We start from the raw sequence: 144,179 nt of genomic DNA on the forward strand, positions 1-144,179 counted from the left end.
ATTTTTTTAAACAAAAAGAGGGGGGCAGTGCCTTCAGTCAGGTTGACTTTCTCTTCATTAAGATTTTCTTTTTAAAAAAACCTTAAGGCTTTTTTTTTTCTAAAGCTTTAATCACTTTGCAAGTCAAGTCTTAAATGTGTTTGGTCTATCTCGAACTAATCGTTGTGCACATGGCGATTCTTGTGTAGAGATATTCGCAACCCTATCGATCTCGGAAGGTGTCGGGGTTACAAACTTTGGACTATTTTTGTTTGAGACTTCCTCTATTTAATGGTCTAGAATTCTTCAAATCTAATTGTGAGAAGTCGAGAACATTGAAAATAAATTCAGAATATTACACAAGAGGTGTAGCTTTTCAAAGCTAACATTACATCCTAGTGGGAAGATGGCATCATTCAAATCCTTGAACATCTATTCTACCAAAACATCCAATAGAAAAAACAAGATACACCTATCATCTTATAACAACATGATTCTATGATTAATAGACAATTTATTTTATTATATTGGGATAGTCTTTTGAGAATATATGTATGTAAGCATGAAATATAAGATGTAACTTGCAATGCACATGGTGTGAGGTGCCTCATCTAAACACCTAGAGGATCCCTATAGTAGTGAACCAAAACTCAAGTCTATACACAACATCATCCACTCTCCCCTTAGAAAATGATGGACCCCCCTAACAACATGCAAATGCTTACTATTGGCTCATATCACACTTAGTTTAAAGAGAGTGGAGCTGTCTTTTAAACTTCCACAACTATTAGGGCTACTACTCAATTGAACTCTACTCCCCTAAAATTGTGTTAAGTTTATTCCATCCCATTTATTTAGGGGGTCATACTCTAGCATCTCTATCTAGTATTTAAGAAAGTTACATGACTTATCGGGTCCATCTAGCCATAGGTAATCAACCATCAAGACTAAGGCCTCCCACTTTCCTTGATGGGTTTGATTTATTTATCTAATTAAACAAGGTATGATACCATACTTTTTAAATATAAAAGAATTTTCCTTTTATTAATCTATTACATAAGGTTTTCTAATATAGCCTTTAAGTACTTAACAAACACTTTGGGAAACAATACTTCATATTAATTCATAAAATTTATACAACCATTAATCCCCCAAAGCAACCAAAAATTTATCCTATCCTACATGTAACCATAATATATTTTTCATTAGGTTGTCACAAGCATGATATTTTCTAAGTTAACCCATCACATTCAGAATACGAAAGCAACCACATCGCACAATTAGAAAGCATCACCTTTTAATGCTTTATAACCATGTCATGCATGAAATTGCCTTGCTTTTATCTTGTTTTATATTCCTAAAAATAAAATACTCAATCAAATTTTTTTCAAGGATTCTTAGGCTTATATCAAGCCAATTCTTAGGTAGTATGATTTTAAGAGCTAAAATACCAATCATACATGCCTTTCTAACATTCTTGAATTTATTTTACCAATCATAATTTCTAATGTATATATAGCCACCCATATAATTTACAAAGGAAATGAAGAGAAAATTCAAGTGTACTTTAAGTAAAAGTAATTAACCATAATTTAGCGAAACTTGGTTATCTATGTTTAGACATTCATCGTTGCATGAAACCGTCTCATGAATTTGGGTTGGCACATGACCACTACTTTCTTGAGTTGCATGAGCTTCATGACTCCTTAGGTTGCGCCTCCTCCTTATCTTGGATCTCAACTTTACCATTGGGTTTGCTAATGGTAAGTGCACAAGTATTCTATGTATATACATTTGCAAATATTGAAAATCATCTTTGAAATGCAATTTGCTCATGCACATGTGAATAACCCTCAAACTTAGGACTACCATTGGTCATATCAACAAGAGGTACAACAACACACATGAATTTGGAAAGACAATCTAGGGATCCAATCCTAACCATCACAATCCATGCTATCTATAAGCGTGCATACTTAGGTGACTAGGTGTTCTCTAGCTCTACCATGCAAGTGAAGCATTCCAACCTCAGCCCAAGACAATCAACCTACAAGTTTCTAATGGCACATCTACAATCTCTAACAACATACTAGTATCACTCTCACATGATTGTCAAAGACTTGAGATGGGTAAGAACCACACTTGGTTCAATGACAATGAGAAATAAGGGGCAGCTAGGCATAGACCCCTCTACCCATAAGGCATAGTCTCAAACCAGCCACCTAAAATGGACTTTTGTAGGCTCAAGACTCAGCCCTAGAATAGTCATGTTTAACATATTTATTTTTGATACTTGTGAGAAGCCGCATGGCTAGCTAGGTCCATCCAACTAATCAACCATGTTTCTAATACTTGTGAGAAGCTACCCACACTGTAAAGGAGGGAATATTAATTTTAATGACCTTGAGGGAACCTTAGTCCAAGCCCACGGAATGGTAGGAAAGCCTAGAATACAATTAGCTAAGGCTAGCCATTTAATTGAGGTTTAATCAAAGGACTACATATATATATAACCAAGCTAAATAAAGTAGAACCAAACCATGGACCCAAATGAGCTTTCATGGCTTAGTGAACATGTTGATATTTTCCATGAATATACCCCAGCAATGAAGTACTTGGAGTTGAGCTCATTGTGAAAAGGTGGCACAAGATCTCCATTCCCAAAGCTATGGAGCTAAAGAGCAATTGAAACAACTATTAGATCAAGGCTTTACCTAGCCTAGTAACTCACATTGGGGTACTCTTGTACTCTTCCAGAAGAAGAAGATGGGACTCTAGGACTTTGCATTGACTACTACTATTTTAATTAAGCCCACCATTAAAAAAAATAAGTACCCCATCCTATGAATTGATGAGTTTTGTGATAGATTACAAGGCACCAAAATATTTTCAAAAATTAACTTAATATTAGGATATTATCAAATTCAAATAAAAGATGAAGGTATCCCAAAAATTGCTTTCATTACTACGTATGGCCATTTTGAATTCACAATAATATCCTTTGGTTTGACTAATACCCTAACTACTCTTAACATGTCAGTCTAGAATATTTTTAGGCCTGATCTTGATTAATTTATTCTTGTGTTCTTTGATAACATCCTAACTTACTTCAAAGAAGTAGAAGAACATTCAAACCACCTCTAAATTATGCTTAATACCTTAAGGATGAGTAAGCTATATGCCAAAAGGAGCAAATTTCCTTCTTAAGAAGAAGATGGAATAGCTAGTCATCATTATCTTAGCCAAAGGAATCTTTCTTGACCCAGTCAAGGTGAAGGATGTTAGAGAAAATCTACAAACACAAAGTATTTAAGAAATCAGGGGAGTTTTAGGATGCACAGGTTTGTATCTTATCCTTATTAGGGATTATGCGCTCATCATCTTCCCATTGACTAAGGTTACTAAAGAAGAAAACTAAGACAGTGTGGACTTTCACAAAGTAAGAGAGCTTTGACATGCTAAAGGAATGTCTTGTAATAGCTCCAATATTGAAGCACCTTGACTTCTCCCAAGAATTCAAAGTTGTCATGGATGCTACTATCATAGCATTGGGATGTGTACTTTTGTAAGAGGATCAACCCATAGCTTACTCCATGAAAACTCAAGAGCCTCAAGTAGGTATTCATTCAACTAGATCTCAATATGAGGCAAGAAGATGAATTGAATTCCTACAATAATTTGACTTCCAGATTAAGTAAAATCCTTGCAAGGAAAATGTTATAATCGATTATCTTAATCATAAAGCCTTCTTAAATGCCCTAATATCTAAAGACCCTTCAAGACAAGAAAGCCTTGCAGGTTTCACTTCTATGCCCAATGGTCCCATTCCTAATGTGTGGCCACCATTGAAGCTCCTAATGACCTAGAGTATCTTGAGATTAAGAAGATTATTTGACTAGAAAAGAAGATCTCAAGGGAAGCTGACATGAACAAGGCAAGGTGGAAACCAAGGTTATAGCTCTTTGGAGTTGATATGGATGTAAATATTGCAATAATACAAATCCCTTGTTTGGAAAGGAATATTTTTATATATGTCAAGGAGAGGGCTGGAGAGAGAAGATTGTAGAGAAGAGAGATAAGAATGGGTGCAAAAGAGAGAGAAAGAGAGTGATGAGGAGAGAGAAATACTAGAAACAAAGAGAGAAATACAAGAAAGAAGAAGAGAGATGGTTGGAATCCATGAAAGGTCAGAAAGAGCTAGAGAAAGAAGAAGGACAAAGTTGTATCATTGTGTAAAAATTTATATCTTGTACATATGCCCTTTGCCCTTTTATATGCCCCTAGCTCAGCTCTTTACATTCCATCCTCACTCAGATGGTTTTGTCCTCAAAAACAAAAATGAGACTTATTACAAATTGCCAAGTGGTGGGAAAGGAGCAGAGTCCTCTATATGGACTGAAAATAAATTGACCTAATCTTCAAGAATTTATGAAATAAGTATACAACTAGAGGGCTAATAATCAAATACAAAGTATTGACAGCCATTTGGAAATATAAAAATGAAATCTTGGATCAAAATGTTGTCATTAAGAGCTCCTCCCAGATGGAGGCTCTGTGATGTCCCCACTATAGAATTTGCTATACTAAATCTGTAATAACTTTGGATTGGTTGATCTGAATCAAACATGCTATAGCTCCAAACAAAGCTCTCTTCAATTACTTTCATCTCATTTGACTCACACATCTTTGACATTAATTCCGTATTAAATCTGGCCCAAAATAGAGATTTATTCTATAGTCAAACAAAGCCTACTAGTTAATTCCCAAAGTAATGTTGGTCCATGCAGAGAGTTAAGTTCTGCCCTTAGCCTTCTCCGGGTCAAAAGGAAAGGTGATATCTCATCCATGCAATAAAATCATGACCACCAAATCATAGATATCACCACACATGAAATAATATGCATGTACTTGTAAATCCATAAAACCATAAGCAACTGAGTCATATTGAAACCCATGGTCATGGTCTTTCTCATCAAAAGCTTCATAGACTGCAACTTTAAACCCTTTATCTTCTGCTTGATCAACATTAAAATTTTCTTCAGCATGACTATTTTCATCCTCTTCATCTGAATATTCAAGTACCACAAATATCTTTGCATTATTTGCTCTGCACATGTCTTTGTGATTAGAACACATTGGTTCAACACATCTATAACATAACTCTTGAGCATGCAATTCTCTAATATGATCCTCATTGGCTAATTGTTGAGCTTTACAAGTTTTAGACACAATGTTGCTCACATCATCACTATATAGATCAATAAAGAATAATCATACTGTTGTCCATGGTACTCATGAGAAGCATATGGCTAAAAAGGAAATGAATGTTGTTGATGTCTATATAGATAATTGTGTCTATAAGAGAGTGATTGGCTATACTCATTGCTGTACATATTTAGTAATGATTGCAATAAGTCTTGTTGAGCTGTTGCATCAGCCATGGCAATCGATGCAACCAACATATGCTTGTCATGTGCTAAACCCTCTTGCAAAACAATATCACCATAAAGATTGATGAGAGCTTCCAATATGTATGGTTGTACCAACTAATCCATATGAGGTGTCAAGTGTTTGGCAAGTCTTCATTCTAGCTAGACTATGCAACTACAACTTCAGCTGCTGCCATTATGGTTGCATCAAAATCCATAAATCCATATGTCAATACATCAATCATGTCAACCATGGGAAGAACTGACTTATTGAGTTCCATTTCTTGAATGATACTCATAATATTTCTACTAGATGTGTGAGTTGCCTCCAATAAGACACTTCAAAGTCAATATTGCCTTGTGGCACATGATAAGGATCAAAACCATGTAGGCAATACAATTGCTAAAGCACCTCTTGCATCACAATCTACTGATATTAAGTTTTGTTGCCATTTCTGCTATACAAACAAGCTGAAATTTGAGAATGCTAATTAGGCACTTTCCATTCTACTATTGATGAATCAAAGCTATCTGTAAAAGTGATAGGATTGAGTTATAAGCCTTCAAAGCTTGAGAATTGAGTCATGCTTCATAGACATATAATCCAATGCATCTTTCTATTTCTCACTGGACAACACCAGATCTTAAAGCTCCTTCAATGATGTGTCAAACATGCTCGGGGGGGCTGCAAAGTCTAATTCACACAAAGCTTCAAATCGCTCGCTTGATGAGGGTAGCCAATAGGGCACAGAAAATACTTCTCTACTATATTGCTCAAATAACAACAGATGCAAAAACTGTATCTACAATATGATACCCAATGACTCAAAGCCCGAAATAGCTATTAAGTTCACTCCAATAGACTTCTCAAACACCCAAAATTGCTTTGAGTAAAATCTTCAACAAACCCAAGAGGATCAAACTATTGTGCCTACAAGTGAGGTCTGAAGATTTGCAATAGAAGAGTAAATGTCCATGTAAGTTAGTTCAGTATACTACAAGAGCAGTGATAAAATACATGGTCTCCTGACAGCATTCTAGCGTATCCCACTTTACGCAGAGATGCTCAAGCCAAAGCAGATCCATGCCGCACTTGGTTCAAAGAGAATGGGAAATGAGAGGGATGTCCTGCTCAACCTCTCTATCCATAGGGCATAGTCCCATTTCGGTCCCCTAAAACTGCATGAATCGGGGTTCGAACCTAACAATTCCTAAGAAACCTTGTGAGAAGCCTCAAGTTCTCTGGGACCACCCTGCGGATCTACCATATTTATGTGTGACATTTAAAATCCGCTTTCTTAATTAAGCCTTTTAGGGAACAAGGTTCGTTTTTGCGTAATTTATGGCACCGACATGAAAACAAAGCAAGCAGTCCTTTTGAGAACCAAGTTTCTTAACTTACCTTCAAGTTAATCTTTGTCTCCTGCCCATATAGGAGAAATTATATGTCTGTTTTTCCCTGTAGAAGTAATTGGTCCAAATCACATGGCACCATAATTTCCATCATTTATCTAGAATAGGATCTTTCAACGCCATAGACGTTGGGGCCACGAACGTCCTCAACTCCGTTTTTCGAACTTGGCGAGGGGTGTCCAGAGCTCCACCTGACCCACAACCTGCCTAGGAGTGAAAACATTATTCCCATGGTTGGCCTTTTCACCACTCAACCTTTAGCCTATGAATCGAGCAATGCCCTTTTCGAGTTAATCAGTGGTGTGAACATGGAGGTGACCCACCCGTTCAAAGAACCTTTCCTTAATTAAATCATTTAGGAATCAAGCATAGTCAAGGTAGTTAACCTAATATCATCTTCCAAAAAAATATATTCCTTTATCCCCATGGCAATTTGTCATCACAGACCCCTGCCATGATTCAATCACAAGCACTTGGAATAATCATCCAAATAACAATCCAACAATTAGTTGAATGTAAAATCATTTAGATTGTTGTTCAATCAACCAAAAAAACCAATTGTATTTTTCCAAACAATGCAAGAATAGACGCGATAACATTTCCATCTGCATATTCACTCTCCCCCTCGGGATCTAAGAGCGATACTAAGTAAAATTTTACTTAACACTCCCTTCCTTTGGCTAGGGTATATGCTAAGGTTTCAAACACTATACAAGATATAAGTTCTATAGATCACTTACATTGATCGATAACCCAACCTTCTTCCCAACAAGTATAAAAGTAGCAGTCTTTACTTTGTCTCGAGGCTTCCTACTCCCTTGAGCTCTCTACTTGTTTTTGAGGCGTGGGATTGTTGTTTGTATCTAGCCCAAAATAGGATCGATAAACATAGTAGTTATCGAACGGATCTCAAGGAAACTTAGTTTTAATCCTTATGATCATTGTTTGCACTAACTATACACATTATCAAGAACCCAATGAACTAATAGTTCATGATATTAGCAAGAGCTTGGGCAAAGGTCTAGGGTTTTGAAATTGATTTACTTTTAGACTAGGTTGCTTGCCATGCAATCCATCAGGTCTGCAAGCTCAATATACTTTCAGTGTGGTGAAAAACATGTCTATTATTCACAAGAAAAGGGGAGTCGACAATACCTTGGAATCTCATATGCTGCTTATGTTGTGTATGGATTTTATCGCATAGTGATTAGATGCAATTTACTTCTCTTGATACATGCATTTGGGAAACTCAATCCTTTGAATAATTGAGACAAAGTTTATCTTTTTCAACGAGCTATTCTCACCTAGTATAGTTCGGAACCTAACGTATCACATGCGGGAATCAAGCAAGCATCCATCAATTTGGAGATTTATTATTTATGACCGTTACCCTAGCTGGATTGATAGTGATGCCCTTCCCTAAAGCTTTGTTGCTAGTTGTAGTATTTTCATCTGTACGTGAAATTCTCAGCTTGGGGCCATTGTCGATCTTCCTTTCTTCAAGGTACAACCCCTGCTGGAATTTCAGTAGCCTCTTGCTCAAGTGGATGGCAAAAAGGGGGGGAAAGCTCGCAGGAATAGGGATTAAGTTCACGGGGAATGGAAGGAGTGTGTGGTCACCCTCTAAGGAGGGGAGGAGAAGGAGAACCTTCTAGAAGGTTCTCTCTCTCTCTCTCTCTCTCTCTCTCTCTCTCTCTCTCTCTCTCTCTCTCTCTCTCTCTCTCTTTGCCGTGCCAAGGCATTCACCTCCTCACAATGGGGAAGAGGAAGAAAGGGCCGAATTGCAGCCCTGGGGGGGAGGGAAGGTGGGGAGGAAAAGGACCGGTGATGGTGGTGGTGCCACCACCCACCCATTTGCATGGCAATGGGGGAGTTCATAGACTGGGTGTGGTGTCTTGAGGTGGTTGGTAGGCCACGTGGCCTCCCCTCACAATCATCGTCATCTTCTTCTTCCTCCCCGACGTCATCTCCCTCGTCATCATCGTCTTCCTCCACTTCAACGACTTCTTCCTCTCCTCCCCCCCCCCCCGCCACCTCTTTGGCGACGATAGAGAGGGGGAGGGTTTAAAAGATTCAATTATTTTTATTAAATCTTTTTTGGTGGGGGTTCCTATGCGGGGATATTACATCCTCTCCCCCTTAGAGAACTCGAAATGTCCTCATCTCAGAAGAACTAGGGATTTCATTCTGGAACCTATGGGATAGAACCCATTACACCTTCATTGCAACATTTTGATCACTCATAAGCATATGGTCTTTTAAAACAACTTACTATATTAGATATAACCAAGTTTGGATTACAAAAGTTTATTGTAGTCACATCTCATGAGTATCTTCTAGGTTTTTCCTAAGTCTCTGATAATTTCCTAGTAGATTCTGGATCACTGAATCTTGTACAACTTTATTTCTTGTAAGTCCAAGTTCTCTTTGAGTCCCGTTGGGACAATTGACGTGGATACGTCCAATGTTGTGGCACTAGGAGCATCGGTGTTTTTGGACATTCCCTTTTGAAATGACCTAACTCCTTGCAATAAAAACAAGGTGGATTTTTATCACTTGGGGTCACAAGATTACTGGTTGACTTTGGCAGAATTTTCTTTTTTAGACCAAATTACCCTAGGATCCTTTTAGCAGTCCTCTGAAGTGGTCCTTTATCTCGGAAACTCTGTTTCCAAATTGTCCTCTTTTTTATATGGACTGAGGTCCATGGACAATCATCTTTTCTTGTAATACTAAAGAATACTCCCAAGCTTCGACATTCTAGTAAGTCCCAATCTATATTAGTTGAGAACAAAAAAATTAAGAGAAATTCATTCTAAGTTATAATTGTCATTCCTTGCTGAAGTATCTTTGATCATTTGTAAGTTCTAGGCTTAAAATTAATGCAACTCATATTACTTGGGTTAATTGTAGTTACAAGAGTAAGGTTTATTTCAATACAAGTTGTATTACATGTCGATAAAATTCCTAGGATTTCTAATAATCCTAAAGAGGTGTAGTGGATTCTAGGTCTTTGTCTTCATCTAATTCCTCTATATATCCAAAGATTGCACTTGTGTAGCTTTGTTTTCTTGGAGGCTCATCTGTCCTAGCTCATTGCAGTGAAAGCATCGGCGATTGGGACATCTCTTGGGGGGGTCGCTCATAAATATATGTATATATAACATGAGTTCAAAATAAGGGTTTTAAAACACCATTTTTATAAAAATTTTACATACAAAAGGGCATCATATAAAGAGGTTACTCACAGGTTGAATAGAAAAGGGTTGTGTTTTATTCAAGAAAAAATCATAGATTACGATATTTATAAATAGGCCATGAGCGTAGGTTATATAGAGGATATATATACAATGAAGCCCCCGAGGGACATCTCTTACAAATGTGCCATGTTTCTCCACACATGTGGTATCTCTTATCCTGATGTTGAGAATTATCTTTGTCACAATTGCCCGATCTAAGTTCTTGGATGATTGGCTTTGCTTGAAGTAATGCATGTTACAAGTCTGTTGGACACATTGCTTCAAGACAGTGGTTCAGAGAAGTGTTCAAAGGCCATGGCAAAACTTGGATACTTGTTGTGCAATATCCATAGGTGGTGCGTATTTTAGTAGAGTTACAAACTTAGTAAGCTTCCAGGATTAATTCTAGCTACTTGAGCTTGAATAATTCATTCATCCTCAAAGTCTGGTAGGTTGGCAAAAGGTATCATCCACGTATAGCATCTTTCACCTAAGACCAAGTTACAATGGCCTCAGAAATACCTTGATCTTTGCACCATTTCTATCACCATATCCGATCCCGGCCAACTAACTTAAGTTTGGCTATCATTGCTTGATTGGTAGAAGAAGTTCCCGTAGCAGAGAAATAGTTATTCATCGACTCAATTGAGAGCGGAATTTAGGTGCCGGGAAGTGCTTAAAAATAGCTAAAAATTATGAATATCAAGGGAAAAATATTCACTGTCAAAGGCGACGGCTCGATCTAGGACGATTTTAAGCGTCAAAGTGCTTTAAAGGTGCCCGAGCGACACTTGTTGATTTTTCATAATTTTTCAAACAGTCGTGCGGGTTGACATGAGCTACTGGCCAATGCCGGATGCTAAGCCGGACGCCCAGGATTTTTCAGAGCTCGATTCCAAGTCCGGACGGGGAAATCGCCAAGAAGTTGGGCAAGATGCGAAGAGGTGGACATTAGAGTGGCCAAAGTGGGCATGAATTTTGGGAGCCCAAGAAATTTAAATATCACATGAAAGTTTGATGCAAGGAGAGCATGAAATCGTGGAGAGAGGAGGCGCCAGGATGCGCCCGAAAAATGCGCCTCCTCCTCCTTCATCATGGCATGGAGGTTGTATACAACCTATCAAGCAGATCATTGGCCCTCATTCCCCTCTGTATGCTGGTCATTTCGCCGCCCTTCGCTCCTCAATTAATGGCCTGAATGCTGAGATGGAAATCTAGTCTTTCTCTCTCCTCCCTCTCTCTCTTCTAAAGGCAAGTTCATGTGGGAAGAGGAAGAAAGAAGAAAGAATGGTGGAGGCTTGTCCGGCATGGATCGGATTGCTCCACGGGCTGGAAATGGTGATTTGTGATTGTCATGAGCATGAAATGCTGCTGATTTTCAGATTTGCAGCCATGGACATGAAACCCGAAACACGCAAATAAACGGTAATTCAATTTTTTCAAAGGAAATTTGAGATTTCATGGCTTTTGATTGATAAAATGTTGTTCATGTGGGCTAAAAATTGTTTATGTTGCTATTTTCCATGAGTACTTGTTGATCATAATCAGAAAATCAGAAAAATATGCATCTTGTGACTCAAAATAATACACTAAAACACGTAAAATATGAAAAATCAAGAAAAAATAATGTTTTTGGACATAAAAATGGAAGAATGAATAGGAACACCAACTAAATTTTCATTTTTGCTGCAAGAAGGAACTAAGGGCCATAGTCCATAACCTATTTTAAGTTTTTAGTAATTAAATAATGCAGAAAATAAGGAAAAATACAAGGAAAATAGAGGAAAATCACTAAAAATAGGGGAAAATGCATTTTGGGTGCGGAAAATTAATGAAAATTAAGAACAATGTTTGTGAATGTTTGGGGGGATTGAAGCATGAGGATTTGCCTCAGTTCATCCCCACCTTATTATTCTAGTGCGTCTTTTTCTGTTTTTTACACATAAAATGATGGCAAAATGCCTTATAAATCTATACAACAATACAACATTTGATCAATGGAAGGGTAGAGTGGTTAGAATGTGTCTAAATGTGGAGTCAAATGATGAGAAGATTGCTGCCTTGGTTGCATGCCATATAGGTCGGTGAATAATTATAAAATAAGAGCCTAGTAGCACGAGGGTTTCCTCGGTGCTAGGTATGTGCAGCGCCGCATAAGAACGGTAGTTGAAAATCATTGAAAGGATGTTTTCTGCATGTGCACAATATTGATTTCATAATTGTTTGAGCACTTGGCATCCACGATATGCATAAATCATGGAAATATTTAAGGGTATCAGAAATCCTGGATGCACAGCAATTGTTTTCATTAGGACCTTGACCCACGTCAAGTGAGAGACATGACACCCTAAGCCATAGGCTAGTCGTGGGGTCTAGGGGAAAGAGAAGTAAGGACAATGGTACATTCCTGTATACGATTAAATGGTACCTTGAGTGGATTTTGTGCGAAATGTCTATATGTTGAGCGACGCATCGAGGGGCCAATCCCCAAGGTGTAGGAGAGTCGCAGAGGGGTGGCGGCACTCAGCGGTTGGAGGACCCCCTATGTCTGTGCTTCGTGCCATTAGGCAATGTGTAAGGGACTCCCTCTGAGGAGTAGTGGGTGAGAGAAGAGTGGACTACAAACGACGTAATACAAATGCAAGATATTTAGGAAGGCAATGTATGTGTCATCAACGCTCCTGGCCGCGAGGCCGTGGGGTTGTTGAGCACGTGTGATAGAGGTCCGGCTAGTGCACGAGCCAGTGCCGGCCCGTTCTAGGTTCCATCAGTGGTGCGTCTACCGGGAGCCGCTTAAAAGTGGCGGTCCTCGAATCCTGGTTGTCTAGGGACCAACTAGCAGTTTATGCCAAAAGACACTGTGATTGATCCGTTATTTATTGATAAGCATCGTCTAGCAGAAATCCAGAAGCAAGAGAGAGACGAAAGAGCTAGGCGACGTGCTAAAATTTTTAGGAGATATTCCCCTAAGCGTAGCGGTGATGAACCCTTACGAGGGAGTGGATCTAGTGGTCTTGGTGCCACAAGCAGTAAGTTAGGAGAAGGTGGAAGCGTAACCCCACCGTCCCCTATTCCTAGTGCAAAACCAATTTTCATTATGGCGCAGCCTATTGCAATTCCTGCAGGAACGATGGATTTGCCGGCTCTAGGTTACCCGCTACCCATTTTTAATGGGTTAGTTGAGGAAGATGCAGAACTCCACATTAGGGAGTTTCAAAAGCTGATGTTTAACTGTCGCATCCAAGAAGAAGGACATTTAATGATGTTCTTCAATATGACTCTCAAAGGAAGAGCCGCTATATGGTATCATGGTTTAGAAGCCAGAACCATATTGAATATTGATTCATTTTATGGAGCTTTTCGAAGGGAGTTTGCCCCTGAAAGGGGTGGACAATATTGGTTGCGTGTACTCAACGTGACCCGCCAAGAACCACACGAGGATACTCGTGCTTATGCGAAGAAAATAAAAGAGGTTTTCCGTAAGTTGGACACCTCTATTCCTATCCCCGCAGCTGCCCAATTGCAATATTTCCTACATGGTTTGGACTTTAAAATCCAATTGCAGTTGAGTAGTGTCCCCTTGGGGGATATAGATATTGCCATTACACGAGCACAAGAGGTGGAATCCCGACTACAAGCAGCCTATGCTTCTCTAGGCAATTCGAATATGGGTTTAGTATTGGGAAACAATATGGCAATGGCCAATGGCAGTAGTGGCCAAGGGATAGTGATGGCTAACCCTAATGGGAGAGGGAACATGATGCAGAATGTGCCTTTATTACCAGCTCCCCCTAGCATGTCGATGCCTACGGGCAGTCAAATGGCTCCAAATGGTGTAGGCAAGGTGGTTAATTCTAATACCATGCCTGTGGCTCAACAACCAGTGCCTAATCGAATTGTTAGGCCTATGGAACGACATGGTAATGACCAAGGCTATGAGTCGAGCGCTTCCAATGTTCTTGGCGAGGTTAAGGACATGATGAAGCATTATACCGACATGATTACGGAGCAGTATCGACAAATAGCCGTTGATGTCAACTTCCTTAAAAAACAACAAAATTTGATAGGAAGTAGATACCCAGATGAGGGTGCACCGTCGAGGTTTAGTTGCAAATGGTGTGGTGGGCAGCACTATCCAAGAAATTTCCCAAATGTTAAGTGCGACATTTGTGGAAAATCCGGCCATTTAGTAGCTACTTGCTGGAGTAAGATCAGTTCCCTCCAGCGATGTAGTCGGCAACCAGGGCCTGTTAATCATCGTGTGCAAGGGAATGATTCCCAGCGAGAAGACGGGCCTAAACAAATACTTCAACGACCAAAGACTACAGTGGAGGAGCTACCCAGTGGTAGTGGGGTTAGTTTGATTGAGGTTGTACGCGTTAATGATGCTGAAACCTCTAATCTGCGAGCTGTTCTTACAAGAGGTCAAAAGGGTAGAGAAGCCGACAAGGATAAGCCTGTCGACAAAAACCCTAAACAAGGCGACAAAGGAACACAAGTTTTGGATCCTGCCATGGAAGGGGGACCTTTGAAGCCCGTAGAGAGTAAAGCCGATAAGTAACCACCAAAGAAGAAGGTGAAAGTTAAAAAAGAGGCAATAAAGCCGGTTCAGCGACCTAAAGAGCGGATGGTTTGGCGTGAAAAGTGAGCTCTATCGAACTATCATGAATTTGATTTGGCGAGCTCTCTTTGTGAAGTCAAGCCGGACGTGAACCTCTTACAGCTTATTAGGCTTTCCCCAGGAGTACGCAAGGAATTTAGAAAGATCCTACGTACCGGGTATATCGTAGAACCTTTGGGTATTGCCCGAGTTGGTGATGACTGGTTCGAGCATGCTGAGAAGCATTGCCCAAGGGTTGCAGCCTATGTCGATGGGATATTAGTAGATTATGCCATTGTCGACACGGGATCATCTGTTAACATTATGAGTTCTGAGTTGATGGAAAGGTTGGGTCTTGCAATCCAGAAAGATACCTCCACAATTCTCAGAATGGCAGACGATAGTTTGAGACAGCCGGAAGGCTGCATTACTAAGGTCCATGTCACTGTTGCAAATGTCGAATGTCTGTTGGACTTTAGGGTGATTCGTTTTGCAGGGCGCCCAAGTTACCAAGTATTACTCGGACGACCTTGGATCTTGCAAGCGGACTGCCAAGTGGATATACCCGCCGGTCGACTAATATTCGGTAGAGGTGCCCAGTGTGTGGTGGTTGATGCTTATCCTGAGTCCCCGCAGAGTGAGAGAGCTCCTCTATCTTCTACGGAATTGGAGACATTAGAAGATTTATCTGCCAGTGAGACATCATCGAGTGATGAGTCCAAAGAGGGATCCACCACGGAAGACATCTATCAGATCACTTTGAACGAGCCGATAGAGGGCCAAGATCGTATAAGAGATGCAGATGTTATCGAGCTAGACCTTGGTATGCCTGATGATTCGCGGCCAATCAAATTAGGTTCTATGCTCAGCACAGCAGAAAGGGAGGACTATGTGGCCTTGATTCAGGAATTCCGTGATATCTTTGCCTGGAGTTATGATGAGCTGAGAGGCATTCCTCCTAGTCTTGCTGTTCATACAATTCCGTTGAAAGAGGGCAGTCGTCCTGTACGACAGAAAGTAAGGCGTATGCCTTTCGAACTGAGGGACGGGCTGTTTGAAGAGTTACAGAAGCTTCGAAAAGCGGGTTTAATTTTTCATGTGCAACACACGGAATGGTGTTCACCGGTTGTGATCAGAAAGAAGAAGAATAATCAAATCCGATTATGTGTAGACTTTAGGGAGCTGAATAAGCAGACAGTCAAGGACTACTACCCGTTGCCATTTATTGACCAGATGTTGAGTGTTAAAATGACTTGTTTTTTGGCTGATTTTTGTTGTTTTTGAGAGCTGAATGGTTGATTTTATGGGATGATTGATTGATTTGGAAGTGGTTTGAGAGTGTTTTGGATGATATTGATTGTGTTTTGGAAGTTCATGATGTTTGTTGATGGTTCTGTGATGTTCTGATAGGTTCTGAATGGTTCTGTATACCTTCTGTTTTGTTCTGTTTTGGTCTGTTTTGTTCTGATTGTCTTCTGTAAGGAGGGAAGGAGTATTGATTGATGAAGAATGAGATTTTGTGAAAGTTTATTGAATGGTTTGTGAGAGTTTGGAATGGGTTGAGAGTGAGTTATGAGGTTTTGATAACCTTCTGTAACCTTCTGTAGGTCTTCTGTAGAGCTTCTGCTTCTGTTCTGTTCTGTACTGTAGCTGTTCTGGTACTGTTCTGTAGACTGTTCTGTATGCTTCTATATGTGTTCTGTGGAATGTATGTGTGACTTTGGGAAAGTTTTCTAGCCTTGGAAAGAGGTGAATACAAGTGCAAAAGAGCTGAAAGAAGTGGAAGAAGTAGCTGCTGAAGACTCAAGAGAAGACTAGAGTGAAGTGACAGTAGTGAGCTATGAAGAGACACTGTAGTGGCTCTGGTGACCCTTCATATCAAACATACCTCTTGGGAGGGGTATCCACGACCTAAGAGTGATTATTGAGTGTAATTTTTGAGAGATTGTAGTGAGGATATGATGTATTATTGATGGAGAGAGAGAGAGAGAGTCAGAGATAGTCAATTCTACAAAAACAAAGTGATTGTATATGAGAGATTGAGAGAGAAGACTATGAAGATATTGAAGATGAACACTATGTGATGTATTTCCATTCAAAGATGGTGTATTTCTTTGCTTTCTTTGTTCTATTGATGGATTTTGTGAAGATGTTGAAGAATATGGTTGATTCTATTCAAAACCGTGGGAGATCTACATGATGCTGTATGAAGATTTGTTGTGCCTGGTGTTCTTTCCTTCATTGTGATAATATGAAACCTGATAAACAAGCTTGTTGATGTTATAAGATAGATTTTCTTGCAAGAGAATTCCCTTTTCCTTGGTGTTCCTCTCGGGGCTCCATGTTTTTGGTGCACAGCCGGGGAAACTTGCCATCAACAAGCACCAGAAGAGGCTGAAAATGAAGGAAATGGCATTGCCAAGAAGAGAAGAATTCAATGGATGTTTGTAAAGTTCCTTCTTCCACTGAAGAGTTGGAATTCCTCATAATCAAAGCCACTTTCCACAAGAAGTTCATCCCACAATGGCGGAAACACATCACCATCATGATGCATGCTCTATGTAGTAGACAGTTTCCTCTTCCTGTTGAAGCAGCAGAAACTTGCATCTTGGTGGCAAACTGTTTGGGAACAAACTGAAGAGCAGAAACAGAGAGAATGACCATCCATGGAAGATTTGGCATTCATTGAGAAGTTTCCAGACAACATCAAGTGGGAGATTGTGAAGAAGCTTCAGGAGTCTTGGTCTGTAGAGGTTCACAGGGACAAGAAGGAAAAGAGTTGGAATTTGTTCGTGGACGCTCAACAGCAAGATACATGGGATGCTTGGTGTACTGATAATCTTCTGTTTGTTCAATTAGCAACCCACTGGAAGTTGGTAGACAGAGTGTTTTTCACAACATACACTGTTGAAACCATCAGAAGTTGGCATTACTATGATGATGGCACCACCACAATGCTCAGACGTATGCATTTTGACACTTTCAGAACCGAATACCTTCCTCTGTGCAGTGGCATGAAAGCCGAATTCAGGGATGTTGAAAAGAAAGAAGTAGAAGAAATGTTGGCAAGAGAGTCCTCCAGAGACTGAAGTCTTCTGTTAACCCTCTGTAGAGCACTAACAACATAGTGGAGCCAACCCCCTGATGAATGACGCAATAAAGAGGCAAGCGTTAGAACGAGTCCAGAGGTACGTGAGAAGAGAGAAAGCAAGAATCAGAGCCGAGAGCGAGCTCGCAGCAGAAGCCGCCTTTGACGCCCTTGCGGAACTCCTTACAGAAGTCCCAATGGCACATCAAGCCCTTCCTCCTCCTGTTGGAGGTCCACTTCCAAGCCAGATCCGTCCTGGAAATATTGATGACAGGCCAGCGAATGTAGTCCCATTGCCAGTTTTTAAGGGAGAGTACAATGAAGACCCCGATCTTCATGTAGCAGAGTTTATGGTAGCGTGTGTGGCTAACAATGCCAAAACCCCTGAGCATTGGTTAGCGATATTCCCCGCCACTTTTAAGGGCGCGGCATTTCAGTGGTATGAGAGACAAGCAGCAGGAACTTTTGGCACATGGGACGACCTGAAGTTGGCCTTCCTCACTAAATTCATGCGTGAAGGTTTTGAAGAGCGGATGCGAGAGGAATTCATGAACCTAAGTCAGTCCTCTGGAGAAAGAGTAGAAGCTTATGTCTCAAGAATGGAATCCATCCTGAAGAGATGGACTAACCATAATTTAGATGATGGCATTCAGAAGGGGGTGTTTCTCAGAGGATTACAACCAGAAGTCCGTAAGTTTGTGGAGCTGCAAAGACCAGCCACCCTGCAAGCTGCAACAGAAGGTGCAAGACTGTACGATGAAGTGGAAGCTAGATTAGCAATGAATACAGGAAGAGGAGTCCTACCTCCTCTGATGCTAGGAATGATGTACCCACCTAATGCAGTCCCTGGGACTGTTCCCTACCCCTACCAACAGATGCCCTCGGTATCACAGTACAGTGCACCAAATCCACAGTGGCCACAATCCATGCCTCAAATGATGGTTCAACCACAACAACAATGGTCCCAACCAATTTCTTCATTATCAAATCAGCAGCAACAGTGGAACCCTACCAACTGGGGTCAACAGCCAACAGTTCAAACAGGAGCACTGAATCAGAACCAGAACAGAGACCCCTCTGTACCAGCCCAACCAGTTTATGCAGTGATTACAGAAACTCCTCAAAACCCTCCTGCCAGTGCCTCAGGAGGTGAAAGCTTGAAGGACTATTTATCTAACTCAGTTGCAAACATCAAAAAGGAGTTGATGGATGTGATTACAGAGCAACTACAGACGTTGAAAGTGAACACAGCAAGCATATCCAACGTTGCAGGAGCAGGAAGAGATGTGATGCGGTCAAACACTTGGTGTGGTAAGTGTCATCAAGCAGGCCATTTAGCCACTGAATGTACACGAAAACCCACCATTCCTGGGGCCTTCTGTTCCTACTATTTGCGGAAGAACCATACAGAGGACATTTGCTCTCTGAAGGAGATGCATGATAGGAGAAGGAAGGAAGAAGACGCAAGATTCAACTTGCTGGAATCCAAAATGACAACACAAGATATTGGACCCAAGCCTAGAGAGTTTGGTCCTAATTTCGGACCCAGAAGATTTCCCTCTCAAAGTTACAGAGGAAGACAGTTTGGCGGTGGTCAGAGATCAGAAGTGGAGTGTTACAGACGCGGAGAAAAGGGACACATCTCACCAAATTGTCCAAATCCTCGAAGGTCAGTGGATTACAAGCCCTTATGCAGTCGATGCAAAGGAGAAGGCCACACTGCAAAAGACTGTCCAAGCCCAGCCCCAGTGAAAAACAGTGCTACTGATAGTCCAGCCAAGGCCCAAGAGCCTACCTCCAATTTGGTGGAATTGGAAGTTGCTGCCATCACGCGTGCAAAGCAGAAGGAACCACCTGTCCAGAAAGAAAATAACCCTCCTGCCAGAACAGTGAAGTTCAGTCTTCCACCAGAAGAACAGAACAGAACAGAGCCTAACAGTGCCGTACAGAGCCCTACAGTGCCACAGAGAGTTACAGAGACAGTTACAGAGACAGGACCAGAGGTCCAGGATACAGAAGAGGAGGAAGTGCCACAAGTGGCAGAAGAAGTTCCTGTAATTCCTCTGTTGGAAGAAAAAGGGAAAATGAAAATGGGTGTTGCCCCATTCCCTAATCGTTTAGAGAAGCCAGTGGATCCTATTAAGGAATACGATCTGGTTAGAGATCTAGATACCTTTAGACCAAACCTCACATTCCGACAATTATTGATGTTGTCCCCCAGTTGCCGGAAAAGATTCAAAAGTATACTGACAAAAAGACGTGGTTTAAGAATTGCTCCCTCAACAGTGACAAAGTCCAACAAGGCTCCAGAGCCTGTAAAAGAAGTGGATGTAGCTAATGCTTTCCTAGATCCAGGTACTCCAGAGACTAGCGTGTGGATAGAAGGATGTTTTATTGCAAATGCACTGATTGATGGAGGTTCATCAGTGAACATTATGACGGATGTGACAATGAAGGATCTAGGCCTACAAGGTGTGCAACCCACCCAATGGCTCATCAGGCTGGCGGATCAAAGCAGAATCAAGCCTTTGGGCATTCTCCCATATGTGAAGACTACAGTGGCTAGAAAAGATTATTGGCTAACCTATCTGGTGGTGAAGCCAAACTCTTATGGTACATCCTACCCTCTGCTACTGGGCAGACCATGGCTTTTTGAAGCCCGAGCAAGGACGGATTGGTTCAAAGGAACCTTGACCTTGGGTAGAGGACCCAATAAAGTGGTGCTGAAACTGTATGGTTCTCAAAAAGGACATGGATCCACCTCCTTGGAATTATCTTCTGACTCCCCTAATGAGGCTACGGATGGAACATCAGTAGACGAAGATGCTGTCAAACAGATCCTTCCCAAGAAAACAGTGGCACGTTCCTTGACAGTGGATACTATAAGCCGACTTCCAAAAGATGCAAAGTCATTATCAATGGGTGAATACTTCCTGCCTGAACCAGGAATGACTTCTGAAATCACTTCTGACAGTGAGACAGAAGCATGGATGTACTGCTCTCCCTGTTACATGGCCATAGCAGAGACAGAGACAGAGGCAGAAGAGGAAACAGAGAATCTGTTCTTCTGTTACAGAGCTCCTACAGAGACAGAAGCAGAGACAGAAACAGAGACAGAAGCAGAAGCAGAAACAGAGACAGAAGAGGATGAATATGATATGGAAGAAGAAGGTTATGAAAGTGAACCAGAAGAGTCTATCCCACCTGAAGAGGATACATTTGAGGAAGAAGTTCCAGAAGCATCAGAAGCAGACGAGCTCATGCTATGGGACAGAATGGTGATGGTACCATTTGGCCTAGTAAATGGATCTTCTCATATGCAAAACTTTTATAAGGGATGGATTAAGAAGAACAAGCCGTCTTTCAAGAGTGGCTCCTGCCGTCCTAACCCATCCTTGCCAAAGAAAGATGATGATGATGCACCGTGCCAACAAGCACCAGTCCCACAAACCCAACAGGCATCAGAGGGTCCCTGTTATGTGACGTTCTTGGATGTGTCATCTTCAGAAGATGAGTCTTCAAGCCAAGAGGTAATTAATTTTGAAACCAAACCCGAAACAGCTCTAATCCCATTCCAACGTCTTAAGGAGCAACCTAAGTCTCCACCAAAAGAAGAAGTTGGTTCTAGTGGGACATCAGAAGAGGACACCACTCCCTTGAAGGAGTCGGATCTGTATCCAGAAGCAGTCCGTGGGACCTTCATCCGTGAAGTAGAAGGTGAAAGGCAGTTAACCTTTGTGGATGCAGATGGCACTGAACGCCACTTGAAGGTGGGTAGCAGTCTCCCAGAAGAGGAGTTGTCAACCTTGTACAACTTGTTGAAAGAAAATTTGGACATGTTTGCGTGGTCCTACAAAGACCTAAAGGGGATTGATCCCACAATATGTCAACATCATATTGACTTGGAGCCTGATGCCAAGCCAGTACGGCAACGACAGAGGCGAATGAACCCGAATTATTCCACATTGGTGAAAGCGGAGCTGCTGAAGCTTCTAGAAGCCGAGTTCATTTATCCAGTGGCAAATAGTGAATGGGTTTCACCCATCGTGGTTGTACCCAAGAAGAATGGCAAATTGCGAATATGTGTGGATTTTCGAAAGCTTAATTCCAAGACAAAGAAGGATCACTTTCCTATCCCTTTCACAGACCAACTGTTGGACACAGTGGCAGGACATGAGCTTTATTCTCTTCTGGATGGATTCAGCGGACACAACCAAGTCCAAATCGCAGAAGAAGACCAATCCAAAACAACCTTCACCACAGAATGGGGGACCTATGCTTACCGAGTGATGCCATTTGGGCTCTGCAATGCCCCTGCTACTTTCCAACGAGTCATGATGGCTGCATTTCAGAATCATCTGCATGACTTTATCGAGGTATATTTGGATGACTTCTGTGTCTATAGTTTGATCAGTGAACATTGGGGACATTTGGAACAATGCTTTGATCGATGCCGGGAGTATGGGATTTCCCTCAACCCTGACAAATGCATCTTTGGGGTCTCTTCTGGAGTTCTGTTGGGCCACATTGTCTCTGCACAAGGGATATCAACAGACCCTGCAAAGATTGAAAAGATCGCAGCTCTGGCAGCACCCACCAACCTCAAACAGTTGAGGGGATTCCTAGGCCATGTGGGTTACTACATAAGGTTTATAGCCCATTTTGCAACAAAGGCAACTTCCTTGCACAAGCTCCTGAGGAAAGATGCAGAGTTTACTTGGACGGAAGAATGTGACAAAGCCTTCCACACTCTGAAGCAGTGTCTGATAGAGGCACCCATTCTGCAACCTCCTGATTGGACGAAAGAGTTCCATGTACACACTGATGCATCAATTGAAGGCTTAGGTGCTGTCCTCTGCCAAAAGGGCTCCTCGAAGTTGGATCAACCAATCTATTATGCAAGCCGAAAAGTCACTGATAGGGAACGGAACTATACAGTGACAGAGCTGGAGTGCTTGGCAATGGTGTTTGCCCTGGAGAAGTTTCGCCACTATCTCCTATCTATCCACTTTAAATTTTATGTGGATCATGAGGCCCTGTCCTTCTTGATGAACAAAGCAGATGTGAAAGGACGACTGATGAGATGGCTCCTTCTATTCCAGGAGTTTGACTTTGAGGTGATTACTAAGCCTGGTCGTTCCCATGTTCTGGCTGATCATTTGTCGCGTATCCCACAAACTGTAGACGAAGAGCAAGATGATCCAGACCTCCCTGATGCTTCCCTATTCTTGGTAGAAACTGTAACCCCCTGGTATGCAGACATTGCCAATCTGCTAGCAACCCAACAGTACCCTCCTGGTATTTCTAGTCGGGAAAGGAAGAAGCTCATGCTAGAATCAGCCCCATACACCCTGCTAGGTGGTGCACTGTACAAGAAAGGCAAAGATGAAGTGCTCAGAAGATGTGTTGCAGGAGAAGAGATTGGGATTGTTCTTAAGGCTTGCCATGACGAGCCATGTGGAGGTCACTTTGCAGGAGAAGCTACAGCCAGGAAGGCTCTGCTAGCAGGATATTGGTGGCCTACCATTCATAAGGATGCCTATGATTACTGTAAAAGATGTGATGCTTGTCAAAGAATGGGGAAACCCACGAAGACAAGTGCCATGCCACTGCAACCTATCCTTCCATTGAAGCCGTTTGAGAAGTGGGGCATTGACTTCGTAGGTCCGATCGATCCTCCTACCAGAAGGAAACAGAATAGATACATCCTCGTATGTACAAATTATGTCACAAAGTGGTGTGAAGCTAACATCCTTAAGCGGGACGATGGTAACAGCGTGGCCCTATTCATGTACGAGAATATCATCACCCGTTTTGGTAGTCCCTTAGAGCTGGTAAGTGACAGAGGCACTCACTTCCTCAACAAAGTCATGGAGGAGTTGACAGAGTTGTATAAGATCCACCATCGCAAGTCCACTCCTTATTATCCCAGAGCCAACGGCCAAGTCGAAGTCACCAATCGCATCCTCTGCTCAATTTTGACAAGAACAATCGCCGCACATCGTCGTGATTGGGACGATCGACTTACAGAGGCCCTCTGGGCATACAGAATCTCCCATAAAGCAGCAACAGGACAGACACCCTTCCAGTTGGTGTATGGTACAGAAGCTGTTTTTCCTGTTGAGCTAGAATTGCCCTCTTTGAGAGTGGCTATCAAAGAGCGTTTGGGAGATGATGATTCACTGCAATGCCGTCTCCTGCATTTGGAATGTTTGGACGAAATTCGCAGGATGGCTCTACAATGCATGGAAGCCACGCAAGCCCGACGTAAGGCTTACCATGATAGCTTCATCAAGCACAAGGAGTTCAAAGAAGGTGATTTGGTCCTAGCCTATGATTCACGCTTTGGCAAGTTTCCTGGCAAGCTCCAACAGCGGTGGATGGGCCCCTATAAGGTACTTGCAGTCAACCCTAATGGCTCTGTCCAAGTACAGACCGTTGATGCCTCTGATGATCCCTTTCTGATCAACGGATATCGCTTGAAGAAGTACTTCCCTCCTTGGGGATCTTGACAATTACGGACACTTGATCCTTTCCCTCATTGGCGCGGCATTGTACTTCTTATGATGCTACTTCTGATAGCCGTTCTTCAGTCAGTCCTGATGAAGTGGACGCAACCCTCTGTCCCCTCAAAACCCCCTTCCAGCCTTGATCTCTTATCCTCTATTTTCCACTAGCGACAGTGGCGAGGTGGGTTCTGACAAATGGTAGTTCTGCCATTCCCTTGCTCCCTATTGAAAAAAAAAAGAGAAAAAAAAAAGAAAAAAAAAACAAAACATATCGGTCATGGGAGAAAAGGACTTAGGTCCCTGTCATGCCGACCTATTCTTCGAGAAAAGGTGGAAACACCCTCGGGAATAGGGGAAAATAAGAAAAAGAGAAAAAAAAAAGAACAAAGAAAAAAAACAAACAAACAAATCTGTTATGAGAGAAAAGGAAGCAATTCCCTGTCATAGCAGGCCTCGTTCCAAGAAAAGGTGATAAACACCCTTGGGCGAGAAGCTGGCTGTGGAAAAGGTGGTAACACCCAGCAGTCCAGAAAGTGGATTCATTAATTGATATCCCTCGGATCCAATTCCGAAGCTGCCTCCCTTGGTACGCTGTGTCCTGGGTCTTTTTGCAAAGTGATTACCTGTCCTCTAGCAGATGACATGTCCTATTCAACACAACGTTCGATTTGATGGCTACCTCCCTGGGTACGCCTCTTCAACAACTGATGACGCGATCTTCATCGACAAACAATCGAGTGATTTGAGCTTTCATCCTAACCGGATGGGAAAGTGAGTATGGTTGCCTCCTGTATCTATCAACAACGACTGAGACAGGGGGTGGGGCGAGAGACCAGTCTTTTCCCTTTAAATCGAATGAGAGGTGAGAAGTGTGAATGAAGTGTTGCACGCACAGGATGGGCCTCTCAATGCACAAAGCACAATTTGTTTCTGTGCACTGCACTATAAGGCTCCCTGGCCTTCATTCTTGCACCGTATGCCGGCACAGGGCGGGATGCACAGTTGCACCATCAAATGCGCACAAGGCATACAACCTTTGCACAAGTGACTGTGAGGATTACATCAATGGGTTTCAGGAAAAGGCTGCCCTCCTGTATCTATCCACAGAGCGTGAGACAGACGGTGGGTTGAGTGTGACTGGAGTTTCTTCAATCAATTACCGAGAGGTGAGATTGAGGGACGTTACGACACTTGGAGTCAGGTATGTTCCCGTTTCCCTATGCACCCACGGGATGGGTTTTTACCGTCAACACAAGACACGTCACCCTGTTCTGTACACTGCACTGTAAGGCTCCCTTGCCTTCCTCCTTGCACTTATGCCAGACGGGTTGGACGCACTACTGCACCATCAACTGTGCACCCTGGCATACTCCTTCTGCACCATTCCCCCCTTGTCGATTCCTCAACCGGGTATGAGATATGGGTTTTAATCATTCTTCCTCGAGTGATATTAGTCATGGGGCGAGTGACTGTTCTTTCATCTCATTTGAGTGATTGTGAGTTGAGTGTGGTATCCCTCATCATCATCGACGCATTTCCTGTGATTCCTTCCATCAGCTACCTCCCGGGGTGCTGCCGCGTGGTCCCTGCCATGAAGGACGTGCGTTGTAAAGATGCCTTGGTTCCTCCAGCGCCGACAACCACACTGGACGTGCCGTCGACACTCAACCTTGATTCTTGACGAAACGGGCCAAGTTTTTCTAACCCTACACTTTGGGTTCTTCGTGACGGTCATGTTTTAAGTGTGGGGATGTTAGTGGATGGTCCGTGGCGTGGTCTTAGGTCCCTGTTGCTCGGTTAACCCTATCCGTTAAGGTCTTAAGTGTGGGGACGCGTCCCTGCGCGTCTACATTGCATATCCTCTACATATGCCTTACCCTGTTAATGCATGTAGGCCATGCCTTACTTTTACCCTGCTGGGGTCCCTTCCCACCCACCCGGTTATGTTCCACCCACCCTTGGGGCTGTTCCCTTCCAGTTTCTCTTCATTCCTTGATTTTGAGGTCCTACTATGTGAATGCACCCTACGTTCACCAAAAACCCAATCCAACCTTATAGCCCTGTTCCCCCCATTGAACTGACCATTTTTCCTTTTTACCTACCCCTGTTCCGGTGCACGGTTTTTGCGTTATTAATTTTTGAAGCATTTTACGTAATTTAGCCGGTTTTCCATGTGAACACACTTTTCTTGCTTCGGAATCATGCTCTGACATCATAGCCCTGACCACTACTTTTCCCCTGACATTTTTCCTTTTTATTCCGCATCATTCCGCTACACGGTTTGTCCGTTATTAATTTTTCGGGTTTTCACAACTTTTTCGTGTGTATTTTTGACATTTTTCCATGTGACCCTGCCCTATTTGCATCGGAATTCCAATTTGATTTGACAGCCGTGTCCCCGGTGCCTTCCCCTACCTTTTTCCTTTTTCCTCCACCCTTTTTCGACTTCTGGATTTTTACTTATTAATTTTTAACTGTGTTTTCGGGAGTATTTTTGGTGTTTTTCGCATGTGAATCCTTCCTACTTCCACCGGAACTGCGGTTTAACGTGATCACCCTGTGCCACTCCTTCCTCCGGACATTTTTTCTTCTTACTGCATGTCATTCCGGTGAACGGTTTGTCCGATATTAATTTCCGATCCCATTTTCGGGTTTTTTTTTGGGTTTTTCCCATGTGCACGCATCTTATCTCAGTCAGAATTATGTTTTGACGTGATAGGATTGTTGGGCACATCTTTCTGCACAGTTTTCCTTTTTTCTGCACTTCGTTCCGATGCACGGATCTTTTGCTATTAATTTTTAATTGCGTCTTTTAGTTCATTTTTTGTGTTTTTTGCACGTGACCGCCTTTACCCCTCCCGGAGCCTCCGTCATATATTTTTCTTGTTTTCCCCCTGTCGTCCTACCCACTTTTTGTTTTTACGCTATTTCGTTTTGACGTCCGGATTGGGAGTTATTAATTTTTCTTTATTTTTACGTTTTTTCTCGCGCCCGTTTTGCGCGTGAACGCGCCCTTTTTCGCTTTTCCGAGTCTCCACGCGCCCCGGTCTTGTCCGCGTAACCCGTACCGTCTTCCCCGTGTCATTTCAATCCCGTCACGGCAAATTTTTTTACCCCGCCCCGCGCACGAGCGCGGGACGGGGGTACGCGCCCTTGCCCCCCACCCCTTCCCCCCACCTGCCCACCCCATGGCCCCCCCCATGGGCCCCCCACCCCTTCCCCCCACCTGCCCACCCCATGGCCCCCCCCATGGGCCCCCCACCCCTTCCCCCCCAACTGCCCACCCCTTCCCCCCAACCGCCCTTCTCTCTCTCTCTCTCTTTCTTTCTCTCTCTCTGTGCGTTCTTTCTCTCTCTCTCTCTCTCTCTCTCTCTCTCTCTCTCTCTCTCTCTCTCTCTCTCTCTCTCTCTCTCTCCTCCCGCCAGCGCCGCTGTCTCCTCCCCAGCCCCCCCGACTTCCTCCTTCCCCTACCCCCAACGCCGCCGCCTCTTCTCCCTACCCCCCGCCCCCTGTCCGCCTCCTTCTCCCTCTCGCCAGCGCCCTCCCTCCCCTCCTTCTCCCTCCCGCCAGCGCCGCCTTTTCTCCCTATCCCCCGCCCCCCGACCTCCTTCTCCCTTCCTCCCGCCAGCGCCCTCCCTCCTTCTTCCTCTCGCCAGCGCGCCCTCCGTCCCACCCTCCCTCCTCGTCATCCTCCTCTGGCCACGCCACCGCCTGGACGCCGTCGCGCCGCCCCAGGAGCCGCCGGAAGTCGCCTGCCCGCTCCCCCTCCTCCGCCGGAAGTGCCCCGCCGCTGCCGCCAGGAGCCGCTTCGCCGACGCACCGCCTGCAGCCTCCCTCTCCGCCGCCAACACCACCTCCTCTCCCCACCACCACCACTCACCCTAACTGCCTCCTCCACTAACCTTGGTTAGTTCCTCCCTAACCTTAGTTAATTCCTTTTAACTTAACCATAGTTCCCTCTAACTTACCTCTAGTTAACCACTAATTTACTAACTCTAGTTAGTTGCTTAACTCACCTTAGTTAGTTGTACCTAACCATAGTTAGCCAACCTAACCCTACATAGGTTAGTTACCCAACCCTAAACTAACCCTAGTTAGTTTCCTAACCCTAACCCTAGTTAACTAACTTAACCCCACCCACTAACCACCTAACCCTAGTTAGATTAGTCTCCTAACCCTAGTTAGTTTCCTAACCCTAACCCTAGTTAACTAACTTAACCCCACCCACTAACCACCTAACCCTAGTTAGATTAGTCTCCTAACCCTAGTTAGTTTACTAACCCTAACCCTAGTTAACTAACCTAACCCTACCCACTAACCACCTAACCATAGTTAGGTTAGTTGACTAACCTAGTTGACTAACCTAGTTGACTAACCTACCCTGACTAACCTACCCTGATTAACCTAACCTGACTTGATTTAGTTAGACTAACATGACTTACCCACACTAACCAAACTTAACTGACTTCTTTCTAACTGACTTATTTGATTAACATGATTTATGTGATTTAATTAATTTCTAACTTAATTTTTCCATTAAAAAAATTCAAAAAAAATTCTAAAAATTCCTTTTGTTTTTTGCCAATTTTTGGGAGTTTGTCCGCTGGAAATTACCTACCCTAAAATTTCTGCAAATTCAATATTTCCTAATTAATTCCCCAAATTGCCAATAAATGTAGAACATTCATTTAAAAATAGTACAAAATTCTAAAAAAATTCTAAAAAATTCTCAAAAATTCCCCTCACCTCCTTTGCTCATTTTCCATTTATTCAACCATAACTACTCCCAACTTAACACAACAACAAAAAAAATATAAAAAATAAAAAATAAACATAAAAATAAAAATACAAATACAAAACCCACAAAAACCAAATTAACCCATCCGCTAAGGTGTTGTCGTTGTTGTTTCATCAGTGATCTTTACTTTTCCTTTACTGGATTCACTTCTTTTTGGAGACTCTTCCGTGCGCATTTCTGCATTACATACACACCCCTTCCAGGTATTTATTTTATGTGCTTTATTTATTTTCATTTCCCCCTTAATCACAAATTAATTGTTAAAATGAACCCTTTAATTCACCCACATTTCCACGCGCATTCGCGCTCAACACACATACTTTTTAATTACAATAAACCAGCCGTTCACTTAGCACGCGCTACGTGCGCTAAAGAGGCACTTTAAATTTTTTAATTAAAATCAACCAGCCGTCACATGAGCACGCGCTGGCAAAAAAGCGCTCCACATCACTTTAATTTATAATCAATGAATTGCATTTAGAGACCCAGTCGGGAATCGAAGTCCGGGAATCGAATAACTGCACCGCTTAACCTAATAATTGGTAATTTAATTTATAATAAGGAACCACCGTTTTCTTGCTAAGGTTTATCACCTAATAAAAATTCACCCATTTTTAATAAATGATTAAAATCAACCCTTCATTAAATTAATTCCCCCTCACTGCACTTAATTCCCTTTTTAAATGAACCGTTTCGTGGGATGGGTTTGCGCAGTCATTAGAGTTGTTTTCCATGGTTCAGTCTTGGTTTATTACAGATATGGTTTTGATATGTGTCGGATGTGGTATTATTTTGGTTTACTGTTTTTGTTCCGGTTACGGGTACGGTATGCAGTTTTTTTTTCTTTTATTGCCTGCTACGGGATTCTGGGTGTTTGTCTGATGCATCGCATGAAGCTTTCGGTCGCATTTGTCTCAAGGTCATGTCAAATTTTTTCTAGGATCTGGTTTGCTTGGGGTTAGTTGGTCGTGTCACGTTTTATTGGTTGTTCTCTTATCCTTGGTTTTTGTCTGTTGCTTTGCAGGCATTCTTCTTGATTGTCTGTGTTTGTGGTGTGTGTGTGTAACCATCTGAATGGCGCCTTCTCATGCTCCTCCCCCTATCCAGTACGTCCCACTAGTTAGTAGGGATTACTCTTCCCTACTTACTTTTGAGCCCCTCACGAAGGCGGGACTTGCTGCTTTTGTGGCCACTCCTTTTCCATTGCTTCCAGAAGATCCGTCGTTATGTGATGAGTTCCTGGCCTCTTACAGCAAGAAGACAGGCGTAGTCCAGGGCATGTCTATGACGTTGACATCTCGAGGCCTAGGGAAGGCTCTGTCTCTTCCCTTCAAAGGAGAACCTTTTGTGACCACTCGTCAGCTCTTCTCTAATGAAGAGATTCTCAAGCTGTTGCAGAAGCAGACAAGGGAAATCCTTGATGTTAAGAAGGTGATAAACTCTTCAGGAGTTTCCTTTTCTATGATCACTGATCCCGTATGGAAGACGATGTGTCAGTTCCTTCAGGACAGGTTCATGCCTGCCAAAACGCCCTCCCACTATTTGTCCAAAGAGCTTTTCACAGCTTCCAAGATGGTGCTGAAAGGAGTTGCTATTGATTGGAGCACTTACCTCCTTACTAAAATGGATCAGCATTTTGTTAAAGTCACCAGGGGTAATGTTACCAATGTTCTTGACCTATTCAGGTTTACAGAAGAGTGTGCCTCCACCTCCTCCATCAGATCCAGTACCTCTTCCTCCACCTTCAGAAGAGTCAGAACCCATTGACATAGAGGATGATGATTCTCCGCCTCCCCTGGTCATACAGCGCAAACGCTTGAAACGGGTAGCGGATAAAGCCCCTTCTGTACTTCCTTCAGTACCTATCCCTGCTACTTCTGGCAGTGACCTCCCTGGGTATCTCACTTGTAATAACCTGTTCAGAGCACATCGAGAAGGATCCTTGGAGATCTCAGTTCCTTCCCTGAACAGTCTCGTCTCAGGAGATGCCATTCCTTTCCTCTGCAAGGATATTCAAAGTTCCATTGAGTTGTCAGTGACAGCCTGTGTTCAACAGCTGTACGCATCTTTCTATGAGGAGCTCATGCAGTCCAAAGACTAGTTGCATAAGGCAACATCTGAGTTAGCTTCTGCTAAGGATACCCTAGCAGATTTATTTAAGCAAATGGAACAACAAACCCAACTGGTTGCCACTCAAAGCGATGAGATTTCTTCTTTGAAGACCCGGTTATTCGAGGCTCAGTCACAAGTTACTAACCTTTCAGCAGAGACGGAGAGGATGTCCAGCGAAGCGAAAGAATTCCAAGTTCTTTTAGATGACAAGCTTTCAGCTTTACAGACTGCTAATGACACAGTGGCCAACCAAGCCTCCCAAATCCAGCAGTTGCAAGATCAGCTTGCAAAGTCCCGCTCTGTTCCTCCAAGCCCTCCTGTTCCATTGATTCCTTCTCTTTCACAGCAGGACTTGGCTGCCCTACAGAGACAGGCTACTTTGTGCCCTTTATTCTAAGATAAAGTGGAAAGATTGCAGTCCAGAATGGACTTGTTATGGTCTACCTTTGAACAGTTTCAGGAATATGTCTTACCTGACCATTCTTTCTTTGTCCACTACCACTTACAGAAGTTGGTCTTCTACATGAAGCTTTCCACGATGGATTTACCTTTTCCAGAGGATGGCTGGAGTGGGGCTTGGTCTGCTGAGTTGTTGACAGAGGTAGTCAGAATGGTCTTTGAAGATTCTGTCACACCAGACACTATGTTGATGTCATACATGTATCTACGAGGAGATTTGTTAATTCCAGATGAGGTAGATATGGCATGGTATGTGGGGGATGTGGTCTTACAGGCTGTTTTATATGTCAATCATTTGGAGTTGCGCATAGCTGATATGTTCCAAAGTTATTCCTCCAAAGTGGCTGATTGTCATGATAATTCGTGGCATCCCATGATTGATTCGGTGGTCCTCAATCAAAGACAAAACACAGTTCCTACCTTTGCCCAGAGTACTAACCAACTGAGGATGGATCTCTTAACCTATCTTTCCAAACATAATCCATTTGATGCTACCTTCTTTGATGCCTATCATAGATGATCTCTTTTAGGACCTTCTGTTCCTACCCTCCTCTATTACCAACAAATGGCTCACCGCTATGCTATATATATTTCCCTTTGTCAATCTAATTCCACAATTATTTTACCCCTTCTTTTCCAACCTTCATCTTTCCCTCAAATTCCTATTTTCACTTACTGTTCCTTTATTGAGGATAGGGTATTTTCCCCTTCTTCACCCTATTCTTCACCCCTCATAAATGTACCCTCCACATTTCCTATTTATCAGTTAACACCGTTCCTTAGTGATTCCTTACAAATTTCTGCCACTCCTTCTTTAACCTTTTCTTCCTTTTATGATTTTTCCTATCCTTCCCTACATCCACTTTCCCTTATTCCATTACCCTCTCCTAACACTTCCATATCTCAACCACCTCAGTTGGTTAGTGACTGTGACGGGTTTGATAATCAGATTTCCAGAAGAAGGGGATGGAGTTTGGATGATTGCCTTACAGGACCGCAGATTAATTGGCCAGTAATTCCAGGAGAATGGACAGCTTCCAGTCAAGCTTATCAAAACTATGTTCATTTTGCCCAGCAATATTCACAGTCTGCAGATCCCTCAATGAGATTAACTGCTCACTTTGCTTGGTACCTGGCGTATATGCATAGGCACTCTCATACTGATTCAAAGCCTATTCCAAAGTTGTGCATGAATGTCAATGTTAGCATTGATTCCCAACAACTGGAGATATTGTATTTTCATGCCCTCTGTTTGCCTAGCAGATACCTGGTCCTGTTGGAAAGGATGTGCTGTCTCCAATTTTTTCAAAATCCTCCTAAAAACTTTGTAGATGAATCCTTATCTATGGATCGATTCCGACAAAATCAATCTTTTAAGAGGGATCATCTTCATTGATACCTTTCCAATGTATGGTGGAAGCTTTTAATGCAAAACTCTCTTTTTGAAGGAGTCATTCAGATGGTTGTGTTGTGTATTAGTGTTTGTGTTGTGAGTTCCTTTATGTCAAACGAACGTGGTGGTTTCCTATTGGATTTCGTGTACGAGCTATGTTTTGGAGATTTGTGGTGATGGGGTCGTGGTTGGAGAGTTGAAGCTGATGCTGATGAAGAAGAAGCAAACTCTTATATCCTTTACAAATTTGTGGAGATTTTTAGTTTGATCAGAGGTGTTAATGTATAAAGGGTTTTCCTTTCTTTGTATTTTTCTATCAGAAACAGGTTATAAGTTGGGGTCGTGGTGGATGGATTCTTTGTGAAAAGATATTGAAGATCAAAGTTGAGCTTTTCCCTGAACTTGTATTCCCTTTTTCCTGGGTCGCGAGCATGTTGAGTGTTGAAATGACTTGTTTTTTGGCTGATTTTTGTTGTTTTTGAGAGCTGAATGGTTGATTTTATGGGATGATTGATTGATTTGGAAGTGGTTTGAGAGTGTTTTGGATGATATTGATTGTGTTTTGGAAGTTCATGATGTTTGTTGATGGTTCTGTGATGTTCTGATAGGTTCTGAATGGTTCTGTATACCTTCTGTTTTGTTCTGTTTTGGTCTGTTTTGTTCTGATTGTCTTCTGTAAGGAGGGAAGGAGTATTGATTGATGAAGAATGAGATTTTGTGAAAGTTTATTGAATGGTTTGTGAGAGTTTGGAATGGGTTGAGAGTGAGTTATGAGGTTTTGATAACCTTCTGTAACCTTCTGTAGGTCTTCTGTAGAGCTTCTGCTTCTGTTCTGTTCTGTACTGTAGCTGTTCTGGTACTGTTCTGTAGACTGTTCTGTATGCTTCTGTATGTGTTCTGTGGAATGTATGTGTGACTTTGGGAAAGTTTTCTAGCCTTGGAAAGAGGTGAATACAAGTGCAAAAGAGCTGAAAGAAGTGGAAGAAGTAGCTGCTGAAGACTCAAGAGAAGACTAGAGTGAAGTGACAGTAGTGAGCTATGAAGAGACACTGTAGTGGCTCTGGTGACCCTTCATATCAAACATACCTCTTGGGAGGGGTATCCACGACCTAAGAGTGATTATTGAGTGTAATTTTTGAGAGATTGTAGTGAGGATATGATGTATTATTGATGGAGAGAGAGAGAGAGAGTCAGAGATAGTCAATTCTACAAAAACAAAGTGATTGTATATGAGAGATTGAGAGAGAAGACTATGAAGATATTGAAGATGAACACTATGTGATGTATTTCCATTCAAAGATGGTGTATTTCTTTGCTTTCTTTGTTCTATTGATGGATTTTGTGAAGATGTTGAAGAATATGGTTGATTCTATTCAAAACCGTGGGAGATCTACATGATGCTGTATGAAGATTTGTTGTGCCTGGTGTTCTTTTCTTCATTGTGATAATATGAAACCTGATAAACAAGCTTGTTGATGTTACAAGATAGATTTTCTTGCAAGAGAATTCCCTTTTCCTTGGTGTTCCTCTCGGGGCTCCACCAGATTTTGGATCAATTAGCAGGTAGGGAAATATATTCGTTTATGGATTGCTTTGCAGGATATAACCAGATGGCAATTGCAGAAGAGGATAAGTTGAAAACAACTTTTATTACTGTATTTGGTACTTTTGCGTACCATGTGATGGCCTTTGGTTTATGCAATGCGCCTGGTTCGTGGCAACGAACAGCAGATAAGACATTTGGTGACATATCCCCTGAAGAGTTGAAGGTGTTTATTGATGACTTAGGGGCCGCCACCGTGAGAGAAAGGCAGTTGATCATTTTAAGAAAATGTTTTGAGCGCTGTAGACAATTTTGCATCGCTCTAAACCCACGGAAGTGTGTTTTTGGAGTACCTTATGGGCTATTGCTGGGTCATGTGGTCAGTTCGGTTGGAATTGCAACAGACCCCGAGAAGGTCAAAGTTATAGTTGCCATGGGTCCACCACGCACTCCGAAAGAAGTTCATAGCTTTCTGTCTTCAATTGGTTATTATCGTAGATTCATAAACGCCTTGGCAGAAAGAACGTTGCCGCTGACAAATTTATTGTCCTTTAGCTGTTCGTTTGTATGGGGTGACCCTTGTAAGGTAGCATTCGAGGATGTGAAATAGGAGCTAGCAAGAGCTCCCGTTTTAAAAGCACCTAAAAGAGGTGAGGTATTCTATATATTTTCAGCGGCCACCATGTATAGTATCAGCTGCTGTTTAGCCCAAATTTGGGAAGAGAAGTGGTACCACCCGATTGCTTTTGCTAGCCGGAAGCTGGGGGTATCCGAAATCAATTATACCTACATGGAGAAGTTGTGTCTAGCGATGGTCTTTGGGACCAAGAAATTTAGGCATTATATTCTCTATGAGAAAGTCGTGCTTTATACGAAGGCGGAGGGACTTTGACTATTGATGAATAAGCTACAGCCGCCTGATCGTCTAGCAAAGTGGTTGATCACTTTGCAGGAATTTGATTATGAAATCAGGAGTAAGCCACCAAGGTTGCAAGGCATCGTGGAATGTCTTGTGGACTTTGGGGAGCCGAAAGAATCTGTGGCTGAAGGTAGTGACATGGAGTTGTTATTTAAAATAGATACGGCATCTATTCCCTCCTGGTATGCTGCAATAACGCATTATTTATCGACATGAGAGGCGGGATCCGAATTATTTAAAGCTGAGAGAAGGAAAATTAAGCAGCAAGCGTTAAAGTTTGCTTTGATCGCAGGTACATTATATCGGCAAGGGGTTGATGACATCCATCGCCGATGTGTGATGCCTGACAAGGTGCCATTCATTTTGGAAGAGTGCCATGATTCTGCTTGCGGTGGCCATTTTGCTGGACGGCTTACAGCACAAAAGGCTTTAAGAGCAGGTTATTGGTGGCCTGCCATCTTCCACGATGCGTTTGCGTATGTTAAGAGATGCGATATTTGTCAATGACATGATAGTCGAGAGAATAGGAAACGACCACTCACCCCTATTATGGCGATACTTCCATTTGAGAAGTGGGGAATAGACTTTGTGGGTCCTATTACTCCGTCGTCGACTATGCAAAAGAGGTACATCATTGTAGCAACTGACTACTTCACAAAGTGGTCAGAAGCACGTGCAACAAGGAAAGATGATGCTAGAGAAACTGCTAGTTTCCTTTTAGAGCAGATAATATGCCGTTTTGGTCCGCTGAAAGAATTAGTGTCGGACCACGGAACCCATTTCCTGAATAAGGTGATCAAAGGTTTGACAGAGACTTGGCAAATCAAGCATAACAAGACAACCCCATATAACCCGCAAGCCAATGGGCAAGTTGAAAGCACCAACAAGCAGCTTGTGGGCATCCTGTCCAAAATTGTGTCAGAAAAGAAACAGGATTGGGATAAAAAGTTATACGTGGCAGTGTGGGCCTATAATACGACCTTTAAACGAGCCACTGGCCATACCCCGTTCAAGTTAGTATATGGGGAGGAGTGTGTCTTGCCTTTAGAGATTGAGCTGCCGACTATTCGGTTTGCCATCAATCATTCTTTGAGTGATGAAGACACACTTTTTGAGCGCTTGACGACACTGGCACATTTAGATGAGCTTAAACTACAGAGCTTATTGCACCAAGAAGTGACGAAGCGCCGAATGAAGCAGCTACACGACCTCAAAGCCAAGAAATACACCTTCAAGAAAGGACAGCTTGTTCTGTATTATGACGCACGATGTGAATTATTTCCAGGCAAGCTAGAGCCCAAATGGGATGGGCCCTATAGGATCGTTAGAATAGGAAAGAATAAATCCACAGTTTTGTTAGCTGACCTTGAGGGGGTAGAATTTAAAAATAAGGTTAATCTTAATAAGATTAAACCTTATTATTTATGATTGCACTAATACTATGACTGCCCTTGCAGGTCTAGGCGAGATCGATCAAATATCTGCAGAACACCCGTATTTAGAACAGAGGTATCATCAGGGAAAGCTCATTTGGTGGAGCAAAGGATACAAGGTGATTGAGCAAGAAGACGGGACATTTATTTGGGAGATCAAGGTCTTCTGCCATCACTGCCTACAAATGTTGACGAGCATCCCTGTTGAATTCAATGATGATGGAGGGATGGAGCCTACAGTCCACTCGTTGAATATGCTGAATTTTCAATTACCATAATTACGAGTAGAGTTCAAGATGGCGGGATATGTAAACCCTTTATGGACGTACACCTTGTACTTTGATGGGGCGTCCAGGGGTGCATCCAAAAAAGGAAGTGTAGGCGTTGTCATCCAAGACCCCCGACGACGCATTGTCATGAAGTTAGCTGCTTATCTCGGGGTGAATTTTACCAATAATATGGTAGAATACAAAGCCCTAATTATGGGTTTAAATATTGCAAAGAAGGGTGGTATCCGCCAGTTATTGGTGAAAGGGGACTCTCAGTTGGTTTTAAATCAACTCAATGGGACGTACATGGTACGAAACCCCATCCTTTGCATGTACCATCATACTGCCATAGCCCTGCTAGACGAATTTGATAGAGTGTCTTTTCAGCTGATTCCACGGAATTGGAATCAGTTTGACGATTCATTGGCTAATTTTGCGTATGAAGAAGACCTCTTCTTTAATTATGGTCCTTGTCCCGATATATCTATTGATGATGAGACAGGACCTGGTCGTTTGTGGGGTATGCTTTCTAAACATGCCCTATTTGGCAGACGATGGTTGATCTAGGTGATGCAGAGGGTAGGCGAGTCTCATCTGCCTTTATTATCTTGGACCCACAGACTGATTAGACGACATGTGATGCGAACACCTCTTGCGATATACGTAGGAGGGATGGGTCATAATTTAATGCACCTAGTTTAGGGCTACGAGCCTCTGTTCCCCTGGGAATGGTATGCTTTGATGTCTATCATAGTTGTTTCCAGGAGGATGTTATGTGTAGTTATGTTTGATTTCATTAGGCCAAGAGGGCCGATTCAGTTTTGTAGTGAAGTGTTTCATTTCATTAGGCCAAGAGGGCCATTTCCCTGTCTAGTGCGGGTGCGTTTAATCGGGTTTTTGTTTTAAGTGTTGTGCTGGACAGGTTTCGGATTCGTGGAATTTGGTGGAGCCTGGAGGAGCCTTTGCTACGATGGAAGCTTCTTGTGGCCAATCCAGGTGATACCTCTCCTTTACGAGTACCTTTCTTTCATGTTGTATGTGTATTTGTACTTGTCAAGGGGATATATTTTTGTTGGGGACTGGCAACCAAGGCATGAAGTCCCAGGTTTAGGCTAAGTATGTTTGAGGGAGGTCGGAGTAGTCACTGCCTCCTGTAAAGATATTGTCAGGCATCGAAAGACTTGTTTTAGAAGGAAGTCCTAGTGGCCCTATTCTGCTAGCCTGTTAGGCAGCCATTTTAGGAGTTCTTATTAGTAGTGAGGCAGTTAGAGAAGCCTGCTAGAAGATAATAATGATGATGCCAAGAAACCCTGGACATCCTAAAAGATGAATATAAATACGAAGGTGTGTAAAAAGGGATTCTAACCCCTATCAAAGAAAAGAAAAGGAATGAAAAGATATAAGCAGTTGATCATCGCCTTGCGAAGGCCTGGTAGGTTCCTGGGGACGAGTCAGACCCGGGGCCGATACCTTGTCTTCCAAGGGGTGGCTTCTTGCTGGAAAAAATAATACCAAAACAAGGAAGGTTGGAGCAAAAATAAAAGTGAGCGTTAGAAAAGGATTAAGTGTCGCCTTGCGAGGACTTGGTAGGTTCTTGGGTGCCGAGATAGGTCCTGCGGCCGATGCCGTGTTCTCCTTGGGTCACTACGCTCAGCTCCCTCCTTTTTACATGCCCAAATATGTTCATCCAATACAAACCCTAAAAGAAGAAATGTAATAAAAGAAAATACTCCTTGATCAGGCTATAGGAGTCCTCGCCTTGTAGGAGCTCCTAGTTGTGTTGTCTTCAGTTGGTACGTAGTTTAGACTGCCACTTAGGGCAACCTTTTTGATAGGGTTTTTAGGTTGACTGTGTTGGAGCAGTTGGTTTGTGACTTGCTTCGGATCTCCTATTAGATGATGCTAGGCCTACTCCTTGTGGATGTCATGCCCTGGTTCTGCCCAGGGGTAGGGGGAGCATTGTGCTGAGTTTTATTATATATTTGTTTTGTATCAGTTTGATGCTTCTTTGGTTGTTTATGTGCAAATATGTCTGTGGATTCGACGGGCTGAGTCACCCTATCCCGTGGTCGCCAATGAGAGCGGAATTTAGGTGCCGGGAAGTGCTTAAAAATAGCTAAAAATTATGAATATCAAGGGAAAAATATTCACTGTCAAAGGCGACGGCTCGATCTAGGACGATTTTAAGCGTCAAAGTGCTTTAAAGGTGCCCGAGCGACACTTGTTGATTTTTCATAATTTTTCAAACAGTCGTGCGGGTTGACATGAGCTACTGGCCAATGCCGGATGCTAAGCCGGACGCCCAGGATTTTTCAGAGCTCGATTCCAAGTCCGGACGGGGAAATCGCCAAGAAGTTGGGCAAGATGCGAAGAGGTGGACATTAGAGTGGCCAAAGTGGGCATGAATTTTGGGAGCCCAAGAAATTTAAATATCACATGAAAGTTTGATGCAAGGAGAGCATGAAATCGTGGAGAGAGGAGGCGCCAGGATGCGCCCGAAAAATGCGCCTCCTCCTCCTTCATCATGGCATGGAGGTTGTATACAACCTATCAAGCAGATCATTGGCCCTCATTCCCCTCTGTATGCTGGTCATTTCGCCGCCCTTCGCTCCTCAATTGATGGCCTGAATGCTGAGATGGAAATCTAGTCTTTCTCTCTCCTCCCTCTCTCTCTTCTAAAGGCAAGTTCATGTGGGAAGAGGAAGAAAGAAGAAAGAATGGTGGAGGCTTGTCCGGCATGGATCGGATTGCTCCACGGGCTGGAAATGGTGATTTGTGATCGTCATGAGCATGAAGTGCTGCTGATTTTCAGATTTGCAGCCATGGACATGAAACCCGAAACACGCAAATAAGCGGTAATTCAATTTTTTCAAAGGAAATTTGAGATTTCATGGCTTTTGATTGATAAAATGTTGTTCATGTGGGCTAAAAATTGTTTATGTTGCTATTTTCCATGAGTACTTGTTGATCATAATCAGAAAACCAGAAAAATATGCAACTTGTGACTCAAAATAATACACTAAAACACGTAAAATATGGAAAATCAAGGGAAAATGATGTTTTTGGGCATAAAAATGGAAGAATGAATAGGAACACCAACTAAATTTTCATTTTTGCTGCAAGAAGGAACTAAGGGCCACAGCCCATAACCTATTTTGAATTTTTAGTAATTAAATAATGCAAAAAATAAGAGAAAATACAAGGAAAATAGAGGAAAATCACTAAAAATAGGGGAAAATGCATTTTGGGTGCGGAAAATTAATGAAAATTAAAAACAATGTTTGTGAATGTTTGGGGAGACTGAAGCATGAGGATTTGCCTCAGTTCATCCCCACCTTCTTGTTCTAGTGCGTCTTTTTCTGTTTTTTACACATAAAATGATGGCAAAATGCCTTATAAATCTATACAACAATACAACATTTGATCAATGGAAGGGTAGAGTGGTTAGAATGTGTCTAAATGTGGAGTCAAATGATGAGAAGATTGCTGCCTTGGTTGCATGCCATATAAGTCGGTGAATAATTATAAAATAAGAGCCTAGTAGCACGAGGGTTTCCTCGATGCTAGGTATGTGCAGCACCGCATAAGAACGGTAGTTGAAAATCATTGAAATGATGTTTTCCGCATGTGCACAATATTGATTTCATAATTGTTTGAGCACTTGGCATCCACAATATGCATAAATCATGGAAATATTTAAGGGTATCAGAAATCCAGGATGCACAGCAATTGTTTTCATTAGGACCTTGACCCACGTCGAGTGAGAGACAGGACACCCTAAGCCATAGGCTAGTCGTGGGGTCTAGGGGAAAGAGAAGTAAGGACAATGGTACATTCCTGTATACGATTAAATGGTACCTTGAGTGGATTTTGTGCAAAATGTCTATATGTTGAGCGACGCATCGAGGGGCCAATCCCCAAGGTGTAGGAGAGTCACAGAGGGGTGGCGGCACTCAGCCGTTGGAGGACCCCCTATGTCTGTGCTTCGTGCCATTAGGAAATGTGTAAGGGACTCCCTCTGAGGAGTAGTGGGTGAGAGAAGAGTGGACTACAAACGACGTAATACAAATGCAAGATATTTAGGAAGGCAATGTATGTGTCATCAACGCTCCTGGCCGCGAGGCCGTGGGGTTGTTGAGCACGTGTGATAGAGGTCCGGCTAGTGCACGAGCCAGTGCCGGCCCGTTCTAGGTTCCATCATCAATCCATGTTTCTACCTCCGCTACGACACCTATTCCTTTTCCACCAAACTCGGGTGCCTTAATATGAAGGAATTTCTTCTCTTGCATATCAATATTTGTAAGTGCAAAAGGTGCCTGACAATCAAGCCATATACCACTTAGGTTATTTTTTTTAGGATGTATCTATGAACCATAGATTAATCAATCACATATCATTACGAAGTTTTGCTCTGATACCAACTGTAACGTGCTGTCCACCACGCATGTTTTAGTGGTCTAAATCTAAGCGTCACTGTTCTACACTCCCATGGAATGTTATAGGGTTTGTTACCTAGAGTTTCTCGAGTCTGCCTCGCAATAGAACATTCACGGCCAAACCCACTGGGATCGACCTGAAATTTGGGTTCCTAGTGGTCAAGGTCTCCGACAACATTCTAGCATCGGGTCATGGACATCCTACTTTATGTAGCGATGCCCAAGCCGAAGCAGATCCATGCCGCACTTAGTTCAAAGAGAATGGGAAATGAGAGGGATGCACTGCTCAACTTCTCTACCCATAGGGCATAGTCCCATTTCGGTCCCCTAAAACTTCATGAATCAGGGTTTTAACCTAACAATTCCTAAGAATCAAACATCGATAAAACCTTGTGAGAAGCCTCCCAGTTCTCTGGGACCACCCTATTGTAAGATGGACTTGTCGAGGGTTCCGCTTACCCACTTCCCTCAATAGGCATTCTTTAGTTATTTAATTAGGTCCTACCATATTTATGTGTAACATTTAAAATCAGTTTCTTTAATTAAGCCTCTTAGGGAATAGGGGTAATTTATGGCACCAACATGAAAACAGAGCAAGCAATCCTTTTGACAAGCAAGTTCCTTAACTCATCTTTAAGTTAATCTTTGTCCCATGTCCGTACAGGAGAAATTATATGTCCTTTCTGCCCTGCAGAAGTACCAGTCCAAATCACATGGCACCATAATTTCTATCATTTATCTAGAATAGGATCTTCCAACGCCATAGACGTTGGGGCCACAAACGTCCTCAACTCCGTTTTGGACTTGGCAATGGGGTGTCCAGAGCTCCATCTAACCCACAAGCTGCCTAGGAGTGAAAACATTATTCCTCTAGTGGCCTTTTCACCACTCGACCTTCCGTCCATGAATCAAGCAGTGCCCTTTTCAGGTTAATCCACGATGCGATCATGGGGGTGATCCACCCGTACAAAGAATCTTTCCTTAATTAAATCGTTTAGGAATCAAGCATAGTCAAGGCAATCAACCTAATATCATCTTTCAAAAAAAAAACATTCATTTATTCCCATGGCAAGTTTTCATCACAGACCCCTGCCATGAATTTACCATCAATCACAGGTACTTGGAATAATCATCCAAACAAGAATCCAACAATTAGTTTGAATGTAAAAGCATTTAGGGTGTTGTTTGATCAACCAATAAAACCAATTGTATTTTTCCAAACAATGCAAGAATAGATGTGATAACATTTCCATCCGCATATTGACTCTCCCCCTTGGGATCTAAGAGTGATACTATGAAAAATTTTACTTACATTGATCGATAACCCAACCTTCTTCCCAACAAGTATAAAAGTAGCAGTCTTTACTTTGTCTCGGGGCTTCATAATCCCTTAAGCTCTCTACTTGCCTTTGAGGCTTGGGATTGTTGTTTGTATCTAGCCCAACCCAGAATAGGATTGATAAACATAGTAGCTATCGGATGAATCTCAATGCATCTTAGTTTTAATCCTTATTATCATTGTTTGTACTAACTATGCACATCATCAAGATCCCAGTGAACTAACAATTCGTGATATTAGCAAGAACTTGGGCAAAGGTCTAGGGTTTCGAAATTGATTCACTTTTAGACTAGGTTACTTGCCATGTAATCCATCAAGTGCTCAAGTTCAACATACTTTCAGTGTGGTGAAAAACATGTCTATTATTCACAAGAAAAGAGGAGTCGACAATACCTTGGAATCTTATATGATGCTTATGCTATGTGTGGACTTTATTGCATAGCGACTAGATGCGATTTACTTCTCTTAATACATACATTTGGGAAACTCAATCCTTTGAATAATCGAGATGAAGTTTATCTTTTTCAACAAACTATTCTCACATGGTATAGTTCGAAACCTAACATTTCGCATGGGAGAATCAAGCAAGCATCTATCAATTTGGAGATTTATTACTTATGACCCATTAGGAGAAATATGGACTCTCTTTTTTGCCCCTTAAGGGTTTTCTCTCACCTCTCTCTCTCTAAAAAGTTATTCCAAAATAATATTAGAATAAGAGATCTTCTACAATCAAGCAAATCTCGTATTTGTATTTTCAATAGATTTCACCTATTATTTTACTCTCAAACTGTAGGATAAGGTCACTTTTTCTCAAAATTCTCATAACTAAAAAAATACAATTCTATTTTTCGTAAAAATGAAGCCAATCATTAATATGCGACTCTTTAATGCCCTCATGACTTTTCAACATGAAAATATATTAGAATTATTCTCATTCTTGCTTCTTAAAATGATGGAAGTTAAAAAACGATATAAAATGATATACACATCATATTTTAAGATTATTTTTTACCCAAAGATACCTTTTTGACTCAAGAGTTTCCTTGTAAATTTTTATTGTTTTTGGACAAGTATGTGCCCATTTCTGGCATTTCTTCATTCCCTTTCAAAGCTCTAGTTTTGTCTGAAATTTTGTGTACTCTTCTCCTTCCCTCCAGAATATGGTTTCTTGCATACAAATTCTTCTAAAGCAATACTCAGTACTATCTACAACACTCTCTACCTTGCTACAAGCAATCTCCAAAGTGGTTTTAATAGCATTTGCTAAAATCAAATAATCTCTATCTACAACACTCTCTACCCTGCTACAAGCAATCTCCCTCTTCAGTATTGTGCTATAAGATACCTTCCTCTTCAACACTCTATACTACAAGCAATCAAGTGATAATGGAGGTGTCTTTATTTTTTTAATCTATGTGATGTTATTATTCTTCATAGTTGTTGTTTCATCCTTAAGTGTCAATTCATAGAGGGAGGGAGGGAGGGAGGGAGGGAGGCAGGGAGAAGGGAGGGGGGAAGAGAGAGGGTTGTGTGAGATGAACTAAGAAAATAAGTGATAGAGTTACAGAGAGTAAATTAGGGTAGAGATAAGATGATATTATTGTTCTCCACTAGCCAAGCTTCTATATAAATGTGTTTAAATATATTTGATCAATTCTTCTTGAGAGAGAGAGAGAGAGAGAGAGAGAGAGAATATTTTGGATAGAACAGAAGATAAGATTGGATGCTGATTAGAGGTAGATTAAAAGCTAAGATTACATGCAGATTAGGGGTTGATTAGGGTCTATCATGATTGAAATCAAGAGAAAGAGACAAGATCCAACTGGGTAAAAAAGAACACATATATAGTGAATCAAAGGGGTGTAATTGTGTGATTTGAGCCAATCTAGAATTAGATGCATGCTGCTGGATTGATGCTGACCTGCTGCTCCCAGATATTTAGACGTTCTTGCTATTGATCAGAAAAATGGCATCGACTCCTTCGCTTACTATTAATCAAAGGGATGTAATTGTGTAATGTTAAAATTGGCATATAATTTTCTTTACAAGATGCAGGTGCAGGGCGTATCAAGAGAAAGACAGATATTCACTTTCAATTGGAGGATGAATATGCATCAATGTTCAAAAGACTTGTAGAAAGGGATGATGCAATAAGATACAAGATGCAACAAGAAAGAAATACAGGGAAAAAAAACATGGACCTTTGGATTGATGGGTGCATTTATCCACCCAATCCAGTCACTCAAAGGCCACCACAATTTGAAGAGCTTACATCATTTGTAAAGTTTGTTTGTGAAGGCAATGAAGAATTGTATGGATACACATGCAGACTTGTCACACAAGGATTAGCAGGGGTTCATCAAGCCTTGACAAATATGCATACAAGATTACAAGGGAATATGCAGTCTTTGATGGAAAAGGATAGATTATTGGCTGAGAAGGATAGGGAGAACTAGAGCCTACAACAAGCAATGTTTGTCATTGAAGATGCTATGCAGGCTACACACGTGCAAAATATGGAGTTACAATCTAAATTTATGGACTTGGAGAAGGAGAATCGAAACATAAAGAGAAATCTCACAAAAACTTTGGAGATTGGGCCCACTTTAAAAACCAAAGAAGCACGTCGGCGCATCCGATTAGTTAAACCAATTCGCCAATTAACCAAAAGAAGTGGACAATATCATGGACGGATATATGCTCAATCTGCTACAATGAGAAATATGTTCCCTCATGCAGAGAATGATACTATTGCCAAAGTCCCAAGCAAGGATATAGTCAAAAATGCATTGGAAAATTGTAAATTCAGGGACATTGTAGATGGTGTCGCAAGTGAACATCTTAGGGATATGAGCAACTTGTTTATTGCTACAGATGCTCAGGGGTTATGTGACGAGGTGGGAATGATTTCTGAGTCATATAGTATGCTCTATCAACAATTGGATATAAGATTTAAGCAAGTCTTCAGAACTAAGCGAGTAATGCCTCTGCCAAAACCATTTCACATGAAGAAGGCTTGAAAATAACTAAATGAGAAAGTTTTAGAACTAATTTGTGAGCCAATGCATCTGAAAAATACACACATATTGAAGTATGGTTCCAAAGAAGTTGCATTTTTATTGAATGCATCCAACAACTTTGTATTGGATATAGTGGATATCACCAAGAGAAGCACGTGTCCACCAAATACAATATGTCTATGGAAGAATGTAGAGGCAAGTTGTCCTCAAACTTGATGAGAGTAAGATTAATAAAGGGCAAAAACTTGAGCGTGTGAGTATAACACTTATGAATCGAGCATTGGATCCCAACATCGATGAAAACCATCCTTTATACTTCAATGTACAATCAGAGAATGAAATATAGTGGCTTGCAGCATTTGAAGTACCAAAGAAGGACCATGAAGTGCTTAAAGTTTTTTTTAATCTCACTAATATACTCAATGTTATTTAACACTAAAATAATGGAGCAATTTTACACATCGAGGGGTTTGGGGACTATCAAGTTGATTTAAAAACATTGAAGTGTATGTTTGGTTTATCAAATGCAATGAATGCAAAAATTTCGTACATATACTGCATGCAAACTAGGAAGAAAGGGAAAGATGAAAAGAAAAAATGGCTTGCCAAGGCAGGACAACAAGGTGCTCCAACACGTGATCAAAAAGTCATGAGAAATGGAATGCTAGTTCCAGTGGATCCAAACTGGCGCCCTATTTTGAAAATACCACTAACAAGGGTTCACTTTTGCACATTGCATTGTTTGGTTAGAATAATTGAGAAGCTAGTATATGAATATATATGCTTTGCATACAAGACGCAGCCTGTGTCAGAAGCTGATGCTACATGAAAGAAGGTAGAACGAGTCCTCTCTGAAGTTGGATTGCATGGGGGCCAAGTAGAAATAAAAAAGGACGAGAAAAATTTGAAAAAGAGTGGAAACATCCCTTGTAAACCATGCTTTGGTGGACCCAAGGCTAGGAAGTTTATATCTCCACCTCGAGATGAGGAAGGCAATATACTTGTAAAACAACCAGAGAAGTATGAAGCATGGAAAAAGTTGCACCTTGATGTTCCGAATTGGAGCAATGAGGGACGAACGAGGATTGCAAAGGCAGAAGTGTGGATACACCTAGATAGATTAGCAGCTCTCTTACAAAAGTTGAGGTTTAGGGATGGTGATGCCAATACATTTAAAGAGACAGTTGCTAAATTTCATAAGTCCATAGTGGAGCCAAGGACTACAAATAGTATAACACACTACATGGTCAGTATTGTCACCATTACAAAAAAAATCATCATTTCGAATCATTTTGTGTTTCTAATCTCTCTTCTTGTGCAGCATATACTTGAAGCACATGGTCCATACTTTGCAAATCAAGGAAGTTTGGCAGTATAGTCAACTCAAGGCATGGAACATTCTCATTGGCAAGCTCACTGTGCTTTTCAAAAGGCAACTGATATGGAGGTGGCATCAATGATTCCAATTCTATGAGGCAATTATTACAATGGTTGTATAGGAGAATAGAGATACGATACGAGAAAAAAGAAAAGAAGTCCAAAACCTCTCAAGCAAAATTTATAAGTAGGGCAATATATGAAGTGAGAAAAGCAAGATATGAAAACAGCACAGCTAGACAACGCCACGCAGAATGGTTGGCAACCCAAGAGAGAGATGGCAAGAAATGGAAACCTAGATAAAGATAATACTTTTGATGCATTTAGAGTCCACGAGAGAGCATAGATACCCAGGATATGACACATCAATACTCCTATCTTTAACATGAGATGTCTTGCAAATTTTGTTTAAAATTTCGAAGGTTTGTCACTATGTTTTTCAAAGTCGATTTCAAACTATGTTTTTTTTAATTTTAAAGTTCATTTACACTGCAGTAAGTTTAAAAGTTTCGTACTTAAGTCAATCCTCTCCTTTCATTTTTTCCCATTACTCTCCACTCTACCCTCCACCTTTCTATCCTTCATTATCACAACCATGGCACGTTCCAAGCTTCCTATCAAGAAGGCACCTGCAAGAGCAAGAGCTCAACACTCTTTCGAATCTAGTGAGTGTAATGTGAGTGACAAAGGTCCCTTGGTGGCCGACAACGATGGCCCTACTACAGTTAATAACGGTGGTGCTACTATATTCAACAATGGTGGCCCTAGTGTGGTCAATAATGATGGTTTGCCATTGTCCAGAAATGGTGGTCCACGTGCTCTAGTTGCTCCACCTCCCACTACTACTCCAGCTGGTAATACACGTCCTCCAACACATAAGAAGCGAAGATGAAGAACCACGCACAGCTGCGCTACGTGAGATAAGGAAATTCCAGAAGAGTGCCAACTTGATTATTCCTAAGGCACCATTCTCTAGGTTGGTGCGAGAAATACTGCAAGATCTGCAGTTAGGGCATCATCACTAGTTCTTTTCAAGGAACCAGGCAAGGAATGTGGGGGGATGGTCAAGCCAAGCCTTGCTTGCTCTCCAAAAAGCAACTAAAAGTTACTTGATTGATCTAATGGGTGATTCTCAAGTTTTAGATATTCATGCCCAACGTATCACTATTAAGCCCATAGATATGGTTCTTGTTCGTAGGATCCACAACAACAAGGATGCATTTAATCTTAATGTCAACAATATGCTTTGAGGAGCTACCTTGTAATTGGATCTATGTTTTTAGCTCAGGTTTGGTTGTAGATTATAAGGAGATTAGTTTTGATTTATTTTTCTAGTAGACCTTTAAGTATTTGATAGTAGTGGTCTACAAAATGGAGCTAAATTTTACCTAGCTCTAGTTGTACTTCGTGCAATGCACTATCTACCATGTATTTCATTGTTTCGTAATGCCAAATCTGATATTTGTTATTCTATTTTTCCATGATTTGCATTGTGCATATTTTCAAGTTTCTAATTTTGAAAGTAGTTTTGTTAAGGATAAATTTAATGTGCAATCACACACACATTAATGATCAGTTGTACATGGGTCGATGCACTATATCTTTACTATATTTAGTGATTTGGCAACACTATATCCGATATGCGATATTCCATTTGACCCATGACTTATTTTTTGTGAATTTTTAAGTTTCTAATATTTCACGTAGTTTGGCTTTGACAACACATTTAATATGCAGTTGCATACACTCAATGTGGTGGTGAGTTTTTCTGTTATCAGTGAAGTATGATCCAAATAATGCATTTCAAAAAATGATTGAACCATCAATTTTATAAATCGAAATCTAGTGAAACTTCACCCATATGCCGGGCATCATAAAAACTCATGGATATTAAAAAATTGGCCCTATTAGAAGTCTTTGGGACACTTGTCCGGAGGCTGGCGTCTGGGGCCCTGAATCTTGGGATTCAAGGCCCCAGACGGAGGTGTCCTAGAGACTTCTGATGAGGTCAAAAAAAAATTTGGTAGTTGATGTACCCTAGAGGAGTCTAGATGTAAAATTTCACGTCAATTGGATCACTGGTAATATTTTTCCAAAGCCTGGATACATTAATTCAGGTTTAAGGGTTTTTTGAAAGTTTTGCTACACATTTCACTTTTGAGTTTTGGGTTTTCTCTCCTAGAAGACATGGCACGCACCAAGCAAGTAGCCCGGAGACACCCCCTAGAAATCCTATGTAGAGGCCACCTCCCCCAACTCCACCACCACCACCACCATGCCAACATCGCAAGCATCGATGGAAGCCAAGCACAGCAGCTCTTTGTGAGATCAGCCATTACCAGAAGACCACGCACCTCCTAATACCAAAGGCTCCATTCCAAAAGCTATTGCGTGAGATTATGGATGGCATACTCATTAAGAACAGCAAGAGGCACTTCCCAGATGAAACATGCTTGCAATAACCCGATCGTTGGACTGCCCAATCCATCCTTGCACTACAGGAAGCTGCCAAAGCTTACATCATCGACTTGTTTGGAGACTCGATCTATGCAGCAGTACTACATGCAAGGAGAGTCACCATCACCGATAGGGATTTGCGGATAGTGAGGTTCTTTCAGCGATGGAAGGATATTCCTCGTGGAGATCAACAACGATAGAGGTGTACTACCAAACCATATACGGAATGTAGCTTCCAAAGAGATTTTGTAAAACCCTGGTTGTAATGGATCCCACGTAAAATGTTATGAATATGAATACAATTTTTTTGGCGCGTCTTATTTTTGTTTATTCGCTTGTTTTTTTTTTAAATGTCTTTGAGTTATGGTTACATGCGTTCAAACGAATACATGTTGTGCATGAACTCGATAAAGCACTACATATTAAATTTAGGGTACGAATCATGTTGCGTATAAATCTAATAAATAAACGTAATATTCAAGTAAAAAACAATAATAAACGACACGTATGACAAACTACATTGCACGCAAATCCAACAAATATCGATTTTCATTACTTCAAGAGAAGATTACAAATTACATTGCATTGCTGATGAGATATCATTTGGCACTAAGTACATCTACTTTCTCCTAGGCTTCTTTGAGCTAGACTCCCCATGGTCAGAGCTATTCTTGATCATAGGCAGCAACACATTTTTCCCTAATAGTTCGTGCCTAATGACATTGGGGTCTCCAACACCAGCAACCATGCCATCGGCCACTATGGAAAAAAGTGGCCCTGACCTAGTACTAGAGAATAAGTAGAGGAGCTTCGAACATTGAAGCAACACTACTTTCTCCAAGCTAGAGTTTGTTGGGATGGTCTTGAAGGGTCCAGCCTTTGTTGGTGCCCTAAACTTCAAGAAGTTCTCAGAAAAAGCTAGAGATCATGTCTTATGGAATACAAAAATATCGCTCACAAGCTGGTCAATATACTCCTTCAATGCCGAGTCCTGCACCCTTCCTTGGCTACCAGATCGGCCACCTTGTCTAGATGAAAATTCATCTATATAGACAATGTCCTACATCAGACAAGTTCAAAGTCAAACTCACTGTGTCAAACTCACTATGCATGGAGTGTGGTAAAGATATATACATCGGATTTGCGTCAAAATTTACCAATAGAGCATCGGGAGTGTGCACATCAAATTTTACCGAGATCGAGGCCCCAGAGATGCCCTAGTCGGAGGCTCGCAACTAGCGGCATGAATCTACAAATTCAGGCCCCTAGACGCGAATGAATCGATAGATTCAGGCCCCCAGACACGAGCCTCTGGCCAGGGCAGCTTTGGGGGCCCGATCCTGGCATCGGGAGTGTGCACATCAAATTTTTCCGGGATCAACATCGGGAGTATGCACATCAAATTTTGAGGATCGAGCCCCCAGAGCTACCCTGGCCAAAGGCTCGCATTTGGGGGCCTAAATCTTCCTAGACGTGAGCCTCCGGCCAAGGCACCTCTAGGAGCCCGATCCTGGCAAAATTTGATGTGCACACTCCCTAGGGCATTGAGGCCCTACTCGTAAATTTTGACGCAAATCTGATAACATTAATCTGATAACATTACCTTCTCTGCATCATCTATCTGTTTTTGTAATGAAGCATCCATGTCTGCTCCTACAACTGGGCCACCCTCGTCTCTCTCTTGGGAAGGTACTGTGTAGTCAGGTCGAGGTTCAAAAATTCTTTCTTGCAACCACTCGAACTCCTCATGTGAGATCTCATATTGTGGCCCCGCATTCTCAATCTGCTCTTAGATGCTCACAATGGTAGAGATGTCATCGACACTCATGCCATCATATCAAGCCACCTCATCAACATGTGCTAGCGCATCTTGTATATCAAAATCTATAAAATCATCAGGTGCATCACACACCATGATACAATATAGCTCTTCTTCCCGTAGCTCCAAAATTTCTAGTACATCCTGCATAAGTAAATATTCCACCCCCTCGATGATGATAGCATAGAGAGAAGCGAGGGGTGGCTTATTGCTTGTCAGCATCTCAATAGGGCGAGGTAGCTGCACAATGGCTAAGCTTGGTGATGCCTCTACTCTCGGATCGAGTGTGATCTCTTCAGACTCCCTCTCAAAATACTCTAGTTGTGGCCAAGAGGGTGTTGATGTCTTCTTCATTGTCCTCTTGCACCTTAGTACACAAAACATATATGGAAAATGTTGCATTACGCTCAATGAGATCCATCGTGGCATGGTCCTGGGATGAGGTGGGCACTGCTCTGGCATGGAGATACTGCCCCACATGCACGAGGGCTCGATTTATTACCTTTGCATGGCTTGATCCAGCACATAAACTATATAGGAAATCTATGGGGACCTATCTGAGAACAGAGTCCAGAATAGAGCAGGTGAGAGGGTTTGCCGCATCACAAAACGATGCCAATATACTAGAGCTAGGGTCTACGGTGGAAAGCAAGCTCTCTAGACTCAAGGTCGCGCAAAACCTAGGGTATATCTGGTCTCCTATGTGTGCGTAGCATGTGGATCTAATCCATGCGGTGAAGGCAAGAGTGATAGCCATGGCACACGAAGAGAGAAGGGAGGAGAGCACAAGTGTAGAGAAGTAGAGAATGAAAGTGAAAATTAGTTTGGAGTTATAGCTTTTATGTATCTAGGGTTTTAAATAAATGTTCTTTTTGAACCCTAAAGTTTCAAATTAAAACTTACCTTAGTTTCTTTATTGCAATACTTTAAAGTAACCGTTAAAATTACTCATACAGACAAATGCTTCGTTCTACATTATTATATCCTTGAATATACTTGGATCGCTGAGTATATGCAAGTCCAACTACAAAAAATATAGACAATTTTTAAGAAATGAAATTTGAAAGACCTTCAAAATCCCTTGGATCCAATTTAATATTTAATTTTAAGAAATAAGTAGAAGCGATGAGCTATAATATATCATTATGTAAAGAAAATATTGCATAGATTATAGAACTCCAGCCTGCAATTTAATTATGATTTTAACCAACACGATTGACTAATTACAGTATATATTATCGCACGCTTGGATCATAGTAAACTAAGATTATCTAAATTGAAAGTACTCAGAAGTTTTAAAAAATTTTATATTCATTCTTCTTCTTTTTAAATTACAAGGATTCCACTATCTCAAGGATATGTGGAGAAGCACATTGTTTACATGTCATGGATTGCTCACTACGAATCCTAACTTTTTTATTATCTAACTTGAAATAGAAGTTGCAGAGGGGCTCATTCGACATTAATTGGATTTCTTATCTCAAAAAAGAAATGGGCCAATGGCTCTCTGCGCTGACCACAAAAGGATTATGACCATTCCACAAGATAACCACATCTATGAGAGTTGTATGTGTCTCATCTCGGGTATCTTGATCCAAGCTAATCCACTCCCCTCGCAAAAGTCGCCATCTTCTATATCGAAAGCGAATGCATAGAGTTTGTCTAGTGATGAAATACATGTAATAAAAACAAAAATAATGGTAAGCAAATGCGAATAACACAACAATTCATCTAAGCAAGACCTATGTCAATTAAATCAAGGCATTCAAAGTAGTAAAAAAGATTTACCTAAATGTGAGATCAGATCGGTTGACCCTGCATTCAATCGTCTCATCAAAATGTGTTCTTTTGACTTGCCAAGATTCACCCAATAGCTAACTCATCCATTCCTCGAATGGACACTTGCTTTGATAAGTAATCTTTGTTTTCTTCAGAACATCACATGAACCAAACAAATGTGCAAACAATGAGAATGGAATAAACCAACTAAGATGCACATCTTTGGAGCTTGTGGTGGGTTTCATAGCACTACTGATGTTAGATTTTATCTTGGACTTACATGCTCTTGACAACTCCAAGCTACCAATCAACCATTCACCACTAGATAGTGGCGGCAATGGGACATGCTGCAATCTCTAGCTTTCTACTACATACAATGAATTATAAAAAAAGATAGTTGGAGTTGCAAGTTCACTTGCAGAGTTATTATCATAGATCAAATAACCTATGTCTTCATGGCAAACATGTATCTTGCTGCTCAAACATTCCACATTCTGCCATTCATGCAAAGTTGATGGATATAGAGCTGTCAGTAAAACAAGATTGAATTAGAACACTACAAGCATTTTTAAAAACAACTCTGATGCAAAAGAATAAACAACGATCAAATTTAAAAACTTACTGTTTTGTTTATAATTTGCAATGTAGTTCTTGTCGTGTACAAAGATTTGTTTGTGCGTATAAACATGTTGGATCAACACTTATGTTACTGTACTTGTTCCATTGAACACTTTTCTGAACTCTAAAATTCTACCTTTCCAATATTTTCTAGGGTTTGCAATATCCTTACGCCTGACCTTGAAACTCCCTTGAGTACTTGGGTGCATCAAAATCCAATCCAACTTATAGTACTTATCACAAATCCAATTACCACCACTATCTTTCCTATTGAAGACCTCCACTGTAAGTATGTTACTGATGTTTTTCCTCCGTGAAGACATCTATGATAACCAAATAGAAAAGTTACCTATCAACATGTGTATAATTTGCAAATGTTCTCTTCAAATGAAATAAAATTTAAATGGATTAATTTTAAAAAAACATTGCACCTGCAATTCTTTTCACAAAGAAGCCCAGAGATGTTGAACAAGAAGTTGACTTATAACAAGACCATTGTTCCTTCACTAACAAATTCCTAGAGTACAAAAACAAAAGAAATATCGAGTCAAAGCATACATATAACTTACATAGGCTTTGTCCAAATGAGTTGAAACTTAGCATACCCTATCTTATTTATCTTTAAAGTTAAATAACATTTTTAATTAATAAATATATCACACATGTGCACATACAAAGTCCTTGCACTAATAAGCACATACACAAATATAATGTTTTTAATCATTTTTTCATTATGTGAAGAACGTAAATTTTACATTGTGAAGCACATAAATTCCACACTATAAAGTGCATAAATTTCAGATATTAAAATATGCACTCCAAAATTTTAAAAAATTATCTAATTTCATCTAATGATTTCCTCACTTCAACATAAAGCACATTAGTATCCTTCTATCTATCTACTAGGCATAATGTGACTAATACTACACACACATGTTCATGCAATAAGTCATAGATTATGTGGCAAATAGACAAAATTCACAATCATCACTATCATCTAAATTCTATAAGTATAATTTCCATAACATTTCCTTGATACTAAAAGGTGATTGTCCCTAGGTGATAACACAAAAAATATGCAAGGGTGGCTAAGCACATGTAGGTGCTACCTTTTTGGTGAAGCTACTCCATATACTAGTACTACCTTCTACAAGAAATCTGCATTGTAAACTTCTAGCTAGTGCTACCTCCTTCAACAAATCTGTACTATAAAGTTCTACTAATTTTACACAAAACACTACCTCCTACGATGAATGTGTGACTATGGATTATTTAATGTGATTAATTGTGAGTGGTAGGCATCTATTAAATTGTCATATGTCAAAGTTAGCACTAATTTTTTACTCCATTGTGATTCTTCCATAGAATGATTTATGTACTTGACTAGATACCTATGGTATTGATTCCATGTTCGATGGTAGTCAATTTTCCTAAATGAGGCCACCTCTAGTACTCCTTGGACTAACACATGATTTGTCACCTTAGTTTTCTTTAGTCTAGTTAACAATAGAAGGTTTCACCCATAAACCATAAGGATTGATCTAAATCCGGATTTCTAGAGTAGACTAGGTCACCTATTGAATCTCTAGCACTAGTCTTCAAACTATTGCATTCGTAAGTTAGCCCAAATTGAAGTAGATTAGTATCGTATTTAGTACATAATGAGTGAGAAACAAGGTGGAGAAATATGTGTCGACACCTCTACCCGTAGGATATAGTCTCGACTCTAGTGTCCTAAAACGGCATTGATCAAGATCTAAGATCAAGATACACTAGGTAGTTAAGCATTTGGCCTTTTCCTAATTCTAACAACTGAAAGGAAAACTCTCAGCTTACTAAGACCACCCATCAACGATTCTGCCCCCCCCCCTTTCCTCGATGGTTTATTTTAGTTATTTAATTAACCTAACATATTTATGTTCGACATGCAAAGACATCTTCCTTATTTACCCATTATCATGAGATTCATTCATGTAATTTATACACGAATACTAAGACAAGATCAAATGGTCTTTAAAAGGCAATAACAATAATGTACTTTTTCCCAACTTCTCCAAGGTGCAACACTAATCTAGCACTTCATCTCTTCTTGCACTAGGACCCTATCCAAAGTACCTGGGTACTTGTGTCCAAATCCCATACACATAATAAATAATTCACCCTTTATCCTAGAGTAGGGTATTCCAATGTCCACAAATGCTAGACCACCAAGGTTTTCTATCTCAATCCTAGACCCAAATTGGGGTGTCCAGAGTCTCCCTTACCTGCAAGCTACCATAGGAGCAAACCAACATTCTATGGTGGCCTTCACACCACTCGCCAATGTATCACAAGCAATGCCGTTTTGGGTTCCTTGCCTTTATTGGCATCTATTTTTGTGGTGTGATTAGGGAGGTGATCCACCCATGCCTTAAATCCTCATTTAATAAGCCTCAAAATGAATAAACTCTCCGCTTAGGAAGTTCTTCAATCTCAATGAAAAGCAAGCTAAACAATCTATCTTTAGCTAGAAAATAATTTCTTTTCCAAAGTAATGAAGTATATCTTAAAATATTTTGACAAATAAAAAAACAATTTCCTTTGAATGCTTCCCAAGGAATGAAATAGTCTACAACTGTTTTTCCTTCCAAGGAGCACAATTACCTTGGGGATAAACACATAGCTTATTGGTACATAAGCATTAGTCAATCACAAATTCTACTTGTGAATCCACTTAGTTTTAATTATCTATTCCATATTTTGAAAGGGGATTTATCATATACAAGCTAAGAACATTCAACAAATAGAGCATATGTGTAGGAGCCATTTTTAGTTATATTGTCATGTGTAGCTCGTTCAAGGTGTTGATCCAAGAAAATCACAAAAAAATATTTGTCTAACACTTTGTTGATTTTTTGTACTTTTGGAGGTTTGAAATAAAGAAGAGGGTGGGAACAACCTCTTGGGAAATCCAAGAAATCACTGGATGGAAATATTTCATGGATCGATTTACCACGGGGGGGTGAAGAGTAAAGATCAATGGAGGAAGGTAAAGGAAAAATGTATAATGTGAAAAGAAAAGACATGAAATGGATTTGGAGCCATCCAAAGGGCATGTGAGGCTCATAATGTCATGGCTTTGGAGCCTTATGATAATTCAAACAAATGGGACCCTTCTTGGAAGCACTAGTGGAAGAAAAATCAGGCACATAATTTTGTAAGATTTTTTAAAAATACTTCCACTCCGATCCAAAAAAAACTTTTCAACATAAAAGTTGTAGCTCCTGAGCTGAAGTTTTGGGTACTATTTTTCTATAATTTTTTTAGAGCTAGGAGTTAGGAGATAGGGCCAGAATGGTGGACGCCAACTTTTTCCAACTGCGGTGGAGACCACCTCCCAATTTTATACACACCCACACTTTCTTCCCCACACAACACACTTCCATAAAACATCATTCATTAGACTCCCAACCCTTTCTCCTCTCTTCTCCTCTCTCTCAAGCTAATAAACCATTAGAATTCCCCTCCTAGATCACCCTCAAATCATCCTTAATTGTAGTAGTAATATATGAATTCTCACTACTATCTCTCCATTATTGCTAGATATGATCTTATTTTATGAAGATTCTCTATATTTTTTTATAGGAGAGCTCTTGGACTCAAGCTATGGGAGGGAGAATGGAGACCACTCACCTATGCTGGAACTGGATTAAGTACAAAATTGGTCGACAAAACATCTAGATGGAGCTTCCACATTGGTGGAACCGCCTTAATGCAGCTTTGGTGGTTTTAATCCCTATTCTATCTTAACCTCCTCTCTAAACACCTTCAAGGCCTACATAAAGAGGCCTTCTCCTTTGTAATTTGCAAGAGAGAGACAAGAGGCCTTCTTCAGCCCTATTAAGCCTTTCCCATTCTCTCTCATGAGCTTATGCAGTTCATTCCCTTACTATAGCTTATGCATGCTCTACAGTGTAATAAGCCCATGCTATCGGTGTCCATATTGTGTATATTGGTTATGTCTTGAGGGTTCTCTATCTCTTGCGCCCTCTTAAGTTTTATTGATTCATCTATTTTTTGTAGCTCTCTCTCTCTCTCTCTCTCTCTCTCTCTCTCTCTCTCTCTCTCTCTCTCTCTCTCTCTCTCTCTCTCTCTCTCTCTCTCTCTCTCTCTCTCTCTCTCTCTCTCTCTCTCTCTCAGTTTTTCTCTCTTCTCCCTCACAAACTCCTCTCCCTCTTGCATAGCATCCTAGTCCGCTCTCCCATGACTAGGTGGTGCCCTTACCTCATTCACTTTGTGGCAGAAGGGAGTTTGGCATAGTGTAGAGGCTGCCATACCGAATTTCCTTCGTCAGTGTCTCTCTCATAGTCTCATAGTTATAGTCTTTGTACAATAGCACATCTTCATAAACACTCAGTAATAATCAAACAACATTACATTTGGTCATAAACAAAGGGTTCATACTTAGTTATTAAGTTGGAATAATAACCTACATTTTTTTTATTAGCTTAAGGATTCTCCTAACTTATAGACATTTTCTTGAGGTTTTGACTCCAATTCCCCCATTAGTGTTAATGCTAGTGCAAGTTTTCCTTCCAAGGTTAGGTTTGACTTCTAGGGCTTCTAGTGACTATCTAAGATTGCCTAATTACTTGCTTTAGAGACTTATGTTCAAGTTTACCCTTTCTGGGTCTCTTCATCCCAATGCAAATGGCTTTCCATAACAAGGGCATAGGATTACCATACAATATATGATAGAGGTTTGTCAATTGGTTCTACTGAGTAATTGCAATATTGCCAATAATCCAACCTAAGTCTAATTATATTTATGGTCCAACTAGCTTATTAATGTGGTAACATATGTAATGTAATGTCTCCATGGTGAAAGCTACTTGTGATTATTTCCTTATATGGGGCAGGAAAGATTAAGGTTACAAAATCTTTAAAAATAATTTTTTAAGCATTTAAAATTAAAAACAAACTGGTCATCGACCGACTGCATTGTCACCACCTTCTTCGATTTCATTGCATCTCCTGCTCCCAAATTGTACTGACAATGAATCTCGAAATCATCACATCAAATCACACAATTGGACATTGCTCAATCAACCTTGATAACCTCACTTTGAGAGGAGGGGGAGTTTGAGAAGATACCATTCAATAAAAACAATAGCCAATGGCCTTACGCTATATCTTTAGCCAAAGGCTATAAAGCCTTAGCCTTAGCTTAGGCTAGTGGCTCTTTTTCCTTTCACCTGCTAAAGAGGGAGGGAGGGAGGGAGGAGAGAAGAGGTTGAGAAGAAGGGAAGAGAAGGAGGAGAAGAGGTCAAGAAGCATGGAAAGGTAGAAGGAAAAGGAAAGAAGAGAGAGTGAAAGAAGGAGACAAAGAGTGAGAAGAAAAAGAGCAAGAGGAGGTCATCGTCAACAACCCTAAGACGTACTCCTTCAGTCTACAATAATTCCACTCTATTACATTTATCATATTCCCGACTCGCGAGGAATTCCCATAGCCATTCTAGACTCTTGATCAAGATCAATCAAAGTTTGAAGCTATCGTGCATGGACTTCCTACTCGTGATGGCCCCGAAGAGATGGCATTCTAGAGCAGGGAGCACGGGAGCTACGAATACAGTCATGAACGTGGTCAACACCTCCTCACATACAACACAAAACTAGGTTATTCTATGGATTAATGATAATTTATTAATACATGAATAAGAATTTAAGTAAAATAGTTTTATTATTCGACAAAGAAGTTATAGCTTAATGGGAATTCAATAAGAAAGAAATGTTAAAACAAGTAGGGGTTATTAGTTTGGAGTTTTAAATTTCCAAAGGTAGGATAAATTGTGTGGCATTGCAATACATTAAATACATTATCTCTAGCTGCATATAAACAAAGTGCATTAAGAAAATCAATTTTTTATTCAAGAATGATCATTTTAAAAATCCACAAAAAAATTTAGTAAGAATTAGAAAGTAAGAAATTGCATCAATAATATTTATTTAGTTATAAGAAAAAGTGAAAATTGCATCAATAATATTTCTTTAGTTATAGGACAAGTGAAAATTTACATTAAGAATATTTTTCTAGTATTTTTACATTTATAAATATAAATAATTATTTTAAAATAGTTTTATTGATATTTATAAATTATATAAAGTAAATTAAGATAATTAAAGTAGGTAATTAGATTTTTTTATTACAAATATCCTCTTTAAAGAAAAAAAATCAATCATTAGTAATTAATTTGAATTTATTAAATGGTGTACAAAGCTCATTAGAAAGTATTAAATTGAGTACGTGATTATTTTAAACATGGGATATATTCGAACCAATTCACTTTGCTAACATGACAAAGTGAAATACAAGTCCTAGGTCATGAGATAACCAAAAGAACGATATAATTCTCTTTTGAGAAAAATAAAAAATCTAAAATTCCTAAGAAAAATACTTGCCTTTTGTCGACTCGCATAGTTTCCAAGGAAAAGTTGTGATTCCAAGGTTCCAACTTAGTTCCACAAATTAGGACAAATTTTAACTATTTTCCAACCTACAAAAATCTTGAAAAGTAGTCAAGACTAATAATAAGGTCAAGCGACCAACCTTTAACAAGGGTTACAAGCAAGATTGCAAACAAAGACTAATTATAAAAAAGGAAATATCTAATGAAAGAAGACTAATCAAAATTTAGATCTCCTAACTAGGACTTAGAAAAGAAAAAATGAAAGGAAATTTAGGAGAAATCCAAGAAGCTAGGAAGAGGACCAAGTTAGAAAGAATTATCATTAAGTTAAGATCTTGCTCTAATTGCCTCTCTATTTGTGTAGAAATATTCCGTGAGGAAGAATTGCTTTTGTTTGAAACAGTGTATGCAAGTTTACCTCGATGCACTTAGGAAGTTGATTGAATTGAATCAAGATCTTAATATACTAAATTAGCAAGTTTACCTTGATGCACTTAGGGAGTTGATTTTGAATTGAATCAAAATCTTAGTATACTAAATTAGCAACATGATAAAACAAGAAAGCACGCTAGTCCTTTCCCAAGGCTAGCTATAGGTCTCTTTTCCAAGGAGGATTAGCTTTGTTGTCTCAGAGAGTTTGAACTAACCTTGATGGCAAGAGTTCGCTCCGTAGGGGGATCCTTGGGTAGGATAAGTTAAAGGTGCCATGGGGGCTCTTGCCTGTAAACACTTAGACTTCTAGGAATCATCCAAACCCCTATGTGACTTTCTATGGAATCTCTTTCAAAATAATGAAGATTGGATTCTTAGTGTTTCAAGCAATGTTTACCTCAGCAATGCATTCCCTTGATTTTGATTGGTGGGATCGCTTTATGAGGATCTTGGAGCGTATATACAACCCTTCGCCACTATATCAAAAGCATTGGTGGACATAAACTGGAGTCTATTGCTTCATCAATGCCGATCAACTTTCCTATCTTCAAAAAAACCTTTAAAAAATTAGGTGGATGGAAGACCTCAAGTTGGTCAAGCTATTCATCTTTGAAGAATCACGTCTAAATCCTATCCTCAACATAGGTGGAGAACAAGTTCGTGAGAATTGTTATCTTTATGATCAAGTGCTTTGTATTCTCCCAATCAAGCATGATTCCATTTTAGGGTGCTCACACCACCACAATTATTGCAAAGATGGTTTCCTAAATCTTTCACAAAAATACAAAGTTCTAAATATACTTAATGAAACTCTAACGTACATAATTATTGATGTATTTGAATTTTATAATTAGGAATATTGTAACCCAAAAATTTCCCTAGCTTGATTCCAATTATCTACTTGATGTAATAAAGAAACCTAGCTAGCCCTATTGTGAGCCATGAATAAAAAAGAGTCTCAAAATCTTGCAATATTATTATGTACTTCATACTAACCTTCTGCTATAAATTTAAAATCCATGAATTCAAGTATTGAAAAACTTAAAGAGAGGTGAATATTATAAGCATTCAAGACATGTAATTAATCTTACAAATGTTAACAAAACCACGGTATTACGACTCCCATGCCTATGATTACCCCAGCTGAAGCTATACAAGGGAAAAAATTCCTTCTCAACCAAATCAAACTACCCAAGTTTGATGGCAAAGGAAAGGATATCATGTTTGAAGTAAAAATTTGAGTCGAATCTATGGAGGATTATTTCGCACTGCAATCACTACCTCTTCAAATCGGGCAATGATAGCTAAACTAAAGTTGACAGGCAAAGCCCAACTTTGGTGGAAGCAATGGTACATGGATCAAGGGGTTGTGGAAAAAACCATTACTTGGGAGAAGCTAAAGGAAGTTTTATGTAGGTGATACCTCCCACCGGCATACTACACACTAAAGATGAATGATTTCTTTAGCTTGAAGCAATCCGAACTGAGTTGGAAGCCTACTATTCTAGATTTTTGTCCTTTTTGAAGTATGTCCCACCCATGGACATCACCCAACAGGAGTCAAAGTTTTGTCATAGGCTAAACCCTCCATTGGATACTCATCTTGAAGCAATGTGTCCATCCAAATTACAAGACATGTTAATTCAAGCAAGGCCCATTATATAGAAACCTCAATCAACATCCAAGAGTGGCAAATTTTGGGGATAAATTTCTCCATACAAAGAACCGCGAATCCAAGGACAATACTGGAGTGGTCAAATAAAGAAGGCCAATACAAGTGTAGTTGGAACCTTCATACTAGCAATCAACAACAAGGAGATACCAAGATGTTTCCATTACGATGAACCCGGCCACTTCAAAAGACAATGCTCAAAGTTAGGTCAACCAATCCAGCAAGGGCAATTTCATGGAAAAAATCGAGCAATTTCAACCACCAAAGGGAAAGTTACTAGAGTAACCTTCAAAGGGAGGAACAAAGGAATAGAGAAGGTGAAGAACTCACTTTTGAAGCAAACATGGAAAGAGCAATGGTACATGCTATTGTCAACAAGAATGGCCCTTATCACTAGTTCTCAATAATCTAGACCCCTGCAACCTACCAAGGTGAAACCTTTAAGATTTTGATTGACTATGGAAGCACCCATCATTTATCTTATCAAAGTGTGCAAAAAGACTAGGAATAAACATTGTACCTGCACCTGAGATATAGTGGAATTGGCAAATAGAAAAGAGGCATTTTTTTCTCAATAGATTAGAAGAGTAGAATTTAACTTAGGAGGAAATATTTTCAACATGGGATTTAGAGTCATGAATTTAAGAGCTTGTGAGTGCTTGCTAGGAATGGATTGGCTAACCCCTAATAATGCTCAAATTCATTGTGGAAAGGGTCAAATTACGTTCCTGAATCAAAAAGAAGAGTTAGTAAAGTTAGTAACCACTCAAGATGAAGCTAGAAACCCTAGAATCCAACTAGAAAAAGCTTCTTGGTTCATGAAGGGACTAAGAAAAGGACTTCCTATCTACCTAATCAAACTTAATAAGATTGATCAAGTAAAGGAAGCTAATGAAAAACCATCTTGGTTAAGGGAATATGCATATGTGTTCCCTAAAGAGCTAACAAAACTTTCTCCACCAAGAGAAAGAGAAGTTGATCATGAGATTAAGCTAACACCATGAGATACACCAATAGCAAAGTGACCCTATTGTATGTCCATTTCGGAAGCCATTGAGCTGAAAGAACAACTCGAGCAACTTTTGAACCAAGGATACATCAAACCAAGTATTTCACCATAGGGAGCCTCTGTATTGTTCCAAAAGAAGGACGGAACCCTTCGCCTCTATATCAACTACTGTGGGTTAAACCAGGTGATGATCAATAACAAATATCCAATTCCAAGGATAAACTAATTACTTGATCATCTTCAAGATACAAAGATCTTCTCAAAGATTGATCTATGATCAGGCTACTATCAGATAAGAATCAAAGAAGAAGACATTCCCAAAACTGCATTTAACACAAGGTACGACCATTACAAATTCATTATGATGTATTTTGGATTAACCAATGCATCTACCTCCTTTAACAAGCTGATGCAAGATATCTTTCGGCCCTATCTTGATGACTTTATTCTTGTTTTCTTTGATGACATATTGACCTACTCAAAGAGAGATGAAGATCATGAATCACAACTTTGAGTTGTCCTTGAAATGATGAGGACATGCAAGCTTTATGCCAAGAAGAAAAAATGTGCCTTCTTTAAGAGGTAGATTGAGTATCGTGGATTTATAGTCTCTGGCAAAGGAATGGCGGGAGACCCTACCTACCAAGGTCAAAGATGTACAAGAATGGACACCCCCAATGACAATTAACAAAGTCCTTTTTTTGGGTTTATTTTTATCAAGGACTATGCCTTGATTGCCACACCCTTGATAGATTTACTCAAGAAGCAAACTGCCATTATATAGACTCCCATTGAACAGTCTAGCTTTGAGAAGCTTAAACAAAGCTTGATCACATTTCCTATTCTAAAACTACTCGTCTTGAACTAAGAAACCATAAAATTTTACCTTAATCACCAACCATAAAAGTGTCAAATGGATTCTTACTCAGCGAGACGTAAACATGAGGCAATGATGATGGATTGAAGTCTTGCACGAGTATGACTTCAAGATCAAGTACATACCAAGTAAGGAAAATACCATTGTAGATGTCCTAAATCGCAAAGCATTACCCAATGTCCTTGTGTCAGAAGAACCCTCCAAGGCAAGATCTCTAATAGCCATGGAGTCAATGCCTAGTAATCCAATCATAGAAATGGCTAAGGAGGAAGCAAGTAAGGACCCAAGATATCAATAGATAATAAAATAATTTATATCCAAAGAGAAAGACCCTAAGTTCAAATTCAAGTATTTGAACTTATCTACAGAAGGAGGACTTGTCTACCTCAAGTTGAGGCTATGCATCCCAAGAAGTCAAGAGCTCAAAAAGAAGATACTTTGGAAAGCCTATAATCTCCTTTCTCAAGACATCTAGGCTATGCAAAGGCTCTCAACACTATAAGGAAAAGCTTTTATTGGAAAAATCTCAAAGGAGATGTGTTTAAATATGTCACTAAATGCCTAAGCTGCCAACGAGTAAAGGTTGAATACGTTAAGATGCCAAGAAAGCTCCAACCACTTAACATCCTGCAAGTGAAGTGGGAATTTATTAGCATGGATTTTGTAGTTGGATTATACAAGTCTTAATTTTAAATAGGTAATAAATATTTGACCATGTGACTAAATCTTGATCCATATTTGAAAGTGGGACTTGGAAATGTAGCTTATATAGTATTTAGGGTAGACTCCACCTTTAAGTAAAACAACAAGATTTGACCATGTGGTCAAATAATAAAGGTATTGGGGGTTCCCAAAGTGCATGGAAATTTTTGAATTTCCTAATATAGTATTTGAATCACATATTCAAGAATTAAAGAATTTACATAAATTTTAGAAATTCTTAAAGTAATTAATATTTGGACACATTGCCAAATCTTATTCCCTTACTTGAAGGTGAAATTTTCCCTCGACACTATATAAGCAATCCCCCCAAGTTCCACTCTCAAATATGGGGCTAAGATTTAGCCACTTGGTTAAATCTTTACTCCTTATTTGGAAGTGGAACTTGGGAGATTCCCGAATTCTCTAATAAGGAGGATATAATTCAGTCTTAGTCATTGTGGATATGCTAACTAAGGTTACTCACCTTATGCTAATTAAAACCAACTACAAGGCTTCAGATATTGCAAGGATCTTTGTAAAGAAGGTCTTTTGCATGGATTGCCTAAAAGGATCATCAGTGATCATGATTCTCTCTTCACTTCTCATTTTTGGAAGAGTTTATTTGAGATCCTTGATATCCAATTTATTTCTGTACCGCCTATCATCCTCAAACTGATGGGAAAACCTAAACGAGTCAACTAAGTCATTAGAGACATACTTAGAGCTTACTGCTGCAAGAAACCTAAGCGATAGATACAATACTTACCTTTGGTGGATTTTTCTTACAATATATCCTATCATCAAAGAATCTATATGACCCCATTCCAAGCTTTGTATGGACAAGAATGCCTAATCCCACTAAACTTTCCTGACCCTACCCTAAAAGTAGAAGCTTCCAAGAAGATGTTGAAAGAGATGGATGAACAAGTTAAGGTTATTGGACAAGATATCCAAGCTACCAAGGATTGATAGAAAGCATATGCCGATCTAGGAAGACAAGAATAGGTCTTCAAAGAAGGGGATGTGGTTTTTATTTGTGCTTATCCTAAGAATAGTTATTTATCCTTGGGGGAATTCAATAAGCTAACCCCAAGATATTGTGGACCATACAAGATTCTCAAGTGTCTGGGACTCAATGCTTATAAGCTACAACTTCGTGAACATCTAAAAGTTCATGGTGTATTTCATGTTAGCCTTCTAAAAAGTTATGTACCCAATCTTGACCATGTTCTTGATGATCAACAAGTTGTAATGCTAAGCCAATGATTCCTTTAGATTCAACCTGATAGAATAATGGATGTAAGGGAAACACATCCTTAGAAGCAGAACCATCAAGGAATATCTTATCCAATGGAAAGATTATCCTGAGGAGGATTCCACTTGGATGGACAAGGATAACCTATATAAACAACATCCCTAGTTTCTTTTGTAATAAAGGACTAGAACCCAATAAAATCTTAGAAAGTGTTTCACAAGATGCAATAAACCCTACACTTGCAATAAGAACTGCTTTATAATGGTTGTTCTACCTTATCCCTATAATCTTAAACTTCCAATTATACATGATAGTCAGAGTAGCATAGAAAATGCCTTAATGACTCCAAACCCACCAGTTCTATGATACAACTTCTACTAGGGACCTATAACCCCTAAGTCTTCTTAAGATGAGGACGTCTCAATTTCTCTAAGGGGGAGAGGATGTGATGTCCCTATGAAAGCTATACATGACTACGGCCTTATAACGGGAGGAAAGATTAAGGTTATAAAACCTTTAAGAGCGAAGTTTTTAAGCGTGTAAAATCAAAAACGAATTGGCCATCGACTGACTGTACTATCACCACTTTCTTTGATTTCATCACATCTCTTGCTCTTGAATTGTGCGTCTGATGGTGAATCTTGAAATTGTCACATCAAATCACACAAGTGGACGTTGCTCAATCATCCTTGAGGGCATCACTCTAAGAGGAGTTTGAGAAGACATCGCTTGATAAAAACAATGTTTTTGGTTTGGTTTGTAGCTCTTGACAAAGTCATGACTCTCCACCATGAATGTGCACTCAATACAGAAGGGGGATGTATTGGGCACTTCTTGCCCACATCAACAATATGTAGTTTTTGACTTTTTCTTTTGTTGCAGTTGCTCAGCCAAAATTTTTATAGTAATCAAGGGTTGTAATTGTAGTGGACCCATTGTTGAAGTTTTTGTGATCTCTTTGGTTTTGAATGGTTTAATCACTCTTGCTAGAGAAACACTTACACTAGGAGGCTATTGCTATTTTGGATCATGGGTTGTAAGAATAGTAGCTTCACTAGTTTCTAGTATAGTTTGGATTTAATCCAAAAAAATTTATCATTATGGAATCTACAGTCGGAATTACTTACATGTACAGATAATTGCAAGTTTTTTGCCTCAATATTCTTTGAATTTGTAGCCTTTTGCAATTATTTGGGATTTTCCTTTAGTTTCTTAAGTTCTCCTTGGTGTTCGCAAACATGTTTGGCCTTCATCTCTTGATGTACAAGTTGTTATGGTCTTTGGATGGGTTTAGGAAGCCACAATCTACAATCCCCTTAGTAGTATCATTGCACCTTGATTAGTGCTTTGGGTACCCATCTAGGCAAGTGATACCACCTTCTATGGTTCCAATATCTCTTGATTGGCTTTTTGGACTTGGGATACATAGCTTGGGGGTTGTGGGAGTTTTGGGTTCATCTTTGTGTTACTCTTTAAAATCCACTTGTTTTGCATAGCATTTTTGGCTTGTTTGGTTGATTGGGACTCACTCATTGATTTTTGTTTCTTCTTTTTGCACTTTGCTTATTTTTTCCAACAAAGCATTACCCCCTTGCTATTCAAAATTGTGGACATTAGGGTAGCTAATTTTCCTTGTTCATTTCCTTGTATAAGGCTCCTTGAGTTGGGGATTAAGATGATATGGGTTCCTAGAAAACATACAAAATGTACTTATCAACATAGTTAATGTTGTGCTTCACCTAATATTTGAAAGGTCAACCCAATTAAATTTATTTTTTTAACATCTTCTCTATTGGTAGAACATAGAAAGACATAAGAAGACTTCCAATCATGGCACTCACCATGACCTTGCTCTTTCCTAGAAAGGAGTATGGTGTGCAGTGCACTAGAAGGGTTTAACTTGCTATCAATAGGCACCAATCCAACTAAGTCCAAAAGTAGTATGATAAGGTGTTGAAGTCACATCTCATTAATGAAATCATTTGCAACAATGACCTCTCCTTTTGTAATTGAGTTGGTTTTCAAGTAAGCAAGTGTTAATTGATAGCATATACGATGACCTCTCCTTTTGCAATTGACTTGACTCTTAGATAAGCAAGTGGTATGACAAGCTCATTCATGGAGTAAAGTTTCCTAACTTGAAGTTGGATGGTCCCCTTTGAATATGTCATTTAGTTGGCTTGGATGAGTGTGTCTCTTGATATTTTGTTGTTTTACCAATTGTTCATACCAAAATTGCTCTTGTGATAATTATGGCTATGACAAGAATATCAAGCTCTTGCATTGTAGACTAATGCTTTGGATGGATGTGGGCTTGATGCCTTGTCATCAAAGTGGCCAGTGCCTTTCTCTTCTGTCTTAAGTTCAACATTTGTGATCTATTGACTACACAAATGCAGTACAATGCAAGGCCTCTAGACCTCACCTTTTGTTTGTTGCATATAGTGACACTAGATCATGTCTTCCAAAGTTTCTCTATTGCACATGCTTGCTAAACCAAGCCTTTCATATAGCTTTTTGAGTGATCAAGGAGCATGTGTCTAAGAGACAAGTTTTTATTAATTGTTCTAGGTAGTCAACCAAGCTTTGGCTCCTACTTATTATTCTTGTATAACAATTTGGAAACACAAGAGCTCAACATGCATTATGTATCCATGCCATACATTAATCGAAATAGAATTTGGCATGTTTCAATCTCATAGGTGATGTAATATAGCCAGAAGGCTATTAGGAGCTTGTTATCCTACTCACTTTTAGAAAGCAAATTGTGTTAGATTTATTTGCACAAAAGCAAGTTGTATTGGATTCATTTGCACAAAAGCTATTTGAAACAGGGTGTTTTTGATTTATTTGCACAAAAGCAAGCTATGCAAGGAAAGGAAAAGCAAACTCAAAAAGGATGTTTTTAATGTATTTTGAGCAAAAAGCTTAATTCAATATTTTAAAGACATACAAGGGGGAGGTGCTCACCCATGCAGGGGGGGGGGGGGGGGGGGGGGGGGGGGGGATTGTACCCGATTTTGTATGGTGCAAGTTTTGGAGTTTTCTTATCTTGTGTGTTTTGTTCTCTTCATATTTTTCTATAAATTATTGGCTATTGTATGATGAAGACTAGCAACATTGGCATCAAAGCACGGGATTGGTTAGCTTGTCACCATCAAGTAAGAAAGCATGCATCCATCTTGAAGTCTTCAACGTTGTATTCATCATCTGCAACAACGAACATCTTTTTGTCTACTAGATAAGCTTTACACAATGGTTCATGATTCAGGTTTCTCTCTCTTCTTTAAGTAACAAACCTCCTTTCCAACTTCCAAGGTAACATTTCCTTCCCCAACAAGAAGCGTAAGTTTGAGTATATCAAAATGTATTATTTTCTTTATCTTTTGAAAAAAAATATTTCTTCTCTTTCCCAATTCTTTTGTTTTCTCTTTTCTTTTTATCACATGGGAAAAAGGAAAACAAAACCCCTCAAAATTGAAGGCCGTGAGAGCACACACAATGGAATCCCAAAATCGATGACTTATTCCGTCTTTTACAGAGCTTTCTTAATAAAAATTAAGCAATTAAAAAAAGCTTTATCATGTGCTTGTGGGCCCAAAAGGAAAACCACCCTATTGGTAGTTTTTTAGGCCAAGGTGGTTTTTCTTCAGGGGGTGGTAGTTTCAAAACCACTCGTCATCTTTAATATCTCCACCATTCATTGTCAGTGCACCTTGCCTTTGGAATCATGATTGTATCGAAACTATCATTTGCTACTATAGGAAATGTCATCTCTTCCACACCAACCAAATGGACAATCTACATTTGCTACCTACCTCTCTCATCTCAATTCCAAAAGTGATCATTTTGTAATGCATGGACTTTTCCATTAGTAAAATAATATATATAGCAGTGTTGTATACATCATGGCTTTATACCATCAATCGCATCTTTTTACAAAACATTTTAAAAATTCAATGGCTCTTCCTCTATTTTTCCTAAGAAAGCCAGAACTTGGGTTCTGAGAGTTGTGATATCCTCTACTAGAGAAACTCTCCTACTAGGATTAAAGAGAGCCTTGTTTCTGCATAGCCATATGTACTTAAAAGGTTACTACCCTCACAATGTTTACCATGGTCATGGTAGCTTCATAGTGGTCTCCCAAAAGTGCCATCCTCAGTGTGATGGGACTCGTTGAGGTTGGATCTCTTCATCCAACTCTTGATAGTTTTCCAAACCGCTCTAGTTTCAAGGAAATCCCAAAATAGGTGGACTATTGTTTCTTCTTTGCTTTTACACCACACACAAAATGGGGAGATCTTAATGAACTTGGACATCTTCTCTCTGACTAGGGGCTTGTCCAAAGTTGTTCTCCATATCAAACTATTGATTTTGTTGGATTTAGTTGATTTCTAGGCCTACTTTAGTCCCCTTATCCAAGTCCTCACATGGGTCATAGGGAAGTCCTTCCAAGCAACCAAGGTCTTCATGGCTGTCTAGGCTAAGGAGTCTCTCATTTGCCAATTTGCCAATCCAGGTCTTCATGGCTGTCTAGGCTAAAGAGCCTCTCATTTGCCAATTTTTCTTACACTGCCAAATGTTGGTCCCAATTTCTGTTACTATGTACTTGGCTATGTGGTCATCTTGTGGGACCACTAAAGTAGGGAAGCCCTTCTTAAGCCTACTGAGTAGCCTAAGGAGCCATTCCAATTCCTAGTCAATTAATGTGGAGTACCCTTTGGTCCAGATTGGGTCCCTCCAACTGTTCAATGCTAGGTCCCATACATTGCTCCAAATTCTCATTCCTTTTGCATACATCCTCTTTGCCATGCCAGGGCTCTCCAGCACTGGAGCATGAGGGGGTTCATATGGGAATGGTGACAACCATATATTCAGGAGAAGTGAGATGTCACCCTTCATCAAGGCTTCGCCTATCCACTGAAGGTCTTTGCTTGGAGAATTCCAAGTTTTGATGAGTTATCTGCAATCTAGGACTGCGAGACTTTGACCTTAAGGTCACCTCCAATGGTGTCATACCATTTCGCTCCTGGTCATTTGATTCCACATATCCAAGCCTCTCCAAGCCATGTTCTCAATAGTATAGTGGTTGACCTAAATCCTTCTTTAAGTTCCCAGGCATAATCTTCGAGACTCTGCAGTCAAAGATTCCAGGCCATATCCTTCGTCCCTCTTATCAGTAATGAAGGTGCTCCATGGGATTTGGGAAATTGCTTTTATGTCCTCTTTTCTCCAGATAAATATCCTGAAGAGTCTTTCCAAACACTCCCATGAGGTGGCACTGAATGGGAGCATGGATACCATATAAACTATTAAGGAGGTGAGCACTGACTTAACTACTACTAGCCTTCTAGTAAGTGTGAGTTGTACTTTTTGCCATTTCTCCATTTTGGCCTTGATTCTCTTTTTAAACTAGAGGAATTATTGTTTGTAAGTCGGCCCTACTCTGATTGGGCAACATAGATATTGAATCACCTCCCCGTAGTTGACTAGCTTGAATCCATAATCCAGTAGCCATGGCTTTGGCTCTTCATAGGACAGAGGTATCAACTGTGTCTTATTTGTGTTGATCTTGGAGGACGAGAGGGTGCAAAACTCCTCATACAGCTGCATTAGATGATCCACTGATTCTTTTTCTACTCAGATGATGCTGGCAGCATTGTCATCCACAAAGAATTGTGCTACCATTTGGGAGCCATTAGATAGCAGCATCCCTATGATATTTCCTATAGCTACTCTCTTGTCTACATGCCTGAGTAACAGATCCATGATCAAAGCAAAGAGGAGGGGAGCCAAAGGACAACCTTGTCTTATGGTCTTTGAAGGGGGAAGGGAGATGAAACTAGTCCGTTTACGATTATAGAAGCTCCAGCATTGATGAACAGGGCTCTTACCATGTTAATGAAGGTAGAGCCAAATCCAAATGACATGAGCATCGATGGTATGAAGTGCCAGCTGATCCTGTCATGTGCCTTGTCCAGATCCATATTCACTAGCACAAAGTCTGCATCGAGCGTCGACGCATGATCAATGTACATGAGAAGATTCAGGAAGCATATTGGATCTTCCTACCATTTAAAAATCAGAATTGACAAGGGTGAACTATATCTTAGCTAAGAGAAACTTAATCCTTGATGCAAGGATATTTTAGAAAATTTTGTAGGTAAAGGATAGTATAGTGAGGGGCCTCCACTGTCATGGTCTGGTTCTGTCTAATCTCCTGACCCAGTTGAGCATGTTTAGAAGCTCCATAGAGCAGGTGTCCCAGATCGCTTGTTGAAAGAATTCTGGCAGAAGGCTGTCAATTCCTGGTGTTTTTCCATTCATTGTATTTAGGGAAAATTCAAATTCTTATATAGTGAAAGGCCTTTCAAGCAACAAGGCTTATTTAGTCCAAAGTGGGGTCACCACTTCATTCAGGAATTGAGCAGCTTTCTCTTCTTAGCCCTGTCCTCCATTTGGTTTGCTTTCAACAATTGAGGATAGATGAGCCTTGAATACTCGCATGATTTGCCAATCATCTATATCTTGTTCCCTTGTTGATCCTCTATTTCAGCAATCAGTTCCCTTCTTTGTTTGGCCTAGAGGGCCTGAAAGAAAATAGAGGATGTGCTATCTCCCAAAAGTTCCCAAGTTCCTTTGAGCTGAATTTTGGCTACAGCAACTCTATTTCCTTCCAACTCCTTCATGTGTTTCTTTGTCGCTAGAAGCATCCTCTACATGTGTTGATTGTCCGGGCTAATCTACAGGGTGTGCAATAATGAGGCTTTGATCCGAGCCAACAGGTCATCTTGCTGACTGAATCCCTAGTTTGCTTTGATTTTTCCATGTCTCTTAGCTAGGTTGGTAACTGCTTGTAAGCATTTTGTCCATTTGAAATCCGGAGAGGCTAATTCATCCATTGCTCTCTTCCACTTATGCTTGACTTTTTCAACGAATCTGCTATCCTTTAGGAAGAAGGTATTGAGCTTGAAAGGTGGGGACCGTTGCTCATTCGACCCACAAAAATAATTTTAAATGCAAGTATTAGCGGAAAGGTGATCTAAGGCAGTTTCCTGGATCAATGCCTTGACCCTAATTTGGCTCCCTAGCCACCACGCATCCATATAAGCATAGATCCTGTCAAGTTGACTAGCCCTCCATGTTGAGCCAGCATGCTTATTATGCCATGTGGAAGGGACTATGCTAGCTTGCTGGAAGGCCAGCAGAGCCAGGTCCCTCAGCTCATGAGAGCTCTCCATCTTCCTTCAGGCTTATTTCTCTATCGCAATCACTGCGCACCCCCATGTGATCTGTCAGTTTGCTTAGGTGCCATGTTCCAGTCACCCATCAGCAAGGTGGGTGTGTTATCCATTTGCCTTGTGATAAACTCCCACAGCTGTTGTCTCTTTGCAGAGATATTTGGGGCATAGATTGACATCAGATTAGGCTTTCCCTAGCAATAGTAATCTTGACAACAAGGGCTATGTTGTCACCTCTTTTCCAAATTAATTTCGGGTGGAGCTCCTCCCTTCTTGCCATCAGGGTGCCTCCTTTGCCACTACACAACAAGTGTCTGCAAATATCTAAAAGCCAAGTGGTGAGAACTTTCTCACTCCATTTTAATTTCTTGCAGTGCTAAAATAGATGGCTTACGCACCCTCATTAATCTGTGACAGGTTCTTTGCCTGGTGTCAAAGGCTAACCCTCTGACATTCCATGTGAGCAGGGTTGTTTTGCAAGTTAGCTTGCATGCTGATACGCTATTCATCAACATCGGTAATAAGGTCTCCAGCCCCTTCAATAACTGCATAGATGTTGTGATCCACAAGAGGAGTGCAGGCCAATTGCTTGATCAACATCCTCTATTGTTTCTTCCTGCTTTTACTATCGCTGATCCATCCACCCTTGGGAGGGAGGTCCTCCTTTTGTGGGGTTGATCCTTTGGTGATTGTCTCAGTCTTGCTAGTCTAACTGTTATCTTTCTTGTCTAGCTCGCTAATCTTGGAAGCAGTAGGTTGTAGTGTTGACTGCTAAGGTTGCTTCCCTTTGCCCATTTCTTTAGGTTCCGCATATGGCTAGGTAATTTTTGTGCTTGGGGTTTGCAGGGGGACCCTTTTGTTTTTGGTGATCAATGGCCACTTCCTCCGTTGATTGTACTTGTGCCTTCTTGGGGCAAGCTCTCGCAAAGTGCCCATTCTCCCAACATAGGTAGTAGGCATCTGGGAATGGGGAGAAGCAAACTTCAACCACGATATCGAAGCCATTCAGATCCTACACTTCCAAGAACTCAGGGGCGTTCATTCCTTTGGTCCCAGAGGACTGCCAGACGAGGTGGTAGAGGATGGTACATAGAAGACCTTGTCAAGGGCTTGTGCAAGCTTGTCAACTTCTTCATCGAGCCATACTAGGAGGTCAATGAAGGTAACCCACACGAGGCACTCGTGTTGTAAAACTCCTTCAGGGGAGAAGGAGGGACACCAAGGTAGAGTATGCACCAAAGTACCCCTGTGGCCAACAGTCGAGGCCTGAATCCACTCCCGCTCTGCTGCCCGTGAGCCAACAAGCAGCATGAAGAAGCCCTTTTCCACAAGTCGGTACTACAGTAGCGATGCTTTTCCTTGACAGGTGTTGTCAAACCAATGGGCAAACTCCTCCTCAGTTGCAGGGCAACCCATAAAGAAAAAAAACAAGCTACTAGACACCATATCAGCATACCTTTGGTTAATTTTGTCAAGTGATAGTGCAACCATGGCTCTATGCACCTTCTTGCCAATTTGCACGATAGTTGATTTTTTAACTTCATTGTATCGGGCTTGATCAATGATGAGATGTCCTCCAATTACTGTCATGTCAAGCTCTGTGTTTTTTAGCACTTGTTTGTAGTCCATGCGTTCTTTCGGCCCACCATGCCCCTACATCACAGCCAGGTCTTCGTCCTCTCATCTCTGTCGCTGGCTCGAGCTACCTCCTCCTGCATGCATGTAGGTTAGGGAGGAGGACACATGTTGTCCTTCCCTTCCTAATAGAAGCTATTACTCTAAGGCTCACATGCGCTAGGTCCTAGTCACTCTCTTCCCATTTTTCAATCCTATCAAAAACGGCCATTTTCATTCGACTAAAATTTAAAGCTAAAGCTTTAATCCTATAATTTTTTAAATGCTTTCTTATATTCTAAAAAATACCATTTAATTGAATAAAGGAGGGAGGGGAAGGCCTATTATAATACCCTCTTTCTTACAACGAGTGATGTTTTCTCATCACAATGCACCTTGGCATCAAAGAAATGTTCTACCGCCTTTGTGAATTGATACAATTTTAATCTCCCTCCTTAAGGTCTCACATTTTATTCAACCTTAGTAAGACTCACATGAAGGCATTTAGCCTTGGTTTACATGTTTAGATCTTCTAAATTGCTTTGGGTTTACATTATAAGTCTATTTCGTTTTCAAAGTAGATATAGCTCCTTCACTTCTACATGCATGGGTTGCATACAAATACGTCAACCTATCAAAAGGATTATATACATATCCTACTTCATTTTTTTCTACATTAGAAGGACTAACCTTTTCTTTCTCTTTAACAAGATTACAGTAGCTTGCAAGCAAGCACCAAATTTTACTAGATAGATGCACCACGATTGCCCCAACACCCAGAGATGCTTCAATAGACCTCCAAAAAATTTCCACAACTCTATGGATATGTAAAAATAATTTTGAGATCTTCATCTATGGATAAAGCAACTCTATGGATAAACAAAGCAACGTGAGCCACTCCTAAGTAATGCAAAGGAATTCTAGGTTTGAGCTTCAATATACCAATGAAAGTTAAAAATTTTCTTCAAGTGAATCATTCTTACAGATATGTTGTTATTAATTAAATCTTACTTTAATAGAATTTAATTTTTTAACTATGTTTATTAAAAATTGTTAATTATGTGTCACATTGATCTTAGTTTGGTCTTGTTTTGTGCTTTATGAGAAATTATTTCAAATACAGTAGCCTGATTTAAAACAATATTATTTATATTAAGAAAAGTTATCTTAACATTAAAAAACCTAGAGATACTATTCATATGCATGCGCGTGCGTGCGTGCGTGCGTGCGTGCATGCGTGCGTGCGTGTGTGTGTGTGTGTGTGTGTGCGTGTGTGAAGCATTGTCATTGATACTACATTGTTCACTTTATTTTTTAGCACATATTCTTTGTTTTGTCCTCTCATTATGTTTTGTGAAAAAAAAGAAAGAGTTGCATTATGTAGTTTCTTGTTGCATAGAATGTCTTTCTCCATGTTTATGCTATGTTAGCAAGCATGCATTTTTGTTATGTTTGCTAGTAAATTGTTATTATGATCTCCCACTAAAACATTGTTAGAAGAGCACATAGATTATTTTTGCTCAAGGGATCCTGTTTTTGAACAATGATTATTTGCTATGAAGAGGATAGTCTCTAGTTTAGTTAAGGTGTTTACATCTTTAAGTGTATAGATGTCTAAGTAAGTGGGAGTCTAATTTGTCATCATGTGTCTCTTTAGATCCTAAGTAAAGTACCTTTTATAAGAGCTCATGGTGAAAAACTTCCTTATCCCCATGCTTACTATTATTTCCCAGCCACTTTTATTCTAGATTTTTCCAATTGATAAACCAATAATCCCCCTGAAACTTCTTATTCTTGTTGGGGGTAAAGGCACTTCTGCCTAGCCGCCTGTGTATTACTACACTAACAATACCCGCCACTGCACACTACAGCTGGCGAGCGCCCGTCACCGTCACTTTATTCTTTATTCTTTTAGTGACAGTTTGAATAAAGGAAGGCTCGGTCACACATTGTGATTGTTGGAGTTCCCATTTGTGTCTCTCTCTCTTCTTGCTCTTGCTCTCTGCCATAGCTCACTTCCAAGCAAGCTTCGATCCTTCTCGCCTTTTAACTGGTATTAGAGCTTTGGATTAGAGCTTGATCATGGAGCTTAGCCCGGCATTACTTCAGCCCGGATTGAGGACCTAGAGCTTGGAGCTTCAATGCCAGCCATGGCTTCTTCCCCCCGAGGAAAGATTTCATCTCCCACCTCTCCCGACCCTCATAGGCTCTTTGCAGGTGTTCCTCCTTGGCTTCATTAGGCACCTTGTATGTCCCCCATTTGCCCCCTTATCCTCAGCATAACTAGCAGGCCCCACAGTAACAGATCACGTTTTTTTGCGCTCGTTTCAAAATTTGGCTCAAAAATTCCATTTTTTCTCATATATCTTGGGTATCCGGAACCCGATTTAGGCAAGGTAAGAGTATAACTTAGGATTTTGGCACTCTACAAACGCGATGGCGATGTCAAATCTGCCACATTTTGATCACAGCATTTTCTGCAACAGATATGAGTTGATTTACAGCAAGAAAATGCCATGCTCTTAGCTTATGTGATGCTCCCAAGGCTTGGTATTTGATGCCCAGATGCTTTGGAGATGTTTGCCCAATGTTTTGAGATGCTTTGGGACTTGGTTTGAGCTTCCATAGCTTGATTTATGTAGGGATTCACTACTGTACATTGTTTGGGCAACAAGGTTTTATCAGGGATGGCTTATGCATAATGCTCTTTGTTGACATTCGGGTGTCCTATTGGATGTATTGATGCTTGGTCATCATGGTTTATGCCCGGATATACTATTTGAGAGCTATTGAGCCTTGATTTGGATGCAGACACTTCGTTGTTGGTTGGGATTTATGCTACCTTGGTTGACAGGTTATTTTACCTCGAGTTTGGTTATGCCTATTGGTTTTGGGCTATGTCTTTGGGATATGCAATGAAGTATTGACCTCCAGCTTGTCTTTGGTTCCGGATCTTCATTTGAGCTTGAGCTTGGCTTTGGAATGCATTTGATGCTGCGTCTTAGATGTACATATGGCGTGTATGTTACCTATGTCTAACAGGTCTTGACATGCTTGGCCTATGCCACTACTACATGCTAATTACATTGTTTGGAGCCAATTGCTACTAGTGCCTTGTCTTAGCTTACATCTGGCTACTTGAAACTTACTTGGGATAGTTCTTGGCTTGCCAAAGTTGTATTTGGGATATAGTTGATATCTATGGATGCTCTAATTAGAGGCTACAAAACCTATATGCCCAGGATGCCTTATTGGTGTTTGGTCTTAAATCTTTCATCACTGGTGCTCTCATATTCCTTTCTTGAGCTTCTTGGCTTGATCCATAAATATGATTCAATTAGGATCCTAAACTATACAATCATATCTTTCCAAGTGCATCAAACAATCTTTTTGTGTCAGTGGGAGCATCGTTGGATGTTTGACAGACATTGAGCAAGTAGTTTATGCTATTGAGCTTTGAGTCTTTTGAGATTGGGATCTTCTTCACTTGGGTGTTGCATGGTTGATATGTCATGGCTCGCATACATGTACTTGGGCTAATTTGGGCTTCACACTCCCTGAGCATACACCTCTTTGTGTCAAGTCTTGCCAATGTTGTGTACACTTTGCCCTATTACACAGGGGGTGTGTCAACTTACTGACGGATTTTTTTTTACATGCTTGGGTGTTTGCTCGATGTTCGTATGACTGTCATATGCCGATTGATGTCCACTTGATGCTGGTTATGCTTTGACAGTTAGTGGTTGACTTGGTCCATTGATTTTGCCTACAGTTTGCTCTCATTATACTTGGTTGTAATTTATTACAGCAAGCAACTATGTATGGATTGATGTGGAAATTTCATACTAAATTATCTTGATTTTATGTACTTTTGATGGTACTTGGTGGGCAACATCATTAACTATCAATTTTGTGGTCATTTTGCCTTGGTTTTGGTGGTATTTTGGCTGTTTATAGCAGAAAACAGCAAGCAGTTTTGAATTGTCTGCACTGTTTTGGACTGTATTATGTGTTCTTCTTCCACTAACAGTGCTATCTTCAACATCATTAAGCTTGATGGTACAAATTATGCCTATTGAAAGAGCCAAGTTTGGCAGGTATTGGTGCAAAAATCACAGATAAAGCCACTAAGAATGCATGGCGAGCAGCCTAAAACTATGACTGATGATGAATGGGATGAGCCTGATGAGTTATGCAAGTCCACCCTCATCTTGTCTCTCACTGAACATATGCATTACAATGTGGTTGAGGAAGTACAAAGTGCTTGGCAGTTTTGGGATAAAATTAAGAACCTCTATGATAAGAAAAGTCTGGCAAGTCAGATGTATTAGTTGAAGCAGTTTATGGACCTGCGCATGAAGGAGAATATGACAATGTCTGCTCATTTGAGCCAGTTCCATGCTATTCTCAAGAACTTGACTTCGCAAGGTATTACCTTTAATGATGAGGTTACTCCATTGTTTTTGCTTGGGACTCTAAGTGAGTCATGGGATGTATTCCGCACTGCCTTATGTGCTCCTACTACTATTTTGAACTTGCATGATGTAGAGAGTGATCTTCTGCAGTAAGAGATCAACTGTAAGAACTTGGATGCCTCTCGTGTGTCGCATGCTTTGATTGTTAAAGATAGAGATGGTAATGGCAAGAATGACCGTGGGGATGGCCGTGGTAGAGACTCGTAGAAGTCTTGGTCTAAGTCTCGTGGTAAGTCGCATAGCAAGTCTCGTGGGAGAAATGCTAATGTGACATGTCATCATTGCGGCAAGAAAGGTCATATTCGCCCACAATGTCATGAGTTGTGCAATGAGAAGCACAAAGAGAAGGGGAAAGACAAAGTAACAAAAAATGCCTTTGATCGCAACATTATGCCTCTGAAATCCAGTGTGAACATTGAAGAGATAAATGTCATGCAGATTGATGACTCCGATGGCGAGTACATACTTGCAGCTAGTTCTTGTGATGCTACATCGTTGATGATGTTCACTCTATATATGCGCAGTGTTAGCTTTTGGATTCTGGTGCTTCCTTTCATGTTACACCATGCCATGAGTGGTTCCATTCCTACCGCACTGTCTCTGGTTCAGTTCGCTTGGGCGATGAAAGGTCACTTGCTATTGTTGGCATTAGGGATGTACGGTTGTAATTCTCTACTAGCAATACTTTTCTATTACAGGATGTACGTCATGTACTTGCACTTATACACAGTCTTATATCTGCAGAGGGCAGCTTGATGATGCTAGGTTTCATGTTTCATTTAGAGATTCTTCCTAGAAGATCACCCGTGGCAAACTTGTGCTTGCTAGAGGTGTCAAAGCTGGCAGCCTCTATCCTCTTGTAGTTGATGGGTCCTCTGTGTTGACCATGTTTTGTCAGTGGATTCCACCTCACATGTATCTCTTTGGCATGCCCGTTTGGGCCATATATCCTTAAAATGAATGAAAATGCTTTCTGGTTTGCAGTTTACCGCCCCTTGACTACGCATATTTTGATTCATGTGAGCATTGTCTTTATGACAAACAGACTAGGAATACGCATAAGAAGTCTGGTAGGACACACATGAGTGAGCCCCTGGCATTGGTATATTTGGATGTCAATGGACCCATGCCCTGTCAGTCTATGGATGGTGCAAAGTATTTTGTGACGTTCATTGATGATTTTTTGTATAAAGTCTAGGCTTACCCTAGTAAGCTTAAGTCAGAAGTCTTAGCTATGTTTCAGAGATGGCTTGCATTAGTCAAACTGGGCATAGGCTGAAATGCCTTAGGACTGACAATGGGGGAGAATATGTGTCATGTGCTTTTGAGCAACTATGTGACAAGAAGGATATTAAGTGTCAGTTGACCGCCCCTTATATCCTACCCCAGAATGGTTTGGCTGAGCGGATGAATAGAACCATCCAGGAGCATGTACGCAATATGCTTAGCCATGCATGCTTATCATAGAGCTTTTGGGCTGAGGTAGTTAGTACAACTGTGCATGTCATAAATAGATCACCTTCTAGTGGTTTGGATTTTCAGGTTGCAAAGGAGGTATGGACTGGGAAACCTCTGTCTTATGCGCATCTATGTGTCTTTGGATGTGAGGCATTCTACCATGTGCCCAAAGACAAGCGTACTAAGTTGGATCCTAAGAGTGTTAAATGCATTTTCCTTAGCTATGGGGATGCAGACGAGATGGGTTACCACCTCTGGGATCCTCAAGCGCGGAAAGTCATCCGCAGCCATGATGTAGTCTTCCATGAAGACAAGATGCATAGGCACTCTGAGAAGGTGGTAGAGATACACAGGGTTATATTCCAAGAGGAGCCATGTGCTTCTGCACAGCCACTTGGACAACCTGCAACAGCAGTTGGTACACATGACGAGGGTGTTGGACCAGCCACAGAGCCTGGTCTACTAGAGATAGACATCCACCAAATAGATTTGAGCCCTTAATGCATTATGTCTTGGTTATAGATGCAGGAGAACCTCTCACCTATGATGAGGCTATGCGCAGGGTGACAGTCACTCTTGGCAGACTCCTTGCACAAGAATATGACTTGGGATTTGGTTGCACTGCCTTAGGGCAAGAAGGCTTTGCCATGCAAATGGGTGTACAAGCCAAAATGTGCCCCTGGAAATCCCGAGCCGGTTTATAAGGCAAGACTTTTCGCTAAGGTTTTTAAATAGGAGCATGGAGTTGACTTTGATGAGTCTTTTCTCCTATGGTCAAGATGACCACTCTACACTTGGTTTTGGCCTTAGTCACACAGCTTGACTTGGACTTGTACTAGATGGATGTCAAAACTGCATTCTTGAATGGAGACTTGCATGATGAGATATACATGGAGCAACCTAAGGGCTTTGCAAAACCTGGCAGGGAGCACTTAGTGTGCAAGTTGAAGAAAAGTATTTATGGCTTGAAGCAGGTACCTAGGGAGTGGTATCATAAGTTTGATGCCTTTATGCAGTCACAGGGCTATAGTAGGAGTACTATGGATTCATGTCTTTACACGAAGAAATCCCGTGATGGCTCATTGCTTATTTTGGTACTTTATGTGGATGATATGCTAATAGCAAGGAAAGCTCATGATGAGCTGGATACTCTTAAATCTCTGCTAAAGAAGAGCTTTGAGATGAAGAATTTGGGACAGGCCTCTCACATTCTTGGTATGCGCATTAAGCGCGACAAGCATCAAGGACTACTGTACCTCTCACAAAGGGAGTACATTCATAAAGTCCTTGAGCATTTTCGCATGCAGGACATAAATCCTATTGGCTGTCCATTACCTTCTTATGTGAAGGTTTCACAGGCTGATTATCTATAGACGGATGAGCAGGGCCAAGATGGCCAAGATCCCTTATACATCAGTCGTGGGTAGTTTGATGTATGCCATGATAACCACTTGTCCAGATATTGCCTTTGCAATTGGTGATGTGGCATGCTATATGGCTACACCTGGCAAAAAGCATTGGGATGTTGTAAAGGGTATCATGACATACCTAAAGGGCACAGTAGATATGTGTATTTGCTATGGCAGCTAGGATACAGGAGTTGTGGGCTACACAAACTCCGATTATGCAGGACATGCAGATAGTAGGAAGTCCACTTTTGGCTATGTCTTTACCTATGCTGGAGGTGTTGTTTCTTGGATGTCCAGGATTCAGAAGTGTACAACTTGAAGGGGATGCAATGGCAGTGGAAATTTGAGAAGGAGAAGAGGAAGATGCGAGAGAGAAGAGCACACACAATGTAGGTGCTATCCAACTGAACTAACAGCCTTATTGCACTATCATATTATATATGAATAAAGAATGGGTGGTCATAGTGTACACGGGCAGGCCCAGAGGCCTTTTACCCCAACAACCTCCCACTAAAAGGCCAATGTGGCTAGGGAGTGAAAACAAAGAAAAAAAAAAGACAAGGTGAGGAATCACGACATCTCACCCAACACCCAACCGAAAAGCGAGCTGTGCAAGAAGTGTTGGGAATCTTTGCAGAAGAAGAGTCAAGCATCCCCGAGTCCATGACATCCAGGAGATAAGTGATCTCGCAGCTCCATACAATGGAGCAATCCAAGAATGCTTCTTATGAAGCAAGCACAACTCATCAGTGCACGACTGTAAAGCATCAGAGTCACGCATAGTATCACCATGGCGCATACAAGATAGCAGAGAGCAGTCAAACTCTCCAGAGTCAATCATTGAAAGAGAGCCAACATCCCGAACACTCGTCCAACGGGGTCTCAAGACTACATATGGCCTCAGCAAAGCGGAAGACTGACATATGGCTGGCTGTCCAGCCTGCAAAACTACAAGAAAATGGCTCTCATGAGCCTGCAAGGGGTCTAGCAACTGATCACCAACATCCTGACCCTGATTGCTATGCATAGCTATGTCATCTGGGCCAATAAGTGCCTCATTTTCAGCATAAATAGCTTGCTGTAATGGCACTATAGTTGTTGTAAAATCAGCCACCCATAAAACGTACTGAACACTCATTAAGAGGCCTGAGAGGTGTCTGCGTCTCATAGAAGACAGCATGATAGTTGCATATGACTTGCTGGGCATCCAAATCCCATAGTCTGTAGGTCTTAAAGCCACCATCTCCATAACCAAGGAGGATACATATACGTGACATAGGCTTATGTGGCATACGTACAGATGCCTCTTGCAGCCAAACATCCTCAAGTAATCATAGGAGGGTTGCATGCCACTCCATGCCTCATGGAGTGCAATACCATCCAAGATCAAGCACGACGTCATGTTAACCAAATATACTGTCGTCATAAGGGCCTCAGCCCAAAATCCATAAGACAACCCAGCTATGGTAAGCATAGAAGATCCCTTTGCCTGTAAGGTCAAGCACATGCCATGAGCAATCCCATAATACAGTGGGCACAAGAAATCAATGCCATACTGTTGACAAGAGGTCCGAAAGCTGAGAGAGAGAGCATGGCTTTCATAATCCATCTGCAAAGCACCTAGGCTTGCTACTAGCAAAATCCATAAACCTGTCAAGCATAACTGCAGCATCTTCAATCTGCACCAAGGGAAAAGCCCAAACACCGTGGGTAGCATGATCAACAAAGGTCAGAAAGTACGACGCTCCACCAAGTGACTGGGAAGGCATAGGTCCATATACTACACAATGGACAAGATCTAGGGAAGCATGCCTCGTACGATTGCCATAAGCCAAGGGGGCTCTGCAAGGACCAAGAGTACAATCAGGGCAAGCATCAAGATCTATAAGTGACATAGGAGGCAGCAATGAGTCTGAACGAGACAAGATCTCCATCTCTTTGTGGTGCATATGGCCTAGGCGATAATGCCATAACAATGCATGTGGTATCCGGATAACTGCAACCATAGAATCTCCCACATGAGAGACATGCACTGGGTAATGTAAACCAACTCTAGAACCTCTGGCCAAAACCAAGCAACCACGATAGATCTTCCATGACCTATCTTTAAGAGAAACAGAGTAACCTACATCATGCAATTGACTGACAGAAATCAAGCTCTTACTGAGCATGGGAACATGTAAAACATCCCTAAGCATAAGAGAAGTCCCATTAGGCAAAGCTAGGTATGTCCCCTATACCAAGAATAGCATAAGTCTACTCAAGGCCCAAAGAAATGCATCCATCAAACTCCCTGTAAGTAGAGAACCATGCTCTATGTGGAGTAACATGACAAGATGCCATAGAATCCAATAGCCAATCTGAGACATAGGCCATATCACTGAGCAAGCGTCCATGGAGCTCAAGGAGTTGAGGGCTGTCCCAACATAGGGAACCTGCCCATGAAGACAACTGTCTGTAGAAGCATGCTGCTGCAAGTACTCTTCCATCCTCACTAGAGAGGGAAGCACAGAAGCATCAACTAGGGATGTAGAAGCTCCCACATGAAAAAGACTCATAGCTAAGTGCGTGACATAACCAACCACAATAGTGTAAAGGCCAAGATATCTGTCAAAAGATCATATGGTATTCAACCATGAAATCAGCCCATAACCATAATGGTAAACATGACTCTGCAGTACATCAGTCCACATAGTAGCATCCAAGTCAATGCAAGACCGATAAGTGGCATAAGATCCTGCAATGGCCAAGCTCCAGGAGAAGCCCAAGTATCTGTACAAAAACATCCAAATAAGTGGCTCTATAAAGTACATGATAGTAGACAAAGTGCATAGCTAGGTAAGCATCAAGAACAACTGCTCTCTAACATGTATGGGCAAAAGCAACCCAACTAGCATAGAAGCTAGGCAACACAGAAGCAATAGAGCCATAACTGCTTATCCCAAGCGCTATCAAGAAGTCCACTGATCAAGGAGTAACCCACAAAGAACCAAGCATCAATGAGCAATGAAATCTCAATAACTAACTGCTAAGACAATGGAGCAAGCACTACTCAAAACATGTGTCTGCATCCAAGTAAATCCAAGATCCATAATCGGGACATTAAGGGCCAAATAGCATCCAAGCTACATAAGTGATAAGCCAATCAAATGCAAACTGCTCCACAAAATTCTCAAATGCAAGTCGATTCAAGCCCAAACACCTGCCATACTGTAGCCAAAACCCAAAAGCATCCACATCAGATATCAGTCCCATAATGGGTAGCACGGGGCATAAATCTTGTCAACAAGTGAAATGCCAGCTGCAAACAAAATGACAGTGAACCAAGAATTGAGCTCTACTCTTTGCTCAAGAAACATCTAGGAGCATAAACATCACAATGGCATCATCCAAATACATCAACATATCATCTCGAGTAGTCGGGAGCACCCGTAGACCATAGGCATACCCAAACTAGAGGTAAAATAACCTGTCAACCAAGGTAGCATAAATCCCAACCAACAACAAAGTGTCCGCATCCAAATCAAGGCTCAATAGCTCTCAAATAGCATATCCGAGCATAAACCATGATGACCAAGCATCAATACATCCAACATGACACTCGAATGTCAACAAAGAGCATTATGCATAAGCTATCCCTGATAAAACCTTGTTGCCTAAACAATGTACAACAGTAAATCCCTACATAAATCGAGCTATGGAAGCTCAAACCAAGTCCCAAAGCATCTCAAAACATTGGGCAAACATCCCCAAATCATTTGGGCATCAAATACCAAGCCTCGGGAGCATCACATAAGCTAAGAGCATGACATTTTCTTGCTGTGAATCAACTCAGATCTGTTACAGAAAATTCTATGATCTGAATTTGGAAGATCTGACATCACCATTGCGCCCGGAGCATGCCAAAACCCCAAGTTAGACTCTTACCTTGCTTAAATCGGGTTCTGGATGCCTGAGATATGAGAAAAAATGGGATTTTTGAGCCAGATTTTGAAACAGGCACAAAAAAACCTGAGCTGCTACTGTGGGCCTATTAGTTATGCTGAGGATAAGGGGGCAAATGGGAGCATACAAGGTGCCCAATGAAGCCAAGGAACACCTGCAAAGAGCCTATGAGGGGGCCGGGGAGAGGTGGGAGATGAAATCTTACCTCGAGGGGAAGAAGCCATGGATGCCATTAAAGCTCCAAGCTCTAGGTCTTGAATTCGGGCTGAAGTAATGCTGGGCCAAGCTCCACGATCAAGCTCTGATCCAAAGCTCTGATACCAATTGAAGGGGATGTAATGGCAGTGGAGAAGGAGAAGAGGAAGATGTGGGAGAGAAGAGCACACACAATGTAGGTGTTGTCCAACTGAACTGACAGCCTTATTGCACTATCATATTATATATTAATAAAGAATGGGCGGTCACAGTGTACACGGGTAGGCCCAGAGGCCTTTTACCCCAACACGACTCTCTCTACCACTGAGGCCGAGTATGTTGCGGCCATTGAGGCTTGCAAGGAGGCCATATGGTTGGGCCGTTTGGTTCATGACCTTGGGATTGATACTATACCTATGCTGCATTCGGATTCTATGAGTGCTATTCAGCTAGCCAAGAATCCAGTCTTCCATGCAAAGATGAAACACATTGAGGTGAGGTATCACTTCATATGTGGGGTCGTGGAGGGCAAGTCTATTGACCTTGTCAAGATCTCCACTAACGAAAATCCTGCATATCTGCTACTACTGAGCGCTTTGCCTTCCTTAGGAGATTGATGGGCATTGGATGAGATGACATTTTTCCTCATCCTGTTGTACATGTGTACATTGTATTGTCTTTTCTTTTTCTTTTCACTCCTCAAACTGGGGAAGATTCACCTTTAACTAGGAGGTTGTTGGGGATAAAGGCCCCTCTGCCTAGCCGCCCGTGTATTACTACACTGACAGTACCCGCCATTGCACATTGTAGGTGGCGAGCACCCATCACCATCACTTTATTCTTTATTCTTTTAGTGACAGTTTGAATAAAGGATGGCCCGGTCACACATTGTAACTATTGGAGTTTCCATTTGTATCTCTCTCTCTTCTTGCTCTTGCTCTCCGCCATAGCTCACTTCCAAGCAAGCTTCGATCCTTCTCACCTTTCAATTCAAGGAAAACCTCATTGCACATAGACCTTGTGTCTCTTAGCCCTAGTCTAGAATATTATTATTAAATTTGAATAATCATTTACACATTTTAGATGATTTACTAGAATTTAATATTGGAAAGAGGAGGCTAAATAATTGAAAGGCATCTAAAAATTTAAGTTAGCTCTAAGATTTTATGGCCCATTTCGTATTGTTCACAAGATTAATGAGAATGCATTTAGATTGGGGATCCCTTCTTATTGGAAAATACATACTTCTTTTCATATTAGCTTATTGAGACCATTCAAGAAAAGACCTCCAATTGCTACTATAGTGATGACCCTCCTTTGCTAGAGGATGATGCTAAAATTTTAATTCATGAAGTAATATTCGACCATGACCATTAATGGACCAATAAAATTGTGTCATTAAAGGGATTTCAGTTAAGCATGTTGCATGTGATATCACAGTGAAAATTGAATTAACATTTGTGAGGGATTGTTTGTCTAAGGAAAAATTGAATGTAAAAGTGATTTTTCATGTAACAAACAATGGGATCTCTTTTCAAAATGATGAAGATTGGTAGAAATTCCTTACATTTTGAGCTATGTTTACCTCTACAATGCATTCTTCTAATTTTGATCGGCACAACTTCATGAGACTCTTGAAGTATAATTGGGAGCAATGATGGACAGAAGTGGAGTCTACTACTTCATAAATGCTAATCGACTTGCTTATTTATAAACTAATCGCAAAAGGATCAAGTGGTGGAAGACCTTAAAGTAGTCTAGTTATTTATCTTTAAAGAATCACACCTAAATCCTATTCTCAACATAGACAGAGAGTGGATTTGTCAAAATTGCTATCTCTACAACCACATGCTCCACATTATCCCAATCCAACATGTTTCCATTCTAGGGTGCTCGCACCCCAATAATTATTGTAAAGATGGTCTTCTAGACCTTCCCCTTGAATACAGGATCTTAAATATCATTACTGGGCCTCCAACCTATGAAATTATTGATGTATGTGAATTCCACAATTAGAACTATTCTAACCAAAATTCTTAGTTGATCAAAATAATCTCTATATTGGTATACTTCCATTTTGCCTATGGAAAATGATGAATAACGAAGATGTCTAGAATTTTCTTTCCAATTTGAGAAACAAATTATGCATGGATCCAAGTTCCTTGATATTAATTATTGTCTTCAATTGTATTGAAAACATAAATGGGGACTTAAATAAGTTGTGCAAAAAGTTAACTTTGTACATTTAACTAGGGTATCACATCTACTCTTCCAAATCCTCTTCAAGTTCAAGAGAATATATTTCTCCTCAAGCAAGTCAAACTAAATGAGTTTGATGGGAAAGGGAGAGATGTGGAAGCAAACATAGAAATTTGAATAGGGACAATGGGAGACTACTTCCTAGCTATAGGAACTAGTTCTACAAAATAAGCTATGATTTCCATGCTTAAGCTACTAGGTGAAGATTGATTGTGGTGGAAACAATAGTGTAGAGATAAAGGTATATCCGAACTAGCTACTTCTTTTGTCAAGATAAATGTTATCACTGAGAGTGTAAATCAAATCAACATGTAGCCGCCATCTCAACTCAACACTATGGCGAAAAATGACGTCCCATTAACTAGTCATCTTCCCCTTGAAATTATCATCATACTTACAGGGATCAACATGAACAAGAGGACACGAGAGGGGTATCACCACCTCCCTCTAAGGCTATATAAAGCCTTATGGTTTTAAGGCTATAACATGGCCTTTAGGCATGAGCAAGACACTGAGAGAGAGAGAGAGTGTGTGTGTGTGTGTGAGGGAGAGAAAGAAGATAGAGATAGAGATATATATATATATATTGTGAGAGATAGAGGGACACAAAAGGAGGAACAGAGAGAGATAGAGAGAGGGACAAGAAGGGAAATTGGCAATCCAAAAACAAAACTTTATCATAAGATCCAACCCTTACTATCATCATTATAAGAGGGAAGGAAGACTCGCTGCACAACAACCCTGTCTCCAACAACCTTGTCTTCTTGTGCACAAGGATTACTAGAGCGTTTAAAGATTGTCAAAGTTTTAACTTAAGGATTTCGATTATCAAAGTATATAAAGTCAAAGCACGAGGAGGAGGACAAGTGTGGCACCTAAGAGAAGCACTTCGGACTCAAAGCATACAATTGCAACTATTCCACCCATGTCATAAGCTTTCCAAGTGATCTCTAACTCATTAAGTATGTTGCCACATTAATAAGCTAGTTGGACCATATATATCATTAGATGTAGGTTGGATTGGGATTCATAATTGGCAATATTGCAATCACTTAGTGGAACCAATCGACAAACCTCTATCATAGTTATATCATATGGTAATCATATGCCCTTGTTATGGAAACCCCGTTTGCATTGGAATCAAGAGACCCATGAAGGGTAAACTTGAACATAAGTCTCTAAAGTAAGTAACTAGGAAATCTTGGATAGTCACTAAGAGCCTTAGAAGTCTAACCTAACCTTGGAAGGTAAACTTGCACTAACATCAACACTAAAGGGGGGAATTGGAGTCAAAACCTAAACAAAACATCTATAAGTTTAGAAAATCCTTAAGTTAATCAAACTTAGAATATTACTCTAACCTAATAGCTAAGTGTGAACCCCTTGTTTATGGTCAAATGTAATGTTGTTTTGATTACTACTGAGTATTTATGAAGATGTGATATTGTGAAAAGACCTATGACTATGAGACTGAGAGGGACACCTTGAGAGAACTGCACATGAAAAGAGAACTGAAAATGGCTCTTATATATGTGCTCTATTTGTTGAATGTTCTTAAGTTGTATCTTGTAAATTCCCTTTGAAAGTATGGGATGGATAATTAAAGTTAAGTGGATTCACAAGTAGAATTTGTGGTTGACTAATATCTATATACAGATAATCTATGGATTGATCTCTAAGGTAATTACGCTCCTTGGGAGAAAAAAATGTTGTGGACTATATCATTACTTAGAAAGCATTCAAAGGAAATTGTTTTGGTTTTTATTGAAATATTTTAAGATATACCTTGTTGCTTTGGGAAACAAATGATTTTCTAGTTGAAGGTTGATTGTTTGCCTTGCTTTTCATTGAAATTGAAAAACTCCCCAAAAAGAGAGTTTACTCGTTCCAAGGCTTATCGGATGAGGGTTTAAGGCACGGTGGATCACCTTCATGATTGCATGGCGAAAATAGATGCACGTAAAGGTAAGGAACCTAAAAGGGCATTGCTTGATAGACTCGTCATAGGTTGAATGGTGTGAATGCCACCATAGAATGTTGGTTGCCTCTTATGGTAGCTTGCAAGTTAGAGTTGTTTCAAGGAATACTAGGTGGTTTCATTTAGAAAATCTCTTAATGGACTACTAAAATCATGTCACTGAATGAATTTTAGTCGTGCACATTATATGCAAACCAATCTAACTAGGCGATCCATCATCAATGTTTACAAGTGTTGAGCTTGCCATCTCAACACTTCCCCTGAATCTTAATTGTATATTTGCAACTCCAAGTAAGCTTTCAAATACTTGAAACTTCTCTACACCCAAGGCCTTTGTGAAAATATGAGCTATATACAAAATTAATCTCTACTACAAATACCTTCTCTCACACAAAATAATAATACACCTCAATGTGTTTTTACTAGCATGCGACATTGGTTTCCTAGCCAAACTCTATACTAATGTTCTCTCAATGAATGACAATTGGGTCATCTTCCTATATATCCAAATCACCCAATAACTTCTACAACCATACTACATCACATGCCGCCATAACAAAACCTCTATACTCGTCCTCTGTAACTACTATACTACGAGTGTACTACATGAACTTTATGTAATTCTGCAACTCTAAATGTAAACAAACCCTTTGGACTATATTAATTTCAACCTTCATAAGTTTGCATGTCCAATATGTTTATGCCTTATTTCAATGTTTACAACCACAACTTTGCCTTCAACATACATATAGCATCATTTTTAGCAAGATTTCAAGTATTATCCAAAGTAAGCATTCGACCACTCTACTTCCTTTTGCAACTTGCACTTCTTATTGAAGTCTTTACCAAAACATCCCTTCATATTAAATCTAACGTACAACTCTTGCTCTGTCATTTAACCAATAGATACCAAATTCTTTGTGATAGATGGCCCTAGCTAAAACCTAGTTAGAGGGGCTTAACGACATGCCAACCATAGCTCTCCAAATATCTTGCAAGAGGGTCCAAATTTTACTAGCTACAAGGAAAGACATAAACTATGGCATGAGAATTCCACACTGGTCATGCAAAAGAAACCATTGCCATTCAAGATTTGGCACTTTGAAAGAGCCAAGGCGAGGGGAAATCCACAAATGAGCACTCTCCAAAGAAAGACCTTGCATTTGGGGAGAATCTTGTTCAGGCAGCCTTCCATCACCATCATTTTCCACCAAGTCTTAGATTTATGCAATCCCATCCTCTCTCCCTCCCTCTCCCTCTCTCTCTCTCTCTCTCTCTCTCTCTCACGCATGTGCAAAGAGAGATACATATATACATACATATCTACATGTGTATATACATGTAGTGCAGGTATGTATGTATGTATGTCTGTGGATTTGTATATATGTATGTACAGTGGACAATTGGTTAATATTGCTGACCCTCGTACTGGATGTATAGAGCTATCACCATTTTGGGCAGCTAATTGGTGCAGCCAGATTGCATACCTAACTTTCTCTAAGTTTATCAACATAGGAGAGGCACACCATTCCCACCACACCTCAACCCCCAGATATCTCAGATACCATTTTAAACAAGACACAGTGGGTGTTTACAGCTATCCAGTCCACAAGGGACTCTAGACCCATACAGCTCTCTAGATGAACTACAAGAGTCCTGGCAGATACAGTACATACCTCTGCAGCATATGCATTTGCACATGGCAGAGCTCCCAATTGAGAGATTGAAACCTTGCTGCTCTTTGACACCATGGAAGTCCCCCATGGACTGAAAATGCGAAGTCTGGGGCTTTATGATTCAGCCATAGCTAGAATCCACAAAGCCTGCAGAGCATGTTGAACTGCTCTTCAAAAAAAGTGGATATCAGATGTCCCTACTATGAGTGAAATGATCAGGGTGCAACCGAGCATTGAAGGCAGCAGTTAAATGCATATCCATGTGTGTTACTATTTTGCAAGTTGGTGCTCTCAGTGCATATGTATCCTATACCTTCATAATTTTTTGTGTTTCTAAATTTTGTTGAGATACGGACTGAGCAATGAGACAACTTTTTCCTAATTCTATGTTATTGTGAGTGTTGCAACTACTCAGCAAAGAGGTCCACGTAATATCATCATGAGGAATGGGCATGGTTTGTATTAAACCTACAGCAGCATTCAGAAAGCCTGCACGGCTGAGGAGGTCAACCATGCAGCTGTAATGCTCAAGCTTTGGAGAAAGACCATGGATATCTTTCATTAGAGAAAAATTTACAACCCCTTCCTTTAATAGGCCAGTATGGCTGCAGGCACCAAGAATGGCCATGATAATTACATCATTCGGTTGCAAACTTTGGTGTTGCATTTTGTCAAAATATTTCTGAGCCAATGCAAATTTACCATGCAAAACAAACCCTGCAATCATCACACTCCATGACACTACATCTCGATTTGGCAAATTATGAAAAACTTTTAGTGCATCCTGTAAGCTTCCACACTTACAGTACATATCCACCAGAGTATTTCCAAGGACTGTGTCCAGTTCCATTCCAATTCGAGTCATTTCATTGTGAAGCAGACTGCCTTGTTCAATAGTTCCTGCGTCAGTACATGCTTTTAGGATCCATAAAACTGTTGCTTTGCTAGGTAAGACTGCAGCTTGGCTTAACTTTTTATAGAGTTCAAGGACTAGCTGTCCATGCCCATGCATTGCACACCCCGAAATCAATGTACTCCAACAACGTTCATCATTGCTTTGGAGCATCATGAACACTTGATATGCCTCCTGAAGCTTCCCATACTGGGCATACATGCCCAGCAAAGCAGAACCTACAACTGCATCTAACTCAATGCCACTTAGGATCAACTGGTCATGTATAAGCCTACCATGCTCTAGTGTGCTTGCATGACTGCATGCTTTCAAGACACATGAATAAATGGTTGTGTCTGGCTGTAAATGTTCCTCCTGCATCATCTTGTAGAATTCTAGAACCATGTGCACCTTTCCACTTTGGACATAACCTGTCATCAGTGCACCCCACGATATCAAGTCTCGTTCAAATAAGTTGTCAAAAACTCTCTGTGCTTCTTCTAGGCAACTGCATTTAGTGTACATGTCCACAAGTGTGTTGCCAATAACCACCTCAGATTCTCGCTCAGTTCTGATGATTTGATCATGTATCAAATGACCTTGGCATACCAAGTGTGTGTGACTGCAAGATTTTAAAGTACATATATAAATTCCATCGTCTGCTCTTGCACCAACCTCCTGCATTTTCTCAAAAAGCTGCAGAGCACACAGTCCATCTCCACAATCAGCATAGCCTGCTATCATGGTGCCCCATGCTACCACATCTGGACATTGCAAATTGACAAAGACACTGTGTGCATCTTCTAAAGTCCCACATTTGATATGCATGTTGATGAGAGCACTCCCAACTACCAAATCCAAATCTTGTCCAAACTTAGTAATCAGATCATGTGTAAGACGGCCTCCTTCAATGCTACCACAAACCTTTAATAAGGATAAAAATAAAAGTGTGTCTGGTACAATACCTACCTGCTGCATCTTGGTAAAAAGTTGTAATGCAAGCAAGCACTGTTCATGCTGAAAGTAAGCTGTAATAATAGCAGTCCACGATTCTATGTCCCTATTGAGCATTTTGTTAAAAACATCGCGTGCCTGCAACAAATCTCCACAGTTTACAAACATGGTGAGAACACTATTCCAAACCATAAGGTCTGCCTCCCATCCAAACCTGAATGCTAGTTCATTTATCAATTTTGCGACCTGCAAGTCAGCAAGATGACCACATGCTTTTATAAGTGAAACAAAAAGAGCTTTGTCTATTTCAATATCCCTCTGATGCATTCTTTTGAATAGTCCCAAAGCAGAGAGCAGACAACCTAGCTTCACATAGCCTTTGATTAATGCCTTCCAGAGAAGGACATTTTTATTCTGGAAACTCTCAAAGACTTGGAATGAGCTTTCCAAACTACCAAAGTTCACATACATGTCAACAATGGCAATTCCAATGATGACATCTTGATCTAGTCCAATTTTGACAACTTGATTGTGTATCTTTCTACCCCATTCTCCTTCTTGAATGCTTCCACATGACTTTAAAATGGATGAGAATAGGTGATTGTCAGGCATTATACCCTGTTGAAGCATTCTCACATACAATTTAGGAGCAATGATATGTTTACCAGCTGCCATGTACCCTGAAATCATTGCAGTCCATGACAGCAGATCTCGATTTTCCAGTTGATTAAATAACAACCGTGCCTCTGCTAGAAGGCCACACTTTGCATACATGTCAACAAGTGCACTGCCAATTGGAACATTTAATTCATATCCACTTCTGATAATCTGGTCATGTATCCACCTGCCTGGTTCCAAAGCTCCTAGGCTTGCACATGCTTTCAGAATGCTTGCAAACGAGAATATATGAGGTTTTCTGCCCTCTTGCTGCATTTCATTGACAAGCTCAAGAGCACAAGAGCTATCCCCAACTGTAGCATATCCTGCAATCAAGGCATTCCATGACACTACATCTCTACATGACAACCTGTCGAAGACTTTGCGTGCCTCCACCAGACTTGCACACTTTGTGTACATGTCAATGACAGTATTCATAACCTCAACATCTGATTCAAGTCCACATTTGAGCACCATATCATGTATTGATCTGCCATACATCACAGCTCCAACAGCACTGCATGCCCTTAGAATGGACAAGAAGCTAAACCTGTCCGGGTCGATGCCCTTCTGCTGCATGCTGGTAAAAAGCTCAACTGCAATCATGCTGCTTCCAAGCTCTACATGTGCTGCAATAATTGCATTCCATGTGTATGGGTTGTTAACGGATATTTTTGCAAAGATGCATGATGCATCAAACACACTCGAGCATGCAGTGAACAGGCGAATGAGATGGTATCCAGCACAGGTCAAGGAATCTACCCCACTGCAGACCATGAGAGCATGCACCTGTCTTGCACCATGGAGGCCCTTTGTCTGGAGGCAGATTTCGAGGAGACGAAATACAGCATCCCGGGACAAGAGCACACCCCGATGAAGCAGAAGCTCGAATTCTCGGCATGTGTGCTGTAAAAGCTTCTCCCGAGGACAAGGGGAAGCTAGCAGCATACGTGAGGTTGCCCGTGGAGCCTTATGAACAAGACATTGGAAAGCTTTCCATTAAGCTAAGGATCATTCATTGCTTGTGTTTCTGAAAACTTCCAGATGATTCCACACACAACCAAGAACATGAGCAGCTGCTGCTGCTGCTGCCAATTGCACCCACTATCTGACAACAAAGGAGGTCATGGCCTGATGAATTGCAGGTGCACATGAGATGCAGCCAGAACCTCTTGGGGGCAGGCGCATACACTGTATGTTGTGACACCTGTTGTCAAGTTTGCTGCATATATGGAACAGGTCTATTTGTCTCCCAACGCAGGCGATGTGGTACCAGGCTTGCTGCTGCAATCTTCTAATTACTACTGGTTATTATTAGCTAGCAGCCGGGTCCTGCGGGCAACCATGATCTACCCTCAGCACTATCTCCCACGGGGTCTTTAAGACCTCGGGGAGTTGGGATCAACGGCTGTCGTTAATCCCCCTCCTCACGATCACATTGCAGACGTCGATCCCGTGGGCAAGTAAACCCATCCGTTTTTTGTGAGCCCGCCCACAATCTTAAACTCGTCCAGTCGGAAAAGTGCCCGTCGATGGTACTGGGGAGACGTGTGTGCGCATGCGAAACTGGAGACACCTTAACTCCTTATAATTGGGAGGGGCCCAGAGAATGTGCCGCCGCCAACGAACAGGGTGACATCGAAACGTGTGCGCATGCGAAGTATCAGATGCCGCGGCCTTTGTTTCTCACGAATGCGAACTTGCCTGCTGCGTGCATTGTTCCTTCCGTTCTCGTTCTCTCTCTCTCTCTCTCATACCCACAATAGCGTGCGCATCCCTCAATTCGGCGTCTTCATCCCTCCCTCAGTTCGGCGTCTTCATCCCTCCCACAGTAGCGTGCCCAGTCCGTGACACAGGAGGCTACAGCGTGACCGTGACACCCATATCCGCAGCGTGACGCTTGTGTGGGAGGCTGCAACATCTTAGGAGGCTACAGCGTCTTCATCTGCGTGACAGGAGGTTGCAACGTTTTCATGTGCGTCTCAGGAGGCTGCAACGTGAATATACAAATTTTCTACCATCAAAGTTTGTGTGAACACATTGATAGAGACGAATGCAAAGTTTGCCATACACTAGAGACGAATGCAAAGTTTATTGTGTCAAGTTTATTATATCTTTGTTTATCATGTCAATGAATAGAACGAATGCAACGAAAGCAACGAGCACATGCTTACATCCTCGCGCAACGAGCACATGGTTAATGCTTTAGGATCTTATGATATGGTTTAGGGTACTTGGTTTAGGGTAATGGTTCAGGCTTTAGTGTTTGGACAATGAATAGAACAGATGCAAGAATGAGACACCAAAATCAACAATGAGATGCCAATGGGATTTCACTTAAATGGACAATCATGTGTACAATACAAACATTCTGAACCTAGATGCCAAAACTTTTGTGATCGTGGACCCATCAGGGAATGAGAGAGAAAATTGTCGCTCCTCATTCTCACTGTTGTAGGTGCAATACAAAATACAACAAGTGCCAATGTAAGACTCACCATACAATCGCACCGCCCTGCCGATCAAGATAGAATCCGCTGGACGAGGAGCATACCGCAAGGATAGAGGGAGCAGTGCATGGCAAGTATGGCATGAATACATTGCCAGAGGGTCCACCAAAAATGTTTTGGTGCAGTAATGAGGACAATATATGCGCAGTTTTGGGCTAAACCTCACACGACCCCTCCCTCGTTGATGCTTGTGCCTTAACACGCCTGTGATAGATGGACGCTTGGGTTGTGATGAAGACTCCCCCCTCTCGTTTGGATGATGACGATGATCCTTTCCATGCCCTAAGCATGTCTGTGTGACATTTTCCTAGATCTGATAGATCCCGCCCTTTTTAGGCATGTCAATCTGCTGTGGTGTGAACATGTGAACAAGAGACTCTTTAGCACTTTCCAATTGGCGCATACAAGCATCCATCTGTGCCGCTGTGTAGGATGGAATCCCATCCTCGATCCTCTGAAGGAGCCCTCTAAAGTCTGCGATGGAGGACACGAGATCCCCTTCCTGCACACCACCACCGGAACCTGGTTTCTCCAATCCTGGGATTTCGTTGCCACCTGGTCTTTCCTTTTTGTCATCAAATGCGCACTATCGATGATGGGGAGAACCTCATGAAGGTGAGGAAAATAGCTCTTCAAGATGAGCCTCAAACCATGAAGATGTTTACAGTCAGTCGATCAATCAGGGCAATCACAGTAGTTTGATTGTACACTTACATGATACCATTTTGCATGTTGGGTTGTGCTCGCTATTTTAAACAACATGGTCCCCTCGTTAATGACTTGAAGAGAGGAGGGATCTTGCTCATACCGCTGAAGAATCTTCTCCCCTGCTGTCAATCTAGCCGTATGACTCTTGCTTGACCCATAGACTTTGAAGCGCTTAGAATCAGCTGGCATAAAAAACATGTATAAGACAACAATGCGTTTCAAGGAAAGGTCAAATGTGGAAATAGAAAGGAAATTGACCACATTACCTATCTCTTGCTTTTGCTTGAAAAACTCCAAAGCTGATCCACCCATTCTAGACCCCGATGACGAGTCATCGACAAGGGCGTGCAGTAGATCCAAAATGGACCTGTTGATCCTAGCATCAAGTAGAGTGTACTTGATATATTGCCAAAGTCTCTCAATGAGGTTGGTTGTGTCGACATTACCATGTGGAAACATGCAACCAAACTTGGGCCATCTTGCACGCCAAATACAATCTTTCCCATACCATCCATTGGTAACGTATCGAACCACATTTGGATGAGTGGAATAATGATGAAGCAATTGCTCAAACATATCATCAAACTGCGACTCTGTAGGGCAATGCATAAGATTGGACAAAGAGGCATACACATGATCGCGCTCATCTATAGGGACCTTGATTCACGCAAGAACATGTGAAGTACTCACTGTCAAGCTCATGGAATTCACAAAAAGGTAATGCTTAAAAGTAAAATGATATTGAAAAGATGTACCTGTGACAAGAGATTTTCAACCCATGCTTTCTTTGTGTGGAACCAGCATAGAATAATATGGCATGCACGTTGACGTTTGTTGCCACCAAGGTAGTCAGTGGTCCAACAATGAGGGTCTTCCAGAACAACCTTCGAGAGCGCCTCCAGCTCTAGCTGGGACTTATCAATCACCAGGGCAGCAGGGCGAATATCTCCCATCCTAGAGAGGACTAGTCTCATGGTGATTTGCAAAGCCATAATCTCTTGGTTTGACCCATTGTCACTAGTGCATAGCATAAACCAAATAGGGATACCCACCCCATGTTGGTTTGGTAAAACCGCCACATAAAGTGGAAGACCAAACACATTGGTCTTGAATGTGCTATCGATTGCCCAAGCATTGTTCTTTGAGAACCTCTTACTCATTTGCAACATCCATTCATCCTGGACTATCAGTACGAATGGTTTGTCCTTGTCCTCTATGGCATGAGGATTGTATGGTTGGCAATAGAGTACCTAAAAGACCATGTAGATGATACTATCAAATAGATGTACTAATTTTCGCAGCTTATAAACATTAATGAGAATATGACAAATACCTTGTTTTGATCTCGTAGACGGAGAGCCTCCAAATACATTGCCGCCCAATCATCCTTCGAAAGTTTGCCTGCAGCAGGACGACACGCAGAACATTGACGCTCAAAAGCAACCTAATATCATAGAGCAATGGCTTAGAAGGTAACATACCTTCAGTTCGCATTTGGTATGATAGTGTATGTACCTCCCTTGGTATCATGAAGAACCTATAAATGACACGATCCAATGGAGATGCATTTTTCAAATGAAACCGCTCCTTGGTTAGGCTCATCTTCGCGACGTGGCGACATGACCCAACGTCAAACAGGTCATCCTTGCAGTAATCAATCACAGCTGGATGCACTGGAAGTGATACAAGTCAGCATGAGATCCAGGAACATGACCCTCGTGTGGTCCATGGACCCGTATAGTGACATTATGGAGATCGTCTTTGTACTCGATCTGCACCTTGAAAGGGCAACCACATTTCTTCGAGGTTCGCAACCTATGGATTTGGGAGCCCTTTCGAGTTGCTCTACCACTGCGATGACATGCATATTCCACTATTGCCTTCCCTAAACCATGCTTTTTGGTCGAACGGACCTTGCCCAACCTAACATTGTGTTCAAGCATGATTTCTTGAAGCCTCCGCTCAACAAGAGATCTATCTACAGTAAGCTCCAAGATGGGTGCTCTTCTTTCCAGAACCTTCCCATGAACTAGAAATGGGCCTTTATAACCATGGGGCCTTGTGAACACCTTGCAAGTACACCCACCGATGAGATCTCTCACATACGCAAGAGGAATGCCATGCCTTCTCAAGTCAGTACACCACGTGGATTTGATGGAATCAATTGTGACATTGATACCCTCGTAGCACCTGTAACCTTGTTTATGTGATTTTCAAGGAATATGCTCTCCCACTCCTCTATACATGCAATGCGCAATGATGGCTCTGATTTCAAGGCCAATGTAATGTGTCCATCGCCATTTCTACCAATGCAAAGACCTTCTCTGATTCTTCTCCACTTCTTCAAGTCGAGCAACTCCCTCCTATGGAGTTGCTTGAGCACCTCCAATGTGATGGCCTTCTGCCCACTCAAATCACTGACCATCAAGCCGTAAGTCTCTCTATTGAAAGAGAAGTACTTCGATGAGGTATAGGTAGCTGGTCTTGGTGCATTGATAGTGATTTCTTGTGGTGCCGAATCATTGTCTCCACTTAAGAAATCAAGCATCTCAACCTCATCACTTGATGATCCATCTGATGTCTCTTCATCGGTGTCGAGATCATCGATCTCAATGTCACTTTCCATAATCCATGCGTGTTGACTACATACGTATATATCACCAAAACATCATTCCAATGTCACAATGCATCCAATGCAAATATGAGAGGAAGAAAGAGAGAGAGATATGCACCTTGTAGTGGAAGCCATGAGCAAGAAATCACAATATGAACCTCAAACCTTTGTTCCAATGATCTCGTGAGCTTGTATGCGCTTGCAATATGGGCCTCAAACCTCCATTCACAACAACACACGAATATGCCCTATGTGCAAGATTTTCCTATGGGTAATACCGAGAGCTTTTCGGCTTTCGGTTCCAGGTTGACACAGTTTACTTCCAAGATACAGTTTACTTTAATGGCTGGGTTTACTATTATGTCTAGGTTTACTTGTGGTCTACGATTCAAAAACGTGTATTAGAGATAGTGGGCCCCGCAGAATCTATTATCTTCTTACTGCCAGCCCATGCAATCAATTTCAACGGCTAGCATTGCATTTATAAACCTGGGATGGGTTTACTTTTGTATGCGCGGTGGGCGCGATTTTGCAAATCCCTCTCTTTATGCTTTTCTTTTTATAAAATCCCCAAAACTAACTAAAACATCACTTGTCTTTTCTTTTAAATGATATCCATTTTTAGAAATCTCCATATCTTTTTAAGATAATATCTAAAGTATTTAAAATATACTAATTTTATCCAAAATCTAATATTTTTGGACCATCCAAACTACACACATTAATATTAGTGATTAATATAGCTCATAAGTCTCGTTCACATTGTAACTTACGTGAAGGGTAGCTACAGTCCTTGTCAATTCGAGAAAAATATCGAATTTACAACTCTCGATTTTTTAACATATATTTTTAATTAAATAAAAATCCTTAATTATTAACATTAGTTAGTTTTTTTTAAATAGTTAGTCTTTAGTTAGTAATCTTACTAACTTATCAATTTATTAACGAACTTTCGAACTAACCAACTTACTTTTATTGCGTGGAAATATTACATCCTCCTCCCCTTAGAGAAATCGAGATGTCCTCATCTCCAGAGAAACCGGGGGTATCATTTTGGAACCTGTGGGTTATGGGCCCACCATGCTTTCACTGTGCTCCTCTGATCACTCATAGGCATGCGGTCTTTTGAAACAACAACCTATTATATTTGTTATATCGGAGTCTTGATTACAAGAGAAAATTTATTGTAGTTACATCTCATAGATATCTTCTAGGTTTTTCCTAAGCACTTGGTATATTCTGGATCACTGGAGCTTGTACAACTTCGTTTCTTGTAAGCTCAATTTCTCTTCAAGTTCTATTGGGACAATTGATGTAGTTATGTCCAATGTTGTGGCACTCAAAGCATTGGTGTTTAGGGTGCTTTGGACATTCCCTTTTGGAATGGCCTAACTCCCTGCAATAGAAACAGCGCAGAGCTTTATCACTTGCGGTCACAAGGTTCTTGGTTGTCCTTGGTAGGAGTCTCTTCTTTAGATCAAATTGTCCTAGGATCCTTTTAGCAGATCGAAGTGGTCTTCTACCTGAGATACTATGTTCCCAGATTGTCCTCTTCTTAGTTCGGGACTGAGTTCCATGGACAATTGGCTTTGCTTGTAATACTAAAGAATACTTCCAAGCTTCGACATTCTGGTAAGACCCAATCTATATTAGTTGAGAAGAAATGACTTAAGAGAAATTCATTGCACGTTATAACTGTCATTCCTTGCCAGAGTATCTCTAATCATTTGCAAGTTCTAGGCTCAAAATAGATGCAACTCATATTACTTAGGTTAACTGTAGTTACAAGAGTAAAGTTTATTCCAATACAAGTTGTATTTCATGTCGACAAAATTTCTAGGATTTCTAGTCATCCTAAAGAGGTGTTGTAGGTTCTAGGTCTTTGTCTTCGTATGATTCCTCTATATATCCATAGACTGCACTTGTGTAGCTTCGTTTTCTTGGAGGCTCAATGTCTTCTGGACTTAGATCAGGGCAATCTGCTTGGATGTGTCCTAGCTCATTACAGTGGAAACATCGATGGTAGAGACATCTCCTATGGATGTGCCCTATCTCTCCACACGTATGGCATCTCTTTCCCTGATCTCAAGAAATATCTTTGTCACAATTTCTCGATCCAAGTTCTTGGACGATTGGATTCGCTCAGAGTAATGCATCTTGCAAGTCCGTTGGACGTATTGCTTCAAGATGGTGGTTCAGAGGAGTGTTCAGGCCATGGCAAAACTTGGATACTTGCTGTGCAATATCCATAGGTGGCACATATTTTAGTAGGATTACAAACTTTGAGTAGTAAGCTTCCAAGGTTAATTTCAGATGCTTGAGCTTGAAAAATTCATTCATCCTCAAAGTCTGGTAGGTTGGCAGAAGGTTCGTTCGCATACAACATCTTTCAGCTAAACCCATGTGACAGCGGCTTCAGAAATACCTTGATCCTTACACCATTGCTTCCACCATAATCGAGCCTGGCCAACTAGCTTAAGTTTGGCTATCATTGCTTGATTGGTAGAAGCAGCTCCCAAAGCAACGAAATAATCATCCATCGACTCAATCCATATCTCCACCTCAGTTGCGATGTCTATTCCTTCTCCATTCAAACTCGGGTCCCTTAATTTGCTTGAGAAGAAATTTCTTCTCTTGAATGTCAGCATTTATGGGTGCAAGAGATGCCTAGCAATCAAGCCATACCATTTAGATTATTCTATTTAGAATATGTCTATGAACCATACATTAATCAATCACGCATCATTACGAAGTTTGGCTCTGATACCAACTATAAGGTGCCCGCCCATTGGCTGTCCAAGCACGCTTTTAGCGGTCTATCGAGAAACGAATCTAAGCGTCGTTGCCCAGAACTCCCATGGAATGTTTTGAGTTTTTTCGCCTAAGGTGTCCCGAATCCGCCTCGTAACGGAATGTCCACTACCAAACCCACTAGGATCGACCTGAAATTTGGGCTACTAGTGGCCAAGGTCTCCTAACAGTATTCTAACGTCGGATCCTGGACATCCTACTTTACGCAGAGATACCCAAGACAAAGCAGACCCATGCCACACTTGGTTCAAAGAGAATGGGAAACAAGAGGGATACACTGTTCAACCTCTCTGCCCATAGGGCATAGTCCCATTTCGGTCCCATAAAATGACATGAATCGAGGTTCTATCCTAACAATTTCTAAAGGTCGAATGATGGTAAAATCTTGTGAGAAGCTTCCTAGTTCTCTGGGACCACCCTACCGTAGGACGGACCCGTCAAGGGTTCCGCCCACCTGCTTCCCTTAATAGCTTTAGTTTTCTAATTAGGTCCTGCCACATTTATGTGCAACACTTAAAGTTAGCTTTCATTAATTAAGCCTTTAGGAAATATGGTTCATTTGCATAACTTATAGCACAGACACGAAAAAAAAGCAAGCAATCTATTGACAAACAATTTCAAACAAGTTCCTTAACTTATCTTCCCGCCCATACAGGAGAAATTATGTATCCCTTCTGTCCAACAGAAGTATCCCTTCTGGCCAGCAGAAGGAACTGGTCCAAATCACATGGCACCACAAATTCAATCCTTTATCTAGAATAGGATCTCCCAACATGCCTAGACATTGGGGTCCATGGAGGTCTTCAACTCCATTCTAGACCTAGCAAGGGGTGTCCAGAGCTCCACTTGACCAGCAAGCCGTCTAGGAGCAAAACATCATTCCAGTGGTTGGCCTTTTCACCACTCGACCTTTGGCCCATGAATCGAGCAATGCCCTCTTTGAGTTAATCGGCGGTGCGATCATGGAGGTGATCCACCCGTGCAACATATCCTTCCTTAATTAATCCAATTAAGAGTCAAGCACAATCAAGGCATTTAGCCCTAATATCAGTTTCTAGGAAAACGTTTCTTTATCCCCATGGCAACTTGTCATCACAGACCTTTGCCATGCATTTAGCATAAATTACGAGCACTTGGAAAAATCATCCAAACAACAACTAACAACCAGTTGAATGTAAAAGCATTTAGGATGTTGTTAGATCATCCAACAAAAAAACCAATTGTATTCTTGCCAAACAATGCAAGAATAGTCGTGATAATATTTTCATTGCATATCTGCTCTTCCCCTTGGGATCAAAGAGCGATTCTATGTAAAATTTACTTAACTCTTGTATGCACAATTTTTAATATCATGATTATGCCATTCATAACCCTTGACCGATTCCTCCTTGTAATTGCTCTATCAATGAACAAGCCATATGCAACTAGGCGCAATTAACTTTCCTTAATACATGCACTTTGCAAGCTCGATCTTTTGAATACATGAGATAAAATTTATCCCTTCCGATGACCTATACTCGTGCGTACGTATCTCATACAAGTATCAAAACAAGCATCTATCAATTTGGAAATACATTACTTACGACCGGTACCACAATTGGATTAACAATGATGCCTTTGCCTGAAGCTTCACGGTTGGTTATGGGATTGCCATCTGCACGTGACATTCTTCACTTGGGGCCCATCGTCCGCAAGTAGACTCAAGAGATTAAGAGGGTGGAATAGATTTGAGACAGGAGAGTGTAAGAGAAGATGGTTAAGTTGAGGATCGAGATAGAGGAAATTGTGCAGCCTCTCGGGGTAACTCCTCTCTCTCTCTCTCTCTCTCTCTCTCAATCTCTCTCTCATAATCTCTTGGAGGGGCATCCTTCTCTCTACCTCTCTCTCACAGCCTCTCGGGGTCTCCTTATGCTTCTTGTGCCTCCCTATGCCTCATATTTATAGTGGATTAGGAAAGAGGGCTTGTGGCTGAGAGAAGTGGAGCTCTTTGTGGAGGGGGATCTTGGAAATATCAGTGATCTGATGCTCAAATCATAAATCTGATGGTTCCATTGGCTTCGAAAGGGGGGTAAAACACCAAGATACTTGGTTAGAAAGCTCTTGGTTTACTCCTTCTTCTTTTCTCTGTTCAAAGTGTTGTTTTCTGTCTATAAACTACAATCGTGGCAGGATCGCGGCGCGCGTGATTTTGCAAATTCTTCTCTTTATTTTTTTCTTAACACCAAGATACTTGGTTAGAAAGCTCTTAGTTTACTCCTTCTTTTCTCTGTTCAAAGTGTTGTTTTCTGTCTATAGACTGCAATCGTGGCATGATCGCGGTGCGCGTGATTTTGCAAATCCCTCTCTTTATTTTTTTGTTTTTATAAAATCCCCAAAACTAACTAAAACATCACTTGTCTTTTCTTTTAAATGACATCTAGTTCTAGAAATCTCCATATCTTTTTAAGATAATTTCTAAAATATTTAAAATATATTAGTTTTGCCCAAAATCTAATATTTTTAGACCATCCAAACTATACACATTAATACTAGTGATTAATATAGCTCATAAGTCTCGTTCACATTGTAACTTACGTGGTAGCTACGGTCCTTGTCAATTTGAGAAAAATATCGGATTCACGACTCTCGATTTTTTAACATATATTTTTAATTAAATAAAAATACTTAATTATTAACGTTAATTAGTTTCTTTTTTTTAATAATTAGTCTTTAGTTAGTAATCTTACTAACTTATTAATTTACTAACTAACTTTCAAAACTAACCAACTAACTTTTATTGCGTGGAAATATTACATTTACCCCGTTATTAAATCATAGGTATTTTAGCCCATGCCTAGACTAGTTCTCAACCATAGCAAGAGAGCACTGAAATATAGCTAATACCTCCATCGTTAAATCATAGGTATTTCAGCTCATGCCCAAAGTAGTTCTCAACCATAGCAAGAAAGTATTGAATAATAGCTAATATCTTTAATGTTTTCTTAATAGAATAGGCCTAAAATTTATGTGAATAACCATCAATGAATGTCACAAAGTATTTAGCACCACCTAATGATGACTGACAAGGCATGGGACTACAAATATATGAATGAACAAGAGCCAAAGGCTCACCCACATGCTTAGAGCTAGAATTTTTATGAGAGTTACATGTTTGCCTGCCATATAAATAATGATCACAAGAGTCAAAGCATGAGTAGTCAAGAGGTTGCAAATATTGCAAATGAATCAATATTTTCATTCCTCTAAGAGATATATATCCAAGATGGTGGTGCCAAAGAGATACATGAGAAAGATTATCCATAACCAAGACATGATTTACAGATCGAGATACAAGCAAATAATAGAGACTAACAACCTTGGCACCTTGAGCAAAAATAAGGTTTCCATGAGTGATCTTCATGTAGAATTACCAAAAGAGACATGATATCTTATCATCATCTAGTTGTCCAATGGAGATAAGGCTTTTAGTCACAAAGTTGAGATATGATGTACATCATGAAGCACAAATGGAGCACAAATACCAAATTACAATGTCACATAACATATGCCAATAATATACAATGCAATGTCATCTCCCAATTTATAAGGTAGGTATAAGACCAATGATGATGTAGGGTAACATGAAATGAAACCTGTGAATGAAGAAGCCAACACTGAAAGTAAGAAGATGGAGCATTGGTCAAGTGAGAATCATCAAGTATTTAATCATCTTAGCTATAGTCCAAGCATTTATCTCTTGTATCTTAACATTGGACTTAGGAACAATCCTGTTATCATTAGAAGATTTGGTATTATCCTATGCTTTCCCTTTGCCTTTGTTGCACCTAGCATTGCACATCTTATGGCACTATGGCCTTATGTGACCCTATTGTCCACAATAATGACAAGTAAGAGAGGACTTAGGACTATGGGGCTTACTATGTGATTACCCATGAGACTTAAACTTGTCACTATTGGGCTATGGGTCTCTACCATGATTATTATTCCCATTACCATCTTGTATGCCTATCATTGTGAGTGCATGAGAAGTATTGGTTGCATCAATATTATTCCAGTATACTTCCTCAATAAGAAAAGTACCCTCTACATCCTTGAGTTGAAAGACACCATTGCACTCATAGTAGTACAAAATATATCCCAAGACTTATGTAGCGTGAAAGCAAGAAAAGATACACTTAACATTCTCCTCAAAATTAAGACCTTGCAAAGTAAGCAGACAGAAAATGAAATGGAATTCTTTAAATGAGAAGAGATAGACGTCCCTTCCTTTATGCAAAGATCAATGAGTTTCTCAAGCTAGTATAGTTGAGTTGCAAAACTCTACTTATCAAATATCATAAACCTTTTTCCATAATGCATAAGCACCACCCTTAGTCTCTATGACATTGAGGTATACCTACTTTGACAATGACAAAATGATGGTATACCTGCATAACTCATCAAGTTCTTCCCATTCCTTTGCTTCATAAAGTTTTGGATTTATATCCTCTAATTTCAATGGCTTGACTTATTTCTTTTGCACCAATACTTGCCAAATCTAAGTCTTCTAATACTAGAAGTTATTGCCATTCAACTTCTCTATGTTGGAAGCATTTGAAGTACATACCATTATGTCTACTAAATAAAAAGAGTGTGGATTGTTGTAATAATAGCAAATCAATTCCAAAACCGAGCCAAAAAACATGCAACATGAAGAAAGCTAGGCCAATACATTGTTGTCCACAAGTAGAAAGCATTAGAGTGCTAACTATAAGTGCTTGCTCTCAAAAGAACCACTCAAAAATAATTTTTAGCATAGTTGCCCATAAAAATATAGTAAATTAACATATAACTATAGATAAACATGATAAATTGCAAGCTCCCACTATCAAGAAGATTTGGGTAGCAACCAAAATGTACAATGCAACTAGCACTGTAAAGACAAAGCATAAACCATAAAGTATCAAAGACTATTAAAACACCCAAGGTATCATATACATACATGTATATCACAATGCATGCCAAGCATGTATCAACCATTGACAACCCATTGATATGAAAATAGATAAGAGGGGAGAGAGGTAAAACACCTAAGAGTACACTCACAAAAATAATGGAGACTTGAGCACACAGAAAGAGAGAGCAAAAATTTTCTTCTTTTTCTTTCACAAAAAAGAACTAAGTCTACAATATCGTAAAATACTAATATGAAAGTACCACAATGTATGTATATATGGTCACTAAGTGTGAACCTACTAGGAAAGAAGAGCTGGCACAATGAATGTACCATAACCAAGGATAGACAATGTGGGTGTAGTCTAGCTATAGAATCACTACCATATCCTCATGTCGGTTACCTAACACACTAGGGGATAATATCATGCCACATCACCTGAAGTTTGTTTTGAGTCCCATACAAGGCATTTGTTTCCATTCTCTGGTTCTATCAATACATAGTGCTCCTAGGAAAGTACTTGGGCTTCTCCTACCAAGAAATCATCTAAACTTATTAACATTTGGATTGTTTGGACTCTTTGTCTTGGATGTACAAATTTTTTTACATATAATACATGTAGAGTCTGAATCATTGAGCATTGTCTTTATATTATGTAAAGACTTTGGTAGACTTGGCATAAGGTTTTATGGTTGATTCATGATGTATAGACATGTCTTGAAGTGAACTTGATTTTTAACATTTTTGGGACTCATTTGAATCTTGTGCCTATTCCTTTTCTTCTCTTCTATTTCCTATTCTCTACTTTCTTCTATCTCTGATCCTTGGTGGATATGACCTTTCAACTAAAACCCCTTTGATATTGGTGAACCCGACGTGAAAGGTCATCAGAAGGAAATGCAGGATGGGAGAACCTTCAAGCACAGTTTTTAGTTATGTTTTGTGCAGAATATGAAAATGTTTATGTAGGTACACCAACAACATGTGATGCATGTTTCTACTCAAATAGAAACTATTGTGATGAATACTCTATAGGAAGTAAAGCGTGAGATGAAGTCGTTTGATAGCATGAATGTATCTACATATTTGCATACCTATGCTCAAAAGATGGAATTCTTTAGCACGGCTCAACTTGCATAGGGGCATTGTGTGTACCTTCCTCGTGCTGTGCTGCTGGTGGCTATTATTATTAGTTACATATATACAGGAACTTTAATGGTTATTTGTATGCAGGAACTTCAATAGTTATTTGTATGTAGGAACTTCTCGCTTCTCTCATCACCAAATGTTTTAATAGAATGTCCCACCCAATAAGTGGAACTGGGGTTTGAACTCACATATGCCCAATATTTAATCCACTCTCAAACCACTGGGTTGTGACCCACCTCGTCGCAACCCACCTCGTCTCAACAAGTTTTAGACAAATTTGCACTTTAATTTCCACATTGTGAACTCGGACGAGATCAAGAGCCTTTGCAAGGGACAAATAGCACACCTGCACCAGAAGCTTTATACAAATTCCCACTTTAATTCCCATTTTTGAAGTGGTTGTGATTGGGCTTTATTCTAATCTCTACACCTCCCTTGAGAAGGGACTGTAGAGCTACTCCGATAACAAGTTTTGACTCTTGGTGTACCATTGCAATTGATCCTACTATCTTAACTACTACTTGTTGGAGTTTAGGAAACTTGGTCTTTGCTTGATTGTTTTTTGTTTTTTTAACATTTTCCCTTTGTTGTTTACACATTGAATTTGCATCTCTGACCTATGTGTTTTGGTGTTAAAAAATGTAAAGCAAATTACATACCTTACAAAAACTTAGAAATTAGTCAATGTGAATCTTAGTAATAGACATGTAGACCAAAAAGATTGTGTCTATTGGGAGATTTTATGACTCACTTTCTAGTGATATCTTTTATTTGTTAATTGATTGACTTTTTATCAAGGTGTGTCTTTAATCAATTGTATTCATTGTGCTCCATGAAAATTGTAATCTACCAATTACTATACATTAAGTTGGCTCATTGCCAAAGTCCATTGAAAAAACCAAACTAAATGGTCATTTCTCTGCTCCTTTTGAGCTAAGGAGATCCACTGGGCAGGGTTGGCCCCTTGCACCACTGCTCTTTGCCCTCATTACTAATCCCTTGCTAATAAGAAAGTTGGACATATGCATTCAAAATGGTTCTATTAGAGATCTGCCCTTGCCAAATGGCTTGCAAGCATCTATGCAATTCTCTGCATATGACAATGCTTCAATTGTGGAAACTCATCAATAGTCAGTCACCAAACTTCTAGAAGCATATTTTGAGTTTACAAAGTTGTCTGCCTCTAAAATCAATTATGCAAAGTCTAAGCTCTTTTCCCTTTCTTGGAAAGACCCTAATAGCTAGATTCTCAACCTTGGGTTTAAGGTCATGAAGCCAAGGGAAATGGTGAGGTACATGGGAGTTCCAATAGGTGTGGGAATCTCCCTTAAACAAAGATAAGACTAGTTTTATCAAAAGTTCCAGGGCAAGATGGATAGATGGCTCCATGTGCCCTTGTTCTTTACAGGTAAGTTAACTTTCATTAAAACAATGTTGGCTTCTACTGTTGTATATATGGCTTTCTTAATGCCTTTCAGTCAATCTACATGGAAAAAGATTGATAAAATGCTCAGGGATTTTTTATGGAGAAATCAAGACAGGAAATCTTAGTCACTCATTGCTTGGAATGTCTTAACTAAGGATAAAGCATCAGGAGGAGCCGGTCCTTAAGCTCTGATTGACAAATCACAGGCCTTGACGATGAGTCAGCTTAATAGGCTGGATGGACAACAACTTTGGATGATTATCTTGCAATTCTGGGTGTTAACTACCAAGATACATGGTTTGACCTAGGATAACTTGGATTGGCAAGATGTTGTGTCATACCCTCATATCAAGATCAAAATTCCGAACTCTGACTTAGCTCAAGCAATGGTGAGCTCTTGGTAGAAAGTAGTCACTGCATCTGAGTGACACCCTAGGGAGTCTAGAAGTGGCGATTCTTCTCTAGCTCGTAGAATTTGGTTGTCTCCCTATGCTTTCGATCATGAAATCACTCCTATTCACAGGTGCCTAAGGCTCTCAAGAATGATTCACAACAAAGATATTGATACTTGGAATAGCATCATATGGGACCCTGTCACTTCTCAATGGATGCAATCTTATCAAATCATGGAGAAATTCAGATTGACTCCCAAGGACTCTGGATGGTGTGTTGAAGTTTTGGGATAATTGAAAGAGAAATGGCCAACCTTTGTGGCCATGAGCAAGGATAGTATTATGAAAGATTTGAGGAGGCCACGTGGCAAATCACTCTTGCTTTTGCAGGTCATCTAGGGAATTTAAGGTCCAATCCCCTGCTATCATCATGAATGTCAAGGAGAAGTGGAGAAGAGAATTTCCCATGACTAGTACTGAGACTTGGGGGAAGTGTTTCATGTTCATCTAGAGGGCTACCCCTTCCTTGAGACTCAATGTGCTCAAATGGGGGATCCTCTTGAAACAATTGCCTCTTTGTGGGCACATGGCTAGAACAATGGATATGTTCCCACTTTGCCCATTTAGTGGGAGGGCCTACAAAGTTGAGAAACACCTTTTTCGGGATTGTTGCAATGCCATATGGTAATTTTACAAACAAGTTCATTGTATGTTTTAAGGCATAGTATGACATAATGAAACCTATATCTTGTTGCTATGGTGCATGACCTTGTGGATTGTTAGTGTCTTGTGCTCACCATTTAGGCATGAAAGTTTTATATTGATCTTATGGCATACATGTTTGCAAATTTTGTTAGTTTTCACACTATTGATCCTAATATTCAGGCCTCAAATTTCTAATTTCTTAAATCAGTAATTAATTAGAAAACTAATTAGCATACTAGATGGTCCACCTATCATAGGACAAGGCATGCTTTAGTTATCTATATAGTTTTTGCTACCACACTTTGTGACACATAAAAATCACTTCCTTTACTTAATCCTTTACACCATGTTCCTTTGAAAACAATCTCATACCAAACAACTTCCAATCAAGAATAAATGTTCATTCATCAAAAGTCATTTCATGATTTTGCTATCAAGCTTCCAACTTTTTACCAAGCTACGATTTGCCTTCATCTAGAGTAACACCTTCTAAGACAAATCCATTCACATATACATATAATATGTTTGGGGATTTTATTTTTGTGAGCTTTCATTTTTGTTCTTTTGTAATCAATCTTTTTTTAAAAAGCTTTTTCGTGCAACGTACCAATTCTACATATAAATATCTATATGCAACATATCCCCACATGGAAGTATCCTAGGTCATATATGATTTGCATGCATACATTCATAGCATGATTACTAATTCATAGTCATTGTATAGACATGAAGTGACACAAAAAGAAAATAGCAAGTCTTTACTATTACTTAAAGAGTATGACACTTTGCATTTACATGAACACACATCAAGAAAACAAAACCAACATGGCATATTCTCAACATAACCAACCAAAAACTAGTAAAACATACATACCATATAGTCACAAGGTACACTCTCTTAAGCATGACGAAGTACATGCTAAACATATAAAAGCAGCAACAAAATGAAATGTCTAGAGTCTCTTAAAAAAACTCTCTCCTTTAGCACAGTGCTAATCCACATGCAATGGGGACAAATAGTCCCCATAGAGCACATCATCTGGCTCTAGACACATGCAATGTCTCATCTTCTCTATGCTGGCTCCTGCCAAACCATTACACCCCGTAAACACATGCAAAACATAGTCATAGTGCTCTACAAATGTAGCCAGTAGAATCACCTAACCATATCATCAATCAAGATACCAAATTTTTATGGCCATGCAAGTAGAAACAATGAAAAGACCATGCAAGGCAACTTGAGAGCAAAAATATACAAAATACTGAGAGCTGATTTTAAGGTGGAATTTAAAGTGCAAAAGTGGCCTACGAGTTGTAAAAGTGGTAGTTTTGGTGGAAAATATGTCGATCTCACAAATCAAGGAGTTTTAGGTGCATTTCAACGCTAAGAATCCAACACAAGTGTTCATTTATCGATTGGAGTCTATTTGACCCTCCATTTAATGGGCACAATGTTTGGTGTTATAAAGCAGCTACTTGATTCAGAAGCCAAAAATAGCATCTAGGAGGCCAAGGTGATAGTTTTCGATGCTAAGAAGTTGTCATTCTAGTCACATTACAATTTCGAGTTTGTTTGGGCCTTCGATTTTAAGCAAACCACTTGCCAACATTGTGAATGAAAAAAACATGAACTAGTTTTTTGAGTAATTAATCTTAAGAAGATTAAAATGACTAAAAAGTCATGATTTAGGAGAGAAGAGGTGCACTTGTCGGGATTTTTGAAAATGTTAGATAGATTCACAAGGCATTTATGGGCAAAAATGAAGATTTTAGGCTCTAAAGTGGTTTGTGGTGCAAAGTGATCAAGGCCTAAGTGACAAAGTATTTTGAAGTTTGAGATGTAGTGAAGTGCCAAGTTGAGTCTATAAATAATGAAGAAGCATCCAACCATCACTTGGGCATTAATTATGCACACTTGGGGCAGAATTTAAGGCCAGGAGACCTTAATTTATATAGGAATTCAGAGTGGGCAGCCAAGGAGGCCCAAAAAGGCTCCAAAACTGTGTGGGCATGCCCAATTTGAAGTGGCGCTTACGGTAGGCCTCAAAGGAGTGCTTTTTATTGATGTGTCTAGTCATTTGGAAGAGAGAAAGAAGGGGGGAAAAGTGGATAAAAATTAAAAAATGCTATCATGTTGGGCTTTTGATGATTGTTGCATGCGAGATCCTCATCATTTCTCACGTATGATGAATGAAACGAAGCCCCCTCATTGTCCTCTACGTAGTTTTTGTGAAAAAATATGAAAAAATAGAGAAAATAAAAAAATAGTTTTTGTGCCTAAAAATTTAGAAAAAAATACATTTTATGTTTGTGAGTGTATAACAAGGCTGGAGCATGAGGATCAAGCCTTTTTTCTATATTAGAGTATGTCTTTATTGATTTGTACATGAAAAACTACATAAAAATGGATGTTACACCTACCCAACGAATGCAAAATCTAAATGGTAGGGAGAAAGAGGGTTTGTGAAAGCGGTTAGTTGCTGAAAATGATTCAAATTCTAATATATTTGTCTATGCATAACACATAGGATGGATTATCATTTGAATTAAGGAGATTAGTAGCACGAAGAAATTTGATGCTAGTCTCTATCAACGTCGCACGTACGATTAGTTGGAAAAGCATTAAATGGCTATTTTTACACTTCACCTAGCTGGTTTCTAATGATAAAATGCTTGAGCACAATGGTCATTTACACTTGCATTGAGCATAACATGGTATCAAACTTGGACGCATTGCACTTGTTTTCCAAGCATTGACCTACGTGGAGTGTGTAAGAAAACCCGAGCTATAGGGTAGATGAACGGTTTCGTGGGGAAAGCTTGGTAAGGAAATATCAAATATCCTGGATCATTCAAAATATATAAGAGTGAAGATTGGTTGTGTGTTCTTTATATTAGAGCAGTGCACCTTGGGGCTAATCCTCTTAGTGTAGGAGAGCTACAATGGGGCCACAACATTCAGTCAGAGGGGTGCCTCCTTTATGTTTGTACTACATTGATGTACTATACCACGATGTATGGGATCTCCCTTTGAGGAGTAAGGCAGGGAAATATTCCATTACAAATGCAATATCTATAATAGCAATTAGGATAGTGTGTCCCTTGGACGCTCCCTGGCCACGAGGCCGTGTGGGGTTGTCTTGTGAATGTTATAGAGGCATGGCTAGTGCTATAGCCAATGTCGGGCCTGTTCTAGGTCTCGACAGGTGGTGCATTTGCCAGGAGCCGCTTATAAGTGGTGGTTTCTGTGCCTTGGTCGATTGGGACCTATTCTCTAGTGTATGCCAGAAATTAGTGAGGTAGACTCACAAGACCGTCAAGCAAAGCTCCAAAAGCAAGAAAGTGTTGAATGAGCTAGATGGCAGGCTGAGATAAACATAAGATATTCTCCACAAAGGAGTGGCCCAATATCCTTACAAGTGTAGGGTCTTGGTAACCCTAGCTGGACACACATTCTGTTAGGGGGAGGAAGCTCTAGTACTTCCCCCCTCTAATCAGTCCTTCCACTTCGAGTGGAGCTATAGTTACAGTTGTTTAAACCCTTGCAGTGAATCCAGTTGTTACCATGATGGCACAACCTATTGCTATACTTGTTGAAATGAAAGATTTTCCAGCTTTAGGTTTTTCCCTGCCCATCTTTAATGGGTTAGTGGAGGAAGATGCAGAGCTCCACATTAGGGAGTTTCAAAAGTTCATGTTCAACTATCATATCTAAGATGAAAGACATTTAATGATGTTCTTTAATCTGACTCTCAAAGAAAGAGCTGCCATATGGTATCACAGCCTAGAGGCCAAAACCATAACCACTATTGATTTATTTTTCAAAGCCTTTCGAAGGGAGTTTGCCCCTGAAAGGGGTGGTCAATATTGGCTACGGGTACTAAATGTGACACGCCAAGAGCTACATGAGGATATCTGAGCATATGCCAAGACGTTAAAATAGGTATTTCGCAAATTGCAAGCCTCTATCCCTATCCCAACAGCTACCCAGTTGCAATATTTTTTTGCATGGTCTAGACTTCAACATTGAGGTGTAGTTGAGTAGTGTCACTTTACTGAATATAGACACTGCCATTAGATGAGCACAAGAAGTAGAATCCTGACTACAAGTGGCATATGCATCTTGAACCAATCTTAATATGGGTCTGGTTTTGGGAAATAATTTGGCACTGACCAATGACAATGGAAGTCAAGGGATAGCTATGACTAACCCGAATGTGAGAGGAAGCATGGTCCAAAATGTGCATTTATTGCCAGCTCCTCCCAGTGTGACTATGCCTATGGCTAGTTAGATGGCTCCACCAAATGTTGGAGGCCAAGCATCAAACCCTAACCTTGTTCCCGTGAGTCAGCAACCAATACCCAATCAAATTGTCAGGCCAATGGAATGACGAATAGACGATCATGGCTATGAGTCAAGTGCATGGAATGTCCTTAACGAAGTTAAGGATATGATGAAGCACTGCACGGACATGATTTTCAAAAAATATAGACAAGTAGTCGTTGATGTTAATTTCCTTAAAAAACAATAGAATTTGATAGGAAGTAGATGCCTTGAAGAGGGTGCACCCTCAAGATTTATTTGTAAATGGTGTGGTGGCCAGCACTACCCTAGAAATTGTCCAAATGTCAAATGTGACACATGTGGGAAGTCCAGCCATTTGGCTGCCACCTATTGGAGTAAGATTAGCTCTCTCCAACAAGGTAGTAGACAACCAAGTCCTATTAACCACCATGCGCAAGGGAACAATCTTTAGCGAGATGATGGGCCAAAAAAAATACTTCAAAGAGGTAAGGCTACTATAGAGGAGCTGCCTAGTGGAAATAGAGTTAGCCTCATTGAGGCTATAAGAGTTAATGGCACTGAAGCTTGTAACTTGCGGGCCATTACGAGAGGTCAAAAGGGTAGAGAAGGTAACAAAGATCATGTGAAACCTGTCAATGAAAACCCTAAACAAGATAACAAAGGGATGTAAGTCCTTAACCCCGACATGGAAGGGGGACCTTTAAAACCTGTAGGGAGTAAAGTTGACACTAAGAAGGATAAGAAGTTGCCAAGGAGAAATGCAAAAGCTAAGAAGGAAGTACCAAATCTAGTTCAAAGACTAAAAGAGAGAATGTTCTGGCGAGAGAAGAGAGCTCTAGCAAACTATCATGAATTTGATTTGGCAAGCTCTCTTTGTGAATTTAGACCAGATGTGAATCTCTTGCAGTTGATTAGGCTGTCTCCAAGAGTGCGCAAGGAATTTAAAAAGATCCTGCATACTCAGTATATCATGGAACCTTTGGGCATAGCATGAGTAAGAGAGGATTGGTGGGAGCATGCTGAAAAAAAATTGCCCAAGGGCTGTAGCCTACATTGATAGAATACTAGTGGATCATTCTATTGTGGATACAAGATCATCTGTTAACATCATGAGTTTAGAATTGATGTAGAGGTTGGGTCTAGCAATCCAAAAAATGCCTCCAAAATTATACGAATGGCTAATCAATTTAAGACAACCTGAAGGTTGTATTGCCAAATTCCTTGTGAGCATCACGAGTGTGGATTGCACTATGGAATTTAGGGTCATTAGGTTTGCAAGACGGCCAAGCTATCAAGTATTGTTAGGAAGGCCATGGATCTTGTGATCCGATTGTCAAGTGGATATACCTACTAGTCGATTGATATTTGACAGAGGTGCTAATCGGGTGGTAATAGATGCTTACCCAGAGTCTCCTCAAAGCAAGAGAGCTCCTCTATCATCTACCAAATTAGAGACATTAGAAGATGTATCTGCTAGTGAGACGTCATCGAGTGATAAATCAAAAGAAAGTCCACTACAGAGGACATCTATCAAATAACTCTAAAAATAGAAGCTCAAGATCGAATAAGAGACACAGATGTGATTGAGTTGGATCTTGGTACGCCAAATGATCTGTAGCCAATTAAATTAGGGTCCATGCTCAGTGTGGAAGAAAGGGAGGACTATGTGTCCCTTATCCAAGAGTTCCGTGACATTTTTGCATGGAGTTATGATGAGCTGAGAGGTATTCCTCCCTATTCCTCCCAACATGGCTATTCATACCATTCCTCTAAAGGAAGGTAGTTGTCTTATGCATCAGAAAGTAAGGTGTATGCCTTTTGAGCTGAGGGACAAGCTGTTCGAGGAGTTACAAAAATTGCGACAAGCTAGTTTGATCTTCCCTATTCAGTACACTAAATGTTGTTCACTTGTTATCAAGAAGAAGAAAAATAATCAAATCTTGCTTTGCATAGACTTTAGAGAGCTAAATAAGCAGACAATTAAGGACTACTACCTGTTGCCCTTTATTGACCAGATTTTGGACTAGTTAACGGGTAGGAAAATATATTCGTTTATGGATTGCTTTGCGGGATACAACCGGATGGAGATTGCAGAAGAATATAAGCTAAAAAGAACTTTCATTACTGTCTTCAGCACCTTTGCATACCATGTGATGGCCTTTGTTTTATGCAATGCACCTGGTTCATGGCAACAAACAGTAGACATGACCTTTGATGACATCTCCCCAAAGGAGTTAAAAGTATTTATTGATGATCTAGGGGAAACCACCATAAGAGAAAGGCAGTTGATTATTTTAAGAAAGTGTTTTGAGCACTGTAAACAATTTTACATAGCTCTTAACCCACGGAACTGCATCTTTGGGGTGCCTTATGGACTATTGCTAGGCCATGTGGTTAGTTCAGTAGGGATCGCAACTAACCTTGAAAAGATCAAGGTCATAGTCACCATGAGTCTGCCACGCACTCTGAAAGAAGTACATAGCTTTCTATCATCTATAGGGTACTACTAGAGGTTTATAATTGCCATGGCAGAAAGAATGTTGCCACTAACGAATATATTATCCTTTAGCTATCTATTTGAATGGAGTGACCCTCGTAAGGTTGCTTTTGATTATGTGAAAGAGGAGCTAGTAAAAGCATCAGCTTTAAAACCACCAAAAAGGGGCAAATTATTCTACATATTTTCAATAGCCTCCACGCATAGTATCAGCTATTGTTTATCCCAAATCTGGGAGGAAAAATGGTATCATCCGATCGCTTTTGCTAGTCGAAAGTTGGGTAGACTAAAAAATTTAGGCACTACATTCTCTGTGAGAAGGTAGTTTTCTATACGAAGGCAGAGGGGCTTAGATTGATGATGAATAAGCTACAACCATCTGATCCTTTAGCCAAGTGGCTAATCACTTTGCAAGAATTTGATTATAAGATTAGAAGTAAGCCACCGAAGCTGCAGGGTATTGTGGAATGCCTTGTGGATTTTAGGGAGCCAATAGAGACTTTAGTTGAAAGAAGTGATATTGAGAAAATTTTTAAAATTCATACAACCTCAATTCCATCTTAGTATGTTGCTTTAATGCATTATTTATCAACAAGAGAGACTATAGCCGATTTATCAAAATTAAAAAAGAGGAAAATTAGATAGCAGGCTTTGAAATTTTCTATGATCGCAGGAACACTATATCGGTAGGGGTTGATGATATCTATCGCTAATGTGTGATGCCTAATGAGGTTCCATTCATTTTGGAAGAGTACCATGTTGCGGAGGGTACTTTGCTGGGCGGCTAACTACACAAAAAGCTTTGAGAGCGAGCTATTGGTGGCCATCCATTTTCCAATATGCATTCGAGTATGTCAAGAGATGTGATATTTTTCAACGACATGATAGTAGGGAGAACAGGAAGCGACCCCTTACTCAGATTATGGCTATGCTTCCATTTGAAAAGTGGGGCATCAACTTTGTGGGTCCTATTACCCCATCATCCTCTACACTGAAGAGATATATCATAGTAGGCGACTGACTATTCAGAAGCACGAGCGACGAGGAAGGACGACGCAGAAGAGACTATCACTTTCCTATTAGAGTAGATTATATGTCATTTCGGTCTGCCAAAAGAATTAGTATCAAACCGTGGAACCCATTTTCTAGACAAGGTGATTAAAAGCCTAGGCAAATTAAGCACAATAAGACAACTCCTTATAACCCACAGGCAAATGGGAAGGTTGAAGGTACTAACAAGTAGCTTGTTGGTATTTTATCAAAAATAGTGTCCGAAAAGAAGCAAGACTGGGATAAGAAACTATTTGTGGCGATGTGGGTGTATAACATGACATTTAAACGATCCACTAGCCACACCCCGTTCAAGCTAGTCTATGGGGAGAAGTGTGTTTTGCCCTTAGAGATTGAGTTGCCAACTATAAGATTCTCGATCAATCACTCTTTGGGTGATGAGGATGCACTCTTCGAGTGCTTTACAACTCTATCCCACTTGGATAAGCTCAAACTATAGAGTCTGTTGCACCAGGAAGTGGCTAAGCGTCAAATGAAGCAGTTGTATGATTTAAAAGCAAAGAGATATACCTTTGAGAAGGGACAGCTAGTTCTATATTATGATGCACGTAGAGAATTGTTTCCAGGAAAACTTGAGCCCAAATGGGATAGTCCCTATAAGATCATAAGAATGGAAAAAAATAAATCCACGATATTATTGGCTAATCTTGAGGGAGTGAAGTTTAAAAATAAGATTAATCTTAATAAGATTAAACCTTATTATCTCTAAATGCACTAATGAAATAAATACCTTGTAGGTCAAGATAGGGTTAATTAGAAATCTACAAGAGAAAATATTGGCTGATGGGGTGGCTTATTTCTTACTTGGAACACCCATACTTGGAGCAGCGATATCATCGAGGAAAGCTTATCTGGTGGAGTAAGAGATATAAAGTGATTGAGCAAGAGGACAAATCATTTGTCTAGGAAATCAAAGTCTTCTATCATCACTGCTTACGAATTCTGACAAGCATCCCTATTTTATTCAATGAAGAAGATGGGATGGAGCCTTTAGTACATCCTCTCAATATGCTGAATTTTGACTATCATAGTTACGAATAGAGGTAACTTTGATGGAGCGTCCAAGGTTCCCAACAAGAAAGGGGATATAGGGGTAGTTATTAGAGATCCCCGATGTAGAGTCATGATGAAATTAGCTGTTTATCTCAAGGATGGATTTACCAATAACGTGATGGAATACAAAGCTTTAATCATGGGCCTGAATATTGCTAAGAAGGGTGATATCCGTCAGTTGTTAGTAAAGGGGGATTCCAATTGGTATTGAACCAACTAAATGGGACTTACACAGTACGAAATTCCATTCTTTCTATGTATTATCACACTACTATGACCATGCTCGACGAGTTTGAGAGAGTGTCTCTTCAGCTGGTTCCATGATATTGGAATTAGTTTTCTGATTCATTAGCCAACTTTGCTTATGAAGAAAAACTTTTCTTCAACTATGGTCTTGGTTTGGATATCTCTATTAATGATGAGATAGGACACGGTCAATTATGGGGGTTTTTAATCAGAACATGCCTTATATGGCAGGTGATGGTTAGTATGGATGATGCAAAGAGTGGTCGAAACCCATTTGCCTTTGTTATCATGGACCCATAGGTTGGTCAGATGATATGTTATGTGTACACCTATTGCTATTTATGCAGGAGGCATGGGGCACAATCTAATGCATTTAGTTTAGGGCAGGAGCCCTATTTCCTCCTTGGGCTGGAGCATCTTCTTGTATTAGCGAGATTTCAAAAGGGGGGATATATACTAACTGTCTTGTTTGATGTCCATTAGGCCAAGAGGGTTGTGTCTTTTTAGGGTTTTAAGGCTTGATGTCCTTAGGCCAAGCGGGCAGATTTTTGTCAATTTTAAATTATTTATTGCTTTAGGCCATGAGGGCCAGTTTTGATGGGTGTGAAATGTGATATTTCCTTAGGCCAAGAGAGCCATCTGTCTGTTTGGTGTAGATACGTTTAATGGTTTCCTATTTTAGTGCTTGCATCACATAGGTTCACGAAGTCACTGGAAGGAGCCTTTGCTATGGAGGAGCTTCTTGTGGCCATTCCAAGTGGTATCGTTCCCTTTCTGAGTTTCCCTTAAGTGGATAATGTTATATGTGTATGTGGGGGTTGATTTCTTTTCATTTGTTGGGGACTGACAATTAAGGCATGAAGTCCCAAGTTTAGGTTAGGTATATCTGGGGGAGATTTGAGTAGTTTTCTACCTCTTGTTAGGACATTGTTAGGTGATAAAGACCTGTGATAGAGGGTAGCCCTTGTGATCCTATCCTTCCCGCTTGCTACTTGTTAGGTAGTTGTCCGAGGAGTCCCTATTATGGTGAGGCGGTTAGAGAAGCCTACCAAAATATCAAAAGAAGAGCAAGTCCTGAGTGTATCTCAAAAACAAAATTACAGAGGTGTGTAAAAGGGGTTCTAACCCCTCAATAAGAAAATAAGATGAAAAAGGAAGAAAATTCCTAAAAGTAGTTGATTATCGTCTTGCGAAGGCTTGGTAGGTTCCTAGGGACGAGTACCCAAGGCTGATGCCTTGTCTTCCTAGGGGTAGCAGCAAGCTGAAAAGAAAAGAAAAGGAAGGTCAGAGTGAAAATAAAAGTGAGCATTAAGTCGCCTTGTGAGTGCTTGGTAGATTCTTAGGTACCGAGTGACGGCCTATTCTCCTTGGGTCACACTATGCTCAGCTCCCTCTCCTTTTTACACGCCCGGGTATGGAAACTCTGAACGAAAAGTGTGTTATCAAAAAAAATTATGATGATCAGGCTATAGGAGTCCTCGCTTAGTAGAAAATCCTGGTCTAGTTGTCCTAAGTTAGGTAGGTAGTTCAAATCACCACTAGGATGACCTTTTTGATAGGATTTTTAGCCAGTTTGTGTTCGAGCAGTTGGTTCAAGACTCGCTCTGGATTTCTATCAGATTATGTTGGGCCTATCCCTCGAGGATTTTCATGCCTTGATTTTGTCAGGGGTAGGGCAAGAGCTGTGGTAATATGTTTTGTTGTGTATTTTTTGTTGAGATATCGAGCTCCACTCGTGATATGCCAGGGTGACCGTTGTGCATTTATGTCACCGACTTGTTAGCTGTAGATGCGGTTGGTACACTGCCCATGAATAATAGCTAGATGACAGCTATCCTTATCTACTCTAGTTCGTAGCTTAGTTAGTATGCCACCCTAGTTAGTTGAGTTTGGTTTGAGACCCATATATAGGGTTCTTCTATTTCTATGTACTTGAGTTCTTTTTGGCTTACACAACTAAGAAGAGGAAAACTGTTTTCAGCCTCCACCTGTGTGTGTATTCCCCCATTGTGCAAGCAAGAAAGCTACAAGTGAGACTCCTTCCTTCTCTCCCAAAATCTTGACATGGTATCAAAGCCTTGTTCATGGTAAGGAGCTCAAGAAAGCAAACCAAGTTCGCGGTGTTCTGGTAAGAGGACTAGTATTGCTTTCATTTTTCTCTTTTGGGAGCAAGTCTCTGTAGGTAGCACAGCCGGAAAGTGTAGAGTGCATTGTCTCAGATTGAGAGACCCTTCGGGTGTAGCAAGAGGGCAGTATATGCTGTGGGAAGAGGCTTTAGCCCTTGGTTGCCCTGTTTTTTTGATTTGAGGCCATTTCGATGCCTATTTTGGAGGCGGAAGTTTTCCGCATGCACTCGAGAAAAGGCCCTATTTTTGCTGTGCGACCACTGTTCTACAGGTCGGTGAAAAGTTACTATAGAAATTGCATCGTATGCCTATTCGCAGAGACATTGGGAGTTACAGAATCATCCTTGTTTCCTGTTGATACAAAATCGTCACTAGGAAGTGACTGTGTGGTCAAATATCACTTTCGTCAGTTTTGTAGATTTGCCCTTGTGAGGCTGAAGCTGTGTTTTTTGCAGTGACAGAATTTTTTGCAGTGTTCTGTAATGGCATCTGATTCTCTTTCACAGATTGTCACTAAAAAGCTTGACAAGAACAACTTCCAAGCATGGAAGTTTAGAATGACGAATTTCCTTATGGGAAAAGGATATTGGGAATTCGTTGCAGGAAATGAAGAAGAACCAGTTCTTCCTGATGTTCCCAATCAACAGAAAATGTAGGCATTTAAAGGATGGCATGAGAGAGCCAGAAAAGTTATGTACTGGCTGTCTATCAGTATTTTAGACTCTATGATTGTGCATATTCAGGATGCAAGTATGCTAAAGGAGGCATGGGATACTCTGTCAAAAATGTATAGCACAAATACGCAAGCCAGGAAAATGCAGCTCAAGCAAGAGTTGCACAATGTGCAAAGAGAAAGTATGAGCATCAATGACTACCACATGAAGGTGAAGAAGATTGCAGATGCACTTGCTTCCGTTGGGTCACCAGTGGAAGATGATGATTTAGTTTCTGTGATCTTGAATGGTCTAGGAAAGGATTATGCACAGTTCCGAACATCCATTTCCGTCCATGAAAGATTTCCTGATTTTGAGGAGTTGATTGCTCTTCTAATTTCTGAGGAGCAGAGAAATGGTGGTGCATCTTCTTCAGGAGGAACTTCAAAAGAAGCTGTCTTCTACTCAAATGCTAGAAGAGGTAGAGGCAAAGGTAGAGGAGGCCGATCTAGAGGCCGTGGTAGAAATTAGAATATGCAACAAACTCAAGAAAACCAGTCCTATGGAGGAGGACGTGGTAACTCTAGATGCAAGGGGAGCCAAAGAGGTCGTGGTGGATGGCAAAGAGGCCAAAATGCAAACAACAATGTTGAATGCTACTATTGTGGTAAAATGGGTCATATGGCTAAAGACTGCTATAAAAAGCAGAATGAAATTGTGAATGGAAAATTGCAACAAGGGAATTATGCATCTTCTAGTAGACAGGGTGATGACAGAAATGAGCATTTGTTTATGGTGCAGCACATGACCAATTCTGTGACAAGTGCAGAAGAAAGCAACGATGTGTGGTATGTTGACTCAGGTGCATCAAACCACATGACAGGCCATGCAGAATGGATGCAGGATGCAAGGAAAATGAAAAAACCAGGATTTGTGGAGACTGGTGATGATACTGCACATCCTATTGTGCAGATTGGAAATATTCCTTTGTCTATGCAAGATGGGAAAAAGAAATACCTGTCCGATGTATTTCATGCCCCGAATATCACCAAGAACCTGGTTTTTGTTGGTCAAATGGTTGAGCAGGGCTTGCAGGTCAGATTTAATTCTCATGGATGCTTTGTTGAGGATATGAAAAATAAAGGTCGCTTGATAGCAAAAGGAAAGAAGAAGGGTAGAATGTTTACGTTGGATGCAGACATGCCTAAATTGAGTGCAACAATGTTTGCACATGGTATCGGTGTAGTTGCAGATATTGATATCTGGCATAAACGCATTGGTCATGTTAATGTATAGGGACTTAAATCAATGCAAGCCCAAAATATTGTTGCCTAAATTCAAGGTTGCAGAAATGCATAAGATATGTGAAGCCTGTCAATTTGGAAAATAGGCAAGGAAACTGTTTCCTAGACATGTTTAAGATAGTAAGAAGCCATTGGAATTAATCCACTCTGATGTGTGGACTACTAAAGCTGCATCTCTTGGAGGTTGTCATTATTTTGTCACTTTTATTGATGACTATAGCAGAAAAGTTTGGGTGTATTTTATGAAAAAGAAAAGTGAAGTTTTTGGGCATTTCAAAACTCTTAAGCACACATGCTATTTGAAGCGTAAGAGACTTTCACTATAAAAAGGATAAAGCATAGGAAACTTACATTCACCCGCTCTACATTGAGTAACATTCAATCTATTATCCTCAAAGCATTTGAAACCACTCTCTAGCCACAATTATGTACGTCATTTTGCAATGAGACCTCTTGAAGCAGAAACTTGAAAGGTCTCTGAGGATCAACAATGCTTCGAAATCTGGTGTTCAAGTGGGTAGTAACAAGTCTAGCAGTACTGCACATATTAACTTATTAGAAATATAAATTTTATCCAATAAAAGATAAAATAAAGAGTGTTTATTGACAATACATCTTTGATTGGCCATGGATTCCTGACAGAGAATTCATAAAAATGACCTCTCTTGTAGGAATTTCAATATAGAATAGGCTCCAGTGTCCTGTGCAAACCAAAACACAAGTGAGAAATAACCCTAAAGACAAATCATCAAGAGATAGAATGTTGAAGAAAGTACCTTTCAATATATTTAAAAAAAAATGATGGTTTGTGACACTATCGAAGTCCTTAAAAAACCTTGCAATATTTGAATTAGATTTTGAAAACAAATCCACAGAGAGAAGTGGATCAATAACAAATATACCCTTAGCAATATCAATGCTAAGAGAAGCAACATATGCCCTATATACAAAGTAAAGAATGAATAAGAGAATGAGTGCAGTATAAGGACCCTTGGAAAATTTCATTATAAATAAAGAGAAGAAAAAGACCTTACCTCAAACAACAAAAAACTACTAAATCTGTTAATTGAGAATCCTTTTTCTCAAATAGGATCTTATCCTTTGGAGAAATGCCGTGGTAGTCTTCTTTGTTAGGACTAACAGAAACATTCATGACTATTTGGCCGCACACCTTGCCCATCCTCTCATAGTTCACTAAGCCAAGAGACAAAATCTTTCTCTGCCAGATCAGATCCTCATTTTCTATTACCTCTTTCCTTTTCTCCTCCAAGACAACCTCTTGCTCACTTGCAACCCTTGTAGGATACAAATGGGTAACCTCTTCAATCTTGGGTGTGCTGGTGGCTCTTTTTGCTTTCTCCTAGGTAAAACATTGAGGATTGCAAATGCCTTTTGATTAGTTGATGGAAGAGGCTTCAAAACCTTGTCAAACCTATATCTAAGTCTACTAACCATACTAAAGTCTTTATTCATTAATGTAATTCGATGTGCATGGGTAGCTGCAATATAAGCATCATTCATAAAGTCTATTAAAAAATCCTATGCTGCCTCTTGCAAGCCTAGTAGGGCAAACAGCTACCATCTCTTGTTGAGGTCATCCACAGAAGCAACAGAGGACAACCTATCAAATATCTCATTGACCAGTCTAAAAAATGTAGCCTTAGGAATGAGGTGACTAGTTGACTTTTGAGCTTTCCTGATCTCTGCAAAACACCTCTGCATGTAAAACCATCTTGACTTTCTCTCTTTCCTCACATGGGCTTCCTTGGGAGACTGAGACTAAGGAGAAGTTGAGGGCTCAAACTCACTAGATAACTAGTTCTTTGAGGATTCACCTAAACAAAATTTACCAGCTGGTGTAACAGAAACAACAATTTCTTCAACTGTCTCCTCAACAGTTAGCTCAGGACCTTCTTTAGAAGATTTTTTCATCAAGACCTTCCTTGCAGTTTGTTTTGTCCTGGTCATTGAAACCCACACGGTGCAAGAAGGAGGCTACAAATGAAGACAATTGATTCCCATCGTGCCGAAACATAGACTAGATGGAAGCCTTGAACTCCTACTCCTCCTCGCTTTGCAATAAAGGTTGGCCCAATACAACACGATAGAGCGAATTTGAGTTCCTCTTTTTCCCTAATCGCTTCATATCAGCGGATTCCAACATAATGCAATGCAGTGCGAGAAGAAAAGAAGAAGCTCTATAGCTCCAATATGATGCGATGAAAGTTGTTGATAAAGTTTGCAATGTATGCTATCGCATTGTTTTGGATAACTCAGTAGCTCTACAACTTTGGCCAATACAATGCGATGAAGGTTGTTGCTAAAGTTGGTGAGGTATGAAATCGGGTTGTTTTGGACAACTCACTAGCTTTCGACGTCATTTGCGTCAGACGTACAGCACCTCTGTCGATCGGATATGTCAGAACTATCAAACGAATGGTAGTCGTGACATAAAGTGTGAATTCGCATTCGTGCCAACTGAGAAGTTCTTATATACTCTCAGGTGCTGATGTCCACGTGTCATGTTCTCATTGGGCATTTGATTAGGGTTTATGGAATGTTCCTTCTTCCCCCCTCGCACCTATTTAAGGCTACCCAAATTTTTTCATGCACTTTTCTTCCCCATTTCCTTGTGCGTCGAATGTCTTCAACTCTGTCTCCGTCTCCTTTCACACGGTGCTCCAAAATGTCCGTCTCCTTCTCCCATTGGCCGAACTTTCCTCCTTCTTCATCACCGACACCCCCTGCATCACCCCCTGCATTCATACTCCATCGCCCCTTGCATCCATACTACATCTTCAATCTCCACATCGCCCCCTCCATCCATACTTTGTCACCCCCTCTGTCAAATTCATCCTCCATCACAAGCACATTCCTATCGTGTCGTATTCCTAACTCATCCAACATAGCGCGTGAAGATAAATAGAAAGCTTTTGATTTTCTTCCTATCGCGTCATCGTCCAATCGTTTTCCTACCCTCGCAGAAACGCTGCGACGCTGGGGTTTGGAGATTTCGAAATGCTTCTATTTGCGTCATATCCTAACTCCTCCAATACGGAGCGAGCGCACACTTCAAAAGGCTTATACCTTGATATTCGCATTGTATTAGGAGGCATTCTAAAGGCACTAGAGCTATTGAATCTCAAGAAGATGTCTGGTACAGAGATGTCACACATGTCTGCCTCCACATCTATGAAGAGGAAAAGAGTCCTTGAGCCCACAGTGACAAAGGAGTCAATTGCCTCAGATGTTTCAATAGCATCTCATATGTCTGTGACAACTAAAGGTTCAAGCAAGGATTCAAAGAAGGGAAAGGCTTCAAAGTCTCCTATGAGGATCCTAGGGCTGTCTCAAATTATAGATGTCACAGCCTCTGAGAAGCTTTTGGATTTTCTCATAGAAAACAATATTGACATTGCTTTCTATCCAACAGCTAGGGGGATTTTCAATCCAAAGTGGGACCTTGATCAAGTTCTTAATTTCTCAAATGACTTTATCAAGGAAGATTTTGTAGAGTTTCAGGAGTTGGCATATCTTGTTGTTTAGTTGGATTCCAAGGAGTATGTTCACATGCCTGTTGGAAGGTCAGGCACTAAGAAGTCCTTGTTTACCAAGAAATGTGGCTATCATTCTCTTGATAGATTTTATGCATCTGAGTTATGTTGTTTACACCCAAAAAAATGCAAGCTTATGCTTAAGTCTACTGCATTCAATGTATTTGCCCTTGTGAAATATCCTCTAAGATCTGATGAAAAGCATAAAGAAACCTCAAAATTATCTAGTTGTTGCCTTCTTAAAGAGATTGTAAATGAAGTTAATGTTGGGGAGCAACTAGACACCCAGATGAAAGCATTAGTTGCAAAGGATCTCTATGTTGTTGAATTCAAAGCAGAGATAGTAATTGAAGAGACCACTATAGAGGTTGATGAGCCATCTAACACTTCTTCAAGCCTTATCGTTCCATCTTTTCCTACTTTCCCAATTAAAGACAGGGAGTACACATTATTGTCTGATCTCCGAATTCTTTTCAATTTGAGAGAAGATTATTGCTTGGCAATTATTGTAGAGGCATCTATAGATGCTGTCGTATTGCTGCGCATTCGAGGTGTGTAAACCACCCAAAAGTTGTGTGTGTGATTTGATACTTTGTACATACTTAGTTGTTATGTTTGCTCTTTCATTCTATGCCGAAGATGGAGAAGAATAAGGAATTTTGGTAGATTGGTGACTCGAGAGGCAATCTCATGGACCACTTTGATTATGACCAAGGGTTCGTTTGAAAGCCTGTGGCAGCATAGGAGCATTTCCAATGGGCCAAGAGATACATGCTGAGATCATCCTAAGGGTCTAGAAAGAGACTCTGTTGTTGGTGACATGCTCGTGGACATGTATGGAAAATGTGGTTTTATCAAGGAAGGACGAGAAGCGTTTGAGAAATTGACTGTCCATGATGTTATATCGTGAACAATAATGCTAGATGCCTATGTTCATAATCGTGAAGGTGATATGACTATGTGATGCTATGAGGAGATGCAACATCAAGGGGTGTGCATGCCAATTCTATTACATATGTTATCTACTTGAAAGCTTGTGCAACCATAGGAACAGGATAAGTCGACAGAAATTTGATTGAGGTCTTCATTAAAGGAAACGACAAAGATATGGTTGTGCCTCTTTGTTGTGCCAAAGAGGCTCACAAAAAGAACAAATTTAAAGATGGTTATTTTCAGGACCCGCTTTACTGGAGGGGCAGAAAAGGTATTCTGGGAGCTACGAGATAGAAAAAGAAAAGAGTTTTTTTTTTGAATGGGACAAGGAGGGAAGCTAATTTGAGGAGGAACGGAAGGGAAAAAGAAAACACGGAAGGAGGAGGCTAATGAGGGGGATTCAAAAGCTAAAGAGGGAGGGAAAAGCAAGCGTGTGGGACGAAAAGGAAGTCGAGGCTAATCTGGGAAAGATGGAGGAACAGAGCATTCGGGGATCTACGAGGAAAGAAAAAGAGAGTTTTTTTTCAATCTAATTTGGGGGGGAAGGAAAAAGCAATCCATGATGTTCAGAGAGGGGATGGGGGACGTCGGCTTCAAGAGCTGCACGTATCAGAAATTGAATTGAAGGTCGTCATCTGGAGTGCAAACATTGCTCAGTCGACGAGAGGGGAGAGTTTAGTTCCTTAAGTGCAAAACGATAAAGGAGGGACAGGCCTGTCGCTGAACCTGTCGAGCAAGAACGATAGACGAGGATCGATTGAGGAGGAAGGCATCGACAATAGAGAGCAGGGGATATCATGGATCCTTCGTGCTTTTCAACATCTATGGACCTTGTGTTTAACCTGGAGATTCTAAGCGTCTGAAGTTCAAGCTTAATTTCTTCTGAGTATTGCAGGTGTTGCTACATTCTGTAGGACACAGTCCATCACAGCATACACAAGTTGCATCTTGCCTGTTGCAGCTGAAGAAGGATTTACAGGGCTTCTGCATAGCTCCAAGTGTGGTGAAATATAGGCCGGGAATTCAACTTCTGAGTCGGCCAGGTTAAAAACGCAAATTAGTAACAACAGTTGCTCCATCTTCGTAAAGTCATGAAGGAAGATTGCTCCAAATTGTCTGGATGTCAATTGTTTACTGCCTGATCTCTCATTGAACGCGCAAGGATTGTACGGTATACGCCCGTTTGTGGAGTCTGGATCACTACAAGCAAGTGCCGCATTTCCCCTTGTGCTTCTTCTGGACAGTCACATCAACAGCTAGAAGCGATGAGTGACTACAGCGACAGGAATAATGATTTTTTTTCCCTCCAGAGGACCACTAGAGGCAGATGAACTGACAGAGAGGGCTGGCTATGTCAGAACATATGGCTACGTATGGATTTCCCCCCCCTTCTTTGAAATCTAACATATGATGTGGGTTGTATTTGTTGTAACCATCAGAAACAATGTACATGAAACTAACGGTCAAGCAACCTGGGTTGGAAATGTTTGCAACTCAAAGTGAACTTCATCTATCTTATTGACAACGCTATCAAGATATAGTGATTTCGGAGGCTTATAAGAGACTGTTACTTGACACGATTCGTGGAGATCAGTAGCACTTTGTGCGAGGGAAGAAACTTATAAAGCTTGAAACTTTAAACAGTTTTTCTCTGCGAAAAGGGGAGAATCAGGAACTGCAGTGACCTTTTCCTTGCCATCCTCGTACAGGATTAAGCAACATTACAAGGCACATCGATGGGTGTGATCTCTCGCCTCATAACCTTCATTGTGGAATCCTTCTTGTTCTTCATTCTTCAGAACATTTTCACACCATAGATGATCATATAATTCTGATGCGGCTATTGAGTTTCACAACGGATGCATGTTCAGAAAGCCTGTGCGAACTGAGTTTACCTCTCCACTCAGACTTGTGCTGGTTCCATGACAGCGATTGGAAGATAGTGAGTTGGATGAGTACCCAATCTGGATGACCACAGAGTGAAGTAACTTTTGACCAAAAGTCTGCTGCTAGAAGTAAATCTTGAAATGCAGAAGCATCGTAACAATTGAATGAGCTCAAGAATGACCAACAAACTATAGTGGAGGAACAGAGATGGGAAATATGGTTGGATCAGTTTCATATACATGCACCATGGAAAGACCTTCAAAAAGCCTTGCAAGCTTTATGAGAAGAAGTGGTTTGTTGTTTTGCTGAAGCTTATTGTACACACAACATAGATCTATTGAGGCTAACATAGGCCTATTGAGGCTAAATTGAAGCCATTCTTTTTTAGAAAGGATTCTTCACCAATAATATATTCCAACTCAAAGTACAAGAGGATTAATACATGTTTACAAAAGCAAATAAGTGGTTTCTAAGAGTTGTATTGTAGTCATATCAGACCTGAACTGAAACTAAGTGTTGCTGGACATGATTGATGAAAATATTCTTTTGATCAATGCACTTTATGTCAGAGTTGCTGTTGCAGATTTGTATTCATTCACTTGATTGATCTTCCATCTTGAAATTAATCAAGGACCTTTGTGGTTGTGACATTGCTTTCACAAACCCTTCGACATCTTTGGTGAACCCGACGTGAAAGCGTCGCAGAAATTTCAGGATGGGAGATACTTCAACCTCTAATTCAGCTTCTTCTACAGTTTCAGCTGCGTCTACTTGAGCTCCATCAATGACTGCTGCGTCAAGTACTTCAACAGAGGATCTAAAGCAGATTTTGCAGAATATGTCCATGTATATGCAGCTCCAAAATCAACAAACACAATTGTATATGCAGCAGCAACAACAATTGCATCAACAGCAGTTGTCTCAGCAAAGGCAACTCTATTCGGAGCAGGAGAATGCAAACAGCGTGACTAAGGCTATTGAAGCAGTTGAGAATGAGAAGAAGCTATTTGACGGGCATAATGTTTCAGCATATTTGAAGACATATGAGATCAAGATGGGGTTTTTTGGAGTTCCTGCTGGACTTATGAGTAAGTACTTCCTTCGTCTTGACACACCTGCTTTGAGGACAAAAGTGACTGATCTTTTTATTCAAAATACACATTGGCAAGATTTTAAGAAGGTCTTGAAAGAAAAATACTTCCTTGAGGACTTTGGTATGGCTACTCGGCGGTCATTCCGAGAGTGGGTCTACATGCCAAACAAAGGTCTCGCTGCTTCAGAGTTGATTCGAGAATTCGAAGAGAGGTATAGTCAGCTTGATGCCATTGAACAAAGAGCATTGGATGTTGAAAAAGTTGAGCTTTTCTTGCAAGCTGCAGATCCTGCTCTTCAAGAAGAATTGGGTGAGCTTCTTGAAGATCGCACGAAGCCTATGGGTCTTAAAACTGATTGGCAGGATGCTCAAGATGCAGTCTCGACTTTGACCAAGAGGAGGATATGGAAGACTCGCCTACAGAATGGTTCCATGACACCTACACCATCATCTGCTCCTATGCCTATTTCTATCCCTGTTATTTCTTCTCCTCCTCAGCCAGTTTCTTGGCCTATGCCAGTGCCTACTATTTCCACTCCACCTATTCCTCCTGTTCCATGACCGATGCCTACACCTTCTGCTCCAAAACCATCCGCTCCATCGGTGCCTACCTCTCTTGATGACATAATCAAAGGCATCACAGATTTGACACTGGAGTCAGTCAAAGTGGAGTTGGTGGGAAAGTTGAAGGAGCAGTTTGCTTCGACTGCGCCTACTACTTCTTCTAGTGCTCCTACTGCACCTAGGAGTGATCCTAGTGCACCTAGGAGAGATCGGAGATGTATTTGGTGTGACAGTACGGACCATCAGCATTGCAGGGATTGTGAGTCTTTTCAGGATGCAAGGAGGAAGAATTTGGTATATTGGGGGCAAGATGGTAAGATTTGGTTGACTGAGACAAGAGCTCCACTTGCTACCAACTTTGGTAAAGGTGGAATGAAGAAGTTAGTTGAGGACATGGCTGCGCGTACTTCTTATGTGACAGCTAGAGGTGATGCTTCTGCATATGGAGTCCAGATTGAGAAGGGTTCAGAGACTCAGTCAGCGATATGGACATATGCTATGGAGACTGCAAACAAGGGGAAAATTCAGCAAACTGTTTTGACTAGTGCAGGCTCTAGCATCAGATCAGAGACAGGTTGGGACTCGCCTGTTGACAGGTACTCTATTTATGCTTATTTGGCTAAATCTCATGGTGCAGATGTATTTTTTGAGGAGAAGCATAAGAGGGATGAAGAAAATCCAAGTGCAGCTAAGAAGACTAGAGGGGGTGAGTTTGTTACTCCACCTACTGCAGGACCGTCTTCAAGACCAGGGCCAGATCGACAGATGGAGGATGCTCAAAAGAGAGAAAAGAGGCAAGAGCCTAGAGAGAGAAAGCAGCCAGGATTCAGATTGATGTCCGATATTGAGACATCTACAGACATGAAGAAAATCTTTAATGATAAGATACTTGGCAGTGAGGTGACTTTCACTATTTCTGAGATTTTGGGCATCTTAAAAAGAGAGTCTCATGATCAGTTTCAAGAGGTCCTGAAGAGGAAAAGACATGCATTGGCTACCACTGATACACAGGGAGTTTTGATTGGGGAGTTGGATGAGGATGAGGATGAGGTTATGGTTGATAATGCTTCTGTTTTTCCGTAGGTAGAGAAGAGGGTTCAGCCTATGCATTATGCTGAAATTGATGAGCCTGTCATGATACCGCGTAGTCACTTTTCGCGGAGCCATTGGGCTAGGGCAACTACAGAGACGATGGTAAAGATTGGAGAGAAACAGGTTCCTTATGTTGCATTGGTTGATCATGGTTCAGAGATTAATCTCATTGTTCGTGGAGTTTATGAGAGTAACAAATGGCCTATGGATGTAGAGCATGGGTGGCGTATGAGAGCCGCCAATAACACTGCAGGTGATTTATATGCTGCCTGTCCTAGTGTCAGGGTTTCTATTGGTGATGTAGAGGAGGATTTTCCTTTCTTTGTGTAGGATTCATGCTCTTATCCCATAATTCTTGGTCAACCATTCATTACAGAGATGCGCATGGAGACAAAGGTCATGGATGATGGATCTGCTTATGCACAAATTCGCAGTAAAGATGGTATGAGAGCAGTTCAGTTTATGACTGTATGTGTGAACCATGTTAGAAACAGGGATACTCTCAGAGATGCACCCTTGCCCACTGTGAGGGATTCGGGTTTTCATTAGGTACCGCCGTTTCGCGAGACGACGGTGGTACAGAGGAGAGGAGATTGGAGTTCTCGCCTCCTGGCAGCAGTGTTTTCTCCTCCGGTTTTGTTGGGATTTCAGCAAACAGTTCGATGAGTTATCAGAAGACTTCTAGGTTGCCTAGAGCTGCTAGGCAGTATATATGCAGGAAGGAGAAAAATTTGAAAAATGCAGGAATTTTGGAGGATGATGAGCACATAGATGGAATGTATGACAGTGTGATTTGTGCAGATACGATGACAGAGATGGGAGATATGCTGAAAGCTGATATGCTGAATTGTCACGGTAATGTATTAGTGCAGTCCTTGGACGTGTTTCATGAAATTGCAGATTTTATGTCACAGATTGAGTCAGAGGCTGAGGTAACTCAGCAAAGAGTGTTGAGTGCTGAAGAAATTCAGCAGACAGAGTTTCCAGCTGGTTATGATCAGCTTTCAGAGAGACAGAGGGCTGAAAACTTTCAGCCAACAGAGTTTACTGCTGAAATATTTCAGCATTCAGAGTTTGGGGCTATTTCTATGTAGTCTATAGAGCAAAGGGCTGAGAATATTCAGCCATTGGAGTGCAGAATTGTTGATTTACAGCAAGGATTATGTAATGCAGAAGAGCATAATGAAGCCAGGGTTGACACGAAATACAAAACTGTGGATAAGAAGGTGAAGCCGGTTGCTGTACCGCTTCCACCTGACAGTGATCAGCAAATAGAGAGGGCTGCTAAACAGCAAATTTTGAGGAATCCAGAGCATATTGGTCATAAATTTTCAGCAGAGACTCTTGCTGAATTGAAAATTGGAAATGGTGATTTCTTGCTACCCATAGAGAAGCAATGCTTTCAGGATATGCTTGAGCGACATAGAAGGGGATTTGCTTTTTTCCCGCATGAGATTGGATGTGTGAATCCTGATATTGTTGCTCCTATGGTCATTTTTACTATTCCTCATATCCCATGGAATCTCCGACCAATTCCAGTGCCTAAAGCACACTTGCCAAAGCTGATTGATTTATTGAATGAGAAAATCAGGATGGGAATCCTTGAGCCTTCATCTGCTCCATACTCAAATAGGTGGTTTACAGTTCCAAAGAAGAATGGTACTCTCCGATTTATTCAGGACATGCAGCCAGTGAACAGAGTTACTATCAAGAATGTTGGTATAGGTCCAGTTGTGGATGAGTTTGCAGAGGCATTTGCTGAACGTGCCATCTATTCTTTGGGTGATTTGTATTCAGGATATGATCAGTTTCAGCTGGCTTTGGAAAGCAAGGACATAACCACCATGAGAACTCCTATTGGGCTTGTCAGGATGTGTACCTTGCCTCAAGGTGCCACTAATTCTGTTGTGCATATGATGAATGCCATGCATAAGGTTCTTCGTGATTATATACCACAGCTTACTATGCCTTTCTTGGATGATGTGCCCATTAAGAGGTGTGCAGAAGAAGAGAAGAATGAGAGTCTAAATGAGCAGGGATGTAGATCCTTTGTGGCTGATCATATTTCAGCATGTGAGAAGATTTTGGCCAGGTTAGAAGAAGTGAACTTGACACTTTCAGGGCAAAAATCTGTTTTTGGAGTGAATGAGGTTGTCATTGTTGGGCATATGTGTGGATATTATGGCAGAAAACCCTCACCTGATAAGGTGAATGCTATAGGCAAGATTGCAGAGTATTGTTCTACTACTTCAGAGGTACGGAGATTCATTGGTGCTTGTGTGTTTTATATGATTTGGATGCCTCATTTTGCACACATAGCAGATTTTTTGTATCAGCTGCTTCGAAAGGGGCAGAAATTCTATTGGGATGAGAGCCACACTAGAGCTATGCGAAAATTGAAGAAGTTATTGCAGAATGCTCCTACTCTCAGGAAAGCGGATTATAATTGTGATAGGCCTATTGTATTGACAGTTGACACTAGTCCAATTGGCATAGGTTGGGCTGTGGGTCAAGATGATGCAGATGGAAATAGGTATGCTATTCGGTTTGGGGCGAAAGTCCTAAACGAGAGACAGAGGAGATATCCGCAAATTAAGAGGGAGTTATTGGGGATTGTCACGGCTCTCAAATGTGACAAGGAGTACTTTATTGGAGCTTCAGTTGTGGTAGAGACAGATTGCTTGCCATTGATTGGCATGATCACGAGTTGCTCTACTCCGGATATAGCCATGTTGAGATGGATTGCATACATCAAGTCATTAAATCCGGAATTTAAACACATAGCAGGGAAGGATAATCCAGTGGCAGATATGTTGTCTAGAGCCAGATATGATGATGAGGAGACTCTACTTGCAGAAGAGGATGATGCAGAAATTTCAGCCATTATGGTTGATCATGTTTGTCATGTCCATGATATTGTGGCTTTCATAGAAGAACTTTATGTGGGAGATTGGTTGCAGATTGGCAGGTATCTTAGTACACTAAGCAAAAGAGATGAATGGACAGATGAAGAGTTCAAGAAGATCAGAAGGAAAGCCTATGGTTATTTTCTCAAGGACGGATTTCTTTGGAAGCATCCGAAGAAAAGAGGCGGATTACCTTTGCGGGTTGTCTGCGATAGAGAGACACATTTACAGGTGATGAGGGAGTTTCATGAGAGTCCTTGGGCTGGTCATAGAGGAGTATGGGCTACTTATGAGAAAATCAAGGAGAAATATTGGTGGAAAGGCATGTATAGAGATGTTTCTCACTTTGTTGAGACTTGCAGAGACTGCCAGATGTATTCAGTAGTGCATCATCGAGATGAGCTTCATCCGACCTATCCGCTATGCATTCATTATAAGTGGGTAGTTGATTTGGTTACCATGCCTATGGGTCTATGGCAGATGAGGTACATTGTTTTGGCTAGAGAGGATCTTACCAATCATTTGAGGGCAGATCTTTGAGAACGAAGACCACTAGTGCAGTGTGTAAGTTCTTATTGGAGGAAATTTTCTGCAGGTATGGTTGTGTGGGTAAGATCACTGCGGATCGCGGTGAATTGGATGCAGATGAAGCTAGGGAGTTTTTTTCTCAGCTAGGAATCAAGTTGGCTCTAACAACAGCATACAATCCAGAGGGAAATGGAAAGAGTGAAAGAGGGCATCCGCCGATAGTGAAAGCTTTAGCCAAAGCATGCAGAGGACGGATTGGAGAATGGCCGAGACTTCTACCATTTGCTTTATGGGCTGATCGTACGACTCATAGTGTTACCACAGGATATATGCCTGCAGAGTTGATGTATGGTCAGAAACCTGTTATGCCGATTGAGACTTGTGCTTTGACTTGGTCAGTTTTACCTTGGCAGGAGGATTTGACGAGAGAGGAGCTCTTAGCTCTTCGGATTCGACAGTTGGAGAGGAGACCAGAGGATATTCAGCTAGCTATTGACAAGTTGAAGGTTGCTAGACTAAGGAATAAGGAAAGGTTTGACAGCAGGCATCGCTTGCGGCCTAGAGCAATAGAAGAGGGAGATTGGGTATTGGTCTTTGATAGCAGCCTTGAAAATCAGCATACTGCACTTCGGAAGATGGTGAAAAGATGGTTTGGGCTATACATAGTCAGACATGTCTTTGATAATGCAACATATGAGCTGACTGAATTGGATGGGACAATGCTTAGAGTGCCTATTGCTGGAAAAAGAATCAAGATTTTCAAGAAAAGAGATGATGAGGATTATGCATTGGAAGAATTTTCAAGAGAAGAGCAACGACAAGAAACTCCAATGGAAGAGACAGATGATATGACAGATAATCTTGCTGATCTACCGAAAATGCATAATGAAGAGATTGATCTGTTTGTGGATCTTGATGATAATGATCATGGGTAGTTGGCCCATCCAGAGGATGCGCAGGATTAGAGGGGGTGGATGTCATATTCGAGGTGTGTAAACCACCCAAAAGTCGTGTGTGTGATTTGATACTTTGTACATACTTAGTTGTTATGTTTTCTCTTTCATTCTATGCCGAAGATGGAGAAGAATAAGGAATTTTGGTAGATTGGTGACTCGAGATGCAATCTCATGGACCACTTTGATTGTGACCAAGGGTAGAGATACATGCTGAGATCATCCTAAGGGTCTAGAAAGAGACTCTGTTGTTGGTGACATGCTCGTGGACATGTATGGAAAATGTGGTTTTATCAAGGAAGGACGAGAAGCGTTTGAGAAATTGACTGTCCATGATGTTATATCGTGAACAATAATGCTAGATGCCTATGTTCATAATCGTGAAGGTGATATGACTATGTGATGCTATGAGGAGATGCAACATCAAGGGGTGTGCATGCCAATTCTATTACATATGTTATCTACTTGAAAGCTTGTGCAACCATAGGAACAGGATAAGTCGACAGAAATTTGATTGAGGTCTTCATTAAAGGAAACGACAAAGATATGGTTGTGCCTCTTTGTTGTGCCAAAGAGGCTCACGAAAAGAACAAATTTAAAGATGGTTATTTTCAGGAGCCGCTTTACTGGAGGGGCAAAAAAGGTATTCTGGGAGCTACGAGATAGAAAAAGAAAAGAGTTTTTTTTTTTGAATGGAACAAGGAGGGAAGCTAATTTGAGGAGGAACGGAAGGGAAAAAGAAAACACAGAAGGAGGAGGCTAATGAGGGGGATTCAAAAGCTAAAGAGGGAGGGAAAAGCAAGTGTGTGGGACGAAAAGGAAGTCGAGGCTAATCTGGGAAAGATGGAGGAACAGAGCATTCGGGGATCTACGAGGAAAGAAAAAGAGAGTTTTTTTTCAATCTAATTTGGGGGGAAGGAAAAAGCAATCCATGATGTTCAGAGAGGGGATGGGGGACTTCGGCTTCAAGAGCTGCACGTATCAGAAATTGAATTGAAGGTCGTCATCTGGAGTGCAAACATTGCTCAGTCGACGAGAGGGGAGAGTTCAGTTCCTTAAGTGCAAAACGATAAAGGAGGGAGAGACGTGTCGCTGAACCTGTCGAGCAAGAACGAAAGACGAGGATCGACTGAGGAGGAAGGCATCGACAATAGAGAGCAGGGGATATCATGGATCCTTTGTGCTTTTCAACATCTATGGACCTTGTGTTTAACCTGGAGATTCTAAGCGTCTGAAGTTCAAGCTTAATTTCTTCCGAGTATTGTAGGTGTTGCTACATTCTGTAGGACACAGTCCATCATAGCATACACAAGTTGCATCTTGCCTGTTGCAGCTGAAGAAGGATTTACAGGGCTTCTGCATAGCTCCAAGTGTGGTGAAATATAGGCCGGGAATTCAACTTCTGAGTCGGCCAGGTTAAAAACGCAAATTAGTAACAATAGTTGCTCCATCTTCGTAAAGTCATGAAGGAAGATTGCTCCAAATTGTCTGGATGTCAATTGTTTACTGCCTGATCTCTCATTGAACGTGCAAGGATTGTACGGTATACGCCCGTTTGTGGAGTCTGGATCACTACAAGCAAGTGCCGCATTTCCCCTTGTGCTTCTTCTGGACAGTCACATCAACAGCTAGAAGCGATGAGTGACTACAGCGACAGGAATAATGATTTTTTTTCCCTCCAGAGGACCACTAGAGGCAGATGAACTGACAGAGAGGGCTGGCTATGTCAGAACATATGGCTACGTATGGATTCCCCCCCCCCCCCCCCTTCTTTGAAATCTAACATATGATGTGGGTTGTAACCATCAGAAACAATGTACATGAAACTAACGGTCAAGCAACCTGGGCTGGAAATGTCTGCAACTCAAAGTGAACTTGATCTATCTTATTGACAACGCTATCAAGATATAGTGATTTCGGAGGCTTATAAGAGACTGCTGCTTGACACGATTCGTGGAGATCAGTAGCACTTTGTGCGAGGGAAGAAACTTGTTAAGCTTGAAACTTTAAACAGTTTTTCTCTGCAGAAAGGGGAGAATCAGGAACTGCAGTGACCTTTTCCTTGCCATCCTCGTACAGGATTAAGCAACATTACAAGGCACATCGATGGGTGTGATCTCTCGCCTCATAACCTTCATTGTGGAATCCTTCTTGTTCTTCATTCTTCAGAAAATTTTCGCACCATAGATGATCATATAATTCTGATGCGGCTATTGAGTTTCACAACGGATGCATGTTCAGAAAGCCTGTGCGAACTGAGTTTACCTCTCCACTCAGACTTGTGTTGGTTCCATGACAGCGATTGGAAGATAGTGAGTTGGATGAGTACCCAATCTGGATGACCACAGAGTGAAGTAACTTTTGACCAAAAGTTTGCTGCTAGAAGTAAATCTTGAAATGCAGAAGCATCGTAACAATTGAATGAGCTCAAGAACGACCAACAAACTATAGTGGAGGAACAGAGATGGGAAATATGGTTGGATCAGTTTCATATACATGCACCATGGAAAGACCTTCAAAAAGCCTTGCAAGCTTTATGAGAAGAAGTGGTTTGTTGTTTTGCTGAAGCTTATTGTACACACAATATAGATCTATTGAGGCTAACATAGGCCTATTGAGGCTAAATTGAAGCATTCTTTTTTAGAAAGGATTCTTCACCAATAATATATTCCAACTCCAAGTACAAGAGGATTAATACATGTTTACAAAAGCAAATAAGTGGTTTCTAAGAGTTGTATTGCAGTCATATCAGACCTGAACTGAAACTAAGTGTTGCTGGACATGATTGATGAAAATATTATTTTGATCAATGCACTTTATGTCAGAGTTGCTGTTGCAGATTTGTATTCATTCACTTGATTGATCTTCCATCTTGAAATTAATCAAGGACCTCTGTGGTTGTGACATTGCTTTCACAAACCCTTCGACAATGCAAAAGGCATAGTGGATGTTGAAAATGAGTCCAAGGAGGACTTACTTAAAATAGATACTCAAATGTGTGATGATACGTTTATAGGTGCATAAAATTCTTTTTCCCTATGTTTAAGCAAGGTTAAAGATGCTGAGAGAGAGTTACAGGTTGCTAACAAAGAGTTTGACCAATTTCAAGAGAAGCTTGGAATCTCCAATTTGAGAAGGGAGGAGTCAGAATATGTAAAGGAGCTCAAGGATGTCAAGGAGACATTAATTAGCTTATGGAATGCAAGAAAACTGGAGAGTGATGAAAATCAAATGGTAATGCATTCTTTTGTTTTTGTGGAACCACATACATTTTTTCATTTTTTTCATTCTAACTGTCGCTTTTATAGTTGGAGATTGCAGATGAGGATAATTTCTTGGGAAGAGCCAAAGGATTGAGAGTTGGTGGTAGTTCCTTAAAGGATGTTTCACTTGAGCAGTATATATCAAAGATTGATCCCAATATTTTGTTGGTTTTGCATAGCACTTTCTCATAGGAGGCCTCATGACCAATTGTTTGTGTTAAAGCACTTACAAGGATTCTTGGATACTTTTGTTTGCAGTACAAAGCACACAAAGTTATGTTTTTGGAAAAGATAGTAACCATCCGAATATTTGGTTATGGTCCCAGCTTCTCTGCCTCCAGGGCTAGATACTTCCTGGCATACTCATCTTATTGTTTAGCAGCAAACAAAACATATATCAAATCCATAGCTAGATACAAGAGAAGAAAGTTTTTATGTTATAGAGGAAAAATGCCTGAGGAGGACAAGGATGTAAAGGCTCTTAAAAGCTAGCCATGTATATAATATTTTAAAAATAGTATCGGTATTTTAGATTTCACCACATTTATTGTGTTCTCGATCTTTGAAGTTGTATTTGAAAAAATCAATTGAATAACTCTCGAAAGCCATTGGTTTTTTTTGCTCCTCCTCCATGTCTAGTGCTCCGAAATCTCCATACCTTGGCTACTGTAAGTTGCTAGGGGCCCTTGCTCTTCCACAAAATAAGGCCCATGAATAAGAAGAATATGTTGTGGCAACCCAACAAGCAATAATTAGTTTAAATCATTAAACTTTTTTTTCAAAGCAAAAAGGTTCAAATTTATGTCTATCTTACCAAGTAGAAAGTAATATCCTTTTCTCCCCAAGCTTCCTTAATTGCTTGAACAAGATTCACAATTGAACTTTTGTACTCTTCCGAATAATTAGATGTTATCTTTTGTTCCGCGAGCATTTTTAAAAATGTGTCAAGGTGTCTCCAAACCTCCATTCGTAGGAATGCAATTAGTGGTGTGCTATCCACATTTGTTGTGATTACACACAACTCTCTCCAGCACTCCCACAATGCGTTCATTTGTTTACTAGTCTGATTTCCTAGAAATCATCTAGCTTTTGCACCCCCCATAGAGACATCTAATAAGACCTCTCTTGTTTTCCCTGATGCTATTGGATCCTTTCTCGGGTGAACTTAGCCTCCATGAAAGCCCATTTTTTATAGTAAAGCCTCATATTTATCAATGCAATTATCTGATAAAGATATTGGTTTTATTGAATATGCATAGTCAAGATGCAATCTAAGCAACTTATCAATTATTCTAATCTCTCCATGTAATGTACAAATATGAACTTTCCTTAGAGAGATTGAGAGAATAGGATCCCACAAGCCATCCACGTTTTTGAACTTGCTCAAATCTATAGAGTTTCGAGTTGGGGCTCTTCTTGTTGGCCACAAAGTACTCCATTCTTTGGATCCCAAACTCTCCATGCAATAAATACAAGGATATTTTGCATTGGCCCAAGCATACATTTGATACTTTTTAAGTCAGCACTCATATGCCATTCAACATTAAAACTACCAACATAATAGACTATCAACATTTCACCTTCACTTTGAGACTTTATAATATCAGGAATATCTGTATGAGAAAACAACCATTTCAAGATTTCATGACTTTCAGTTGGTACTTAGGCCACACCAATCCACCAAAGCTCCATCTCGGATTGTATCTTAAACTATTGTTCTTGCCC

The 144,179-nt window shown here is 40.6% G+C and overlaps 2 protein-coding genes across 2 annotated transcripts; both read right to left on the reverse strand.

Annotated features, from left to right (window-relative positions):
* Positions 1 to 27,842: 27,842 nt before the first annotated feature.
* LOC148014227 (pentatricopeptide repeat-containing protein At4g04370-like) lies at positions 27,843 to 96,125 on the reverse strand. The gene is made up of 4 exons (XM_087666533.1): positions 93,479 to 96,125; positions 93,147 to 93,391; positions 92,675 to 92,765; positions 27,843 to 28,111 (listed from the first exon to the last, which is right to left on the reverse strand). Exons 1-4 carry the CDS (start codon positions 96,123 to 96,125, stop codon positions 27,843 to 27,845), a joined length of 3,252 nt encoding a protein of 1,083 aa, XP_087522659.1.
* Positions 96,126 to 97,994: 1,869 nt separating this feature from the next.
* LOC148014228 (uncharacterized) lies at positions 97,995 to 99,825 on the reverse strand. Its single transcript, XM_087666534.1, has 5 exons — positions 99,729 to 99,825; positions 99,151 to 99,645; positions 98,662 to 99,052; positions 98,402 to 98,577; positions 97,995 to 98,273 (listed from the first exon to the last, which is right to left on the reverse strand). The coding sequence occupies exons 1-5, from the start codon at positions 99,765 to 99,767 to the stop codon at positions 97,995 to 97,997; spliced, it is 1,380 nt and encodes a 459-aa protein (XP_087522660.1). The 5' UTR covers positions 99,768 to 99,825.
* Positions 99,826 to 144,179: the final 44,354 nt, after the last annotated feature.

Source organism: Lygodium microphyllum, chromosome 25 (genome assembly GCF_053477565.2).
Source record: "Lygodium microphyllum isolate KBCC chromosome 25, Lygodium_microphyllum_v1.1.10, whole genome shotgun sequence".
NCBI classification, from domain to species: domain Eukaryota; kingdom Viridiplantae; phylum Streptophyta; class Polypodiopsida; order Schizaeales; family Lygodiaceae; genus Lygodium; species Lygodium microphyllum.

What these genes read in the sequence shown, in the direction of transcription:
- LOC148014227 (XM_087666533.1), bottom strand. Translation starts at nt 96,125, where the DNA reads ATGCTGCTAGCTTCCCCTTGTCCTCGGGAGAAGCTTTTACAGCACACA. An exon ending in TACTCTGGTGGATATGTACT is followed by an intron (nt 93,392 to 93,478) that starts GTAAGTGTGGAA and finishes TGATGATTGCAG; the next exon opens with GGTTTGTTTTGCATGGTAAA. An exon ending in CAGGCTTTCTGAATGCTGCT is followed by an intron (nt 92,766 to 93,146) that starts GTAGGTTTAATA and finishes TCGCATTTTCAG; the next exon opens with TCCATGGGGGACTTCCATGG.
- LOC148014228 (XM_087666534.1), bottom strand. Translation starts at nt 99,767, where the DNA reads ATGTATTTGGAGGCTCTCCGTCTACGAGATCAAAACAAG. An exon ending in TTGAAAATCTCTTGTCACAG is followed by an intron (nt 99,053 to 99,150) that starts GTACATCTTTTC and finishes GCGTGAATCAAG; the next exon opens with GTCCCTATAGATGAGCGCGA. An exon ending in AACATGCAAAATGGTATCAT is followed by an intron (nt 98,274 to 98,401) that starts GTAAGTGTACAA and finishes CATCATCGATAG; the next exon opens with TGCGCATTTGATGACAAAAA.